The sequence below is a fragment of the Ixodes scapularis genome, unplaced genomic scaffold (assembly GCF_016920785.2).
Source record: "Ixodes scapularis isolate PalLabHiFi unplaced genomic scaffold, ASM1692078v2 PGA_scaffold0__279_contigs__length_252992795, whole genome shotgun sequence".
Taxonomy (NCBI): domain Eukaryota; kingdom Metazoa; phylum Arthropoda; class Arachnida; order Ixodida; family Ixodidae; genus Ixodes; species Ixodes scapularis.
In genome coordinates, this window is record NW_024609835.1 from 170,218,855 (window position 1) to 170,344,326 (window position 125,472).

At 46.5% G+C, this 125,472-nt stretch overlaps 1 protein-coding gene and 1 pseudogene across 1 annotated transcript; both read left to right on the forward strand.

The window, feature by feature from the left end:
• Positions 1–14,572: 14,572 nt before the first annotated feature.
• Positions 14,573–85,735, forward strand: LOC8041020 (angiotensin-converting enzyme-like). Its single transcript, XM_029971055.2, has 16 exons — positions 14,573–14,665; positions 17,020–17,190; positions 33,637–33,795; positions 35,746–35,833; positions 38,513–38,656; positions 45,905–46,093; positions 47,482–47,570; positions 50,260–50,429; positions 60,130–60,254; positions 60,676–60,771; positions 61,268–61,409; positions 61,495–61,593; positions 66,851–66,973; positions 67,482–67,648; positions 72,845–72,864; positions 85,569–85,735. The coding sequence occupies exons 1-16, from the start codon at positions 14,573–14,575 to the stop codon at positions 85,617–85,619; spliced, it is 1,926 nt and encodes a 641-aa protein (XP_029826915.2). The 3' UTR covers positions 85,620–85,735.
• A 5,081-nt stretch (positions 85,736–90,816) lies between these two features.
• On the forward strand, positions 90,817–93,893 carry LOC121048562 (annotated as a pseudogene).
• Positions 93,894–125,472: the final 31,579 nt, after the last annotated feature.

The window sequence follows — 125,472 nt, forward strand, 5'->3', positions numbered from 1 at the left end:
AAAGCAGGCAATACAGCTGAGCAATGCATCTGCAGCAAGTTTCCTCAATGTCAGTTGTGTTTTCTTCTGCAAGTTCTGGCATTCAGATCAACATGCAAAATTATAGAAGGCAGTGGGATTACAAAACATTATCTGCAGTCTGATCGGCCACTGCGATCATTGCAATTTCAAACAGCGATATAAAGCACCTTCTCAACAACACCAAACGTCACTCTGTCATCTGCGTCGGCACTCATGCTTGAAAATATAGAGAATGCTGTTTTCACATTCCACAGAGACGGAGCTGTGCCTTGACATGTCACAATAGTGTTCACTGCTAAAATAGACCTTTGGTAAGAATATGAGCTCAATGCTTGTAGGAGCAAATTTCTCCAGTTCGTTTTACAGCCAGTCCCTTAGTGATACTGCTCTATACATAGAGTAATGTTCATTATGACGCTGAGACCAACAGGTTTTCTATAAAAAAAAAAAGGTTACAGAATTTTGAATTGGAAAAGGATCTCTTTAAAAGAATATTGAGTATTCTTTCCTATGCTGCTCGCAACAATCATGCAATGTCACCTGAATAATTGATCAGAAAATAAGAAAAGTACCTTCGAACACTTTATTTCGGTCCTTGAGAAGCCAAAGTAGAGCCCCGTGGTGTTTTGCCTTTGTTTTCAGATGCTGCATGTAACGTGATGTGCTAAAGAAGAGAAAACAAAGAAAAAATAATTAAATATCTGTATCAAATCAACATGTGCAAATTGAGCTTTGTGCATAAGACACAGCCCCCCTCAGCCCATTTAATTATTAGTCATGCATCTTATACAAAAGTCAAATGGACATAGCCCCTAATTGTTCATCCTGTGATCCGATATCTAAAACCTATGTTTGACTTGAGGGTCTTGTTCTCCTGTTCCTTAGTCAAAACCAATACACTTCATTCAAGCTTAGATTCGTTCGAAACTGTGAAAAAATGCAATGCCGGAATTACAATAGTGATTTGCTTTATAATGTGAAACATTTCTTGAGAACTGATGAACCAACCGGAAAACTCGACCCAGTTTGAGTAATAATGCTTTATTTCTAAGGTTCATGAGATGTTGCAGAAGAGTCTATGTAAAACTGGCTAAGCTCATATCCTAGACTTTTCTAAGTTTGGGCAGCCACTTAAAATCTCCTATTAGAACGAAGGGCTACTTGCACTCTTTCGCGTCATCGAATCAGGTGGTCAGCCTCTAGTGCTTAGAGAGCACAAGCATTAAAAACTTTATTTTCTCTTTAGATATCCCTGAAAGTTTTCACAGAACTGAGGGGGTGAGAGAGTGCATTTGTACTAAAACTGCTATCAAAAACTGGGGACTAAGCAGTAGCTTCCTCCCCAGTCCCCAATCCAGGGGTGGAACTCATGAAATGTACTTGGGAGTAGCCACGGGAGCAGCTGAAACAGTTGTTTTGGAGCAGGTTGGAAGCAGCTAAAACTATGCTCTGGAGCAGGCTAGGAGCAGCTCAGATCAGTTTTTATTGCACTTCAGCTTGTGTCTTAGACAAGCACGGGAGCAATATCAATCGTGCTTAGCAGCACAGATGAACATGAGTGGTTAGGGACCTAGGTAGATGGGATAACAGCATAACAGATGCGAAAACTTGAAACTTTGTGAGCCTTACCGCTCATTCACACTGGAAGCGGATCCGTGTTCGCAAAGCGGCTGCGAACGCGGTTGTATAAAGGTCCAGTACAATTGCATGCGCACTTGATGTCATCGAGTGCATGTGCAATTGTACTGGATCTTTATACAACCGCGTTCGCAACCGCTTTGCGAACGCGGATCCACTTCCAGTGTGAATGAGCGGTGAATGAGAATCAAAAAGCAAGTACCCTATGTTTCTGAAGATAGTATCCTTGACATTTTCTGAGTGGATTTCAGTTGCTCAAAATGCAAACCAGCACTGCTTATCGCACAACCCACACGTGCTCGACATAGTAATTATATGTGCGAACCACGTGACGTGCGTAAGCAACGGACGTGGAGTTGCACGGAGGAATAGGGCAACAAAGTTCGACTTTAACCTATTGTGCAACTCGATATCGAAGCAGCAGACTACGATTAACGAAGTTATCGTATTTGAAGCGATAAGCAGGAGCAAGGTTAATGTATGCAGAGCAGATTTACTACTCGCGTAAGAGCTGCTGGCCGGCAAGGTTTCGGATCGGACAGTGTTTCAGTCCTATCAAATCACAATTTATCTTGCGGGAATGCAGTTCCAACTTCTAACGACGAAGTACTAAAAGGAATATTCTGCTCATTTGTTTTCAACTGGCTGACGTCCAGATCCCGGGCCGCAGAGCCTCAGGCAATCTGACGCTTAACGGCTCGACCTCAGCTCAGCCGACTTGCTTAACCGCTTATGGTTAAAGAATAACAATCCAGTCGCAGGAGGTGGTGTAGAGCTTAGAATCCCGAGTTTTTTCGCGCGCTTCCTACTCGGGATACACAGGGAGAATAAACAGAACAAAGGATTACAAGGCCGGTCAGGCTAAACGCGCTCATTATGGCCAATCAAGTCAATAAAACCGAAACCAAGACAAAATAAAAAAGCTTTTGGCACACGTTTTGCCATTTGGCGCATAATGGCACGAGGTATTAACTGTGGCGCAGGATGGCGCAGACACATGCGTCTGGCGCAAAATGGCGCAGCTGTTCCACCCCTGCCAATCTCACAATTTGGGAGCTCCATCCTATCCACGTTTGAGCACACCTCTGCACACACTTTTGAGTCGAGCGAGTTAAAAATTAACAGAGTATTTTTATATGGCATGCATGTCTGTTTGCAAGCTCCACACTTTGTGCACCTGATTACCCCCCAAATGTGATCTAGCCATTTTTTTTACCCAAGTGCCTACCACTCAAGGAGCTCACTTGGCCACTTCGTCAGCGCATTCTGACTGCGCATTTTTTTTGTTGCCCGTTGAAAGGAAGATTCTTCTTTATAATTTTCTCTAAGAGATTGTTCTGATGTGTGCGAACGATGCATTTTGGTGTACCTGCATGCCATATAGGTACTCCAATTCATAAGTTGGTTTTGGAGCTGGCAAAGGCATAGGGTTAGATGCACGATTTTAAAAAGCGTTCTCTCTGCATGAGTGCTCATACAAACCAAGCTGTCCTCAAGTGCCTGTGCCGTTGCCTGTGCTAGAGTCAAATCGGTCACACGAACCATCCAACACACCAACTGACCAATAAAAAGTGATAAAAGGTTCACCCACAAATGATGTCGCATTTAAATTGAAAACAGGACAAGCTGAAACAAGCAACCTATTAAAAAAAAAGTACCATGAAACTTTCATTACATCAATTATTTTATATCTACTAGAAATAAATATGTGAAGCCAACCGCTTAAAATTAATTTACAGAGACTATAATCGGGTCTGCACAGATAAAGAGGAAAAAGCCAATCTTGTGGAAGGCCTTCTTAATAAATGTGGCCTTTAATCTAGTGAAGCTGTACATTTTAGGATAAAATAAATGTTAGACGCAGATTTTTCTTCATAAATTGTAGACAAATAGACATCCGACTGCGACTGTGGAGGGGAGGGGGACAGAGGCAGCAGCTGCAGCTTTCTTCTCCTAGCACCTCAACCAAGTCGCATTAATTTGGATTGTGGGGACCTGTACCTGCATGTCGTGGCACAGAAATCTGGCGAGCACTGTGGATTTCCAAGCCAAAACATGCAGGCCACAAGACATTTTTCAAGGAATTGGGTGGCTAGCAGGACTAGTTGGCAGCGAAGCCACTGCCACCCACCGTGGGAAAAACCCTGGTTAGATGTGACCAATATTGTCCAAACAGTTTTCAGAAGGGTGCTGTCAGTCACATCAGGTTTGCTTTTATCTCAGACATGCTAGATTTTAAAAACTGAAGTATTTACTTGCCAGCAAAAAACATGTGCAGCAACCTCCACAAACTGACTTTTTCAAAGTTCTCAATCGTCAAAAACTGCTCCACGTTGTACAGTTTCAAATGTAGTTCCTGAAAAAAAAAAAGACAAACATGAATGACAATCTATACAAATGAGAGTTGCTTAAATTGTAGCTGGCTATAAGTATGCAAGGTAATCTCGCAGTGCAATGGCCACAGGAGACTGCCAGAAATCAGCAAACCTGTGCTCTAAGAAATTCCTACAAACAAGATTAAAGAACCATGCAGTTCCCTTTAGTTAAAGGTTACATTATAATGTGTTAGAATATACAAGAAAGCAGATTTAAAATCTTCTTGCAGCAAGACCTTTCTTCTTGCAGCAAGACCTTGTATGCATCCACATAAACTAAGCGAAAAATATGCATTTAGAGGGCCCTTGCAATATTTGTCGCCTTGGTCAAGATACTTTATATACAAAAACTACCTAAGCTAGTTAAGAAAAAGGTAACCTATAACAGTTATTCTTAAGAGGTAATTCCATTATTTTACCTGACTTTTTTATTAAAGAAATAAACAAGGAAAAGTAGGAACCGTCTATGCTCAGGTTTATTGCACAAAGTGCCTGTATCCGTGTTATTACATCTTATGTTAAAGCAGCGGTTGCTTTTGTAAATTTTCATCCAAAATCTTTACTTTCATGAAGGCAAGCGCATCTATTTCCATCGCTGAACAAGCTTTCAACTGGCACACTCGGTGGAATGGCTTGCACACACAAGGATTTGTTCCTGGTTAAGACCTTAACGATACACAAAGCCATTGCCGCTGAGGTTATCTTTCTCCACCACTGCGCCTCACAGTACGCACAACTTTTGGAGGGAGTTGAAAAAAAAATTCTCCTCGTTTATCTGTTGTCAGTGTTTTCTCTGTATTCATAATCCAAAATGCGTAATCTTTTTGGTCGTTGTCTATCCATGACAATCTAGATATAAGGTATGCATCAGATTATGTTCCTCAATGTAACTGTAATTAGAAAGATTAGAAAATTAACTACAAAAGAACATTGCTACTTTTTTTTATCCAGAAAAGAATAATGTGATACAGAAGTTACTTCCAACAAACTTAGCGAGAAGTTACAGAAGTTACTTCCCACAAACAAGAAAACAATTGTTACATTAATATGTTACTTGCAACGTGTCACTACTTAATACTACCTGCGAATCAAACGTGGCAAATCATTGGCTACAAAAAGCCAGCAGCAGGTGACCTAGTAGGCTTGAATTTAGCTATAGTAACTAGATTCAAATGAATTTAGCATATTAGGTTTGAATCTAGCTATAGTGCATAGTAACACCAGTTGGGGCCAAAACAATGTTACATGTGATGGACACTACTACATAACTTGTCGGAAAAGTGACACGAGCTAGATCAGCGTTGTCTCCCTCTCAGAGTCCTGTTCCATCTGTAATAACTCAGACCTTTTACTTACCATGAAAATACACCAGCGAAGTTGACTCCGTAACTAGAGTTGTTCAAATGGTTAAATCATCAAACGTTGCTCGACATTTCGAGATGCTAACCGTATCTTCTGAAAAACAAGACATACACAAGACTGTCAGAATACCAGTTTAAGCACGCGAGAGTAGCTTAAATCGCAGTTGGTACTGGACATGCAAAGTAACCCTGCAGTGCAAGTATGGGGAGGCTGCCAGAGATCAGCCAACTTGTGCCCTGAAAAACCTCTACAAAACAAGAATGAACCATGCTTTTCCATTGCGAAGTTAACTCATAACCTGCTAAAATATGCATTAGAAAAAGGCTTGATACATGCTCCAACTGGGGCTTTAGTGGCACCATGTTAGATGTGGCTGATATTGCTACAACAGTTGTTGAAAAAGTGACATCAGCTACATCAGCGTTGCCTCCCTCTCAGGGACATGCTCAATATGTAAGAAATCAGACTTGTGACTTACCATAAAAAACACAAGCGAGGTTGACTCTGTAACTCGACTTGTTGAAATGGTTAAATCATCAAACATTTATCGACGTTTCGAGCTGCTACCTATTTTTTCTGAAAAACAAGACACACAAGACTGTCAGAATGCTAGTTTAGGCAAGTAAGAGTAGCTTAGATCAAAGCTGGCACTAGACATGCAAAGTAACACTGCAGTGCAAGCATGGCTGCAGGAGGCTGCCAGAGATCAGCCAACTTGTGCCCTGAAAAACCCTCTACAAAGCAAAAATGAACCATGTAGTTCCATTTTGAAGTTAACTCATAACCTGCTAAAATATGGAATAGAAAAAAGCTTGATACTTACTCAAACTGGGGTTTTAGTGGCACCATGTTAGAAGCGGCTGATATTGCTACAACAGTTGTCGAAAAAGTGACATCAGCTACATCAGCGTTGCCTCCCTCCCAGGGACATGCTCAATCTGTAAAAGCTCAGACTTGTGACTTACTATAGAAAAACAAAAGCGAAGTTGACTCCGTAATTCAACTTGTTCAAATGGTTAAATCATCAAACATTGCTCGATGTCTTGAGGTGCAAACTGTATTTTCTGAAAAACAAGACACAAGATTGTTCGACTATCAATTCAATCAAGTTAGAGCAGCTTAAATAGCAGTTGGCACTGGACATGATAAGTAGTCAAGCAGTACAAGCATAGCTGCAGGCGGCTGCCAAACCGGCCGACTTGTGCTTTGAAAAACCTGTATAAAACAAAAAGAAAAACCACGCAGCTTCACTTACTTCGAAGCTTAAAAGTTACTATTTAATAATAATACATTTAAATATTGAACGAATAATTATTTTGTGCGAGAGCAAGGGGCAAAAAAGTTGCAAGGAGATAAGCTGCAAAATGGCAGGATGCTGGTTGCTGTAATTAAACAGATGCAGACTCCTGATAACACAGGATATGAATACCATATCATGTCAGCCACATCTGCCTTGACATTGTAGCACTCGCACTGCATGCATGCATCACCGGTTCACAGCAGCGTATCACAGCAAATCATGCATTTGCTCTGGGGGCTCAAACATTTTATAAATCAAATATCTTTGTTTACAATTATAGGATGACTTCCAGTTTTAAATGAACGAGTGGAAATAAGTTTTATTTGCATACAGTTTCCAGACTTCTGTGTGGGCTTTTGCGAGTCGTTTCAGTTGCTTGTTTAAGATGGTGTGTCCTGGAGCATTCTCAGATTGAAAATTGGTACAACTGCAGAACCGTCATATTCAATGAAAGTATAACCAAATATGACATCATTCGCTTTGATATTTGGAAGTTTTGAATATTCCCAAAGCCCTTCCTTACACTTCTTAAAAGGTTGGCGTCAGCCACATTAGAGTTACCTCCCTCTTAGAGACACGCTAGACGTGCAGGAATTCAAATTTGCACTTACCATAAAAAAACATACAGATTCAAGGGATTTCTGTGGAGACTCATTTGAAGCCCTTCAGCAGCGCTAAAATCTTGCGATGGGCCGTCGTTCGCTTCACTGCTCCCATTTTCTTCAACCCCTTCTCCAGGTTGATTTGGAAGATTAGTCTAAGAGGATATATTGCATCATCTAACATTAATGCCATGCTTGCTTCATGAACACTCAGCCTGGTGAAGGTAAAGCCATTTTTTTTTCTATTATCAGGTCAGACTATGGTAGTGTTGGATCATGTTAAACCTGAAAGACTGCTGAACAAACACACATTCTATACACCGACACGCTGTTTATACACAAGCCCGCGTTTGCCCACACCAGGTGTGGGCACTGCGCATGCGCAGAAACCAAATTAGCGTGAAATGAAGTGTGCGCGCATGCGCAGTGCCATCGACAGCGCCGCCGCAGCTGCAAGACGTCAGTGCTGCGTGCTGGTCTATACAAGATAACCATGTTTCCCAGCCTTGAAAGTTACAGCCTAATGACAACCAGTGTTCACATGTTATCAATTCATTATAGAAATGCATCAGCGTAATTCTTTGTAAAATTAATACAGCTCAAATGTTTGTGCGAGTTGTGAAAAAGGGCATTACGACACGATAAATGAAAGGGTGATATAGATTATGTCATTCTATGAAATATCCTATGGACTTGACACATTTTAAGATTCTCTCCCCGTTGAATAAACTCGAGACTGGCCAAAGCTTCCTTTAGATAGGTAAATTCAACACGCAAAAAGCTCCAAACAAGACGCATACCGCCTTCAGGAATGGCATAGGCTCTTTAAACATTGGCTGACGCTCGGTGACAAGGAAGCGTGCAATTGTTGTTGATGACGCCTCCTGAAAAAAATATGAGCTTGCATCTCAGACGATTTGAATCTGCAGGAACGGTGGCTAAGCTCTTTACAAACAGTCTGACTGCAGAGCCAAGATTAATGCATACAATTTTACGGTCCGTGGAACAGTGGTATCAAGTGCCCTCCTGAGTGGCGCCATGCAAGTAATGAGTGGACGTATATTGCTTTAATATACACATAGAATATTATGAGCATAAAAATTAATATCAATACGATGGTCTTAGACCATGTGGTTGGGGGGAATCAGCGTACGGTGACACAGGTGCATTCTGTGAAATGAGAAATTCATCAGCTGCATTGTGATTGCTAACTAGTGAACGCGCATCACGCAGTGGTGATACACCGGTAGGAATCAGTTCATCGAGCGACGTTTCCTCGACAGATCGTTACATCAACAGCTCAATTTTTTTTTTTTTTTTTTTTTTTGGGGGGGGGGGGGGGGGGTTAGTAACCTGCACGAGACTGTCGCCGCGAAGCGACCTGTACGGGTCGGTTAGGTGGGTTAACATTTTTGTAATGTGCAGCCGCAGGCTGTCACCGCGAAGTGGTGTGAACGCAGGCGGGAGTGTGGGTTAACGCGCACTTCACTGATACACGCGTGGCGAAACGACCCTGCAGCGTGAAATTCGCGTAACGAGTGCCGATGAAACGTTCGTGTCGACGAAACGTGTCCATGAAAAGTTATCCACGAAACGTACTTCCGCGAAACGAATTTCGACGAAACAATAGGGACCCCCCGGCGAAAAGAGCAGGCTACAGGCCGCGCGAACAACGTTGCGAAACTCGTAAAGCACACTCACGCACTCACACAATGCGTTGTCATGTGCTTTACTGCAACACTCCTGCCAGCCAGCACGCGCGAACAGCCTCCCAATCGCTACGAACGACGAACCGCGCGTACCAGCGAGCTCGCGACATGACACAAGGTTCAAACGAGTACCGGACATGAGCTTTCAATTCTGAGAAGAACGTCAAACACGAACTGAGATAGCGGCGACCGTCATTTCTCCTCTTCTAAACGAACTGAGATAGCGGCGACCGTCATTGAACCCGAAAGTTTAAAGCGACGCAAATCCGTGATTTCGTTCCTTTCGAGGAAATAAGTGTCAAAAATACGAACGCATATATGACAGTCCCCAATCAATGTTAATAAAAAGAGCAGAACAAACTCACCGTTTTGATAACAACAAGGTAGTTTAACGTAGAACAGTCGCAACCGCAAAAATCACCAAGCGCCTTTACCCCTCGACAAAACAAGCGCGGTAGCAAAACAAGGAAAACAAGCGAGCGGAGATGGGTAGATGAAGAGATAGCGGTACAGAGCCGTATATGTAGAGAGTTTGGCCATTCGTTGGGAAGTATAGGAGACAAATGAAGCGGCGCCATTGGCCGAAAGCGGGCTGGGCGTGTTCCAGGGCGTCTTCAGAAATTCGAATGTGACCAACCAGAAGCCGGAAATAATACCCTGGCGGTGGTCGCAAGAAACAAACCTGATAACTGCATTGGAGTAACTCTCGATGGCTGAAAATATGGTACACGTGATGTTTCAATCACACTCATCTGAAATGATGGTGGAAGAGTGCGACTAGCGGAAAGATCGAAATAATCCTTACGCCAAACGCCGAGCGCCGGGAATCTGCCGTCAGAGCGGTCACACTCTGTCCGCGCAAAACAGAGTTGAGCGGCGCATTCGTTTCTTACATCTTTCTGCATGATCATGATGAAACAACACATGCACCCTATTTTTAACCACAAAGAGTTACTATACTTCACTCTTACGCACTTATTAAAACCATATACGAACATAGACCTTCGATGGTCGATCGGCTCAGAATTGTTTCTCGCTACCACCGCTAGGGGATTCTTTTCGGCTTCTGGTTGGTCAAGAGAGCATGCCAAGCCCTCTTTCCGAGTCTGCCGCACACCCTGGCTCTGCCCGCGCCTCCCATTGACCAAACTCTCTACATATACGGCTCTGTAGCGGTAGTGTGATTGTACTAGACAAAACTCTCACCTCGAGCCTTTTCGACTAAGCGGTAACTAGCGCCACCTCGTTTCGGAACCTTTATTATAAGTTGTTTAACAGTGCAATAAATGATATTTTAAAGAGTGATAACCGTTGCCTATTAGTCTAAACCAAATAAGACAATTTTCAGCTTGTTGCAAACAACTTTTGTTGTTGTTTACAGAATCGTAACTTTAGATTTACGGACAAGTCAACCGTATTTCAGATTACGGATGCTTCTCCGTAGCTTTTAATGAGAAGTTCTACGTTTTTTTACGGAACGTTTTTACCGTGCACCTGGGGCTACCCTCGCGACACACCTAAGGGGCGCAAGCTACAGACTTTGATCCAACAACGCAATTTCACTCTACTTACTGATCCATCGACACCTACACGTCTTGGCATCAGCGTTGCACGCGACACGTGTCCTGACCTCACCCTGTACCGTGACACAAAACCCTGCACCTGGCACAACCTTGAGGAACAGCTCGGCAGTGACCATTGCATTCTCGTCACCCATATCAACACTAGAGACTTCGCGGGGGAGGCACGCAAAATCCGCATCACGGACTGGCCTGCCTTCCGCGCATCTTCCTCACCTACCTCGCCCGACACACTCACTGATTGGGTGCAGACACTGCAAACCTGGCTAGACCGACACACGCGCACCCTTACCACCACTCCTGATGCGCCGGATATAGACTCACACCTTCTTCACCTATAGGAAGCGCGCCCCGGCCTAACCAAACGGTTGCGACGTTAACGACACAACCGGAAGCTCAATCTACACATTGCACAACTCAATGTAGAAGCTGCTACCTATGCTGCCACCCTCACTGGTCAAAACTGGAATACGTTCTGCGACAAGCTCAATGGTAAGCTCGGTACTGCACGAACATGGTTCCTGCTAAGTCATCTAATACAACCAGGCCAAGCCCAATCGGCCAGGGCCAAGGGCATTCACAAACTTCTCCACGGCACTAACCTAACAGACTCCGAATACCTCACACAGCTACGACAGCGTTACCTTCCCCCTCCTGACACTCCACGCTACGCGGACTACACGGATCCCCCCAACAATCTTTCTTACCTTAACGCGCCCATCACGTACATTGACGTTCGCACCGCACTCACCGACATTCACCGCAACAGATCCCCTCGTCCTGACAAGATTCGCTACTCTCTCTCTGTACAACCTCTCTGATTCCAACACCACTCAACTTAATACCTACTTGAATGAGGTGTGGGAATCAGGTATCCTTCCCAAGGAATTGAAGGAAGCCACAGTCGTTCTGATTCCTAAGCCTGGCAAACCCCTCTTTTCGGAGAACCTGCGCCCGATTCCCCTTACCTCAAATCTGTGCAAACTGCTCAAAAAGGTTCTACAGCTTCGCCCACATAATTTTTTTGCCGACACCTCCGCCCTTTCGCACAGCCAATATGGCTATCGTATTGGTATTTCCAATCAGGATGTACTGCTCGGCCTCAAACACGAAGTTCTAGAGGCTCCGAGCAATGCTCAATATCGCGCTGTCCTTGCCGCAGATCTTAAAGGAGCCTTTGACAACCTGTCCCACGACCTGGTCCTTGAACAGTTGGCAGCCACTGGCTGCGGAGCGAAGGTGTATAATTACATCCGCAATTTCCTCCGCGACAGGTCTGCCAGCCTCGTTCTTGATCACCTTCGCTCCCCCTCCGCTCCGGTGGCAAACCGTGGTACTCCGCAAGGCTCTGTACTCTATTCCCTCCTGTTTAACCTTGCTATGCAAGGTCTCCCTCTTCTTCTGGGTGAGGTCTCAGATGTCCGTCATGCACTTTATGCGGATGACATTACTGTCTGGGTAACGACAGGCTCCCTCGGACACATCGAAACTCAGTTACAGGAAGCTGCTACTACCATCGAGCAATACGCCCGGCGTGGGGGCCTCACATGCTCCCCCACTAAGTCCGAGTTACTAGTCGTGACAAAACACGCTCGCGGACAAACCGATCTTCCCCTCACCATCACACTAGATGACAAACCCGTCCCGCGTAAATCGGCCATACGGGTGCTTGGCTTCACGTTGCAATCCAACGCTAAGGCAACACAAACCCTTCACCAACTCACCACCCAGTGCAACCAAATCATGCACATGCTACGCCGCGTCTCTAACCGCCGAAATGGCCTTAAAGAGGCAGATGCCTTACGCCTTGTCCAGGCCTTGATTCATACACGCCTACTCTACCACCTGTCGTACCACAACCTCACCCAGATTGAACACAAACATATGTCTACCCTACTACGGAAGGCGCAAAAACTGGCGCTCGGTCTCGACGTTCGCCCAGCCACCGTTTGCTTAGAGCGGCTTGGGGTGACCTGGAGGAACTTATAGAAGCGCATGAGGCTGCCCAGTTGACGCGCTTGCGCTCGACGGCTCAAGGGCAGAGTCTCCTTGCCACCCATGGTTTCCCACCCTGTCCTGCTTCCCTTACCGCGGCGGCTCTCTTCCCCGCTGCTCGCGCCAAACTCATTGTGGCTCCTATTCCCCACCATTTGCATCCTACCCGTCACTCGGGCCGGCGTGACCATCGCTCGCGCTACCTCCGACGCGCGTATACTGAAGGCTGCGATACCGTTCATGCCCTCTTTACGGACGCCAGTCCGCAGGATGCACGCGGGGGGATCACAGCCGTCGTGAACAGTGATCTCAGGCTGGTCCACGCTGCCACGGAACGTGGTCTCACCGACGTGTCGCTCCTGGAGGAGTGTGCGGTTGCCAGGGCAATCCTTCGCACCTCCACTCTCTCCAGTTTCACGCCCACTCACATTCTGACTGACTCCCAGACGGCCTGTCGCCACTTCCTTTACAACACCCTACATAACCCTTTACAACACCCTACATAACCCTTTCCTACGTGAAAGGTTACTAACGCCTGCACCTTACATCTCGTCACATCTCGATCATCAACATAAAATGGACGTACCCTCGTGTAAAACTACATCTTTTCATAGTTCGTTCATACCTCGCACCACTCTTGACTGGAACCACCTTCCAGCTTCTGCGATATCGATTTCCGATGGTGTGGCGTTTAAAAACTGTATTGCCAATATTTATATTCCAGAATTTGACTAACCTATTGTTATTTTTCTTGTTCTGTTTCATGTGCATATCTTAGATTTACTTTATATTATGTAACCCACTCCCCTCTGTAATGCCCTCGGGCCCTGAGGGAAAAATAAATGAAATGAAATGAAATCCCTTCACTGCGTCCCCACTCGACTCCCTTTCCTATCCTCCACCTCCCACACTTTCCGGTTAGTCTGGGTGCCTTGGCACGCAGACATCCCCGGTAATGAGTGCGCACATGCGCTCGCCCGAGAACTCTCAAACCGGGCACCTGGGGAAGACTCTGCCACTATCCGACCAGCCCCTTTTTCATACTCAACTCACCTAGCTGAGTTATGCCTCGCTTGACTATCCTCCTCCTCAGCCTTCCCTTACTCGCAGACAGGGCGTCCTATAGCGTCAACTCCAAACCAACACCTTCCCGACGCCCCTTTTCTACTTTTACGTGTACCCCTCCCGCGGTCCGCCTGGGTGCCCGCACTGCGGTGATCGTCCCATCCTTCTCCATATGGTCTGGCAATGCCAAGCCATTCCCTCTGTCTCGCCTCTTTCTAACCCCTCCCCCACCTCCGAGAAGGGGCGGCTGACCGATGACACGGCCACCGGCCAGCAATGGCTGGTGGACCGTGCGGAGTCGGTGGCCGCCACGTATGGGGCCCCGGGCTAGGCGCTCCAACTGAGTGTACTCGAACCCATACCTGCAATAAAGTTTATTCATCCATTTGTGTAGGTTATATTCTTATATTAATCTGAAACAAAATTATATTTTTTTTATTTGTCTTCCGTTTAATTGTATGTATGACGTTGTCTTTTTGTATTGCACACTAATCAGTACCCGCGAAACTCTAGCGGTAAAACAGGAAACATTTTCACCCTTACTTTTAGTGTTTTTAGAGTATCACGTGAGGCAAAAGAAGCGGGATATTCAAAACGCTGTCGTTTCTTGACACATCAGTCAGCAAACTTCCAAAGGCGCTTAAAGCGCATTGCAAACCTTTAAGATAAAGGTTGCAGTGGCGAACTGGCGGTGACCGATTTTTGACTTCGTTTGTTGCATGTACCTTTTCCTTTCATTTTTTTTTTTTCTCAGGTTCAACGTATTTTTAGGATCGATCACTCCTGTCTACGCTGAAAACATTACATGATCGGCAACTGCACGGGACTCAAGCCGGAGGTCGACGGCTGCTCGTTGTAAAGACGCTCGAATCAGAGATACGAACAGGTCGCCCTTTCACGCTGTTCCCGGTCCCGGAAAGGAGCCATGGCCTCGAGACGGGAGCAGACGGTCGTTGTGCTTTTTGTCGCCGCGTGCTTTACCGTCAGTCCGTCTTCGTCCGAGGCACAAGACAATTACGTGAGTCATTTTAGTGATCGTGCACTGTTCAGTGCGTGGCACTTAATTCAGTTTACTTTTGTGATAAATTAATAACATTATATTTATTTCTGTATGTTATTCAAAGCCCTTAAACAACGCCATTCTATGATATACGCGATATCATAAGATGCAGACTCCTGTGTTTCTATTTCCCATGTTCATGTGTGCCCGTGTCGACATTTACTGTAAGTTTCTTTTTCTACATTATTTCAATCAATACGCACAGAACGCCAGACAGAGGAAATTATGATTTGAATGGAAACGTTTGACAGATGTCTGTTTAGTCGAGACATGCAAGACTAACTAAAAAGGGGGACGTCCAATCTTTAAAGAAATGCAATATCATATATGAAGAAGAAAAAACGAACATACTGTTCCCTAACAACCATCGCACAGTCACGCCTGAAAAAGAGGCCGCGGAGGCCTCGAAACGTCGGCTCCCTAATTAGGGATTGGTAGGACGTCTCCCTTACTTATTAATTATAATTCGATTTCGCTTTGAACGGATAGGTCCTAGCAATAAGATATACACGGCACAAAATTTGACGAGCACTTTACGTCAATACCTTTATAAGCACTAAGCAAAATACCACCGTCGGAGGGCGTCGATACCCCGAGAGTGTATTTTCAGGTATTAGGGTTAATGGCATAATTACAGAAATATTCTAACCCTTTGACTCTATTAAAAATATTTTATGACTTTCGTTGTCTTTTGTATGTCTGAAATTTAAAAACTAGCTACGGCTGATAACAATAGTGATTTTTTTTTTACTAAATATGACAAAAACTTTAAATCTGTTATAGATTCTGCATGATCACCACTGCGCGGTTCTCAACCGAGAACAAATAAACAATTCTTGTTTCTGGCAGAGAAACCTGAAAACACTTACCTGAGAAACCACAATTTGATATACATATCAGGCTCTTGTATTTACACGATTCTACTGTTATTTATATAAAATATATAATTAAATAAATTTGCAACTTTGTATCAATAGTTAACACAATAAACCCTGACAGACCGCAAATCCCAGAAAAGGAATCTGTTTCCGCTTTAGCCTACTAACGTTTATAAGAAACGATAATGTGAACGTAAGTTTGTTTTGCTGTTTCAAAAACAAAATGAGGAATTGGTCGTGTTTGTTTTTCTTTCTGCACCGCCATCTAAAGTGCCTCCAGCAGTATTAACAAAGACATGCGTATTATTTTTTAGCCTTAATAAATACTTACCCAAAAAATTTTTAGAAAATTACAAAAAAAAATATATTATATTTTTGCGGTTATTCATGTTGTGGCAGCTCGTGTGCCAGAAACGCCTCAGCACCCACTCTTCCGCCTCGTGGTCATAACAAACAGTAAGATGGCTCATGCTACCGATGTTCATCGCTGGCACGAGCGTTGGCTTGTTCAGGATATTCTTAGAATGCGGCATTTTCAATCAGGCTGAGCTCTTGAGTCGATGCCACGCACAAAGGACAGAGGGCGGTGTTCAGAGCGCATGCTCAGTACGAGCTCACATTAATAGCCTGCTAAGACCGGCAACCTTGATGGTGCTAAATGCACGCTCCAAAAGAACTGCGGAAGCTCGCCGTCAGCACGCGCTCAGCGGCAGCGCACACGGATATGGCCGCCAGTGAATACTCCCTATACGCCGCCGACCATAAAAGTATCCAAGTTATTGGTACCTCGTGATCGTGTAAATGATGCCAAAGAGACAGTGTGCCAAATTACCCAAGCACCAACGAAAATCCTGGAAATGTAGGCGGGGCAGGCTTCACGTTTAACAAATTTGAAATATATTTCACTAGAATAAGAAATTTATAAACACACGTGGAAAATGTCATTTGGTTTATATTTCTGCGTTGGAACAGTTTTTGCAGCAAAGGGCCGGTGCGTGCATTGCGTGTACACTCGTACCATATTCCTTGGTGCTTGTGTGATTTAGAAAAAGGTATAATATTGACCGGCATATTGACCTTCACGGAGCAAAGTAAGAGGGACGTAGCTTTTCGTATTTAGTATGTGAGTTGTATTTAGATGATTTGCAATTATACTGCAAATGCATCACGGAAAAAAGGCAAAGGCTTTGAGTACGAAAAACAAATCGAAATTCTCCGGTTGTACTTTTGATATGTCACCGCGAACATTACGTTTTGTCTCGCTACCTCTCGTGCCATCTTCCTTTCGCCCAGCTAAGAGACCTGAAGTAATTGAGTACCAACCGAATTCATAAATACAAAAATTTATTTCATATCCTCTTGAAACGTAAACATTTTTATACACATTTTACTGCTGTAGTTGTGGAGTTGCCATTGCTTTCTTTTTCAATGCAGGATCGATATCTAACCAAGCTGAAAACTGTATCCGGACTAATTAAAAATGAAGCCCTGGCATCACGGTATCTAGAAGATATTGCGGATGACATTACTACGTTATACAGTGTTTCAGTTTACTCCAGCTGGGACTACCTCAACAATCTGACGGATCACAACCAGCAAAAATCGGTACGTCAATGCTAAACCATGCTTCTTTCTTGTGCGCTTCTTGAATTGTTTTTATATATATACACAAGGCATTTAATACTATTTCGAACGAATTTTGTTTCAAATGCGCGAGGGTTAGATCAGTGCCGTTTTCGCCATATATCTCTGAGGCTCGGCGAACAGTAATTTAGGGAATAATCATCGAAGTTTGCTGATTAAATTAAATATTTAATTACTCTTTTATTTATTGCTATTTCGGGGCATGTAATTGCAATATTGACGACCATTATAATTAAAGAGGAGGGCGATTTAAATAAATTGCGAAAAGATAATGGTTTCGAGATATTCATCCATCAATTCTTACGTTTTCTTTAGCCCGACTTAAACATCTCGCTTAAAAAGAGCGCCCCAAGCCAACAACGCTTAGAATTATGAAAGCCTCCACAAGGCCTCCTCTTTTTTCATGAAACTTCATCAGAGTCGGATCGCGCTAACTCGGCTATTGGGCCCGAGCACGACCTTCAACGCGCTGATTGGACACCAACCCCAGTCGAACACTGACACAGCACTCGTGCTCGATCTCATGCCTCGATTGATCTGACTGTAATGACGCGTGCGGAGGCCTTCTGTCTAGGCGGTGTTGCCCATGCTCTGCCCTCAATGAAACTTCGAGGGTAAGGCAGAAGGTTCAGTCACGTCGTCACTTGTATTGACGGCGCACTCAAGAAGGACACGCTGTCGAGAGAGTGGCCACATGGTTGAAAGAACTTCGACACTCTCTCAAGCGTCGTCGAGCCCAGGGCTTGCAACGCTTTCTTTAAGCGACATTCTAGAAACGACCAAAATAAAAAAACGCGGAAATTTATTGCATAAATAATATCTGGTAAACGATTACCTTGTTTGCAAATCATTTAAATTGGTCTGGCCTCCAATTATAAGATATAATGCTTGATGAGAAACTGAACTTGAAGTAGTAACCTTCGTGTGATCCTGTCATCATTTTTTTTAGTGTCTGGAATCGCCAGTGTTTCGCGACCCATTTTGTGTTTTATGTCTTGTTCGGAAGCCTTATTTTCCGAAAACGATATTTTGCACCAGTTGTCTGGAACAACCTCAGTGCCACTGCTTCGGCAACTTTAGAATGATTAAAAAAGACATTCGCGTGAAAGTTTTACGTTAGACAAAACCTGTCTCAGCCGTTCTTTTATCAGACTGTATTTAATTTTTTTTTTTTTGGTGGGGGGGGGGGGGGGGGGGGGTTGACTAAGTAAAACTCTAGATGATAAAGTTGTAACCTAATATTTTTCTTCAAGTGATTGCGTGCGTATCATGACTACTCAATTGTGACTACTCACGAAGCGTTTTTCATCAAAACAAGGGCCGGCGATAAATACATCATTGAGCCGTCTGTGGCACTGTTAGATAAGGAAATGTTATTCTTAGAGACAGGGAGTGAGGTGGCTGGAAGTGACGTGGTTTTAATAAAGTATTTAGGTCAGTCTTTTCCTAATAAGCTTTCAGTTCCGAGTGCGCTCCGCGTTGTCGTTACCTTCCGCACTTTGTCCCTGTCCTTCGGTTCCTCTATCCGGTCAATCATGCTATCTCACACTCACATCCAGATTAAAGTTCCTGTGAGACAGTTTCGCTGCAATCGCATATTTGCCCTTAATCTTATGCATTGCTTGTCCCCGCTGGTTTGCTTTCAGAACTTCTTTAATCATCTTGACACATCGTTTCTTGAAATTATGAATGATGACTTCTTGTCGTTCAAGAAAAGCATTCCACTCTAGTTATAAAGTGTTCTTGCAGTGTTTGCTGCCACATTAAATAAATAAAATAATTACCGTCATTGCTGCATATACAGCATGACCCCTAAAGTCAATACTTTAAAAGTTATTTAACAGATATTGATTAATTAGCCAACCTACATCAACGGTTATCCCCTCATCTAATGTCCTCCGCGCGTGATAAATACGTGGCGAAAACGACAATAAGCTCACTCTCACTCCATTTTTTCTAAATATGTTCGACTTAAAATCGCACACCCTGCATATATACCGGGTGTTTCATGAATGCTTTCGAAAATCGCCAAAATAGGGTGGTTCATAAAAAATATCGATGCCGGAACATAATGCCAGCGACGGCGAATGTCAAGGATTGCAAAAAGCATACTAATTAACTAATCTCTACTAAATAACAAATTTCAAGGAATAAACGTAAGAACCCAATGAGAAGCTTTGTAAGCATAATCGAAAAACACTAAATCAATTTGTTTCAGAAAGATATAGTGCAGGGTAGCATTTTACGGTTTTCCCAAAAAACGCCAAGTTTGAACGCGTTTCTAAGTTTCGGTTTGTTATGTGAGCGCATCTTTGCTGACACGGTCCTGGTTCCTGGTCTTCGAGGCGCGAAGTCACCTCGGCCGAGACGCATATTGGCCGAGACGCACAACATAGGTGTGTCATCCTTCCCTCCATCCTAGGAGGGAAGGATGACACACCTATGTTGTGCGTCTCGGCCAATGGGGAACAGGACTATAGGCGCAAAGCTGTAGGGCGACTAAAATTATAGGTAGTAGTACATGCAACTCAAAACACGGAGCGACTTGTCACGAAAACGGAGAGGAGGAGGAAGCGAGAAAACAATAGAAAACAATAAGAAAGAGCCGTTTTTGTGGAGCGTCTTCGTCTGAGCAATACGTGCTTCGTTAACACTTGGCGGATCTACTGTGCGCCATTTAAAGAAAAAAATTAACGTCGTCAGCGTTGCCGAGATTTTTGAAGTGTGGAAATCGTTGATCTCGTCGTGCAGTAAATTTGAGTGCAAGTTGGGAAGATCGGGGCAGCGCTAAAATAACCATAGTTTACCATCGCGTTAGCGGTGACAGCCGCATTGAAAAACGGTTCGAGGAAAGCAGCGAAAAAGATGAGAAACTGGCGAACGTCGTGGTGCCCGCTATTTCGGTACAAAGTTTGGATTACGCGATAACGCTAAACTACGATGAATAATAAAGCCATTTCTTAAAGGTAACAATGATGATGTTTTCTGTGCGGCAACAGTTTGGGCGGCATCTGCAAATAGCGAAGAACACACACACAAAAACTCTTCTGTGAGTCATTTGATCAATTTACTCACCAAAATCACATGTTCAGTAATTATCCACAGCGCCGATGATATGAGGCAGGATTGCACGCACATGAACTCACCTACAAGCCCAAGCTGTGCGATGGTGACAACCTGTAGCTTAAACATTATCAAGTAAAGGGCACCATGCTATAAATACAAGAAGCAAAGCTCTCAAGATCGGGAGTAAGGGAGTCTGTGTGCTCCTTCTACTAAGAAAAGAAGAGATTCGCAGCTTATAAACTAGTTTGTGAGTGACGGAGGAAGTAGAAAGATGTCTTGTCAAAACAAGATAGCTCTCCTGATCGAGGTGGTACCCAACCTGTAAACAAAAAAGAACACCAAAACATTTTAAAACACGGTTCCACATTATCTCACTCGTACGTTCGAGCATTCGCGGTATTGCTGCCATGCGAAATCCCACATCACCGACACTGTTAAAATACCAACGTAAATATGTACACACTTTTAACTATACTTCGTCTCACCCTACGATGGACTGAAATCAGAAGCTACGAACCGCCAGATCATCAGCGACATAAATCATGTCGCTTTGATGCAGGTATCGGTGCCCGCGTCTCGGATCACTGATGGGACTGGGCGGGCAGTGGTTCGGATCGAGCAATTAGTGGCTCAACGATTTTACATTGCAAAGAAAGCCACGACGTACTGGCTCTTCGCTGTATCAAAGCTATAAAAATGACGCAGCGTTTTTGGATTCGGAGCGTCATTCGTCCAGACCTAATCAATGCTAAGCGTGTCATAGTTTGGCGTGGAACGTGATTGGACCTGGCGGCCCGTCTTTTTGGCCTTTAGTCCATCGCAGGATGAGGCGAAGTATAGTGCTGACCCAAACATCGCTTCGCTGCCTCGTGACCGAGGGATTGTTTACGTGACGGCTATGGGACCCACAGCACTGCATCTGTGTTACCAGACAGACCGAAATTTGCAAACTTAACTGATGTTTACAGTTAAAAATTACTTCCCGTGCCGAAACAAAAGCAACGAGCAACTCAATAGACTTGTTTATTATTTCCCGAAAATATTGGGGCGTTTTCATTTCCTAAAATTGGAAAAAGGTCCAGAAACGTTTTATAGGCCCATAGGCGACCAGCGAAAATTCGTCACCACATATGGTGTTCATGAACCACGTGACATCGGAGCCGGGAGATCGTCCAGTTGCACGTATCTTGTTTAAGTAACCGTAGAAATATGCGCTCCCATAAAAAACTGAAACCTAAAAACCCATCAAAGTTTAGCGAGTTTTTTTAATTATGTAAAGTGCTGCCACTGGCCTTATATATTTCTAAGACCAGTTGGTCTAGTGGCTTTCGGTGTTGGTTAGCATTTCTGTCGGGGGAATATTGTATTTATTTTCACATGTTAAAAAGATAACTAGTAAATTTCAATTAACCATTTAGCTGATTCTGCAATTTCCAGCGTCTGCCGTGATTGTAAGTTTGTCTCCGAAAAGAGTGTCTTTTTTATTCAACTACACTATTTTTTATGAAGTTTTGAAAGTCTTCGCTGACACATCCTGTATGTATTTGGTGGGATCTCCAAGCATTGAATTTAGAAATTTCGGAGTTAGGTACATGGAAGGTGCGAAAACACATATCTTCCTGTACTATGCAATATACAAGGGAGTTTCAGCAGTCTTATATACGTTACTCTAGAAAAGTAATCGATTGTAATTACAATTACTCTGGGTTAAAAAGTAATTCATTAGATCACGTCAATACTTGAGAGGAAAAGTAATTGCCCGTTACTTGATAAACTAACCATTACTTTTCCGATTTCTTCAGACTTTGAAAACACAGATTTTTCTACCGCTTTGCATACGGGTATTTTGCACACTCCATTATTGGATTAGAATCACAGAATTATTACATAAAAATTATCTTCTTAGTCGACCAATTTTGGTAAGCCATCCTTCTGTCTGAGACTTGGTTCCAGGATTTCCTTTCTAGAAAACTAGACCGAAGAGAAGGCACCATTACGAAGGGAAGGGAAATTAGCAACGGTTACATGTAACTTTATTACTTCAAAAATTAATCACAGATTTCCCTTGCAATCACTTCCCAATAAATGCATTCTAATAACTACGAAGCTAATTAGAAAATAATCTATTACAAGTCATTTCCTTAGTTGCAATGAGTGCCGTACACGTTTGGGTATCACGCAAATACTTCTCTAACGTGCATCTAATTCCAAACCAAATCATATCTTTATATTTAACCAGTGTCCGAAATCCTCGCCCCCAGCGATAAAAATGGGAAATAATAATGTCAAAAGGAGGCTCTTCTCAAGAATCGGGCTGTGCATAAAAAAAAATATTGCTTTCTACAGCACTCGTGGCATCAGTGTTCTTGGAGCTTCGTGACTATGCATTTCTGACGTTCTTGCACTACGATATGAGCAAAGGTTTCTAAAAAAATGGAGTCTCGCAAAAAGGCGCAACCCCCCTACTGTGTCATGGTGTCAGCAAAAACAAACATGGCGGCGCCCATAGAGCACAGCAGACACTGGTTTATACCGAAAGAAACTGAAGGAGAGGAGGAGATGAGAGCGTACAGTGAGGTCAGAGAGTCGAACACTCATTGGTAGGATTAGTGGGTGTACGCAATACAACCTACAATACAAGTCCTGCGCCTCCCCCGAAGTGATCACTAGTGGACCAAGCAGACCGGAATTCGGCCAAGCATAATGGCTGGCAATGGTCTTTTAATCAATGGCCCAAGAGTGGCCATTCGTCGGGCCAATACTTGGCTGCTGGCTGATGGCCAGTGGCCATTCGCCAATGGCCAGAGGAAGGCCAGTCACCAGCCAATGGCTGGCCACTGTCTGGCCACTGGCCAAACACCGATTTCAGGCCATTGGCCAATGAATGTCCAAATCTGTGCTGGTTGGGGGATCTTCGAAGCGCCACCTAGTCCGCGTTAGCTTCGCCGCCATTGCGTTCGCACGCAATGCCGTCAAGGCTGACACGACTGTCGCTTAATGGCGACTCTCGACAAGCTCCTGCGTATTTGCCTCTTGGAGCGGATCGGGTATCCACTAAGGATGGTGTCATGCGCAGGCCTGGTGTTCTTGTTGTCATTGGTAGACTCAAGGGCTGGCTGTCTTTGATTGCGGGGAGACGCACTGTTTCCCTCCAATTCAAACGAACAGCGTGGGAAGCAAATGAGTTCCTTAAATTGTCCACTGATTTTCTTGTCATCCCCGTTTACGCATCGCCATCCAATTGTGTCTGCAGCACGAGGGGTAACTTTAGCACACTTTCGCGCTTCCCAAGTCGTCCTAAATTTGACCAATTTTAGGGCACTTTAATGACGCTGAGGAAGTTTCTATTTGAAACCATGTGTATTTTTCTATAATTAGAAAGTTAATTATTACATTTCAGGCAGTAATTTTTTCTAATTTGTTTGTTGTTGTTGTTTTTCAGCCGTGACGACCGCCATGGCTGGCAGGTTGTTCCCTTTCCCGAAAAGAGATTCTTGTTTTTCTCAGCCATCGTATATGTAGCGATTTTTTTTTTTTAGGTCTTGGTAGAAACACCCCCGGACAGTCGCAGAAACAGATCTCCCAGAAATGCTCCGACACTAGCCAATACCATCTATACACATTTCCAAGAAGCACTCGACCCCAGGGGCAGCAAACCGTTTTCCAGCACAGTCACTGGGTTCGAGGCTAGACTCTCACTGGCGTCCCTGCTAACCCTAACCGAGTGGACTGTGATTTCGATAGGCGCTGCTTCCGTAGGCGCACTTTCAAACACTGCTGGCGTCTAAATTTTCGCATTTTCCCACTGTATTTTGTGCTTCATGGTACAAGTACTTTCCCGAGGACATTGAGAAAGCACTGTACCACACATGAAAAAAAGAGTAAAATATTTTTGTTGTGTATGCGCGCGACAGAACGAATGCGACTAAGTTGTTATTGCCGATCATTTTTAACGATAAGTTTTGACGGCACCGCCTGATTAGCCGCGTGTCAAATGAAAAAGCGCTTAGCTGTCGAAAATAATTTACAACAAAAGATAGCTAAAAGGCATGCATTTTCAAGCTCACAAATAACGTGTTTACCGATGTAAAGGACACGGACATACCATTTAGCGAGTGTTAACATTGAACCAATATATTGTACGTACCACACGATGCAGCGTTATCTAAAAAGAATTTATTTGAGAAAGATCTCAAATAACACAGTCACAGTCGACGACAGACGCGTCTTGACGATCGGTGGAATCCAAGATGACTTCGTTTTGGGGTACGCTTAGGGAGAGCTTCCTTTTTTTCACAGCAGCACCAGGCAAAGGAACGGACGCGACTGAACCGTTTCCCACCCCAATCCAGATAGCTATTTTTGAAGAGGATTGAGAATTCTACAGGAATTATCTCTGGGAGTGGGAAAGCCATTGTCATTGTTTGCAAAATCGCGTCGAGGGCCGTTCGACGTCCTTCCCCTCCTTTGTTTCCCATGAATGTTGAGCAGAAAAACTTGAATGGCAGGCACCTACCAGCCCTATTTCTCACAGTGGAAGATAACACAAAAAGGGTACGCAGCACGCATAAAAACAATTCAGGGGAAACTTCAAGAAGGACCAGAAAACGTCGAACCCAAAATCGCAAAAACGTAGGTAGAGAATCGCATTGGGCGGGTTTTTACAGTCCAAGAGAGTGGCAGAAAATGTCTAGCTGACAGAGGGCGCGGGAGTCGCACCAGCCGCATTAGCACCAGCAACATGGCGGCGGCCTAGGACCATTTTTTGGAAAGGTGTATAGCAACTGGCAGTATGAGAGCAGCAGATTGTCTCCTTCCAACGCCTGACCTCCAGCACGCGCTCGCTACCCTCCTTTCTGTTTTGTCTGCGGGTGCACTAGGGTGCCTCAATGTTTTTTTCTGTTTAGGGTGATGCCAGCCTTTGTAGTACCCGATGCCGACAGCGCGCGCTCAACGGTAAAAAACAAAGAAATCTACGAAAACAAAATGTCGCCATTGGCGACGTGCGCGACCGAAAGCGTCGCTGTGGTCGGCCTTTCACGATTGGCCCAAAAGCTGACTATGACGTCGGAAAGGGTATACCATCGCCGCATATAAGAAGAATGAAGGAACTTCAATTTCGACGGTTTTGGCAGTGTTCCTTTGAGAGCGCAGTGATTTCAGGCTTCCACCATGCTATTTACAAACACCATCGAACTTGTTCGCAAGGTAATGACGTCACAAGGGGGAACCATAGGAGGGCGCCACCAAAACATCTCGCCTCTAATAGCACAGTCAGCGCCACAAACGCGTGCCGGGATACGCTCTCTCACGCGCTTCTGAATAAAAAAATAAAAATAAAAGTGTGGGACAAAATGGCCACATGTCTCCACCCTAAGCAAAGCGCACATGAAGGCACCCTAGGGTGCACGATCGAAGATTACCAGACGCCCGTGTGATATCGAAAAGAAAGCTCGCGCTAGAAGCGGGAGAACTGAAAGACCTCTATACCGTTCTCGTCATGCTATTGATTACGCAGAAGATACATTGACGTCACATAGTAAGCAGTGTGGTGGCCGCACGCTACAGGAGGTGCGGACTGCTGAGTCCGCACTTCCTGTAGCGTGCATTTCAAACGGTCGAATAGGGTTTTCTCGACAAAGATAAGCAATGGCCACCAGATGATCGTGATGATGCGGAGGCCATGACTACAGTGATAAAGGTAGAAGACAAAAAGAGCACAAAGCTATCTGAATGTTTGTTTAGGTTGTCCAGCATCCAGCTCACCCTGGTTGCCTTCCGTCGTGCTTTGGCTACTTGTGCGTGCTCGAAATTCAGGAGACGCCGTATTGGTTTGGATGTAAGACTCTTGAAACATGAAGCTTATGCTAGAGGTAGGATCGCTGAGTGTCCTCACGGCTGTTCTTATATCTTCACTTAAAATACTCTCTTCCTTCCTTAAGCTGAGACTAAAAGCCCCGCTTTAAGAGCGAGCTTTTTGCCCTTGCTAACACGAGTGTGAACGCGCAGGCACTCGCAATCAAAGCATTGCAGAAGCCAGCGAGCTCGCACTGAAGGAGGAGCTTCAAGTCTCATTTTAAGAGTGAACGGGGTATATAGGCGGTTTTGCTCTAGTAGGCGCTTTTCGCCTTTTCTTGTGTCTGGATGCGCGTAGCCCGAAGTATTATTCGAAGAACGCAGCTTGTGCTAGAAGTGGGACTTCTAGTGAAGGTGTTATGTCCCATCAAAAATGAATTAGGACGTCTCTTTCGGATCCACCACACGATCGCTGCCCTTCATCATACTTTGGCTGAGCGTACTCGGTTGAAACTTACGAGAGGAGGAGGAGGAAAACTTTATTCAAAAGCTCAGGTCCGAGCCGTCTTAATCGTCCGCACTGGAGGAGGAATCGTCTTCTACAACTTGGGTTAGGGTTCTTCGTTGCGGAGGGTCTAGGATCTCCCGCACATGAAGAAGTAGGAGAGGCCAGAGCTCGTTTTGTAGGTCAGGAGGAGGAGCGGCCCAATTTACCCATAAGTAGGGGAGGTGGGCAGGGAAGTTCAGAGGAGTTGGGCGAGTGGGGGAGCTCGTGGCTCTTGGACAGAGCCAGTATGTGTGTTCGTTTGATGGGTATCCCCCGCACACCTGACACGAAGGCTGTCCGGGGCGGCCCTGTATGTAGTGATTGTATTGATCGCAAGGTAGGGAGTTAGTCTGTGCTTGGCGAATAAGGCTGGCGTCTGCTCTGTTGAAGATGGTGGAGGGTGATGAGAGGGTGCACCGCTGGTGCCGAAGCAGCCGGAGATGTTCTCTTCGTTCCTTGTGATTAGAGGCGCGAGCTTCTCGGGGGTTGTATGGTTCCGGCCAAGGCTTCGGAGGGCCCGGAGGATTGCTTGCGCGGGCCAGAGCGTGTGCACGCTCATTCTCCGGAATGCCTTGATGGCCCGGAACCCATTCGAGACGAACGTGGAGTTCAGGGTGAGTGGCCATGTAGTCCTGAAGGGTAGTGCGGGTGTGATCTGGCAGGCCTTGACATTCAAATGCTCGCAGCGCCGCCTGGCTATCGGATCTGATTGTGATAGTCGAGGTCGAGTGGTCATGAAGGGTGATGGCTTCCTCGGTCGCTTGGATCTCCGCCGCAGTTGGGGAAGGGACGCCGCAGTGTAGGCGGGTGGATGTGGAGTGGGGGCCGATGACTGCAGTGATGATCCGATCTGGTTGGATATGAGCGTCTGTGTAGTATGTGTCGTGAGATAGCGTCGGGAGGTAGTGAGCATAGTTTTGACGGCGCGTCTTGTTCCTATCTGGATCCATGTTTCGTGGAATGGGGCGTACTTCTATTCGTGGCATGCCGTCCCATGGTGGTGGGGGCGGAGGGATGGGGGGCAGGTGCTCCGTAGGATGGCCAAGGCTTTGAAGGATTGCCCGTCCCTGTCTGGAGGTTGAGAGACGGTGTAACTGGGCTTGGTGATGGGCCGCTGTTTTCTCTTCAAGTGTGTTGAAAAGTGCAGTGTCCGCCATTTTGGTATTGGCGGCATATACGGGAACTCCCAGGGCAGTACGGGTGAACTTGCGGAGGGAAGCCTCGATTTTGTTTGTCTGGGTGGTAGTGAGGGTTTGATATGGATACGCATACATGAGACGAGTGTACACGAGTGCCTCGATCACTTTGCGAAGTTCGTGCTCCCGTAAGCCGTGGCGTTGTCGTGTGATACGCCGGAGCATATGGAGAATTTGCTCTAGTTGTTTTAGAATGGTTTTTACCCATATCGTGCTTCGTCCGTCTTGTTGGAAGATGAATCCAAGAATTTTGATGTGGGTGCGGCGGGGTATAGGGTTATTATCGATACGCAGTTGGATGAGGTTGCGGTATGCATCTCCTTTTTTGGTGTCATCGTTGGAGATCACAACATAAGCGGATTTATCATGGGAGCAGGTGAGGCCTACGCTGCGGGCGTGGCTTTGGATGATGTCGAGTCCTGTCTGGATAGTTTCCTCTTGTTCTGCTGGGCTGCCAGTTGAGGGCCATATGGTTACATCGTCAGCAGCATAAATGGCATGTTGGAGGCCAGGGACTTTTGAGAGTTTGTGTGGAAGATCCTTCATGACGAGGTTAAACAGTGTAGGTGATAAGACAGAGCCTTGTGGTGTTCCCTTGGTGAGAGGGTGAGGATCAGATGGGTTACCGTCCGGGCCTATGATTCTAATTGTTCGATCCGTAAGGAAGTTCTTAATGTAATTAAAAAGTCTTGCACCGGGGCGAGTGTCTGCGAGGTTGTGCAGAATTGCCGAGTGGTCTACCCCATCAAAGGCCTTTTTAATGTCCACTCCGGCGATTGTACGGAGTTGTGCTGTGCTTTTGTACGCGTATATATCTTCACGGATGCGGCGGGCGACGTCCTGAGTGCAAACATGGGAGCGGAATCCGACCATGGTGGGAGAAAGGTGGTTGTGAGCGTCGAGGTGCCACTCCAGCCGAGTAAGCGCCATCTTCTCCAATAGTTTTCCCAAACAGGAGGTCATGGAGATGGGGCGGAGGTTACTGATGGTGGTTGGGGGTTTACCAGGTTTCGGGATGACTAGGACGTTGGCAGTTTTCCACGACGCAGGGATGTTTCCAGAGCGCCATACCTCATTAAGAATCTCTAGCAGTTCAAGTAGCTTTATGTCAGGAAGATTTCGGAGGATTCCGTACGTGATTTTGTCAGGTCCAGGAGACGTGGTACGCGTAAAAGAACGAAGGGCTGTAAAGAGCTCCTCGAACGTGAAGTCCGAATTGATACCCTCTGCCTCAGGCTCGGGTGGTGACTGAGGATAGTAAAGGTTCTGAGGCTAGATTCATAAAAAACCTCTTACCTACGACAACTTAGCTACGAAGTTCGTAAAGTTACGATCATCGTAAGATGAGGCGAGAACGGTATTCACAAACGCGTTCTTAAGTGAGAGGAGGAAAGTTACGATCTCTTACGGAGAAACGATGACTTCCGGTGCTGTTGCTATGGCAACGGCGTCTTCGGCAAAACGAACAACCAATTAGAGAGCTAGGCATAGTTCGGAGCACGTGGATTTTTAACAACAAACGCAGGCTAACCACTCGTTCATAGACAGCTCCGTGTATGTCCTGTCCTGTCTGTGTGTAAATGTATTCTCATAAACACGGGCGACCTTTCCACCACCGCATGTCTGGGGTTCGTGTCCGTGCCAGTCGTTTGCAAAGCGACGTAGAAGGATACAAACCGCCACGGCGTTTCTCGCGGGCTCGGAAATGCAGGAGTGAGCCGACGTTAAAAAAAATACGTTTGAACTACGAGAGTGTCAGCAAGAGTCACGCAAATACCTGTTCACACTCGGAGCGGACGCGTGCGTTTGATCGAAGTGCTGGATTCAGACTGCGTTTCGGTAAGCGCTTCGGGACCGATCTTCTACGATTGCAACTCGATACTGACGTGACACTCGGCAAAGAAAGGTTGGACCGGCATCGCGTAGCTCCCACAAACTGATACAGCTCGACAGTTAAAAATGGCATACTAATAACAAAGTGTACATACCGTGTTGCGAAGGTAATCCATACGGCGTTTATTTGAGCTCTATATCACACAAACCAAGGAGATATATCGAGGAGTCCCTTTTCGACGACAGCGTTCGTCACCGCTGCCTCGGAAAACAAGGTGATCGAGATGATAAGGGGAATCGGTTGACCTCTGAAATTTAGTTCAGCTATCAAACTATTCATACGGGGAGGGTCCACAAGGGTCGCGCGGGCATATTCCATTCAGCAAGCCAGCCGGTCGTGGGCAGACGGTCTTGGCCAAGGGCCGTCTGAGCAATGCTGCGCCGGAACGGGTCGGAGTGCCTGCTAGGCCTATATATTCTGCCGAGCTCGCTTGGTCGGTGGGATCGTCGCCTTTGTTGCCTTTTCCGGGTGTCTGGATCCAGCGTTCATGTTCGTCGTGGTCGGTTTCAAGTACTTCTTCATTTTTTTCTTGCTGCTTGAAGTCGGGACGCGCAAGAAGAGCAGGTAGAAAAATAAATGTCCGTTGGGTCGTCGCGACCGAGCAACTGAGCGACGTTGTCGGCCATGTTAATTTGATCGTAGAAAGTGCGTAAGACAGCTTCGGAGCTGTCGTAGGATTTTGTCGTAACCTGCGCAAAAGTTACGACAATTTCGTTTCGAGAATACGGATTTTCTCTCAAATTTGTCGTACGCATTTTTTTCGTCGTAAGTTCGCTTTGAGAATCTGGCCTCTGAATGCTTTGTAGAGAGTGCGGATAGAAAACATCTCTGATTTGGTTGGTGAGTTCCGATGACGACGCGTCTAATGCCAGTTGCAGTTTCTGTAAAGTGTTACGGGGTCGGTTCTGGCCGAGCAGGGTGCGCATGATCTGCCACACTCTAGGAGTGTGAAGGTGATCATTCATATTATCGCATGTCTTGAGCCATGTGTCCGTGGCTAGTTGGTCTGCATACTCTTGAGCTTCGTAGGTAAGGCATGCGATCTTCTCTTGGAGGGTGGTGCTGGATTTGTTCTTCTTCCAAGCCTTAACGACTCTGCGGCGTTTGCTCCAAATGTTGAGGAGGTGGGTGTCAATATAAGGGTGCTCTTCAGTGCGCTTAACATGGCGCGTGTATTTCGCCACGGTGTTCATGATGTTGGCGCACCATGCTGTTGGATCAGGGTTAGACGCGGGAAGGTCTTCAATCGCCTCTCTGGCTTTCGGCCAGTCTACAATTTGCGATATGGGGCTTCGTGAGTGCCGTTACCGGGTGCCGTGTTTGGGAGTTAGGGTGATCTGTATGATATGGTGGTCACTACCTAGGTTCTCGTCAGTGTTATCCCAACTTGCACTCATGTCGCTGCGTATCCATGTAAGGTCTGGGGTTGTATCGTTTTCTCGGGCTGTGCCCTGGCGTGTCGGAGTGGACGTATCGTTCAGGAGGGTAAGGTGGTGAAGGCCTGCGAACGCGTCCAGTTTCCTGCCGAGTGCGGAGGTCCTGTCGTATCCCCAATTGGGGTGCGGACAGTTGAAGTCTCCCAGGAGGAGGAGAGTCGATGGTGCCTTGGCTGCTACAACAGGGGTCTGGAGAGGTGGGAGGGGGGAGTCGTGACCACGTGGGGTCCAGTAGGCATTGATGATGGAGACCTTTTGTCCGTGGTAAGTGGAGTGGGTGATTACGTGCTCCTTGGTGGGGGAGTTGAGGGGCCCGGAATCATCCTGGATGGTTGGAATTTGTTTGCGCACGTATGTGACCGTCATCGCTTGGGGGGGAGGGGGTGTTTGGTGTCCTTTGTGTCTAGGGACGATGCTGGGTTGTATAAAACTGTCGTAGCCGGGAAGGGGAAAGTTGCCGTTGGTCTCTTGGAGGGCAATGATATCCGGCTGCGTCCCTGCGTGAAGCATATACTGCAGGAGGGTGTTCTTTTTCCGTTTGAGGCTGCGACAGTTCCATTGCCATATGACGAGGGAAGTTTGGGTTGGTGTAGGGTGATGAAGGGCGTCAGGCATTTTGGGCCTCCGGGGTTTCTTCCATGGGGTTTATTTGGTGGTGGGCAGCACGTTTCCGGGGGTGCTCCTCTAGGGTGGTGAGGTATTGTTCGAGTTTGTCAATGCGGTCGGCTAGTCGTTGGACGGCTTGCATAATGGGGGCGAGGGCTTGTTGGATCATTTCGATGATGTCGCATTGGGAGGGGGGAGACGGAGTTGGTGGTAGGAGGGTTTGGGAATAAGTTGGGTGAAATGTGGGGCTACGGGCTTGAGGAGGGAGAGGGGCAGAAGCTGCGTGGTTCCCTTGCGGTGCCAGTGGGGTTGGGGTTGATGTCTTCGAGGGTCGCGACGTTCGGTCGGCCTTGGGAGTGTTGGAGTCCTTCTGCTTGTCCGGCTTTGGTGTTCGGTCCCGGTGTCGTGCGGTGTCGTGCGGTGGTTCGGTCTTGGTGTCGTGCGGTGGGCGACTCAGGCTGCGACTTTGGCTCCGCGGTGCCTGGAGGATGTCAAAGCGGTTCGTGGTAGGCAGGGCTGGCCAGCTCTGCAAATCCTGTGATGGCGGGGCGACCGCTCGAAAGCGGTGTCTTTTGTGAATGCGTTGCCACTTCTGAGCATCCTCGTCCGCCTTCGCCCTAGCCGGGCACGCAGAGGAGGACGGCGGGTGTTCCCCGTTGCAGTTGAAGCAGTGCGGGTCGCAGTCATGTGGTGTGTTCAAGGGGTCGTGGTTATAGGGGAAGACCTTGCTGCAGATGGGACATCTTGTGAAGGAGGTCTTGTTGGGGCACACGTCGGCGCGGTGGCCAATGCCGTGGCACAACGTACATTGTTTACTTCTCGCTCGTTGAGGATAGATCGGGTAGGCTCCACAGCGAATGAATGCGTAACGGGGAAGGCGCGGCCCTTCAACGGTGAGGAGAATGGTGTTCGTGCGGCCGAGGCGGCGGATACCGAGCAGTTTGGCGTTCTCAACACGAACGTGCTGCGAGAGGTATTCGTCAGTGATTTCGGCGGTGATACCATGTATTACCCCGCGGGCATTCAGAGGATCGTTTGCTACGTAGGAGTTGGTTTCATGTGACTCACCGTCGATGGTGACGTTCGTGAGTTGCAGAAGTTTCTGGTGGGCCGTCGGGCGAAACGTATCAATAGCCAAGAGATTTTGCGGTGCGCGGAGCCTAATGTAGGTGTCTTCTTGTTCGAGTTTAGTCAGTCTCGCTCCGTCCAGAATGGCGGCGCAGAGGGACGTGAAGCGAAGGGTGGTGATGTTTACGTGGTTTGCGAGTTTCATTATAATTGTTGTGCTTCTGGGTTGCTTGGGCGCGGGTGAGGTAAATTGGCATGAGAGAGGTGCCGCCCCAGCGGGCTGGACGGGCGAGCTTTCCGACAATGTGTCGACAAGCATGGCGGTGAGGCGGTAGGCGGCCGGAACCGCGGCGCCGGTGTTAGGCTTAGTGAGGCCCGCCCCACAGGGGCGGCCTGTTTTTGCTCACTCGGTGATGGAGACGAGCCGTGGGTCTAGGATTAGGTTGACCAGGGTATGGAAGATGTTTGCGTACCTGTGTGGCGAGCTTCGTGGCCCTCGGAGTCGAGGAGCAGAAGAATAAAATGTTTAAAGCTGGAGCTCGGAAAGAACACGCCTCTGTCCTTCGAGCTTCTTCGTCTTTTTTTCTTACGAGAGATGCCGAATTATTCTCGAATTACGAAGCTCCCGCTGGAGGCCAGATCACTCACACATCCATGTCGTTCTTCTTCGGTCAGTAACTCTATAGGCTTCTTTAGCTGGTTACTTCTATTCCCAGCCTCCGAATGTCAAAACATTCCGGAATGAGCACTTTATGCGTGTGACGCAATATCAGTATCCTCCAAAACTTTCTATTTCAGGGTGAGGTGAGTGTGCAAACAACCAAAACGTGGCGAGAATTCGCATTAACAGCCAAACAGTTCGACTACAAGTCATTCAAAAATGTGACCCTCCGACGCATTCTTCGTCCGATGAGCGACCTCGGCTCTGCAGTCCTCGACGATGCAGAACTGAACCAGGTATACAACTTATCGTCGACGTCTAAAATAACCATACGAAAACTTTCTGCTATTATTAAACAATGTTTATTACAAGATTACTGCAACGGAAACCCTACTAGCCCAAGAGTTAATCTGACTGTTTTCTTGTATTAGTTCTGTATAATGTTGCTCCTCTTTGTTTCTTACTTGCGGTAGGGTGCCTGTTTCGCGTCTCCGACTGCTGTGTTTAGCGTTCTATTCCGCCCGTGCATGAAAAGTGATTTCGATGTGGCAGCAAATCACGTCACAGAAGCCGGGCTGTCATGTTGTCGGATGTCGATATTCTGGATGTTGGCACTAGAGTTACCGACAAAAAGTGCGAGCGAACGCAAGTGTTGCTCTCGTCGGGGCGTCCCAACTCCAAGCTGCTGATGCTTCCGTGGTCTGCCCAGTAGGAGAGAGACCTGTAGTAGGAGAGGCGTCTGCCACATATACCACCCCTGATGAGACACCGCCAAAATCGCGGCTGGCTACACCATAACGCTTCTATGACGCGATCAGGCATAAATCGAGGGAGCAGTTTTGAACTCCAGGTGAACATACCAGTTGAAGACGGGCCGCAGGCACAATACTCGCGGTAACTGGTATATTCAAGAATCAAACCCAAAAGCACGTGATTAAGAAACAAAAATGTCTATGACAAGTGAAACAAGCTACTAGGTATTTTGCAACGCTTGAACAATGACGCTATTATATCGGCTTCTGAGTTAAATACCGCGAGTAATATCTCCGTATTTAAACATAATTAAGGTCGGGGTTCATCTGTCATGATCAATACGTCGGTGTTAGTTTTATTTATGACTGATATGTCCGTGTGTCTTCTTGTCTGCTTCTGTAAAGATCGCGTAAATCGGCAAACAGAAGCATAGTCTTCCGTCCACCAAGACGTTTCTCAAGAAGACAAGAGGCTAATTTACGAGTCATTACGTTATATCTAACTTATTATTAAATAATATTCACCATCCTTTCAGTTCTATCAAAACTAAACTAAAAATTCATTTAACAGCGGGATATTTACCCGTCGATTTGGTTCATAAATTAGTGTTGTTGGTTTCTTCTATATTAAAATGATAAGGACTCAACACCTTTTTTTTTTTTTAAATGGTGAGATAAAAATTTTTTCGTTAAATTAATGCTTCAAGGACGTTGTTACTTTTGTACTGCCCCTGTATTGCTAAATTATAACATGCTAATAACCCCGTTATATTGTTCCATAACGCCTGCAAAATCATGCAACTGATAGAGTGAAATATTTTTTATAGTAGTAGCAAAATATTTAAACAAAATCCCACATATCAAAATAGGGTGCGCCTTATTTCATCCTTGAGACGAGAAAAAATAACTTATACGAAACAGCTTTGGAAACGATTTTTTTGCTATCCAATACTAATCAAATTGAATCACGGCCGTTCATAGCCAACAAAGCTGGCCTATGTAGTTTTTGTTCTATGCGTTCAGCACCGTTCCAAGGTTTAAAAAGTTACGAACTCACAGCCCACTGCGCAATCTTCACAGCCCAGGGAAGGCATGATTGTCGTTTTGAGCAAAGCGCCATGCAAGAATGTTAAAATTGACACCAGCCAGGAGCCAACCCGAATCTACAAAGTAGAATGCTTGCGCTACACGAGTGCGTGCTTTTGGCCAGGATATTAAAAGCCGCAGCTTACTCTTATAGCTTGTTAAAAAGTGTTCGTCTTAACTGGCATGCAGAACAGAGGGTCTTGCAATAGAAGAATAGAAACAAAGGGTTTTTTTGTTGCTTTTTTTTCGTCTGCATGTCTTACCTCTGATTTTCGGAATCGTACAGATTATTAATAGTTCGTCCTTTCAATTTAATAGCTAAATTTATTTTTAGAGAGATAATAAGCTCGGAAGCAACACCTATTACCTATTAAAGGCTGAACTTTATTAAAATACATTTATTTTAAGATGGAGAATCTCAGTTCGACCATGTCACGGGTGTACAGCTCATCCCTGGTTACAGTTGGTGGAAAGCAGAATCTATCTCTGACTCCAAGTAAGCACCAATACACCAGGAAACCTTTGGGGTGGTTTCTTTCGGCACAGTTGAGCATTTTTTTAATAAAGGTGACCACTCGCCTAATATTTCTAGCGCAAAAATAAGCTGAAAATATGTTTAAATATGCCAATTGCTAAAAACGTAAGTGCAGTAAAGTGAAGACTGCAGATATATTGCCCGTGCAATAACGTAAATTGCTATTAATATAAAGCTAATAAAATATAAATAAATAAGGTATGTCTGCTGATTTATGCAGAAATAGATCTTGCAATTCGAAGCGTTAAAATTTGAACGCACACCCGTGTCAAGATCCACGCTCACATGCAGTGTTTTACGTGGACTCAGACTGTAATTATTGGGTCCTACTTGAGCCACAAAGAGATCAAAGTGACACCGACAAGCCTCAATCGCGTGAAACTACCTTTGACAAGCTTGCAATCTCCCGGTGCTCGTGGAATAAGCCCGAGCGATCCCAAGCCTGCCAAAGGCTTGGGATCGCATGCCGCGCGTGCTTGAAACTTGCCGGTTTCGGTTGTTTCTGTTTGTCGCTCGCTGTCCGACGGTAGAAAATACAATAGGGGCCGCCGTCCGAGAAGTTGCGCGCCGCCGCCGTGGCTTCAGGGTGGGGGCGCTACCTTTGTTGGGGTAGGACTGAGCCGTATATGTAAAAAGTTTGGCCATTCATTGCGAAGTATAGGAGACAAATCAGGAGGCGCCATTGGTCGAAAGCGGGCTGCGCCAGGGGGTCTTCACAAATTCGAACGTGGATAACCAGAAGCCGGAAATAATAACCTGGCGGTGGTCGCGGGAAACAAACTTAATAAGTGCATCGGAGTAACTCTCGGTAATTTAAGATATGGTGCGCGTGATGTTTGAATCACGGTCATCCAAAATCATGGTGGAAGAGTGCGACTAGCAGAACAATCAACATAATCCGTACGCCAAGCGCCGAGGGACGCGAAACTGCCGTCCGAGCGGTCACACTCTGTCTGAGAAAAACAGAGTTGAGCGGCCAGATTCGTCCCTTAGTTCTTTCTGCGTGATCATGATCGAAACATCACGTGCACCCTAGTTTCAATCATAAAGGCTTACTACATTTAACTCTTACGCGCTTATTAAAACCATATACCTATGATTAAAACTGCTTCTCGCTACCACCGCTAGGAGATTCTTTTCGGCATCTGGTTGGCCTAGAGAGCCTGTAAAGCCCTGTTTCTGCGTCTGGCGCACGCCCTGTCTTTGCTTGTCTTTGACCAAAGTCTCTCTTTACATGGCTTTGGGGACGGAGCCGTATATAGAATGTGTGTGGTCATTTATTGGGAAGTATAGAAAGTAAATGAGGAAGCGCCATCGGCCGAAAGTGGGCTGGGCATGTTCCAGGATGTCTTCACAAATTCGAATGCCGCCACCCAGAAGCCGCGAATACCCTGGTGGTGGTCGGGTTAAACAAAATTAATAAGTGCGTAGGAGTAACCCTAGGTGACTGTAAATTGGGTGCACGTGATGTTTCAATCACGGTCATACAAAATCATGGTTAAAGATCTAAAAACATTTAGAAGACCTGAAAAGAGTGCGCGACTCGCAGAACGATCGACGTAATTCGTACGCCAGGCGCTGAGGGCCGGGCATATCCCGTCCTAACGCTCAGACTCCGTCCGAGCAAACGAGAGTCCGAGCGGCACATTCGCGCTTCTTGCATATTTTGCATGATCATGATCGAAACATGGCCCGCACCATATTTTCAACCACGAAAAATTACTACATTGCACTCTTACGCCCTTCTTTAAACTGTACCTCGCTACCACCGCTAGGAGATTATTTTCGGGTTATGGTTGGTCAAGAGAGGGTGTCTAGCACTCAATATGCGTCTGATACACCTCCTCGCTATGCCCGCCCCTCCCATTGACCAAACGTAGAGAGCCTAGATTGAAGAGAAGGTCAATGGTGGACACCTCCTGCGGTGATCCGTCGCAAGTGCGCATCCTGTGCGTTTTCGCGATGCGAGGAGGAAATCAGGAGGAAAGTTGGAGACGTTTGCAGACGATCAACTCTTTCGTCACCTCATCGCAGCTCGTATTGCAAACGCGGCCCATAAACCACGTGACTACAATCGGGCAGTTGGATACTCTCTGTAATACAGGCTCTCGGGAGGCTAACGGTGGTGCCATGCTCGCGACGCGTGCTGTACTCGTCCCCTAGAGAGCTTCTATTATAGAGTGTTCCGAACTGCTCTCTCGGGGTCACGTGGTTTATGTGCCGGATTCGCAATACGAGCTGCGAGGAACTGACGAAAGAGTTGATCGTCTTCGAACGCTTCCGTTTCTTCGTCTGCCTTTCTCCTCGTCACTCGAAAACGCAACGCAAGTGCACCTGCGACCAACTGCGCAGGAGTCGTCCGCCATTAAATTGTAAACGCTTCCAACGGTTTAAGATGGACCCTTTCTTGATCACCTTTCTATAGCCTCCCAACGTAGGCAGGGTCGTCTGGCGGTGCACATGGGCGTTAGATGAGGAGGAGGACTTAGTAAACACGACAGCCTCGGATAGCGCATCCCGCATGCATAGAGTATACAGGAGGCATATTGCTCTGGCATAACCGAGGTTATTCGTGTTTGTTTCTTTGCTTTTTATTTGAGAAGCTAGTTTTTATAAGTAAGTTTCTTCCTTTCATTTCAGATCTCACAGCTATAATGGCAAAAGTTGGAAACTACACTGAGCTCCAGGAGGCTTGGACAGCATGGCACGACACCGTGGGTCGCAAGGAGAGAGAATTGTATATCCCGTTCGTCCAACTCCTGAACAAGACCGCCACACTCAATGGTACCCTGATATTGGGACCTCTTTCCAAATTGTTCAAAATTGTCAAACAGCTAAACATGAGCTTTGCACTCCTACATCCATTTTACATACTCTGCACACACTGTTTTCAACCGTATCTGCAACACTCACTATGTTCGCACACTGCCGTGTGCAAACACATAAGGAACAGAGGCAAGATTCGCCAAACGATCTTACGCAAAAATGTGCGTACGACACAACGTAAGAACAAATTGGTATTCACGAATGGACAAGATTCAAAGAAAGAAATATGCTGGTGTCCTGGAACCGAGCTTCACAGTTCGTACAGAGGCGTTTATGCACAACAATTGGATGAAAAGAGTCGCTTAAAGCACGGGAAACCTCCAGGACGTGCTCTTGTAGGCGAGTGTTCAGACAACGCCCTGTCTGACCAATGTATCGGTCACGCCATAAAAAAGGTATGGAGTATACACGAACTCAACTCTGTTACGTCACGCCGCGATGGTGGCGCGTCCGGCGCAGTTCCGGTCTGGGGCGGTGGGCGGATGTCACCGTATGAGACATGCATTTCTGTGTTCTTTTCGAAGAAACCAGACAAAAAAATCTGCCTTCTCGTCAAAACACCGCGACGGTGGCTGTACCAAAAGGGTCGGGAAAGGTTTGATGGTCAGTTTTCGTGTGTGTTCTGCCTGCTCAGTTCGTCCGAGAACGTGGATAGGATCAGTGAAAAGGGCAAACTAGACTCTGTCGAACTACAATTGCTTCTGCAGGCAACACTTTGGGTTGAATTCACAAATACATGTGGTCGCCGGATGTATTTGTTTTGTTCCAACATGAACAAGGGAAAACCGCTAAGTTGTCAAGACCAGGGTTGGGCAGTATCGCGATACAAATCTATTGCGAGAGTATTTCAGAAATGCATTTCGTATCTCTATTTCTGGATCGCGATAGATGTTTTTCACCAGTATCTATATTCCTGTATCGAAATACATTTTTTTCACCAGTATCTATATTCCTGTATCGAAATACATTTGGAATGTTTCTTTGTATCGCGATACAATCAGGGTGAAATGTATTTCGTTACATTTCTTGAGGAATACTCCCCCCCCCCCCCCCCCCCCCACCAAAAAAAAAAAAAAAAGCCGAACGCATTTTATTTTTGTTTTTTTACTTTTGAGAGCACCAGGGTCAAGGAGATGCTGGGTCATTGTTACCATGCTGACCAAGGTTCCTTCCGATTCTCAAAACTAGTTTTCTATGCGTCCTTCTCTCTCTTCTGAGAAGCGTTGCGTAGTCTAGGACTCGAACCAGGTGGCGTGCCAGGAGTGGAGTCAGAGCATCTTGTGCCGCAGGTCCGTAGGTAGGGGTTTCCTGAGTCATAGTTTGTCACAGGTTTGCTTGCGTTATAGGTAAATATAATCCCAATTTGATCCTCGACAAACAAAATTTATGATTTGAAAGGACCGTGCTGACCGAGCAATAGGTCCACGCTCCGGTGGAAGGACTCGTAAAATGAAGAGAGGCGGAGACGGCTATGAATAATACGCCAGTTTAATTTCACAAATCAGAAGAGAAACGTTAAGGAAAACGCTCGAATACAGTACAGACAGCTTACAGAATTAACGCCGACACCACTAGCAGTGTGTACAAATTAAGTCTACCATTTAAATACTTTGGAAACAGTAACTTGAAGTAATACTACGGCTTAGAAGAGTCCAAACGTAAATTAGGAGAGTCTAGTCAAGTCTCAGCTTTTGGTGTTGGAGATGACGTCCCTCTGCGCAGTCCGTCCGAGCTGGAGAGGTCCGGGGTGGTCACTTGGCTCACGACACTAAAGCACACCGCTGGGCCCTCCTCCCGTCGACGGCGTGGGGCTGTCGACAGTGGTCTCGTCAAACACGACCGTTCACCTTTGAGGCCGCTTGCCATTTTTGAATTTCCGTCACGGTTTTTCGTCACACGCCTCTGGGAACCTTTCCCTTCCCCCGACAAATCAATGCCCCCTTTGCAGCACTCAACATTCCAAACTCCAAGAACACCATAACAGCAAAAACAAACTGTGACACAGCGTAGCAGAAACAAAGTTCGCCTCGTTCTTAGGACGAAAGAGAAGAAACACAGTTCTCGGAACAAAAATTGCTCGAGGCTTCCAAGAACCATGCCCATATATCTTTCAACAGGCGTCGAGTCGCAACTCGAAGTCTGCGCCAGCGGTGCCTGTGCAGCATGTATGTCAACACTTAATATTAAGAAAGCAAAACACAAACACAAAACACAACCCTGGGCCGAACACACACATGAAGTCCATTACCGGACGCTTCGGCCGACCGGGACCGCCACCACGTAACTCGATACCACCCCAAGCACCGCCTCGGGCGTCGACGGGGCGGGGGGCCACGGGGAGTCGTTAATGCCAGTCGAACATTCGTCCGCAATTCGCAAACGCTCTAGCCGTCTTTCTGTGACACTTAGCGTACACAGTACACCCAGCCAGTAAAGCTGAGTCACAGTCCGTTGCAGCACGAGCTTGGCGGTGGTTGACCTGAAATAGTAGGATGACTCATGCAGTGAAGTTCAACATATATTCGAAGGCGTCCGAGGCTGCGGCCGTAATATTTCACGGCTCAAAGTTACGTCATCAGCCGACGTGGAAGTTACCCGCTGCTCTGGTGATCCGAAACCCAAGAAAGAGGTCAGACGTAGCCTCGCTCTGCCGACTCAGAGTTCGTACACCTGCGACTCGTCTCGACTCTCGAGCGCGCTGTTTCTCGGAGAGCTCGCACCTGTTCCGGCAATATCAGGTCGCAATCCACGAGGTCTTTATTTAAAGTATGCAAGGCGAAACTTGAGGACTGCAATCCATGGGTCGGTGGCGGATGGTCGGCAGAAAGGACCTTCACAACCGGGATGCTACCGTATCGTTTTTTTTAACCGTAACAGAAGACATATGTTCCAGGATGCATCAGGTGGTCCACTATTCTCGAAAATTCCAAATGGCACTGCCTGCATGATCTTCAACGAGGTAACCTACAACGAAAGTCCGTATTGTCCTTTCATACAGCAGCGCGGTAAAGTTTCAAGTTCAAAGCAACACCTACAGATGAAAAATACCAGTTCATTCGACCGTGACGTCATGTGATGGCAGGCGCGTCCTTATTGGACAAAGGCGTGATGACGTTTTGATTCGATTTAGGATGACATAGAATTTATTTACAGGTCGAAGTCTTTTCGCATCCCTCGTCAGACAGACAGCATGTCAGGGAAGGGACCGCGGTCAGTCCTTGATGGAACGTTTTCTTGAGCCCATTGAAGATTCCTCGTCGTCTGAAATCACTACCTTCAAGGCAAAGTGCCAAGCCTACGGGAAAGTAATTCCAGTATCAAAAACTTCCACCTTCAAGCTTCATATCATTTGGCGCCTCTAACAAATTTGAAAATTGTATTGCAGTATCAGTATTTTCGTATTTGTATTTCTGCCCTCCATAAAATGTATTCCAGTATTTGTATTTCCAAATACTTCTTTGAGTATTTCTGCCCAACCCTGGTCAAGACCACCCGCGGGTTCAGTGTGCCTTCAAATTTAAACGGCCGCCTGATCGTTCGAACTGTCATCTGTTCTTTCAAACTTGTCTGCTTTTTGTCGTCTGCTTGCTCAAACAAAAGCATCCCATAGACCAAACTTGGACCATGTGATTGCGATAAGAAGTAATTGCAGGTCTCAAACGACGTTTAAGTAGGCTCGGTGTAAACAGTGGATACAAGGTGCTGATCATAGGTGCCAGTGGCCATCACCGACTTATTATGCCTGATTCACTTGGTCTGTTCCCGCTTCCGACTTTCAGTATCGACGTCGATCATCGCCGCTACCGTCTACACTTTTGCAGCACGAGCGACGTCGCGACCGAAAATAGCTAGAAGAATCTCATCATGGTTTTGGCCTCCATTTTGTGGCGTTCACGCGAATGAATCGCCGCACGTAAAACTATTTACGCAAAGTTTAGCAGCGTAACGAGCCTTGATAATTTCGCTCAGGCGACTAAGTGGTAAGACATTGCTATGAGGACGTAGAATCGACAATTTCAACTCGAAAACGAGTACGGAGACTCACACAGACGCCGACAACGTAATTTTCCAGTGGTCTGTTGACGCGGGACGCGGTGCTTCTTGCGCACACTTCATTGCGCATACGCTCGAAGTGTCATCTGCTCTTTCAAACGTGTCTGCTTTTTTTCGACTGCTCGTTCAAACGACAGCGGCCCGTAATCCAAGTGTTCACCCGGTGATTGCAATAATAAGTAAGTGCAGGCCTCAAACACTTTTAAGTTTGAAGGTTAGTTGGGTTAAGTAGGCACAGTGTAAACAGTAGATACAAGGAGATGTTGATTATTGTTACCAGTGGCCATCACCGACTTGTAATGTCAGATTCTACTTGCGATTTTCAGTATCGACGTCCACCATCTCAGCTACGGTCCACGCTTGTGCAGCCCGAGCGACGTCGCGACTGAAAATAGCGAGCAGAACCTCATCGTGGGAGCTAGGCTTTAGCGCCCATTCTGCGGCGTCCACGTGAAAGGAACCGCCGCACGTCACATTATTCACGCGAACTTTTGCAGTGTATCGAGCCTCGTTAATTTCGCTAAAACCGCTCAAGTAGTCGGACATTGTTAGGAGGACGTTGAATCAACAATTCTAACGCGAAAAAGAGCACGGGGACTCACACCGCCGCCGACAACATCGCATTTCAATGGTTTGTTTTTTGGGCGATTGCCCACCCTCCATCGCGCTTCTTGCCCACCCTCCATCGCGCATGCGCGGCGCCGGTGGCGTCCGCTAGGGTCGCTCCACTTTGTTTGTAAACATGAGCTGGTGTATACCACCCACTCCTCACAGGGAACGGTCTGATTGGCCTGTGTGATGGAACATCCTTTGGGGGCTTTGTTGTTCACTCTTCTGCAAAGATTTTGAGGCGCAATTTGCACGAGAAGACAACTGAAGTGTCGATGCGCGCTGCAATTGCCTTTAGTCTGTGTGCGGAGTTGTGCACATATGGTATGGAGATAACAGGTGAAGCTTTACTACGCGGAGCACGGGGCCTTTCACCAACCCACTCTTTGTTCTTTGTCACGAAATGAAATGATCGTGAATTTTGTGCAGGTTACGATGGAACTCTACGACGGCTCAGGACATGTTTTGCGCACTTTTATACGATGAAATCAACATGGCCGACTGTGCCGCTCAATTACTTGGTTCCAACGACCAACGGATATTAATTTTTCTTCGTACTCTTCTCGCGCGTCGACCAACGGATATTAATTTTTCTTCGTACTCTTCTCGCGCGTCCTGACTTCAAGCAGCAAGAAAAAATAAAAAAGTACTCGAAGCCGACCACGTCGGGCATGGACGCTCAATCCACAAACGTCCAAGAAAAGTTACAGCAGCAGCGATCCCACCGACCAAGCGACCGCCAAGGGCTAGATCGGTGAGCTATGGGCGACCTCGGCAGAATATAGGCTCAGCAAGGCACTCCTACCTGTTTCGACATAAGTGTTGCTCCGACGGTCCCTGGCCAGTACGGTCTGTCTGCCCACGACCGGCTGGCTTGCTGAATGAAATATGACCGCGTGACCCCTGTGAACCTTTCCCGTGTAAATAGTTTGATCGCTAACCTCAAATTTAGATTAACAGGTCAAGCTCGTCTTATTATTTTTCGAGGCAGCGGCGACGAACGCTGTCATCTAAAAGGGACTATCATCAATTTTATCTCCACGTTTTGTGTTATATAGAGCTAAAACAAACGCCGTATGGATTACCTGCGCAACATATGGTATGTATACTTTGTTATTAATATGCCATCTTTATTCCGACACGACGGTACGTAAACACTGTCGAGCTAGAGCAGTTCGTACAAGCTACGCGATGCCGGTCCAGCCTTCCTTTGCCCAGTGTCACGTTGGCATCTAGTTGCAATAGTAAAAGATCGGCCTCGAAGCGCTTACCAAAACGCGGTCCAACAGCGCAAATCCAGCACTTCGATCAAACGGGTGCGTCCGCTCCGAGTGTGGACAGGTATTTACGTGGCTCTCGCTGACACTCTCGTCGTTCAAACATCTTCTGGGCGTCGGATCGTTCCTGCATTTCCGAGGCCGAGAAAAAAGCCGCGGCGATTTGTTTATATCTACGCCGCTTTGCAGACGTCCGGCGCGGCTGTCTTTTTAGAGCATGATGGCAGTCGTGTTAAATTCGTAGCAGTCGAGCTTGTAGCAGTCGACGATGGCGGTTATTCCGGTCTCGGCAATCGGGCCTGTTCAGATCGTGCTAGAGTCGACATTTGACTGCACGGACACGAGCCGCAGACCAGCGTTGGCGGAAAGGCCGCCTGTGTTTGTTATTCAAAATCTACGTGCTCCGAACGATTCCGAGCTCTCCAATTGGTTGTTCGTGTTGCCGAAGACGCCGTCGCCGTAGCAACAGCCCGCTCTCGCAAGGATCGGGAGCTTGCGGGACACAGAAAGTTCTAGTTTTTCCGTACGAGAACGTCGCTTTCCTCCTCTCGCTTAAAAATGCGTTCGTGAATACCAATTTCTTTCTCTTCTTAAGTTACGAACTTTTTAGCTAAGTTGTCGTAACCTAAGACGCTATTCGTGAATTTAGCCTCAGTTGCTCGCAAGCAAACATGACACAACAAAGCTCTCACAGCCCGCATGAGGGGATTTGTAAGCCTCTAAGATGCCAAAAGGGAGGTGCAAAATATCCGTAAATATGCTAATTGCTATTACCCTCCTTGCCCGAGTAATAGACGCACTACATATGAACAACGGTCTCGTATGTACTTCGATGTAGAGCACACATACAGGCGATCATCGCGTTCTGCATAAAATACGCTGCGAATAAGGAGGTTGAGAACACGCTTCTCGGTAAAATTCCTACCTGAGCAGAGAGATTTTCACTTGAAAACGTTACCTCTGTGCGTAAATCGCTGGCATTTTTTTTAGCCGATTCCGGTGATTGTCTATCCGCATGCTTTGCGGGAAACCGGACCCCTAGGCTTTGCTCATAAGCAGAGCGTAAATTACTCTATAAGAACTATATCAAATATACTTTGCGTACCGTTCTGGTCTTCGTCCGCGACTGGGAACAGCTACAGGATAGATCTGTAGAACCCTCACTTATTTTTTATTTTATTTGTCGGACTAGGTGGTGAGGGTGTTCGTGTAATTATATGTTGATAGAGATATTTAAGGGAGAGCTCATAACCGTAATATGTTGCAGGTTACGGCAACGTGAAAGATAAATGGCTTGAGAACTACGAAATGGAAAACATTTCGGATGTGATCGACACCGTATGGGAAGAGGTGGCGCCACTCTACAAGAAACTTCACGCTTTCGTGAGGATGAAACTGAAGTCTATCTACAAAGGAAAACTGCCTGCAGACGGCACAATCCCAGCACACCTGCTTGGTAGGACACTCCGCTTTTCTTTCGAAGTATTGCAAAGAAGCCTCAGATGTGTTTCCGAAATTATTTCATGTTGTCGAATGGACTTTAAACGGTTGAAATAATATTTATTTCCACGTCACTCAACTTTTTTTTTTTTTTGCTATCTTTTCTAACTTATTTTTCTAGCTCTCGTTGCTTCGTGTTTTTGCCACTTTGAATTCCTCGCTTTTATTTCAAATTGGAAATTCTAAGACCCAGGCGTCTCCATATAATACCAGCTTTAGATAAGAAGACGAGTTAAATGTTCATTAAGTGAAGTATAAATCGACTAGTTGAATTTGATCGTTAGGTAAAGTAGAAAATATTTTTGATGGAACGTTGAAAACCACTTTCTGATCTGCGCGGCAGTCTTGTGGATTTATCGGGCGATGCACCCACGCGGTGCTAGCTGCACAAACACGCCGCCCCATAAAGGTAATAAATTAAATGATTTATTATATTCTTATTAACATACAAGTCTGCATACTTGGAAGAGCCTGCTGATGTTTTGTAAAGTTCAGTTACCTTGCAACGCGATGCTATATCTTAGCAAGCTCCAGGTGAATGTGCTGAATAAAAAAGAGGAATGATATAATCGCGCGGACCTCACGAGAAAAAAAAAAGATAGGGCAGTGTCACTCCTGGTCGTGTTGCCAAGACGCAGAACCGTGAGCTTATTTTTAAATGTTGATTAGACTGCGCACGTTCGAGGTCCCTGGCACGCTTGAAAACTTCGGAGTAGCTGCGCCTAAATCGGCTTTTTCAGTTGTTAACTTACACAATCATTTTATAATTCTTTATGGGTACCATAAGTATTATAGCTCATACATCACGCTCGAAACACCGGCTCGAAGTGGTACGAAGTGCTAAATAACCACAATTGCGGTCGGCTAAAACCTTTTTTCTTTGATGTCATTTTAAATCCTTTTCCACGGTTTTTATAGCGCCGAGAAAGTGAGGAAGAGGAGGAGACGAGAGTTTGCGGAGACGTCAGAACACCGAGCTCTGGATCGAATGGTTAGTGGGTAGACCTGAAGCTAGCTGTCTTTGTGTCCACTGCGCTCGTCGAACGCGTTCGAATGCAAGAGCCAAACAGCCGACGCCTGCGTTGCACCTTCAAAGCGTTCGATGAGTGCAGTGCAGAGAAAGGCTGCTATCTTTAGATCTACTCCCTAATCATTCACGCAAGAGCTCGGCCTTCTGACGTCCTCGCGCGCTCACGTCTCTACCCGTACTTCACTTCCTCGGCGTATTGATTGCGTATAAAAACAAAATGCATCTAGCAGGCGTCTCGGTGGTTTCGTAGCAGACCTCCCTTCACAAATAAAACTAGAGAGACGTGTTATTCTTTTATCTGGTTTCGTTCGTAGGAAACATGTGGGCACAATCATGGGATAACCTTTACGCGAATCTCAGCAGCGGATCTCCGTTGGATGTGTCTGAAGAACTCGTTAAGCAGGTAAAAAAGTTATTTTTCTGTACCCACTTAGTATCGATTTATATGTGTTTTTTGTGTGCTTCGTAATACGCATTCTTTGAACACTTTCGTTGTTTCTGTTCATTGGTTGCATCGACCTGTGAGATTTCAGGTCCGAAATGAGCACTCCAGAAACTTGCAGTCTGCACACACTCGAAGGAAAGGCGTAATTGTGGCATGCAATGACACTATTTTTTACTCCAAGTCAGGAATACTCTAAAATCTCTGCGCACGAGCGTTATGCGTCCGCTTCATGTCGTCAACCCGTCTCTACAGAAAAGAGTTGGACGCCTGTTTCACGACATTGTTTTGATCAGGGGACCGAAAGAGCAAAGCTTGTCGCTGATAGACTTTTTTGATCAACACTCTGAACCCCCTGTCAAATCAAGCAACCATGTAATCTGCTGCCGATTATACGCAGCATTGTTCGTTATAGCCAAATTCTGGTGCATGGCAAAGCAGAAGACGTATGTTCATCGCTACTCGTTGTGGGAATTCGGCACTTCCCGTTATTACATTTATTGTACACGAACCATTACTCGAATGTTCATCGAGCCACTGATTGTCATCAGCCCAAGTCGAATGGTCACGCCGTGCATCGTGTTCAATTTATGAGCATAACTATAGTCATCAAGCGGAAATACTCAAAAGTGCGGCAACGTGGCGATCTCCGCGACTACATTATCAAGCCTATCGTAAGAGAGACTAAACAAAGTCCACACTAATCCTTCAAATTTTACCGCAAATGAAAATCTCCTGAGTCAGCGGTATGGCGAGCAAGTATGCTTGGGTCACACTAGTGCTGCTGTAGCTTTGTAGATTAAGAGACATTTCAACCAAATATCGTTGCACGGCCACATTAAAGGGACCCTGAAATCCAACAGCGAGCAATCCAGGGGAAAGGAGAAAGGAAGGCGCACTTTGCTGTCAATATTTATTATATAGAAAGCCTCCATTTCTACTACAATTTTTTTTATGATTGTTCATTTGGTGTAGCTTTTTTTTCTTCATAAAATGCATATTATTTGTCTAGTGAGAGGATTACGTTTTATCGCAGAACATTTGTATTCTTAGAATATTTATTTTCCACAACGAGGATTTAATTCGTTTTGGCAATATTATCTGAAGAAGTCACCCTATAACTGCCTTCAGAATTGGTCCGATTTTGCTATGTATTTACCCAATACCATAATCAGAGTTGTAAAAAAAAATATTATGACTATCTCTTAATAACCAAAGCAGTCACAAATCTCGTAGACGCGAGAACCAATTGATGGACTTTGCCGCTCTTAGTCCAAACAAATTTCCACTCAGGAAACAGAAGCCGCATTTTTTTTTTTCTCTTAAGTGCTCCTATGTTGGAGAAGGAACACCAAACAAACACTTTAGTCTGAACTCTACAATAGCGAATATAAGTCGCCTTAAAAGCTCTTTCGAAAAAATACGAAGTGTCTAGCGTTACGACCGACGTAACCCCAAGTTACGCCCCAATCTCCGCCTTCCCTAGGTTCGCGGGGGAGAGAGAGGAGGGCGGGGGGAGGGTTAGGTATACGCGTTTCAGTGCTCCGTCCGGACGTAAGGCTAGCCACAGCGTTCAAAATAACGCTCAGTCCCCTCCTTCTCGGCGCGGTCAGTGCTTATCGCCGACATAACGATCCATGTCACCACCATGCGGGCAAAGTTCTCAACTTTTCACAAGTGTGGATAACGCGGCGACATCCGCTGTGAGCGCACGTTAAGGAGCATTAATGTTGGCGACGAAAAGGTCTTTCCATCAAAGCGGCCTTCTTTATTTTAAATGCTGGTTCATTTCTTTCCCTTTCTGAAAGCTGGCGTTCTTTCACGAGCGTGTAAATGTAACAATCCGAGAAATACAAAGTTGAATCATTCTATATAACTGCTACTCGGTTGTAGAATCGCACATTTTTGTCATCTGTCCTTCCTCGTAAAGCGATCATGAGTCACTTTTATCCAGGTATTCCTGTTATTGTCGTTTCGATGACTGTCACGCAACGGACACTTGTGTATGAACCGTGGCGTCATTCCTCGTTCACACTTTTACGTCCGCTGGCGGACGCGCGCGGAAGTTGATGTCGGGCTTCAAAGTCCGCTCACCACCGGCGGAATATTCGGCCGTGAGAGCAATCGGTCCGGGACCCATTTTTTACGAAACGCGTGCTACGTTGCGCTTAGGATCTTGTTGGGTTTGGCCATTTCCACCGCTGCACCCATTGCCCCGATAGCGAATCCAAATACCCGACGGCGGATCAACGGTTAACGAGTGCAAGCCGACGGACGACATGAACTCGATCTAAATTCAGAAGCTGCATTCGGCCACGACGGCCTCGGCATCACTGGAACAGAATAAATGTGAATAAATTAGTAATGATTTTTTTGAAGAAGCCAAAAACATTTAGGTCGCTCATGTTGCTGATTTTTTGCAGAAATATTCACTTCTTTATACTCGTTGCCCTTATGGTGTGTGTGTGTGGGGGGGGCGCTATTTGGCGTTCTTATTGAATAATACTGCATTATTAATGATTGTGGAGCAATGATAAGTAGCGCAGGGTTCTCCACGCTCTACGTTTCATAAGATGTCAAGGACTATGGGGCGCTCTAAATGCTTGCCTGTCCAGACACGCAGTCGTTGTCTTTTGCTCCTCCTTTCCAGAAGTGGACTGTGCATAAAATGTGGAAAACGGCTGAAGCTTTCTTTGTAAGCATGGGTTTGCCAAACATGACAGACACCTTTTGGAACAAGTCTGTAATGACCAAACCAACAGACCGGGACATCATGTGCCATGCGACGGCGTGGGATTTTTTCAGCCATAACGATTTCAGGTATCATATACAATATTTCATTTAGAAGAAAATATGCGTTATTACTTTGATCAATGCTGGCAAGATGGACTTATGCAGGAAACATTTTTGGGTTTGTATATTTTCGTCGCAGTAATTTAGGCACCGAGGCTCATCACCAACTTCCGACGAGAACCCCACTGGTTACCGCTAGAGTTACATGATCGATCGCTCACGCCGACCAATGGGAGTGAAGCATCACCCGCGAGAAAGTCCTGCTGCGGCGGTGACATTTCAATGGCTAAAAACGGGGTATTGTAACAGCCAGAAAAATTAGTCTGTCACATTTCTATAATTGCTTCTGTAACTTTTTTTTTCTAGTAACGCTGGAAAGTGCCAACTTCTCCCCTATAACGTATTTACATTAAAATTGGCACCGTTAGTTTCGTATAGTATAGGTTTCAGATTTTTAAATAACCAAGTGCTCAAATGCCCATTATAATGAGGGTGCGCCTTGATACCATGGTGGCTATTTTTTTTTTACCAACCCAAACACGTTTGTGACATGCGTCCTTTGTAGTATCCGCTTACAGAAAAGCTTAATATGGTCAAACATTCACAGCGACACCCTCCAATGTTTTATAATAATGCAGTATTTTAAAAGTGATCGTTTATATTTGTTTAAAAAAACTTTCATTTTTTGTTTTGTGGATTAAAGAAAATATATTGTTAATTAATTACCATCAACCGCCTCTACAACATCGCCATGCATCGCACAGCACCGCCGTACGGTAAACGTAATAGCAGACGTTGACATTGTCTGTGTCTGTAGAAAGTCGTCTCAGTGGCATAAAAACACAGCACTGCACTATAAATCATGAGGTCCTGCGGCTGAGTATACAAGGTGTTTAATTTTAGTTCGAACGGATTTTTTCAAAGGGTGACAACTAGAGGAGTGCCGTTTTCTACCTGTACCTATTTATCAGACTCGGCGGACATTAGATGAAAAGATCGTTCTGATAGTTCTCTCTTGAAAGCCCGTCTGTGGGTCCCACCTGGAATTCTAAGAGATATCCACGTACCCTTCAAACATTTTTGAGTATTGAGATGTCCATCGAAATTTTCTAAGAAACCTGACCGACCCTTCAAGAATTTCTGAATTGTGTGAGAGGTCCGTTAATGTTTTCTTAGAGGCTGCGGGGCCTGTGAGAATCTTTTTCAGGGAAAGCACGTGACCTATCAAAATTGCTTTAATGGTTCTGTGGGAGAGGTCACGTGACCCTTCACAATATATGCGTCGATGAAACCGTTTGGTTATCTTCTGTCGGGCGGCCGCATCGAAGGGTCGCTTAGTGTCGGCTTCCCGTCTCAATCGTAGGTTTATCTCCTAAAGCAGCTGAGAGTGTGGATAAAAGAGGTCTTTCAGTGCCCTGTTTCCTACGCCTAAAGGTCCGCCCGGCTTCAAAAGCTCGTCCGGCGACCGCAAAACACACCGTGGCCGCCACCGCGACGGCACCAAGGATGACACCATTTTCGTGCTCAGGATTTCGTCAACGGCGGAGGATGTTGGTTTCGCGTTTGCCAAACATGTTACTGACAGTGCGTGCTTCCGTGCGTGCGTGCATGCGTGCGAATACCTGTGTGTAGGGGGTCTTCCCGCTCGGTTTTAAGAGTTAACTACCATACATCATAGGGATTTACCCAGCGGCATTGTGAGTACCTCGAATGATATTATTGGCGATAAGGAACTCAGTTCTAGCTAATTCGCCTGGTCGTTCTCTTTAGAGCTGCTTCCGCCCGGGTTCAACAACGGTTGGTTCTTATCCCTTGCAAAGTTTCAACATGCATGTAAAACTCAATGTTTAAAATAAACTCTACATGATGTGTTAAACAACTGCAGTTTCGGTATATTGGTCACAGTTATTTGGGCCTTGATAAGTTGAGCTGAGTGGATCTGAAAGCCAGAAAGGTCTGGAGGACTGAGGGGTCTGAATCGCTGGAGGGTGTGAAGGGTCTTAAGGGCTAAATAAAAGGTCTGAAAAGCTCAAGGGGTGAAGGGATGAAGGGGTTGATGGCCTGTAGAGTTTCAAGGGCTGAGAGGCTTCCATAAGACATAAGGGCTGAAGGGTTATTTTCAATAGACTAATTTTTCTAATCAAGTAAAATTGCTTCACCAACTTTTTAAATATTGGTCTTAGGACCCACGTTGCAATTGCAGTACTTAGGGCAATTACTAATAGAGAATCAGGCCAATTTCAAGGATTTGCAAGAAATATATATATAATAGTTGCTTAGATATTACTAGATCAATTTTTACGTTTCTTTACCCTATTTAGGAATTGCACAAAAAAAACGCCACAACCCCAGCCCTCATTGACGCTTGGAAAGGTGTCGTAATCGTTTCAATCATGTCGCAACTAGATCTGGAGCGTGTCCTTGGTGGGTGCGGTACTACGCAAATGACGACGTGACTGAAGCAACTGCGTCATTCTTCTAAGCACCATTGTGGGCAGGACTTGCGGCACTCTTTTTGCGCGCAGTTTTCGAATCGCAAGAAACAACACGCGTATTAATCGATTAATGTTTAAAAAGAACTGTCCCTTTCTTGCAAATTCTCTCAAATTGATCTGACCTCCAATAGAAATGGCAGTCAATACCGCAATTACAATACCTTTAAAAACAATAACTAAAGCATAATTACCACAATATAATTAATTAGCCAACTAACCATGACGTTTACCCCTCATTCAATGTCCGCCAAGCCTGATAAATGCGTACTGAAGACAACACTCGCTTAAGTCTCTCCCCCTTTTTTTTTTGTTTTTTGAGTAATGCTGTTCGAATTATAATCAAACATATTTAATATTTGTTTAATTATGAGTCAGTTTTTCTGTACATTGTTTTGCCTATGCTGGAGGGCGGGGGGGGTCATGAATATCGTACCGGCGGTGCTAACTTCTTTTTGTGAAGTATGCACTGAAGGAAGTGAACATTTCTGGGAAGTAGAAAATGAATAAAAGAGCGCTATAAAAAGACAAAAAAGACGAGTAGAAGGCACACACGAACACAGCCCTGACTACCGACTGTCGTTTAGATGCAGAATAAACTTAATTGGCATTAAATATGACGAAACGGGGTTCTGTTATAAACCGCTACGTTATTTAAAGTCACTGCTATCTAGTTTCCTTTAGAGCGCTGTTGACGTCGCACGACGTCCAAAACTTGGTTGAAGGACGACTCTAGGCAGACGCATACAACATACGGGTGCACTGAAACTCAAATAAATGACGGAATACGGGTGCAGAACACTGTTGACATGCATCTCGAAGTGGTTCAAGAGTAAAGATGTGCAGTTTTATTTCAATGTATCGATCAAGTCATCATATGTAGAATTCTGTTGAATAAAGAACGCAGCGGTCGCAAAATCTACTCTTAAGGCTCTGTAATACTCCGAAGTAAAGCACAACTAACGCAATGTAGAGCAAAACGCACGCCTTCCATTGGCCTTCAACCAGGAACTAGACATATGCGATCAATCAGCAACTGTGTGCGCTGCGCTACGTCGCGTTTAACGCTAGACGCAGGAGTGCGAGGGTTCTATGGCAACGGCTGCGTCGGCTCCAACGAGATAGAGAGGCTTCGAGCGATAAACTAGTGTAATAAAAGTGGCCCTCCCACTCCCTTGCCTGCCGCAATTTTGCAATTTTGACCACTAGACACCTGACCGCACCAAATCCTGCGGGGTTTAAGCATTAATAAGCTGAGATTTTTATGGCGATCACTGTAAAAAAACATAATAAACTATTTTGAATATCGTTAGCCCCCGAAATCAGTGCGTAGCTTCGATAAAAACCAAAAATACAGTACAATGACTTACTGCATCGAGCGGAGTCATTACGAAGCTGCCCGTGTTTTTGCTGTAAAAACACATTTTGGATTGAGAACAAACAAAAAATAACGTATCTCGCCGGTACTGTTATAGATATAAATAGGCAATTATCTGTGCGCAGTACTTCGGTAAAATCTAGAGGTAAAATTACAAGGACACATGTCTAGTGGACAAAAAAGTGCATCATGGCGGTGGCAGGTTGGCGATCACTTTCAGCAAGACTTGTACGTAGTTCAACTACTCTACTCATATTTCTTTAGTTAAACTACTTTTCTGAGTAGTTTAGTAACTTTCAATTGCAGTTTTATTTCGGTAGCTAGTAGTTTACTTTAATTACTTTTTTTAAGTAACTTCTACTCAAGTTACAAATTACTTTCGAATTTCAGTGGTTGTTTTGCTTGCCAACAAACATTCCTGTACAAAGGAGATAGGATGTTCGAAGATCAGCTGATATTTGCAAAGAGGAAGAAGCATGTGGCGTAGGAAATGCGGGGGGAGAAAATTGTTTGCATAAACCGAAACTCCCCTAAAAGATTCACAAGCCCCCCCCCCCCCCCCCCCCTCCACACACACACACTCCAACAACACTGCTACGAGGCGCGGGAAGCGAACAGACACGACGCAAGAGAGACCGAGTAACTGCAGGATTTGCGCCGAAGACTGGCGTTTCTTTGTGTCCCGAAACTAGAGGAGACTCGACCCTTTTGAAGAAAGGGCTGGTCCCCGCTTCGCCCCAACGTGGGAACTCTCGCCCACTACAGGAGGCGCACACACTGCATCCTCAGTCAAAGGAGGAAACAAAATGCACCACCTGCTTCGAAACTCATCCTGTGCTCCCGTAGTTTGTGCTGTACACGAAGAATCGTGTGCTTAAGAGCAACGCAAAGATTACCTTTTTGCGTTGCCTTTCCTCCCAAAACTCAGAATATGGAGATATTCAAAAATTCATAGATCGTTCGAGAAACTTGTAGTAATTCCCCAATCCCAACCGTTTTTATATAAAAAATAATGAACAAGCAGTATCGGGATGTACTCTATGTACATGGTACTTAAAGTAAAGTACAAATTGTACTTTACTTGAAGTAAATTTTCTGAGCATGTACTTCTATTTTTCGAGGAAAGTAGGGCTCCCAACTTCAATGTACATCTCTCGAATTGGGGGAGAAAACAAATGGCGGTGTCGCCGTGTGAAAACGCGCTCTTTCGAGACGTCATCTGGTCATTTCTCTGAGTGAAGTAATGGCGGCTGTAAGACCGATGGAAATAACTGTCTTTAAGTGGATTGTGTCAAATAACTCGTCAACGAAAGTAAAACAACTACTCTGCGGCGACTTGCTTGACCTTATACAATATTTGCTGCCATTACTGTAAAAAAACTGATGGGGCTCCAATTACCCCTGGTGAAATGCATATCAGTTAAAGAAACACCGTTTAGGGAATAAAAGAGCACCATGAAAGAGTGGGTTAAAAGTGCTTGTACTTTACCGTGAAATATATAGTATTTGTATACGTTACTTCAAGTACATTGCAGCCGGTGTACTTACTACTTTACTTGAAGTACATAACCTCTCATTTACTTTGTACTTTACTTTAAGTCCTTTTTATGTGTACTCTATACAACACTGTAAACAAGCAAACACTGTCTAGAAAATTGGGGGATCGGTGGCCGAGTGGGCTGAAGCGCACACCCAGCTCGACGCGCGTGGAGCGAAAGCTCGCGCTGCCGAACCCAGGGATCCTGGGTTCGAGCCCCACCCCTGCCCGTTTCGATCTGGATGAGCATCGTACCGGCGTGCGGTCGTGTATCACTACTGCGTGGTGCACGTTAAAGACCCCAGGCTAGCGGTTGTACCGCACTGGCTAAATTGCTCATCTACAGTGTAAACCAGTGTCGCCCCTACTGGCAGACCAACCTTACGCTGTATAAATCACTCAAACGTCCAATTTGACTTTTTTTTTTTTTTTGTCTAGAAAATCCATCTCAGACAGTGCTAATCCTCAAAGTACAAATGACACATTCGCAGTACATCATTGACCAAACAAACAAGAAAGTACAAAACAATTAGGCACGCAGAAGCAGAACCAGCAATTGAAGCATTTCTTTGAAAAAAAAAAAAAAACAAGCCGATTCATACTTGGCTAGCACAATTTCGCTAACGGATGAAAACCTTTGTAGTTTCTTTTTACCACGAAAAACATATAAAAGTAACCTCAAAGTAACTTCAAGAGCAATTTCGCTACTTTTTTACGGTAATTAGTTATTTTCTCAATTACTTTCTATTCGAGTAATTTCTACTCTACTCAAATTACTTTTGACGTCAATACTCAGTAAATTAACTTAATTACTTTTTTTAGTAACTTGTACATGTCTGCTTTCAGCTGCCAGTTTATCGCTCTAAGCCCCTGTACCTCGTTGGTCGGCTCCAACGAAGCTGTGGCCATAGCAACCTTACCACTCGGTCTGATTCAAAGCAAGTGTGTGAATTGCCCTTTCCAGAGCGTTTGGCCTTCCACGCGCGCGACGCCGTATCAGTGCAATTTTACTTAGAAGACGAGGTCTGTGCCTTTCTCTCAAGACGTCCTCATTGGTGCATCCACGCATCGCCGCCAACCTTGCGTCAACGTCGCCGCCAGTGGGTCTTGCACCGTCCCACAACGAGCGTGACGATAGCAGGCGGCAACGCGAAAACGAACGCGTCTGCCGTTTTGTGGCGATTCTCGTCGAGCTTCAACGCGCTTGCCGCTCCGGGCAAGTCGGGAATACCCTAACGGTGGTGTCGTGCACAGGATCTGTCTTCTACAGGGTGAAACAAGCAGACGGCAGGCTCTTTAAATCGACCGGAAAATTCGGTTTCTTAACCTATCGCGCTATGACTTTGTGCAGCGTTGCCCACATAGAGTTATTATAAAGTACGCTAGAGGTTCAAGTTGCGCTAGTGTGCTGACGCAAATTGAAGCAGACAGCAACCAGTCGAAAATTGACTCCCGGTAATGCATTTCTATGGGAAAAAGTGAGTGCATTTTCTCCCTGCGCTCGATCATAAGAGCAAATACCCCAAATAATTCGTACGTACTAGGTAGTTTGGAACATTTCTCAGTCAAGCCGACGAAAGAATTGGTCAGCTACGGCGTTTTTCCTCTCGAATTCATAACACTAAAAACGGTGCTAAAACGGCTTCGTACGTGTATTTATGTGCACTGTCGGACACTGTTAGCGCGAACGCGGCGTCGGCGATTTCCAGCATGGGGGATATACACGCCAAACGAACGAAGGACATATGGAAAATCAAGAGCGGCGGCAAGAACTACGCAGCAACACCGGATCAGTAACTCGCAGTGCATGTACGATCAAAATAAATTGAAGGCCACGTAATCTATTCTGATTTTTAATAAGTGAGTACCGCTTTATTCTTTCTGTCCTGAATGAGCGAAGCTGCGTGTTCTACGTTCAAAATATCACCCGCGCGCTAGACATCTTTGAGAACAAGTGCGCGATAAAAGCTGCCCGGCAGAGAAAACAATATGAAGAGACACCTTTCATATCCCACGGACTTTATTCTCTACGTTGAAGGTTTTTATCCGCTCATGCAAAACGGGATCATTTTCATATGGTTACAGGACTGGCATATTATCAATATACAAGCGTCACCGGAATGCTGGCGAGCCTTGAACACACTCTATATTCGTTTCTATCGTAATTTTGCTTTGAATCGTCGCTTGTTTTTACACACCTGCTGCGGAACACACGTTTGGGATTGAAATGCAGCGAAGTTAAACATAGCTCACTGATGAAGAAAAATGCGCTAACTAAAGCAATTACACATTTGCAATGTTAATTAAGACACATACTATTCGGTACGACCGAAATAACCAAAGTGTTCCATGTTATTTTCCGGCGAAGAGACAAAATGCACGCGCGTTTTCCCATAGGAATGCACAGGAGCACCGCAAAAGTAGACTGGTTGCTGTCTGCTTCAACTTGCGTCACGGAAGTCGCATAGACACTAGCGCCAGTTAAACCTCTAGCGTACATTATAATAACTCTATGGTTGCCCACAGATGGTGTTTTTTTTTTTTTTCTAAAATTTGCAAAGAGCGAATTTACCTGAGGAAAAAGTAAAGAAAGAAAAAGGCTTAGCTCCTATGGAAATGCAGCGACGCCACCGGTCTTCAAACAACACGGCGCCGTTTCGTACGGGAGACAAGAGATGGCGCAACGAACGCCGCCAACGAACGAGCATACGGCTATGGTGCCTGGAACGCGTCTCCGACTGGTGTGTTTACCGCGGCCAAAAAAGTGGTCCCTCGATTTCCGCCTGATGACGTCATAAAAGTGTCATGTTGTCGCCGGTCGTGACCCTGGTGGCGTTTCAACAGTTGTGGTAAATGGGGCAGAAGCCTGTTCTGCTGCAGGCCGCTTTTCACTGTGACAGTTCACGGAAGCTAGAGCAGCCGGAAGTTGGGACGCCTAAAGCGACGCCGTGACGACAGCGACACTCGCGTTCGCTCGTGCTTTTCGCCAGCATTTCTACGGCCAACCGCCAGGATCGCGACAGGCAACAGCATGACACTCGCATCATTTGGTGCCACCTTGGGACCACTTTTGATGTATGGGCGGGATAGGGCGCTAAACACACCAGTCGGAGACGCGATCGAGGCACCATAATACGGCGTCGAGAGCCAGCGTCTTTAGCAGACAATCTTTTCGACTCAAAAGCGGAGCGCGTTGCGCAGGCAGCGACAGTCGCAGAAACAAAAACAGGCTCGGTAACAGCAAGGAACTGCAGTTCCTTGTCTGCAAAAGGGCCGGCTCTCGGCGTCGTCTGCTCGTTCGTTGGCGGCAGCTGGCGTCGCGACCGCTTGCGCCATCTCTTGTCTCCCGTGAGAAACGGCGCCGTAGCGCGATAGGTTAAGAAACCGAATTTCGCGGTCGATTTGAAGAGTCTGGCGTCTCGTTGTTTCACCCTGTATATAGTATTGGTCAGCGTCGCTATGTCACCTCTCAGTCACGTTTCTTTCTTTTTTCTTTTCTTGATATTTTTTTAAGCTCGTTCAGCTGGCGGAGTCTTGTCGAAGTATCGCGGAGTCTTCTCTACTGCCTTTACTATTTTTTTTTTTTTGCAACTCCTTTGTGTGGCCGGCGAAGCTCGTGGCGCAGGTGTTTAGCAGCCGGTCAATTAGCCGCCAACTGTTCGACCTTGCACGACTCACTCACTTTTTTTCAAGGGAAATCAAAGTTAGGTATAGTAAAATCTCAATTCTACACTGAACTCTATCCCCGCACTAACGTACGAGCAATGCTTAGATTAAACTTGCTCCTATCTGGGGCACGTAGCGATTACGAGCGTCACTGTGACAAATAAACCTTTTTTGGTCATTGAGTGAACCGATTCAGATAGACCATACGAAAATGTCATTAAGGAGACTGATAGTTGTGCTTTAAAATAAAATAAACTGAGCATATCTTTGTTTGTCAGAAACGGTCATACCGTCGTCATAGTCGGCATAGTCCCTTTGTCACAGCCGCCCATTCGCAGAAGTTTCTTTTTTTGTTCAGAAAACCTTAGCAATTCAGTTGACGCAAAACAAGCTATGTTCAATAAAGAGTAATGTTACCAATTTACATAGATCTAGAATAACTACATAAATGAATGGACAGATATGACTCCCAACTGGTAATTTTCAGCTGGGAGCCATTTCATTCCATTCAATCGTGTTCTCTCTCTAAATGTCTGCATTGTACAACAAACTTACTCATCCTGACTGAAAGAATTTACGTCCAATCTGCGTGACCGCGGACTCAACTAAATTCCAGCGTGCCAAGCAAGACGCCGCGCTTATTTCCTAACGCAGGATAAAGATGTGCACGCAGCTGAACATGGAAGATTTGGGAACCATACATCACGAAATGGGCCACATCATCTACTACATGCTCTACGAGCACCAGTACCCTACCTTCAGAGAAGGTGCCAATGAAGGCAAGTCAGGAACGGACATTAGTTGAGCTTGTTGGTGCATAATATTATACTATGGCCAGCTGAACTTGCGAAAAAGGAATACAGATGGAAAAAGAGGACAGACGTAGCGCTGGACTACCAGCTGTATTTTAATAATTTCTCCTCTTTTTGAACCTTGGCTGTTTTTTTTTTCGTTTTCTTCTTTTTTTAAAAGGCCTTCAAAAGAAAAAATAAATAAGAAAAAAAGCACAAAATCAAGGTTCAAAAAAGGAAAAAGTATTAAACCACAGTAAGTAGCGCTGTCCTTTTTTCTCTCTCTCTATTCCTTTTTCCTACGTTTAGCTGGCCCTATTACGGAACGCAAGTCGCACGTTTGCAGCAGCGAATACGCCGAGTAACTTCGGCAGCAAATTATATAAGCATTCGTTCATTGCAATTTCAGGCTTCCACGAAGCTGTGGGTGATTTAATTGGACTCTCCTCGTCCACGCCTTCCCATTTGCGTCGACTGGGACTCCTGAAAAACGATACTGAAATAAGTGAGAGCGCTTTCCCTCGAATATGCAATACACTCTAGCTCCGCAAGGCACCCGTGTCTTAGCGTGAAAAGAGAAAATGTGTAGGGACTCCATTCTGTGTGGGCTGTCTCCATTAGGGAGGTATCTGACTTTAGCGGTCTAGATGTAATTATGCTGCAGTTTCTTAACGCCTTCTGCCACTGGGACTCCAGCCTAGGTTAATACTCGTGAAGAGGTTAACCTTCAACTAATTTATTTTTGTTATTTACATACCGCTAACTTTAATTGTGCTTGCTGCCTTGTTTGGAGCTGGGCTCGCTGGTGCTCTAATGCTAATTCTGTTGTTCCTCTCTGGGCGTGCCTGTCGCACGGGCTTTCTTTTCGCTTGGCTAAAAAGAGACCGCAACAATTTCATTTATTTCCATTGAGCATGTCCAAGTCTAGGAACAGGAAAACGAGTGAAATTAATACAGTTAAAGCCGTGTTTTTTTTTTTTGTTTTTTTTTTGTTTTTTTAGACAATATTGACGGGTTGTTGATGAAAGCACTAGAAAAGGTTGCATTCCTGCCATTCGGACTTTTGCTGGACAAATGGAGGTGGTCTATCTTCACCGGAGAAACCCCCTTCGAGCAAATGAACAAGAAATATTGGGACCTGAGGTAATGGAATATTCAAAACTTTTCACAAATGGCACAGCTAGCTTTGTTTTATTTTCGTAAACTTGGTCGTGTTTTATATGCCCAGAATACGGTACCAGGGAGTGTCTCCTCCAGTCAAGAGAAGTGAAGAGGATTTAGATGGAGCGGCCAAGTATCACGTCCCTAGTAACACTCCCTACCTACGGTAAGTCATGGTTCTAGTAAAAAAAAATGGACATTCTTGTAAGTTTACAGGAACACCACAGCAAATATTAGATACTCAGTAAAAGGACCTTAAACGATGTTGTCTTGGAAGGTTTCTCACTTCATATCAGCTTACTGGCAGTATAGTCAGGTACAAGATAAGAATACGCCACATGTACTTACACCACCACGCGCCAGCAACGCCACGGAATCACGCCTTGTACCAGCCGAAACGGGCACCAGCCATGAAAAGTTGTGTGAAGTGTGGGCTTGTGGAAGCGAAAGACATTGGCACAGGCCAGGGTGCGGGGACGCGAGAGGGCTGGGCCCGGCACACAATTGTTTGGCTTTTTCGAATAAAGGTTATATTTTTCTGTATCCAGCTTGACTCGACCTTCTTGCGTGTGAGTAGTATGCATCGATTGCGAAAGTCGTAAGTGCGATGTTCACCTCGGTCGAGTGCTATTTGCGCACTGGGGTGGCACACCGTTTGGCGGTAATTAGGGCGTAAAGAGGAGTATTTGGAGCATTCTTAAACTATATCTGACCATAAACTATATCTGACCCTTGGTTTACTGTTTCTTTAAAGCACCTGAGAAATAAAAAGAAACGACTGTTCTGCAAAGCAAAGCAGTTCAATAAACCTGACTTGTGGTGTGCGCATCAGAATGTTGCAACACTGTTTAAGAATGAAGTGGAAAAAGCCAAAAACATATTTTTTAATGATACCCTACCATCCTTATTGACAAATGACACTAAGAAATTTCGGAATATAATTGGTGGACAAAACGAGAGTGTGATATCGCTAGTCGACGATAATGGAGTCTCAGTCCCAAGGTCGGAATGTTCATCTTTACTAAATGATGTGTTTCCTCAGTCCTTTATGCCACTGTCTTTTGTTTCTTGCCCTGAATATGATCTGGCAGCCTTTCCACTTATGGAGCCTGTTATAATTGATTGCATTGGTGTGCTTAGCATAATAAAAAATTTGAAAGTTTCTTCTTCACCTGGAACTGACGAAATTAGTTCTAAATTTTTAAAGAATACTGAAATTCTCTCTTCTGTAATACTATCTAAACTTTTCTCGCAGTCCCTAGATCTTTGTTTGTTGCCCAGCGATTGGAAGGTGGTACCTTTGTTTAAATCCGGTGATGCTCACTCTCCTCTTAATTACAGGCCTATATCTTTAACTAGTGTCCCATGTAAAATGTTGGAGCATATCATCTATTCTAATCTAGTTAACTTTCTTGAATCCAACTCATTTTTCACATATCGTCAGCATGGTTTTCGTAAATCATTCTCATGTAAAACGCCACTGGTTTGTTTCACGAACGATGCTTTCTCTGCGCTCGAAAATAATCTTTCAATCGACTACATATTTCTTGATTTTTCAAAAGCTTTTGATTTAGTCCCTCACCAACTGCCCTGCTTAAAATTTAAAAAAAAAAACTAAACTTTGACTCCAACATTCTTGCATGGATCAAAAATTTCCTCTCTAACAGAACACGGTTTGTATCTGCAAACGACTCAGACTCTCTTCCCTGCCCTGTTAGTTAGGGTGTGCCACAAGGTTCCGTCCTCGGCCCCCTTCTTTTCCTCATATAGATAAATGACCTCGTTAACCATGCCCAGTCATCCATAAGCTTGTTTGCAGATGATTTTGTCATTTATCGTGTAATCTATTCTGATACTGATACGTCTTTTCTTCAGACTGACCTTAATTCCATTACTAACTGGTGTGACGTCTGGAAAATGCAACTTAATGCCAGTAAATGTAAAGTAATGAGAATTTCACGGAAAGCTGCCTGTACCAACTTTCCTCAATACAACTTGGGTCTGCTCTTGAACAGGTGACATCATACAAGTACCTAGGTGTCCATATAACATCTGATCTCTCCTGGCAAACTCCCATTAAGTTTATTGCCAGCAACGCTAATCGCATGCTAGGTTACTTACGCCGCAACTTCTCAGGGGCTCCTTCATCATAAAAGCTACTACTGTACAAGACCCTCGTTAGATCCAAGCTTGAGTATGCGAGTTCAGTGTGGGACCCAGGCCATGAATTTGTAATTAATCAAATTGATTCCGTACAAAATCGTGGCGCACGTTTTATTTTGTCTAATTTCTCACGTTTTTTCAGTGTATCATCCATGAAACTAACTTTACATCTTCCAAATCTTTCATTGCGTAGAAAATTATCTCGTTTGTTCTTATTTCACAAAATTTATCATAACAACCAGCATCTAAGTGAAGAGCTTTTTTCTGAACCATCGTATGTATCCCATCGAAATGATCATCACCATAAAGTCAACGTTCCTTTCAGTCGCACGAAGCTCTTTTTTTATTCTTTTATCCCAAGAACTACTAATGACTGGAACCACCTGCCCACCACCATCGCCACAATCACAGACGCTCCTGCATTCAAGTCTGCCATTGAAAACTATTATGTTGACTAATATGTGTTGAATTCTATTTTTTCTACTTTTGTTTTCCCCCCACTCCCTTCTGTAATGCCCTGTGGCTTTGAAAGTATTGAAATAAATAAAATAAATAAATAATGTAACCAAGGTCCACTTCTACGCAAAGTTATTAAACAAGAGGCTTCTTTGTCGCGGCGTAATCTCAAGGACAAAATAGGACTTTTTCTTTCAGTCTGTACTCCGCAGAAGTTGATGACATAATCAGGGGCATCTCAATGTTCCTGTAGTCACGGGGAGTGAGTGAGTGTGTGTTGCAGAAAAAGAAAATCAATGTAATTTACAGCTGTGCTTTATATGTGCACGCTTGTCCCGCCTGTTTGAGAGAAGTTACGGGTAGTCGCTCACAAAGACAATAATCATAGGTAGCCCACCGGCTGGACAAAGCACCCCGCAAGAACGCGGTCTCGGCTCGTGAAATTCAACGCACCGACGAAAGTCCGGATAGTGGCTCGCGTCCAGTCGCTAAACTCAGTGGAAAAGCCTAACTCTAAGAATGTCTGAAAGTTTGTAAGTGCCATGGGCTCTCCATAGCCCTAGCTCTTGGCTACGACGAACATGGGCGGCATGTATTGGCACCAAATAACGTGTTCGTCTCATCTGGTTTCGAATAAAAGAGGAGAGCACTGCTTACTTTCCTTTAATTTTAGTCTAGGGCAACTAGCCCATGGAGAAAAGAAGTAACGCATGATCCATGGAACTTAGACGTCAAGGATTAGCTCCAGAAGAAAATTAAATAGGTCATCAAATTGTTATATTGCCGCACATGGTGAGTTAGAGTGTGGAAGAGATAGTAATAGTATGGACACTAAGACATTCACAAATAAAGAGAGGATCATGAATTTACATGAAATGTTATCAATAAATATTGATGGAAATGGCTTTAACTGGAAAAGAGGGTTTGATTAAGTATGTAGATAAACTATCATTTTGTTTCTATTTTCGGTATGATAGTATTATCACATTCGAGCACGTTTTTTTATTGAAACTTATGCATTAAGATAAACTATTGTCGCTAGTTTTAATCGCTTAACAAACAATCACAATTGCGCAAGTATTTTTATTAACTCATACTGCATAATGTTTAAAAGGAAGGTAAAATATGAATCAAGATCATGCTCTGAATAAAATAACCGGCTAACATAAAAAAATGATCAAAAATATTTTTAAATTGTATTATGTTTTTGGTCAGCACCCCGGTAACCAATCTGGTTGACATAGTACCTACGAACCCGAAACCAAAACGTCAGTCTAGATGAAACAAAACAGTCAGTGGGACAGACCAATTTATCAAGTGCCCATTAGACCATGGCGGGTTCTCCCCACTTCTCGGCAGCACAAGGCAATGAACATGGTACCAACAAGCATTTGGCACGTTCCTAAACCCCATGCGCAATATATGATCTGAAAGCCAAGAAAATACGGTATCAAAGGCAAGCAAAATTTAGAAAGCTTTTTTTTGAATTCCAAACAAACTCTTACCGAACGTTAACGACTTGTACTATTAACATCACAGCAACACGTTCTCTCTTACAACGATAGTGTGCAATCTGACTAACCGATGTACTAAGCATCCAGAAATGTAAATCACGCACCGCTTTTCCGGCGAGTGCCTACTCTAGAAAAAATCTGGTCGTAAAAAGACTCCTAGGGGTTCTTCGGCTCGTTTATTGCACCATAAAAAGTTCTCTTAAGCAGCCTCTAAAAATCTTCTCCGTAAAAATACTTATGGGAATTATTTTAGGCTCCTTTTGTTTTTGTTTTTTTTGTTTTTGTTTTTGTTTTCGCGAAAGAGTTTTTTATAGCCTAGTTGCTGTTCAGTGCGGCAGGGTGCGATAGTGCTTGACGCTAAACCGTTATTTACGAGTTAAAAGAGTTCTTGAAGCGCCAATGAACATACTGAGAACAATTTTTTTTTAGATTCGAGGTAAAAGAGCTTAAAATATTGCTAAAACATGGGCAGGCAAGTTAGTTCTGGTCCATAATAGGCAAGTTTAGGCAAATGCGCGTAAACGGAGCCGTAACTGGCCCTCACTTTGTTTCTTTTTTATATATACATATAACTTCCTTAATAGGGTCACAAGAAAAACCCTTAAGCTTCCAAATACCACCGTGCTATTCCTATTACCACTGGCAAAAATTTTGCAAGGGTAAGTAATCGCGAGTTTAGATTCCACGGCATCTCAATGAGATACAAGATCTGCAAAGGCAGTTCAACTTGAAACACGCATATATCGTCAATAAACCGATAACTCTTTGTTTTCCGCCGTTGCACTCTTTTTTTTTTTTTTTTAGAACTAATTCCTAACATAAGCTACCCATTGTGCAGTAACTTAGCTGATACTCAACTAAAGTGCGACCAACTCTATAATCCACTCCCAGTTCAATCTTAAGAATGCCACGGTGACATGTATCCCGGGAGCAAAGTTTTACTGGTACGCTTTCGTCGACGAGATCGATTGATTCGGATTCGTGAATAATTGGCCCTCTGCACTGAAGTGTGAAAATAAAAACTGTATTGCGCTCGTTCGTCTTAATATTATTAAATTTACGTTGAAGAGTTCTGCTTTCCTCGGTAAAGGTTTGTAAAAGTACAACCCGCGCACAAACTGGAAGTTATCATTTAATTTCTGACGCAGCTTTTTTGTAGTTAAAAAAATGTTACGGCATTTTAAATGAAACTTTCGCGTAAGTTGTTTTCGTCTAGTAAGTTGGGGGTTAATTTATTGTAAACCTTCCTAATTAATTTTATTTCAAAATATTTATTTTTTTTGGTTTCAGGTACTTTGTAGCCTTCATACTTCAATTCCAGTTCCACGAATATTTGTGCAACCTGACGTGCGCCGGCACACCTCTGCACGAGTGCAACCTGTACGGCCAGAAAATGGCGGGCCAAATCTTGAGGTAGGCTCGTTCTAGCATTATTTATTCTATATTGTTTTACACGCCTCAGTAGAAAAATAACATGGTATGTTTAGAAGGAGCATGAAATAATTAGAGACCGAGGCGATCTGATGACTGTTGGGACTCTAATGGCCGACCTCGAAACGTCCCATTAAAATTTATTTAAAAGGTTTCTGCCCTGTGTAGGATTAAGACTGTTCCGGCTTCAACTTTTGGACAATAATTTTTCCACCATCTATTAACTAACCATTATGTTGAAGGGAAAGTTAAATGTATTTGTTGCAACGCTTTGTTATATTGTAATATTGCGCGGACCATGTTTAACTACATCTTAAAAGTATAAAGAAGAAAAGTTTGAATGCTCGTCCAGGTATTTAGTTTGATTATTTTATAATTTTATTACAGCCACACCTTTCAGTGAATTAGCTAAATCTATCATTATTTGACGAGACAAAAGCATTGCTTCGTAGTTCAACACATGTCTGTCTTTTCGATTTATTTTTCTAAGGAAAGGCCTCTCTCTCGGCGCCAGTCAACCTTGGCCTGAAACTCTAGAGATAATGGCCGGAACTCCAAAAATGTCCGGGTCATCAATTAAGCGCTACTTCGCTCCTCTTGAAGAATGGCTTGATGAGCAAATTGAAAACGAGACCGTCGGCTGGGATTGTGCCACAGGTACGGATATTTGTGTAGCGGCATGTAAAACTAAACGTGTGGTGTCTTGTCGGAGCTCCTGACACAAGTAGACCGAGGTACCGTTGAACGTGGTTTAATCTATGCGTGGTAGCCGGTAAACTCGGTTGGACGTGGTCTATTCAGCCGATGAACTTGGTAGGCGGCTATCGAACTGGGATATGTTAGACAATCGACTAGAGAGATAACAACGCCGCCGCAATACGGCCTGCAAGTTCGTCTGATCTTTATGCACTACGTGCGTTAGTGTATACCCTAAACCTTCCACGTGCTTTTGTCCCTCCCCCCCCCCCCCCCCCCCCCTTCGACATCAACCACTGACGACGCGCGCTTGTCTGTCTTGTCATTGCTCGCTCCCTACACGTTCTCTATTCTTACCTTCCGATTGTCCAGCTCCTTCTTGCGTTCCGACGCCCGGAACACGTATTTTTGACCAATCGCTCGCCCTATAGCTTGAGCAGCACGCGCCTGGCAGACACTACGTAACACAACTTTCATTAAATATTACACATAGAGGGTGTTTGATTTTATTCCAAACAGATAAAAGAATGGCTAAGCAATCGAGTTGCATACGTGAAGCGTTATAGCATCACAAAAGGTTTATATCATCGTTTAGCAGCACGTCCAGCCTGTTCAGCTAGACACCTTCGTTCAAGACAGTCTTCACCAGATAATTTAACGCGTGGCGTGTGTACACTTGAAATATTGTTACGAAGGACAAATGATGAGGCGGCGCATAACTGAAGAAACTAAACGTTTAATGGGTGGAACTTGTTCCCAAAACAAAAAGGAAACAGAAGATAACAGTAGGGCGTCGCGGGCTTCGATAGCGGCGTAACAGCCGGATCGAACGCTGGGGCGAGACTGACCCCGGCTTGCCACGCGGAGCCCCTTTTGTACGCACAGGGGCTTCGGGAACATTCGGCGTAGAAGGTTCGATGCGTAGAAGATTCAAACGTCGATTCAGCAAGACGGTTTCGTGTTTACCGGAGCATCATTACAGCGTCAACAAAAATCTGTAGCCGCGGCCAGGAATCGAACCCTGGCCTTCTGCGTGGAAGACAAGCGCGATAACGGTTAGGCCACGGGCGCGTTGCCCACTCGGTCAGCTGCGCTCGCGGCAATATTATGCCTGATGATCTTCCGGACCCTTTAAACCCACCGCCCTTTCGCACCTCGCTTGCCTCTCCTTCCCGACCCCACTCCCCCTCTGGTCACATGACATTCCCGTTAACCAATCAGCATCGAGCACCTCACTCCTCTCCTACCCGTCAACCAATGAATGTCGAGCCTGGTGGTCACGTTTTTATCCAAGCTTCACTTTGGGGCTTCACGAAATGCCCAATATCCAGCCAAAGAACGTTCCCTTTAAGATGCGAAAATTATATGAGTTCTGTCTTTACCATGTATATATTAAGTCCGGTGTACATTAGATGAGGAAATAATCGTCATAATATGTCAGACAACTCAAATGTGTCACCCTCCACCCCCCCCCCCCCCCCCTAAAATGAGGTGATTAACCTCATTTTAGGTTTTGGGGTCATGATTGAACTGCAGTATTGAAAGCTATTGCTATTACAGGCCCGACATATTTAGAGAATTTGCAAAAGCGTAATGGTTTTTTACATATACATCGACCACATTCGCGTATTCTTGCCCGATTTAAAAATTCCGCTTATAAAGAGCGCCACAAACCTTGCGACAATGACGTTTGGAAAAGCGACGTAGTCGTTTCAATAATGTCGCCACGATCTCGGCAGCGCGTCTTTAGTGGATGTACCGACGACGCAATGCACGTCGTGAGTAAACAAAATATGTCACTCTTCTAGGCGTTATTTGGGAAGTGCGAGAGCGCTCTTTTAGAGCATTTTTTTAATCGGGTAATACAACGCAAAAAAATGATCGATTAATGTCTAAAAATCTAGTACCTTCCTCAAATTACTTCAGTTGGGCTGGCCTCAAATAGTAACTAACTCTAATATTGCAATTTCAGCATGGCCCCTAAAATCGATGAATGAAAGTTAACTAGAAAAATTCAGTTAGTCAACTAAAGACAATTTACCCGGTCACCTAATCTCTGTCGAGTCAAGTATTGTATGCGTTACTGGAAAAAAGTAACCGATACCAATTACAATTACTTTTAATGAAAAATGTAACAGATTACTGTAATCAATTTCTACATAACAAAAGTATTTTTGAAAATTACCTGAAAGTAGTTTATTGGTTTTTACGCAAGATTCTTTAAACTTTATAACGAAATCAGAATTGTACACGCATGTTCAAAGTGGTAACATTCTGTTTCTTTTTGTCATTCACACCTATTGCTAATATAATTCTTTACTTCCTTCAGTAATAGAGATAGACATGGAAAGAAAGAAAGGCAGAGAGAGAGAGAGAGAGAGAGAATGATAAATAAACAGCCACATGCTGGACTAGTAGAAACCCCGATCTAGTAACAAAAACAAAATCGTAGAGAAGGTAACATTCCTTTGTTAGTAAGTTCTGGGAAGCACGCGCTGGTGAGCTCTTTTGAGTTGGAATGGTGAGGGGCTAGATGAGGTCACTACAGAACACAATCGTCTATGCAAGCGGCAAACCCGTACAGTAACAACCCATACACAGAAAGCGAGGCGCTCTCGACAGTTCGACGGTAACAACGTTGCTGAGCGCGTTGACATTCTAATCTTCCTGATATATTGGTATATTTATTTTTTTGGTTGTTTAAGGGTCAAAAAAGACCCCAACGTTGGTGCCACATAGATGGATGACAGACAGAGCGATGTTGGCGCAAAAAAACTCAACACAATAATTTTAACTCTTTCAGTATCAAATAATTGGTAACAAAAATTGTGATTGGATCACAGCGAACTTTACCGCAGAAAAACGTAATTGAAGCGTAAATTTTAGAATAAAACGTGATTGATTAGAAGTAATCAGTTACTTGTAACTCGTTACGTATAAGTCTGGCGGAGCCTGGTAAATACATGATGACGACGGCACTCTGGTAACTCCCACTGCTTTGTAAGAAATATCTTCAAATTAAAATAAAACGTCCTATGTATACCGTATTAAAGGGCAACTTCGGTCAATTCCAAGAAACTTGAGTTAATGGTTAATTAGATAACAAGAGGTAGTAACAAACGGTTCAACGTCATTTCTTGCCAAAAAATTGTGATAGGTGCACAGCGGGAATCGCCAGAAAAGTCAAGGGAGTTAGAAGAGTAAAAAGGTTGCAGCCCTACCAGGCAGGGGGGTGAGGAGGTGATGGATACGGCAATAGAAATGTTGACTGTGAACGAGGTGGAGGAAAAGCTTGTGGTGGTACATGCGGGGTTGAATTACCTTCTAGGTGGAAGGGGAAGGGACTAGGCCACACACATCAAGGAGGGTGTGAAACAATTGAGGGTCATAACCTCTGGGATGGTGCACATTGTAATGGGCACCGTCCCGGAGGTCAGGTGCCAAGGAGTAGGTACCAAGAGGGCAGTCCAGGTGGCCAACCGGACCATCAAGAGACTGAGCTCTAAGAATCGATAGTAGATCATGAATGTGAGCAGGAAGATATACCAGGAGAGTTCGATCCCCCCGTTCAGCCGAAACGGATGTTCCGCCTCCTCATTCGCTGAACTGATTTTGTAGATTTTAGAGATTGGCTCTTTGAGTGTTTTGCGGGTAAGTCGACGCGCAGAATTTTTTTAGAGTGTAGAGTTTTCAGGAGTACCAGGATTAATAAAAGGATCTTCGATTTTATCAAACCCGGGATTACAGATCGCGAAACGCCCGTTTTTCTGCAATTCGGCGCAGAAAGAAGACGGTGCCGTCGGACGTGCGATAGACAACCGCAAATGATCGCATCCTGCGTGCAAGGGGCCCGATCCACTGTGAACTGATCTCCGAATGTGTACGATTCACGCGCGAAAAGCGATCACTCGCGATTAGTTGTTGCCTGTCCGATGGTGCCTCTTGGTTTTTGCACCAGACCTTCGAATCACAAATAAGTTCAGAGCATTTTTCATTCCTTCTGCGAGTATTTACAGCATTTCTTGTAACATGTTAAAGAGTGCCTACCTTTGTATCTCACATCATTAGCTGATAAGAGTATGTTTCTTTTGCGAAACGCCCCCTTATTCTTAATTCAGAACGCACATACTTTGGTTTAATTTTAAAATCTTCATCTCCTTTTTTTTTAAGCTACTTATAGCTCGAAGATTGTATTTTAATGAGCATTGTTTCTGTTCGCCTCGAGATTCGATCAGCACGGCTCAGGCGTGGAAAAAAGCAGATCTACGCTTTGTTTTACACTTACTTGGAGCAAACCGAATGGTATACGGACGCGAGGCCGAAGTAAAGCCCCTGGACGTGTTTGCGTTTGAGTTGTAAGTAGAGTCAAATGCGCCAGTGCACGAGGTCCGTGTCTTAAACGGCCCTTGTAAGCGAATGGCGGTGGAGCACCCGTTCGCGGCAAGTGTCTTGCGCGTTTCCTCAACATTGGGTGACGTTACTTGTAAAAACAGTCTTTATCAAGGGACCTTAGGCCGAAGCCATGGGAGGCGCCAATACAGTGCTCCTGAAGTGGAATCAACTGCTAGAACTCGTGCTCTGTCTTCTTGGCCGTGCTCTGTGCCGTAGTCTGTATGTTTTGTCTGCACTCACATTGTGGACAGAGAGAATGACCACGCGCCTCACCTTGGATAAAACACACACACGTTCCCCCCAAATTGACTCTGGGTCTCGAGGCCAATAGGGGGTATTCACTTCCGGCTATAGCTGTGTGCACTGTGGCTAGGCGCGTGCTTACAGCGAGTGTCTGGTAGATTTACTCCTTATCGTCAAAATTCCTGTTCATGGCAGGTAACAAGTTGCTTTACCCACACCTCGTTCCGACTTCATGTGAATACTTCCTATACCGTTTTGATCACTGACCATAGTTAGCGCAATGAATAACATATGACGGGAACAACGTTGGGCAGAAAGAACAAGAAGCGAATGAGTTGACATTATTGTAATTTTTGCTGCCAGGCAGATAAAGCATTGTGCAAATGTAGCACGGAATCGTGTAAAGCTTTATATTATTTAAATCATTTTGCATTCTGAAGGCCAAAAATGACTCGACACAGAATGTGTCTTTTCTTATTAACATGCACATTCTCCTAATTACGTTTTACATATATGTTTCAGTTGATGACTACTGGAATGAGGTAAGAATGTTTTCAACTTAATGTTTGTGTTTAAAAATTTGAACGCAGCTTGTCGGTGCCCTTAATTTAATGCTCATACTGTTATCCCCATTTTCGTGCATAATCTTTTGTCAATTTTTAATATTGGTGGTAAACCCTAGCTGAACTCCTTATAAACGCTGTCATCCGAATCACCACCAAAAATAGTCTTGCGAAGACGTTTAGTTCGAAAACATATTAGTACAGGTCATTAAGCTCCGAGCTGTGAAATCATCCCAAGCGGTGCTCCGGTGTTGTGTGTATACGGCACGCAAGCTCGTCCGCTCCTTGCCCACCCCGTCTGTTTGCATGTTTACCCCCGACCTCACGCCATGACGACGCGAGCTTGGCTGTCTCGTCACCGCGCGTTTTTCATGTGTTTCTCTATGGTGCACTTTGGCTGGCGTGCCACCCTTAGCATTCCAATGCGCCAAAGACTTATTTTTAGAACACTCGCTCGCCGAGCGTGTCCGAGTCGTTCCTACTTTTGAACCTGAAGGGTGATTCGTCAGAGAGCTGTCCCTTGGCCAAGAATGTTTTTCTTCAAAAGCACTGCATTCACATTCGCCTGCGGGTCATGTGTGAGAAAAACAATTTTGTTGTCGTAATAAATATACCGTTGTTAATTGTACATATCCTACACTCTGAAAAAAGCCCAGTCACAACTCAAACTGTGTTTTTTGGTCTAAAGATATGTACCGGCATCGTTATTCGTTGAGCTGCCTCCGTAAGGTGCGGTGATTGGCTTTCCGAGTGTTGTGCGGGAAAGTAGACACACGGGCTTTTTTTGGAGTGTAGTTGCCTTTTTTGAATGTTACTTAAACATTTTTATGACGCCCTACGAACTTTTTTTTTCTCCCTTTAGCCATGTTACATGATGGAACTATTTTTTTTTTAATTATGTCAGAGTTCATTTTTAAAAGAACGCTAGAATAAACCTTCAGATCTCGCTCGCCTGCCAATGGGTTTTGGCAAAAACAGGTCCTGTATTACAACGGCGTCTTGCATTGTTGATAGTAGCGTCTATGAGCATTGCTAGATCAGTGTCCTTGAAAGACGTTAAAAAAGTGAAAGCTTTTACAACTCCCTGTAACGCCGAATTACAGCGCAATTCTTGAGGAGAAGGAGGGACGGGTATTAAGAGTAGGGGGGGAGTCATGTGACCGTGGGGATGTCACGTGACCTCGGAAGGCACGTGACCTGGGAGGTCACGTGAACCCCCAGAGAAGTTTTGCCGCTAGATTGAGCGGGGAAATTTTTCCGCCAAATCTAACGGGGAAATTTTTTCGCTAAATCTAACGGGGAAATTTTTCCGCTTTATTTAGCGCGGAAATTTTTCCGCTAGATTTAGTGGGGAAACATTTCCGCTAGATTTAGCGGGGAAATTTTTCGCTAGATCTAGCGGGGAAATGTTTCCGCTAGATCTAGCGGGGGAATTTTTCCGCTAGATCTAACGGGGAAAGTTTTCTGCTAGATTTAGCGGGGAAATATTTCCACTAGATTTGGCGGGAAAATTTTTCCGCTAGATTTAGCGGGGAAATTTTTCCGCTAGATTTAGCGGGGAAATTTTTCCGCTAAATTTAGCGGGGAAAATTTTCCGATAGACTTAGCGGGGAAGTTTTTCCGCTAAATTTAGCGGGGAAGCTTTTCCACTAAATTTAGCGGGGAAATTTACCCAAAATGCACCGCGCGAATGACGCCGACGGCGACGCTGCTCAAGCCGGAAACGGACGCCTAAGAGCTGCGCTCTAAAAAGTGAAAGCCGTTTACAACTCCCTGTAACGCCGAATTAGAGCGCAGCTCCTGAGGAGGAGGAGGAGGGTAGGGTACTGAGGGGGGGGGGGTCATGTGACCTCGGGGAAAGGGGGGGGGGTCACGTGCCGACGCCGACGGTGGCGCCACTCAAACCGGAAAGGGGCGCCTAAGAGCTGCGCTCTAAAATTAATATAAAGCGAATTGATGTTCTTAAAAAGCAATCGAAAATATGCTATCGCGGTCTCGCTTTAAGTATATCCATAGCGACGCCACCGGTCTTCAAACAACACGAATTAACGGCGCCAAAAGTGCGTCGTCAGAGAGCGCGCTGTCTTTGGAGATTGGCTCTCATTGGTACCGGCGCTTGGGCTTTCGCCTTCAAATCGTCTTAGAAATAACTTAAGAGACCATGTGAATTTGTATCTTTCTCGGCACATTTTGTGTATTTGCCTTAAGGTGTACGATATAAGCACAAAGAGAATTTTGGCATACCCTGCGACCCGGCGTTTCACATTGGCAAAAAGCGAACAAAAAATTGTTCAGCTTTTACACTCTCGTGAAGAAGGAAGACCAGCGGAGCTGTACTCGATACACTGTGTGCAATGTTACTAAAACACTCAGTTGGGAAACTGCCATAGAGACTGCTCTGAAAACGTGGCCCCGATCTGTCCTCGAGAACCGAGCTAATGGCTAACACAACGCCGCCATTTCTCCCTCAGCGGCCACTTGAGGAACTGAAACGTGACGTCTACTTTGGCTTTAATCGGCCATTTTGGCACCAAAACAGATACAGCGGAAGAGGTTACAGGGGTACCACCCCCGTCTCCCCAGCGGACGCGCCGCGACTTGCTAACGAAGTTAAAATGACCTAGGTCGGGACGCGCTACCTGAAAGCACCGCTGAAGCGTGGGTGTATAAAAACAATATTAATTGTGCCGCAAAACCCTGCAAACTAAAGATTTTAAAAACATCACGCTCCCATCATTTCGTACTAAACTCCAACAAATTTCATAAAAAAAGAGTATTTTCCGTTTGTTTTTACGCAAAAACATGCTTTGTAAAAGCTCAAGGTGACCACAGTACAGACAAATGATAAAGAGTGGCGCTGTTGTCGTATTTAGCTCGGTCTCGGTGGACGCCAGCGGCCCAAGTTCCAACGGCGAGTTTCCCAACTGAGTGTTTTAGTAAAGGGCTGTTTATACTCCGACGTTGAGCGCAGTGAACGCAGAGTAGCGCAGAACACGCGCCTTTCATTGGCCGGCGGCCAGAAGCTCGATTTCTGCAACCAATCACTATCTGTGCGCGCTGCGCTACGCCGCGCCCGTCGACGTTATGTTGACGTATAAACGTACCTTAACGTTGACTGTGTGCTTCTTCTTCGTCGTCGTCTGTTTTTCGCGCTGTTTCCTACGATGATTTCCCACCAACGCGCCCAACCATCCATTCTTCTATTATAGCTGGAAAGGTTGTCGCCATCCCCGAGCGACGGCGGAAACCATACTGGCTGTGTGCTTGCCGCCGTCGTCTATAGATGGCGGTAGCTGTCCAGGTGGGTTTCTGTCGACATACACGGACACAATCCTGGGGAACCTAGCCCTTAACAGCTCCGCTGTAAAAATCAATGACCTTTCCGCAGATTGGCTCAACAGCAGGCGTATTTTCAAGTATCGTCCTCCCGTGTCGGTCTCAAGCGGTTATGTGTACTTCATTCAGTCAAGTTTATAGATGGTAATAACGATATATAAAGGCCGGTTCAATCATACAGCGGAGCGCTAAGTTAGTGCCTCATGTACGCTGGAAGCAGCGCTCATGTGGCACCGACTTGCACGTGACGTAGCGCTAGGTTAGCACTTCAGCAATGCTTCAGCAGCGCTCGGTTAGTGCTTTAGCAGCGCAGTGTGAGCACTCTCACACTCGTTGTGCCGAGCTTGCTGGTGCGGAACAGCACGTGCACGGCGATTTCGTTGTTGCTGTTCTTCCTTTGGTGAACGTGAAAGAAGAGAAAGTAAAAGAGCCGCTCTCCAAGCAAACGGTCGGACAGACGATCCAGAGTCATGGACTTTGAGCGGCTAATTGATTGGGCACGACCTCATCGCTTTCACCATCATCATCGTAAACCTTAATATTCGAAAAGCGAAAGGTCCTTGCGGTCTCTGGTCGGTGCCCTTAGTCCATGGCTCCGTTGGCCGCCCAGATTCCGCGGGTCCGCCTCCCAGGAGGAAAAGGTGGGGGAAGGAGTGGGGGTGATACCCTCACCGGGGGGGAGGGGGGGGGGGGGGGGCAGGGGGGGGCGGCATTCCCAGAAGGAGTGGTACAGGTTGGGTTGATCGCTGCCACATCCCGTACAGGTGCCGGGGTTTGCGGTTGGGGAACCAGCGATGTCGCTGGTGGTGGTTAGGGAACGTAAACGTTTAAAGTTGTCGCCAGACCGCTGCCTCCGCCCCGGGATAGCTCCCGATGCGGAGGGGGCAGGACCCGGTGGGTTGTTCGGTAGCATTCCGTTACCAGGTGTTAGGTGTTAAGGTGTGTGTTGGTTGAAGTGCGGAGAGACTGGGAGTCCGCTAATGCGTTTGGCTCTGGGTCCCGCTGTATCTTGATCCCATTCGACAAAGCCCGGTTCGTCGCTCCGCTCCGGCAATGAAAGTGTGTGAGCACTTTCATTGCCGGATAAGCTCAGATGTGCAGGAGCCCAGATGACCCGGATGACCGGCATTTGAAACCAGTCAGTGCTTATGGCGTTGATGATGTATGCTGTCCGTGGTTAGAGGGTGTTTCCCGAAAACGCTCTGCACGCTGCTACTGGGCACCTTGCTTGAACTTGACAGCTTTTGCACTCCGTTTTTCGCAGTGTAGGCCTTGCTTTTTCTCTGCCGGTCCTCGACTCTCTTCCGAAGAGATTTCACCTCGGCCTCTGGTTGTTGAAAAAAGTCCTTGGGTGGCAACCGTACTATATCTAACCTTGTCTTGGCTGCCGACCATGTAGCAGAACGGCAGGGAAGACTCCGATCGTACCGTGTGTGGTGCATCTCTAAACTCCCAGATAGTCGGTAACCGCAGACTGCAGAAGGCGGCTCTCGAGGATGGCAAGCTGGATGAAGTCCTTTAAGACCCGACTGAACATTTTAATCAATCCATTCGCTTGCGAATAGTATACCGAAGACAGGCAGTGCCGGATTCCCCCCTCTTGAAGAAAATCCTTGATCTTCTTAGATTGAAATTGCGTCCCATTATCACTTACAATCTCTTTGGAGTACACTTCCCTAATGAGTACTGAGCGCAGAAACTCGATGGCCGTTTGAGAGCTCACATGCCTTGTAAAACAGAGCTCGGCCATTTCGAGTGATAGTTTATCAGTGTTACTACAAACTTTTTGTCTGGAGGTGCTTGAGCCAGTGGTCCGACAAAACCTATGGCCAACTGCTTCCATAGCCAATCAGGTAAAGCAACCCGCTGCAGCGGAGCGGGCAGGGGCTTTGCAGACTTGTTTGCTTCTTGCAAAATGAGGCAGCTTCTGACTTCTAACTCCACTTGACGTTCCATGCGAGGCCACCAAAACCGGTCCCTGAGCCTTTGCTTTGTCCGCACAATAAAAGATTGAGCTTCATGTGCATAACCTACCGACAACGGCGTCGGAGAGTCAGGTGTGACCACTCCCCCTCCCCCAGCACAAGCTTGTCAACCAGCGACAGTTCTTACTGAACGTATAAAATGGAACCAGCTTAGTGGCCAGCGACTTCTTTGAGGGAAGCACCTGGTGGACGAAACGCGCAAAGTCCCGCAGAGTAGCACCTTCTGCGGTTGCTTCTTGAAGCTGTTCCTTAGTTACAAATTATGTAGCAATGGAGACTATCTCCTCTTCTTTCTCTTTACGTGTAAAACCTTCCGCTGGTAACCGTGACAACGCATGAGCCAGGCAATTGTCTGCGCCCCACTAGTACTCAATGTCGAAGTTGTAATACAGCAACCGTGCAGAACATCTTAATATTCGCATTGGCCGACGTACCAATCCCTTGGATGCCAGCAAAGTCACCAGTGCTTGGTGGTCTGTTCTCAGTATAAAACGACGTCCCCACAGGTAAACGTGCCAATGCTCACACGCAAAAACACAAACTAATGCCTTCCTCTCCCCCAAAGAGTACCTTCTGTCAGCAGGGGACAGATTCCATGAAGCAAAAGCCGTGGTGTGGAGCTCGCTGCCATGCCGCTGCTGTAGCACTACGCCCAGTCCCTTAATTGATGCATCAGTCGTCAACACGACAGGTATATCGGGCTGGAACGTCTGTATCACTGGCCCAGTTGACAGAACAGCTTTCACTTGATCAAAAAGGTGCTGTGTAGAGTCATCCCATACAAAAGGCTGACCTTGGCGCAACAATTGGCGAAGTGGTTGGACTACGTCAGCTTACTGAAACAGGAACAGTGCGTAATAGCAGCTGGCAGGCCAAGGGAGGACCGTAATTCTTTTATGGTATCTGGAACAGGTGCGTGGACAATTGAGTCCACTTTCGAGCGTAACGGTGCCAAACCTTTATCACTCACAATATGTCCATGGAACGAAAGTTCTCTGACATTGAAAAGGCACTTGTCGTTAAGCTTGAAACCTGATGCTTTAATACGACGCATAACTTCACGCAAGTTAGTGGCATGATCTTCACTTCTTTTGCCCAAAACTATGACATTATCAATATAGCACAGGGGCCCTAAACTCGTCAAACACAAAGTTGGAGGAGAAAGTTCACGGAGCCTGCCGACTGGACATCGGCGAAAAAAGCGCTAAGTCATCGTCGTGGTAGGCATCGGTGTGCTCCGTCAACTTCGGCCCCAACTTTGTGTTTGACGAGTTTAGAGGTTCTGGACGCCTTCGCTGCCTTTCAAAATTTGTGCCATCATTTTCTGAAAAGCAGCGGGGACAGATGCCAGACCGAAACAAACTCCCCGGAAACGAAAAAGACATTCGTCAGTAATGAAGGTGGTTAAATCACGGCTGCCCGTAGTCAGCGGGACTTAGTGATAGGCGGAGGCCAAGTCAAGTTTGTGTGTGTGTGTGTGTCTGGAAAACTTTTTTTGTGCCTGCAGCAATAACCTAGAGGTTACCGGACGCGGCCTCACGTCTTCGCCAGCACTCTCGGGGGCTTTTGCCTCTCGAGGAGCGCTGTGGTTTTGAGAAGCAGATTCCGCCCGCCAACTGGTGAATCAACTCTTCCGTATGAGGAAGCGGAAATCCATCGATGACGGTGGTCTTGTTGGGTTCACGTAGATCGGCGCATAGGCGGAGAAAACCGCCCTCTTCGCGTACTACAACAATAGGGGACATTTAATGAGAGTCGTCTACGCATTCAATGATTCTTGACGACTCCAGTCGTAGCAACTCTTTGGAGACTTGATTCCGAAGAGACAGTGGAAGTCTTCGAAGTTTGGCCGTAACCGGCCGCACCGACGCACGTCACTGAACTTGGAGCGCAAAGGTTTTAGCAATTCCGAGCTTTTTGGAAAAAAGTTGTCCATACTCCTCCCGTAGACTAGGTGGTAGCAACGTAGACGCCGCGGTGAAGTAACAGCCTGACAACGGCTGAGCGTTCCTCCTTCAATGTTGATACGAAGGTTACGAATCGCGTCACCAAAAATCCTCGTCGCCGATCCCCTAGATGAATTGGTCTTGGTGACAAGATGCTGAGCCCGTTACGGCTGTACTTCCAGCAGCCATGGAGCTTTGTGCTGTATCGCCAAACCGTTCCTGCCTACGCCGCGACAGTCTGATTTGGAAATTTGACTTGGCTGGTCCTGTCCTTTTTCTCTGCTGTGTCTTTGAGGACACCACATTTTTGTGGTGTCCTTGAACAGTTTTGAACAATCATTTTTAAAGTTGATTTAAATGTCTATATGTTTCCGGCACATACATAACTTCTCAAATATATAGAAGCATGCTATTGCATCTTTCTTAGGATGAGCAGCAAAAGTTGAGGCTTGGGCGAGGTGGTACATCCTTCGGAATTAAAAACAGCGCGGAAAGACGAGGACCAGACAAAGAAGTGACACGGACGTAGCTCTACGTCCGTGTCACTTCTTTGTCTGGTCCTCGTCTTTCCGCGCTGTTTTTAATTCCGAAGGATGAGCAGCAGTTTTATTTGTACAATTAAAGGCAGCGCTAAAGACGAAGACAAATAGAAGACACAGACACGGACAAGCGCTTGTCCGTGTCTGTGTTTTCTACTTGTCCTCGTCTTTAGCTCTACCTTTAATTGTGTAATGTATAACTAACTAGCCCGTCACATGATCTTGGTTTTATTTGCATGTCGGCTGGACAAAAACGAAGCGCACGGGCACATGGCGTAACTCTCACGATTACGCACGCAGACCGTCAGGAAGTGTCAAATTATGTAGCTGCCATGTCGGATAAAGCATGGAATAGTACTTTTTTATATTTAACAAAAAATCATCAATTAGCAAAGGTGATGATTATTTGCGAATTGAATTGACCGGCATATTATTAAGAACATACCTCAACAGCCAGTCTACGCCAGTTTATACTGTATAAGAAGATGTTTACTTGGGCATGCCCTATTTTACGCAAGATTCAATCTGAGTACAAAGGTGCGCATGGATTAGAGTGAACAATGTCGATCACTCCTTTCTGCGTGATTATTAGCCTGCATCACAGCGGTGAGTGTAAACAATGATTGTTGGGAAAACAAACGTTGTGATTGCCACTCGGTGTTTCTATGCACAGTAAAGGAGCTGTGCAACAATTTTTGTACTGTGCACAAATACCGCTTAAAACGGATCCCTAACGTTAATGACCTATGAAACACGCGTTCGTTTTTCACCCCACGCAATAGAAGTCCCAGAAAACAATGTAAGAAAAACGAGCAGCGTTCACCCCCTCAACTCGCAGCCAGAACAAGCGGCCACGTGATCTGGAGCCGATTATATGCCGCCAGTGTTGATCATAGCCACGCGCTGGGGTTGGCAAAGCGCAGGACACGCGCTGAGTTCCATACATTGTTATGGCTCGGCTGTTGTCGTCGTTGCAGCGATTGGACACGGGTCACAACCCGAATGCTTCTCGAGCTAGCAATTGTCACGAGGCCAAGTCGAGTGCCCACGCAATGCTCGGGTCCAATCTATGAACCGCACTCAAATATCGTCACTTGAGTGTACTGCGATCCCCGAGTTACGTCATCAAATTTTGCAAAGGAGAGATTGAATAAAAATTATCGCTTTCGTCCTTGAAATTACACCGCAACAAAGGAGTTTCTTGGCCAATGGCGTTGCGTGTGAGTATCCTTGAGTCCCAGGTGTGCCAGTAAGCTCGTGTAGAGGGAAAAACATTCCAATTGAATATTGTTGCACAGCTCCTTTAAACTAAAAGGGCTCGTCCTGAAGCTTTGGTGACATTTTGAAAATATGATTGCTTTTAAATTCAGTGGCCTCGCCAATATATGTATTGCGAAACGTGTTTCGTAAACCGTATTTCACGATATATATGGTGACGAGGTGCCCATTTCATGCACTGATTTAATTAATTCATTAGTTTAAAAGCACAATTACGATTCAATTTTTAATACTGCGACGGAAAGTTTTACCAATCACGGATATTTTAGGCGGCCTACCACACTTCCTGGCAACCATTCGATTTAGGTAAAATATATGTGATTGAGGTCAACAAATGAGTGTTGAGTCGTATAAGCACGACGTTTTGTATGTTAATCTAGATCTTATCTTTCTGTTGAATCGAAGACAAATGATAAATTTTCTTATTTTGGGTATCTGAAAATAAAACTGGATTGTAAGAACGATAAAAAAAAACTATAGTATGGTTACTCCTTTCATGGCGGAAATCGTAGCTATCGCCAAAACAACACGCAAAATATATTCCTAATTTTGTGGTTCAAACCAGTTCGAACCCGGCTCGAACCGGTTTGAACCGTTATTTTGGCTTCCCAGAACTGAACAGGAATTGAACCGAAAGCCTTGAACCGGAACCCGAACAGGACCGGTAAAAATTTCGGTTTGACACCCTGTCCCTTCTGCTAACCCTTTTTCGTGTCGACTGTGCACGAACAAAATTGTATTCGAACCACTCTGCGGGTGCCGCAGTTTCAAGCAGAATTTCAAAACTGGCTTCTCGTTACTTCAAGCTGTTCGTCTATTCGTCTCCGCATGACTTACATCGACGTCACATCAGCCTACATTCCGGTGGCCTGGCGGCCGGGCGCGTGCCTCCAGTAACGTATATACTGCAGACATTTTTATCTCAGAAAGAACAAGTAGAAACGATCATCAGCATCTTTCGATGACGGCACGTACATGCCGCATATACTATACTTTTTTTTTCATACTTATACACTTTAAAAAAAAGGGGGTGTAGGCGTTACACCCTTGTCACATATACGACGCCCCAAAACTTCAGTTCGACGTAGAGCGCACTGATATCAAAACTGACTGCCCCAACTTTTGCGAGAGAGTTGATGACGGTGCATTATAACTAGGGTGTGTATTTTCCAGTTTTAACCGAAAAACACCGATAAACTTCCGTCGGTGACAAAAATATGAAATCGGTTAAAACCGAAAAACACCGGTGGTTGGATATTTTCGCCCTGGTTAAAACCGAAAACACCGGTCGTTGCATGTTTCCGACCTAGCGAAACCCTTTCCCGTAGAGGTTCGTCAAACGTGTTATCTCGTGGATTCTGCATTCTTCCAGTGTTTATGCATGGCTTGCACGTGGCGTCAGTCCGCCCTCCTTTCTGGCGGTCAAAAGCGTCTAGTGAACGCATTGGAAGCTAAGCTCTCACACGTTTTTCCCCTATTGTGTCTACCATGGCCCCCTTTTGTGGAAAAGTTAACGCAGCGGAGGGTAGGCTCTCACGTGCCCTTTCCCCATTGTGTCTGGTCAAGTGGTGTCGGTGCAAGCCATGTATTCAGAGGTTGCCGTGGTTCCTGGAAGACACTGCCAACGTCCGTCTCGTACAGAAGCGTGCGTTTTCATAATTGCGGGTTGTGAACCGCAAGGAACGTGCTGCAATGACGGATGGAAGCCTCTCGAAGTATGCTTGCATCTACTATAATAACCAAGCGTGAAATTAGATGCTTCCTAGAGAAGAAGTGTATGAAATATGTGAATAAAATTGGAACTCTCTGTCTGTGATTTATCGCATTTTTTTTCACCGATAATCACGGATTTTAGCCTAGTCGTGAGACGTTCCACCGAAATACACCGGTGCTTTGAAAATAAATAAACACCGAAAAACATCCGCCGATTTTTCTCACAAATAAACACCGGAAAGTACACACCCTAGTTATAACATATTAAACAGCTAAAGTACGTACCAAAGTCTACAGAAAAAAAACACACACAGGTTTTGCAAGTGAGCCTAGAAAACCCCGATAACTTTTTTTACAGTCAGTCACCACTTACATTCACTATTTTAATGAGTTGCACAACTCGGCTATTAAGCCGCTCGTGTAATTTGGTAACGTCGGTAGAACGTCAGTGCGCTATACATCCAACTGAAGTTTTTGGGTGTCGTATATGTGACAAGGGTGTAACGCCTACATCCCCTTTTTTTTAGAGTGTACTTCGTTTCAGCTAAGTCCAAACGCGGCCGATACTACAAGCGGAAGCATGTGGTCGTCAACAGCGCTTGCCCTTCAAAGCGCTCGTGCTTGGCAGGGACGCCGAAAGCCAGAAGATTGTGCTTGTAGCATTGGCTGCGTTTTGATTTAAGCTGAAACAAACTATAGACCATAGCCACCTCTATACTGACAAAGCCTGGCAGATCGCCACAAGACACGGTCTCCAAAAGTTAAAAGGTAGAGCGGCAGATGAAAGGCGTGCCCCGCTGAGCCGAGACGCCGAAACAAACTTGACCCGAGCGACAGAATATCCGCTCGTGCTTCTCGCACTCCTCGGGCTATCTTCTTTTCTCGCCCGTTTTGAAAACCATGTTTCGGGTCCTCGCCGCTGGAACAAACTGTGCGCTGACTACAGGCTCCCCGAGAAATGCTTTGTGCTGCCCGATCCTCGTATTCCAAGCCTGCGACCGGGCACTCTATGGCTCCGTGGTCGAACTGCCAGGCTTTGTGAGTATAGAGGAGGCTATGTATAGAGTCAATGGCTGCATTTACATAGACGCGACCGTAGCTCATCTAATCGAGATTTGAAAATTTTGATTGGTAGCAGATCGGTAGAAGAGGAATAAGTAGAAATACAGGCTGCTTGCGATTGGTCCCTGCTCGATTCGATGCGCTACGATCGCATTCATGCAAACGAAGCTACTGATAGGCTAAGTACCCAGGCCATGCTTCACCCACGGGCTTAATGTGTCTGCTCGGCTTTCGAGAAACTAGTGCGTCGTCTGCTGCGCGACTTGCCGAAATCGGCCTGACCTCTCATATCGCCACACCCGTCGCTGAGCGAGCGCGTACGTGGGCGAATGGTTACCGTGTCGTGCGAAAGGTCTAGGTTCGATTTCAGTTAGAGGACTACACCTTTTATTCATTCTTTTAACTTAGTATTCTCGTGAGTTCGAGAACGTTCTAGGCCGAATGTTCCAGAAACCCACGTGGCCACAAAAGGTGCTTCGCGTTGCGAGCCGCAGTCAGTCTCGCCCCAGCGTTCGACTCTGCTGTTACGCCGACTTCGACGCCCTGCATTCTTCTGTTTCCTTTTTTTTTTTTTTGTTTTTGGGCACAAGTTCGCCCCATTAAACGTTTTAGTTTCCCCAGTCCTTCTCTGTTTTACCTCGTCATTCGTGACAATATTGATTGCCGTCAAGATAATTACCATACTAATTATGACGCTTATGTTTCCATCTAACACGCGCCGAGCCTAAGAAATACATTGTGAAGTGCCCGTGTAACTCTTGCTGCTCATTAAAATTAGGTTTGAATTAAAATCAAAGCTGTATCTGTTATTATGCTCTTTGCAGGTCTCACCAGACAAGAGCAACGAATCAAGGACGCCAGAAATCAAAGGATAATTACTGATGACTGCGCCAGTCAATGAAACTGCCATTTAACGCAGCAAGTGAATCCAGCGAAGTATATTAAAATAAATGGGTGGGAAGGAATAAATTGATGCGGTTCAAAATAAAAACCTCGCTTGTATCAGACCACAAAATCTAACAATTGGTGATCCCGCGAGGGTCAAATATAGACAAAAAAAGGCAGTAGACCGGGCGAATCCAAGGCCCCTACGCACAGTTGCGTTAGAGAGCGTTTGAGTACGTTTCACTGCGTTGCGGCTGCGAGAAACCAGGACATCCCTGCTTCTTACGTTGCGTGCCAAGCTATTCCTTGAACTGGAGTCCACGCCTCATACAAAGCACAGTTGTGACAGTTACTCGCTTTCATTTCTCGACGCAACGCGGTCAAATGAACTCAAACACTCTCAAACGCTAATGTGCGTAGGGACCAACGAGGTAGAGGGGCTTAGAGTTATAAACCGGAAGTTCGGAAGTGGCACCCCCCGGCAGAGCCGTGTATAGAGAGAGTTTGGTCAATGGGAAGCGCGGGCAGAGCCAGGGCGTGCACCAGACTCAGAAAGAGGGCTTGGTATGCTGTCTTGACCAACCAGAAGCCGAAAAGAATCCCCTTGTGGTGGTAGCGAGAAACAGTTCTGATCAAAGGTATATGGGTGTAGTAACTCTATGTGGTTAAAAATAGGGTGCACGTGATGTTTCGATCATGATCATGCAGAAAGATGCAAGAAACGAATGCGCCGCTCAACTCTGTTTTGCTCGGACAGAGTGTGACCGCTCGGACGGCAGATTCCCGGCCCTCGGAACTTGGCGTAAGGATTATGTTGATCGTTCCGCTAGTCGCACTCTTCCAACATCATTTTGGAGGAGCGTGATTGAAACATCACGTGTACCGTATTTTCAGTCACCGAGAATTACTCCGATGCACTTATCAGCTTTGTTTCCCGCGACCTCCGCCAGGGTAATATTTCTGGCTTCTGTTTGGCCACATTCGAATTTCTGAAGGCGCCCCGGAACACGCCCAGCCCGCTATTGGCCAATGGCGCCTGCTGATTTCTCTCCTATACTTCCCAACGAATGGCCAAACTCGCTACATATACGGCTCTGCCCCCCGGTTGCCGCCATGTTGTACGCAAAAGTGACCACTCTTCACGTGACCTCACAACAGCCGTGAAGCCCACCGGTAAGATGGCAGCGCCTCGAGCTGGCGGATGCGAGTTTGTTCGGTGCGCCATGGATGTGCCGCTGCTTTCCAATGATTTCTGACTTCTTCGTGCTCTGTGACGCAAGTATAATGTGAAAATTTAAAGCAATGAGTCTTTACATCCTTTTTGCGCAAGATATCTCTGGATCATCTGGATATTAACACCCCTGAGACAGCATCAGCCGTATCGCCGTAGCGGTACTTGGATTCCCGAATGTGTTTGAGGGTCGATAGAACTTTGAGTGCTTTTAGCATGAAATTTTCGCATTCGTTAGCTTTGTTTGAACGTTGGAATGTCTGAGAATCGGTGCGAAATGTATGCGTCGGATGTAGCGCCTAGGGGAATTCGTTTCAGCCCTAGCGAACTGCATAATCACGGCAACTTCTAGCGAGGAAGCTCCTGCGATCTTTACGTTTTGTACTAATCAACAATTTTACGATGTAACTTCTAGCATAAAATATTCTAATTTTTCTAGCTTCGTTTGAACGTTGGAATGTCTGCGAATTGAAGCGAAAGGTGTGCGTCGTGTTAGGGCATAGGGGAAGTTGTTTCAGCCCTGCGTCACCGAATAACCATAGCAACTTCTAGCGAGGAAGCTCCTGCGGTCTTTAACCTTTTGTGCTAATCAACAATTCTACATTCGATCGCAATACTGTTTTGAAGTGAAAAGCGTTTGCTTAATTGACGTGCACGCGAACTCGAATTCGGAAAAAGGTTCATTACCTATGTTCATAAAACAGTTTATTTGTCCCCTTGAAACTCGGAACACAGCAAGTATCCACATTTTTTATTGATCAGTGCACAAAATGTTGCATCCGATGTCCCTTAGATATTAGTATTACTATACTCTTTACCTTGCCGATCGGTATCAATAGTCCACAGTAACCTACATGTGTACGATCATACTCCTCTTAGATGGTTGTCTAATTCATCATTCTAGCATCTAAAATCGTTAAAAACAAAATGCAGTACCACTTTTTAGAGGTTTAAAGATAGAACCCCACATATCAGCACTTTATTAATTAAATGTATGCAACTCGGAAATAGAAGATTAACTTCACATTTTTCTCTTTCGTAGGATTTATTGTAGCAATAGTTTTTTTTTTTTCATCAAGAGTGCATTATATCAGTCGGTCAATTATTTACTTGTTATAATTACCTGGACAAAAGGGCTCATATTTGCGTTCACCCCTTGCCCGAACAGCAGTCTTGTTGAAAAATGTTGACTGCCATTCCTTTCAGTCTCTTCAATAGACTTTTGTTCAAAAGTGGGTGCCGCCTATACTTCGTTTCACCGTAACTTCGTAACGGGAAACCGCCACAACCCCTCGAGCCAATCAAAGAGACGGAGTGAAGGTGGGTGACAAATCTGTGCAGAGGAGCATTCTGATGATATGTTGTCATGTGCCTCTCTCCAGCGTGCATATTGGTTCAGCGAGACTGCAGCCTTCACCATTTGCCAAATTGTGATGAAACGAATTACAGTAGCTGCTACTCTAATTACCCAAGGCCTTGATACTTTGGGCATTTCTTCGACAAGAATGTTATGTCAGCCATCACTGTGAACTCGGCTCAGCATTTATTGGACTCGGATGCTGCATTAGCATGCTACGTGAACTGGAACCCACTCGTGTTCTTTACACCGACAAACAAAGGTGACAGTCGTGTTGTTCGATGGGATTTTGCAAACGGTCTATTGTCTCATACGTATAAGAAGTGGGTTGCTATCTAACATTGCATCAACACATACTATTAAACTAGATGCTCAGAGGTGCGTTTGTTTTGCAATTAACAAATAACAGCAATAATTATTTCTTACGAGTGTAATATTCATTTTCGGTAGCTGGGCTCGTTTTGTGTTCATTAATGTCAGTGTGCTTTGATGTTATCACGTGTGTAGTATTAAGTATCCTCTCTGCAATGCCTACAGAGGCCCTTGAAGGGAATAAATGAATAAACTATATTTTTACGTCACTCGAGTCTGTGTTCGGATGCGCCACATTTCAGGAGAAGTGGAACGAGTGCAGCCCAATGCAACCAGTCTGCCATCGTTGCCGCGTTCGGGGGCGCACCTTTCTTCCCTTTTGAATTGGAGATCAGTGATGTCCGCGGGAGAGAGGGAGAGTTGCCGTGGGGCCGGGCGCTCAAGGTCGCTTGGCAGGCGCGCTTGTCGAGCGCTCTGGGAACAATTTTTGTTTTTCCGAATCGTCAGGGAGGACTAGGGAGCCTGCATGTGCGCTTTGCTAGGGTGATGCCATCCTTTGTAATACCACTCGCCGACAGACCAGCAGCCATCTTGGCTCTCGGCGATAATCCGTGAGGCTTATAACCCTCCCGGAAACAAGCACCTTATCTCACAAGTTCGGAGCAGCGTTGTGGAACCCACGGAGGGAGGATTAGCGTTTTCCCCCCTCGGATGGGAGGACCGATGGACACAAAGGCCACTTTCCAGCGCACGGCGTAACAATGGAGAACCAAAATGGCGCCGGGGGAGGGTCTGGGAAAGGGAAATGGGCAGTTGGCATCACCCTATGCGAAGCGCACATGAAGGCACCCTAGGGAGGACTGTCGGGGAAAGGGGGAGCGTGGGGAGATCAGGAAGGCGCCGAAATCCGCGGAAGGGCGAGGCCAACCTGAAAGAAGGTTGTTGTTTGACCTTGAAGTTTTGTCTCCCACGCCTCGGCGGGCGATGGCTCACCCGCGGACGTACCGTGTCACTCCAAGGTCGATTTCTCTGGAAATGTGCTTGTGTGGTTTTTCTTTGCTTGGGAAACTGAGTGCGCTGACTGGCTCTAAGAAGGAGCTTCTTAGAGCCAATCAGCGCTCTGATTGATCCTGATTCACCAACTTATGGTCCGGAGAATGCTCATGTTTTGCATACTGCCGCGCGCGCAGCTGGCCAAGCAGGCAGCGCGCATGTGGCCTAACGGTTATTGCGCTTGCCTCTACGCAGAAGGCCAGGGTTCGATTCCTGGCCGCGGCTAATGAGATGTTCTGGTGAATTCGAGAACCGTCTTGGCTGATTCGAGGTTAGAATGTTGTACGCGCCGAACCTTCTACGCCGAACGATCCAGAAACCCACGAGGGTACATAAGGGATTCCGCAAGGCGAGCGGAGTCAGTTTTTCGCCCCAGCGTTCGACTCTGCTGCTACGCCGACTTCGACGCCCGCGACGCTCTGTTATTTTTTTTGTACCCTTTCATTTTTGGCACAAGTTCGCCACATTAAACGTTTATTTCTTTCGGTTTATTTATTGTTTTTTGGCCACCACCCGTGACAATATATAGAGGGGGTTTTGGCGACGATCGGCGGTCGGTCATTGGAACAGTCTTCCCCTTCATCGTCCGGGAACTCAGGACGACCCTCGGCAGCGTTTGGACTTGGATTCCGCTCAGATAAGACTTTAACGTTGTGTCTGCTTGTGTTCAACGCTTTCGAGTTCCTGATCTGTAGTTTTGTTTATTTTCATTTCATTTCATTGTCTCTGAAATGGCGTGGTATTGATAACCGGAATGTTAGTGCCTGTGACCCGAGATTCTAGACTGCTGTGTTCGTTATTTCTTTTTATCTTTCCTTCGTGGCCGTGCCGGCCAAAGGACCCGTGTTTTGGGATATTATATTTGTTTTGTTTTACAACTCTACGTGTCGTCGCCTCTCCACCGGCCTCTACCCCAGGCGTGGACCTATCGCTTGTCACCGGTCCAACCTTAATCTTCTGTTCTTTTGAAGTAATTTTTGTTAACCTCGGAGTGGGATTATTATTCTCCTACTATTCCTCCCCACTTCGTGACAATGTCCCTTTAATTAATATACATGCCTTGCGCCTGACGTCACACCGCGATGCCCCGCCCCCGATCGCCATTGCTCCGTACCAGCGGAGGACCGGAGAACCTACAAAGCGTAGTCGACGGCGTGTTTCGTCCGACCGTGGCGTGTTTACGCATTTTGAGAACGTAGCGTTTTCTATTTTTACCAGCGCCTGCGGGCTAAATATGCCGTCGCCGGAGGAGCGGACGTTGCCGCTCTGCGGAGATTGCTTCGACGAGCTCGTTGGGCCTGCGAGATACGCGAAGAAGGTCGAACTCTGCGACGGCGAGGATCCCTACAAACTTCGCGTCGGCGTGGACACGATATTCGACGCCGCCTTTTTCCCTAACGTAACTCATGGAGACATCGTCAACTATTTGGTGTTTTCCGTGAGCTACGTGACCCTTCAAGAGATGAAAGCATTTTAATCTCTTGAAGCCCACAACTACTTCACAAGCGGGTGGGTGAAAGGTCCCTCAGCGCGAGGAATCGTAGGCGACAACGTCATCCTGCTCAGCGAGGTATGTAGTGCTCGACATAATTAATCACCGCATTTCTTAGGGAGTGTTTTACGCGGACCGAGGTGTTGTTTAGATGATGATTGCTCGAAGATCGCGCAAGTGTACCCAAAACAAGTCAACAGCGACGAGTGCTTGAAGTAAAAACGGCGTCCTGAAGTGGACATATCTTTAAACGGTGAATGGTTAGAGAGCACGAGCAAGACGCTAGTCGAGAGGTTAACCCGAGTTAATCCAAAGAGAAAGAAACCGTAGTGAAAATATTTCAGCCAGCATATGCAATTAAATCTATTTTTCAATGCAATATGAGCTGAACCACAACATTGTCCTTGTTTTACTGTGTGTGCGCTTTTGTTTTTCATCGGCATTCTATCTTTTTGTCATTTCAGGTGAACCACTCCCAAAGGCTGAGGGAGACCCCAGCCAAGGTTTGGATCCTTGCACGTGGGGATGGCAGCGTCATTACTGCGCACTGTACTTGCATGGCTGGGGCTGGAGAAGCCTGTTCACACGTTGGTGCAACACTCTTCGCCATTGAAGCAATCGTCAGGATTAGAAATTCCTCAACCTGCACTCAGAAGGAGAACACGTGTCTATATGCATACACGCAGAGTGTGGACTATCGCGCTATCAACCAAACTCGCGTCCAATTGGCCAACCGCTTTGCTCCAATCGCCAAACTGTTTCATTTTACGTCATGAAGCGCAATGTTTTGCTTATTTAAAGTTGTTTTCTGCAATATTTAATTTGCTAATAGCTCACAAAATAGTGCAAATTTCTCTAATATTTTTTTCCTCGGTGTTCCTGCTTTCATGGAGCTCCGTTTAAGCGCGAACTTCAAACCGGTCAAAAAACTGTTGGTGGGCCCCTTTAAGCTGCGATTGCATGACTACACAATGCAGGAAAACGTAACCTGAATTAATTTAAGGAGAAAGAAAATGGGAGGGGGGGGAATTTCAGCTGTTATGAGCAATCAAATCAATCTAATTTTACTTTTTTGAAAGTGCTTATCGAAAACGTTATCCCTCCATTTGTTCACCCTTCTTAACCCTATGCGTAATTGTCTTCTTAATCTACATTCTGTGCTTGTCATTTCAGGTGAACCACTCCCGAAGGCTAAGGGAGACCCCAGGCAAGGTCTGGATCCTAGTGCATGGGGATGGCAGTATCATTACCGCCCACTGCACTTGTATGGCTGGAGCCGGAGAAGCCTGCTCGCATGTTGGTGCCACACTCTTCGCCGTCGAGACAATTGTAAGAATCAGAGATTCGTCGACCTGCACCCAGAAAGAGAACAGTAGCTGCCCGCCTGCACGTCGACTGTGGAATACAAGAGGCTCAGAGAGATCGACTTCTCTTCGGCCAGGAGCAAGAAGAAACGCCTTCGAGGCTGCAGTGAGGAAAAGGTTGTTGCGAGCACGAGACTCCCCATCCCGGAACCATCCGAGGATGAACTCAGAAGGCTCTACGACGTATGTTCCGCTGCTGAACGAAAACCAGCAGTGCTGATGATGGTCGAGGGACGAAACAATGTGTTTCCACAAGCAAGAGACCCAAGCACACTTCGGGGTATCTTTATTCAAGAAGCCCTCTCAGACACCCTGTGGGATTTCCCTTGCTGCTACCCGTCTCGGAGAATGACACAGCACACCGGATCAACAACACGTAAACATTTAATGACCGCTATCGCCTGCACCGCGATCCCAACAGCCCCCGCGCACCCGCTGCGACGGCCTTTTATCAGCGGCGGAGCGCCGCTCGCGTGGCCAGTTGCCCTTGGCCCCCTCGTGGTCAAGATGACCACTTATGATTGTGGGAGGGGCAGCCTGAGCCAACCGCTTGGAATCGCCAGGTTGCCCAAAACCCTTGACAAGCTAATTGAACGGGCAGATGCATTTTTCGCTTCGTTTTCTGTTAGTGCTGCAATGGTCAAGTTTGCCGAAGCAACAACACGAGCCCAGTCCAGTGCCCCAAATGGTACACTTACCGGGCGGGGAGAATCACCGCGTCTACAATGAAGTCGGTGTGCTCGACGAGCGTCGAAAAACCATCCCTCAGCGTGCTAAAGCGCATTTGTAATCCCGAAGACGGCAAGTTTTCAACGCGTGCAACAAGATGGGGACTGGACCATGAAGAGGAGGCAGTTCAGAGCTACGTATAGGCAAGGTCAAAAGTGCCCATGCTAACTTCACGTCCCGCAGGGCTGGGCTGTATCTAAGTGCTCAGTATCCTCACCTCGCAGCCAGCCCAGATGCCGCGGTACAGTGCGACTGCTGTGGGAGTGGACTTGTTGAAGTTAAGTGTCCATACACACAGCGGGAATCAGAACTGCATGTCACTGATCAGCGCTGTGTTAATAACTCGGCGTCTTTTCCTTGCATTGCGACGAGCAGCGATGCCTTGGCGCAGTGCAGCGGCAGTGACTCTGAACCACGTGATGAGTGCGCCGACCCCAAATTCTGCCTGAAACGTATGAATGGATGCATATCGCTCAAGCACGATCACATGTACTTCTACCAGTTGCAAACCCAAATGGCCATCTGCAACGTCGAGTACTGCGACTTTGTTGTATGGACTGCAAAAGGTATGCACGTGGAACGAGTGTTCAGGGATGGGGCCTTTTGGTTGCAGATAATGCCGAAAGCAACTCTGTCCACGCTTTTCTTCCGGAGTTGCTCTCGCACTACTTCACGAAAACCACCACATTAGATGCAGAGCAGGGACTTCAACCGAGCTACTTTTGATTCTGCAGAGGCCCAGAGTCGGGCAAAATGGTTGCGTGCGATTTTTTCAAGTTTAGATGGTTTCATTTTACGTGTCTCGGCCTTACACGTGCTCCGAAGAAAAAGCAATGGTAATGCCCAGACTGCATGGCAGCAAAGTGATTCCTTGCACTTACAGAAGGCAGCTACTGAACTGTTTTGTTATACTTTCCAACCTTTTGTTTGTGTCTTTATATTGCTAGTTACTGCAGTGTTGTTAGTAACTTACTGCAGCATTCTTGTTAGGTTCAGTGAGAATATTATGGCTCACAAGGTTTAACAGAGAAAGTAGGGTGGGATGAAATGTCCAATTGTGGGTTACAAATAAAAGCCACTTGTAGGTGACCTAACTGCTTCACTGTTACTGGGTGGGTCCACCTCACAAAACAAACGCTACATAACATGCGGCAATTGAAGCAGGGGCACTGCAGTTTACAGTACTTTATTGGGGTCTCTGCAAGCAATCGACACATCTAAATGCAATGACAAAGCTATAAAAAAGAAAACCACAGAAGGCCTTTTTGGCTCGACATGGCTGGCCAGAACAAACTCTCTGTAGTATAGCATGTTCGGAAAAGTACGTTTTGCCTCGAACAGCCTGAATAAACTCTAGAAGTACTATATGGTGTTCCTCATGAAGTAGACGTAACTTAACATTCCAGAATCTAGCTTTCCACTTTCAGCTGTCACAAAAATTAATTGCGGAGATTCAAACTTACGACTGTACGGTTTCTTAAAAACTGGTTGTCCCATAGAGTGCTCGGGGATGCCTGTGACATTTGTCTGGATGAGCATCAAACAGGCATTCATTTGCGCATCACTAGTGGGCCATGCATGCTTAAGTTTCGAAACTAATGGGCGTACTGCACTAACTAAAAAAACATTGGGTTGTGTGTATGTCTACACAGCCTAGAACTTGGGTCTGCCTCAACAGGCAAAGCGTCTCTCAGCTGTAGATGAGAAATTTAGCCAATGCGGCACAACCGCTAGCCTGGGGTCTTTAATGTGCACCGCGCAGTAGTGATACACAACCACACGCCGGTACGATGCTCATCCAGATCGAAACAGGCAGGGGTGGGGCTTGAACCCAAGATCCTGGGTTCTGCCTCCCTAGCTTTCGCTCCGTGTGCTCCAAGCTGGTGTGCGCTTGCCCACTCGGCCACCGATTCCCCGCACTAACCAAAATTTCTCATCTAGAGCGTAAACAAGTGTCGCCTTACACTGGCAGACTCTCCTCACGCTGTATGAACACTTACATCAAATTTGCTTTTGCTTTGCTTGTGGCAAAAAATTAACTAAGATTAAGATTGACAGAGTTCATAGATTACAGACGTCCAAGCACCGTGGTATGCCGTAGAAGGCGCCTGACCATCTACTTTCTCCGCAGAGCACTTGAAGAGCCGATCACTCCAATCTACGGAAGATACCTTAGCAAGATCAAGAAATGCCAACTGCACTGTGGCACTGGGCATGACGTGCATGTAAAACGCGCGCTCAGTGCCAGACTGCGAGCACCAGGATCTCCCTGTATGTTGCAACGGTTGGCTCTCCAAGTGCTCTGCAGGGAAAACAAACACACTGGTTACTTTCTAAGAGTGTATGATACAGCTGATGAATTAGCAGGCAATTAGCTTCATTCAGCGGCGGCATCATTTATCGATACTACTGAGGGAGAGAAGTTGGAAAGGGCACAGCACACAGTTACCACTTTGTCGACTGCTGGCAGATCATCGCCAGGCCGGCATGTAACAAAGTCGACTGGCCAAAGTGCTCTTCAGAATCACATACTTGTTGCGTACTAAGCCGATAACCCTCTCAACGTGTATTCTTACATTGGCAAGCTTCCTTGTCGTCTCCACATCTGATACACTCAGCTGCTGCTTGCCCTTCGTAAATGCGGGTATATGGAGCTTGGCACGATGAAGTCCGACACTGTCCGAAATGTCAAAATCACGGTCTGCTAGGACAACATCTCCCGGTTGCAGCTCGTCGAGGATCCCACTGTGTTCTGTGACATGTTTGTCGCTTGTTCTCCCTTCCCAACCCTCAGATATGAAAGTAATGGTCCCCTGTGGTGCTATACCTATCAAAAATTTGGCAGTGTTGCTTGATTTATACTGGGACCACGTCTGCGCCCTTGGGAGCAAAGATGAGGGCCGTTCAATCTTGATCTCAAAGCAGTCCAGAACAACCAGCACCTTGTCCCCAAAGGCATCGTAGAATGGCTGTGGCATAGTTGTAGCGTTCGTCTTTCTGGCCAGATGATTTGGCTCTTGAGGCGAAAGTAGGCGACATGCAACCAGCGGTCGAAAACTCGACTAGTGGTTGCCTCGGACACACCAAAGCGAAAGGCCAGATTCTGGAATGTTAAACTAAGTCTCAACTTCATCAGGAAAACCAGGATTTCCTGAAACTTGCTCAGGCTGTTCGTTGCGGAGTGATGCACAGCACACTCAATCAGGTGGTACACTCCGAAAAGGACATCAAAACTTTCTAATCCGGTGTAGCACTTGACTTTCTTGGGGTCACGCTGAAGGGCTGATGCGGTGAGCTGATAATCCTCTTTGCTCTGCCGCAATGCGTACACCTCGGTGTTGACAAAGGCCAGGTCATCCTCCATTGCAGCAATGTGGGCAGCTGTGACGTCAGTTTGCACGCTGGTGCCTGCAGTGAGAAATGGAGTCTTCGTGACCGAGCTCTTAAGCGAGACCTTAAAAAATGTCTTCTACAAAGGCCTGAGCACTGCTTAATATACTGTCAACACGAAGCGATGAAGCAAAGGTCATGATTGCCTGTCTCCCCGGAAATACTGACATTCTCGATGTCCTGGGGGTCCAAGCGCTGTCCTGTTGCAGGCTCTCCATCTAGTGTGATGACAATAAAACACATGGAAACATTTCATAATTAGCTGCATGTAATAAAACCAACTAGTTAAAGGCACCACGTAACTGTTTATAACAATCAGCAGAGTAAGTTACCGGATTTTTCCGCGTCTAAATCCAGATCGTCTGGAAGGCGTACCGATGTCTTCGCATTGCTGCGCCGTCGCGTCCTTTCGAATCGAGAGGTGCGACGTGAAGCCGAACGATCCCCTTTGTCTGTGTAGGCAAGCTTGAGACTGGGAATCCAGTCAGGATTCGTCTCATCAAACAACTTCGAGGGAACGCCTGTAAGATGAAAAGAACGGCGTTCGTTGGCGCGTCCGCGGCAGCGAGACTCAGTGCAGCGAGCGCACTTGTTTACATTGCGATGTTACACCAGCACCCAGTTTACCGACGGATCCCGCAAAAAAAAAAGAAACGCCAGAAAACGTTCCTACCTGTGACGAAGTGGATGGCGCATACGTGTGTGTTATAGTTTGCGACCAGGTCGGCTCTGTTGATCGTCGTTACCCACGCGCTTCTTCGCCTTTTTGACAGCTCAAACGTGCGCTGACACTGGCGCGTGATCACCTTCGGCAGCCTGAAAAACCTCGCGTCGCAGACTGTGTTGCGATCGCGACGGTTCTTGTTCCTCGTCCTGTTCGCACAACCGACAACCGCGCATGCAACCATGGCAAAAAAATACACTCGGCAAAAAGGCGAGGCGGAGAATGGAATCGCAGAAAGACGCTCGCCGTACTCGGCTGACTCGGCCGGCTACGGGCGCTGCAATGGCGATTCGGCTTCGGCTGGTTTCGGTACGAAGCTATGGTGGCGGCTATCCCAGCATGCAACTTTTGATGACGTACGTGCAAGGCATCTATAGAGGGGTCAGAGATGCAAGTGTCCTCAAAAGGTTCAGCACGTGCGGTGAACACCATTCTTTGTGTACAGATTCTCAAGGCGTAAAGGCCAGCGGAAATATGGTTATTTGGTTAGTGTATCAAATATGCTTATTTCCACTTGATTACATAATTATTGGTTCGTTGCAAATGGTTCCATCACGAGTTCTTTCTGCGACAGTCTCGTGTCAGGCGTTCAGTCGTAGTCCCTGTACTCCTTGTTGTCGGATGACGCTCCTGGCACGTCGGTGCTCAGTTTGATCGAGTGGCAACTTTGACCGGCTGATGCCGTATACTAATCATACGTCATGTGCGGCCACTGACACCTGATGCACTGTAGCTGCAGGGCTGGCTTCGAATCCGCAAAATTTTCCTGGTAGTTTTCTGCGTCGACACAGCAAGCTTAAGCATGTATTGCTTATGTGGCTGTGCCTTTTGCTGTACCGAATTGACTTGATGGCTGGCAACAATGTTTGTTTGCTATCCAAGACATTCCATTTCCATTTCTTATGGCGATTTTTTCTGCATCCCGCAACCATCGCAACTTGTGTAAGTCTCGTGTGGCAAAGTGAAGTCGGGTGATCCTTGGGGGGCTATGTCGCGCTTTTTGCACTCCCAGGAGACTAGGGAAAGGGAAGTGACGTCAACGACACAGCAAACGCAGATTGGGTGTTGATTTCGTTTTCTTCTATCAACATCCAATCTGCATTTGCTGTGTCGTTGACGTCACTTCCCTCTTCCAAGTCTCCTGGGAGTGCAAAAAGCGCAACATAGCCCTCTTGGTGTCCACTTTTGAGAAGAACTAACCATTCTATTTCTTCGAGTCACTCAGCGGCATTCTCCCTCAAAGGTGGAAATTGTGTGCTTCAAGGCGGGACACAAATAGTTGGTGTCAGCAAATTATTAGGTATTGTCCTTGGACGACAACCGATACCAAATCAACTGTCCTTGCATTGCCGCTTACCTGCTTTCTCGTGCTTACCTTCCACCGAGGTGATGGGGATCAGGAGCTTTGGGGTAATGTCGGCACCAGGGACAAAGGCCGCCGAAGATACTCCTCAATGTCCCGCGGATGCTCCTCGGGGCGTGTTCGAGGGTCGTTCGGCACGAACCCTTGCAGGCCAATTCATTGGTACGGGAACCTCTAGTAGGCATGGTCGCCCTGATGCTGTGGTAGCAGAGTGGTTTTCGGTCGATCATTCGCAACATCTCCCTTTTCCTTTGTGTACTCTGTTCAGCGCGGACCTACACCCGATGTCGGGAATGCTTCGGCATTGGGGTGTCTCACTGAACTGGCACTGAATACTAACAGGCAGCCGGTGGCCGTCGTCGTGCCATAGTGGCGTAAGTCGCCCTCGGTTCGTCAGATGTTGCTTCGCTTGTAGAAGTCTCCGGTTGAAATGCCTGTCGAGCTTGTTCCGAAATAATCTTGGCAATCAAAATAAAAGCCGGGCAACTGATGGCAGGAAGTAGCTTTTTGATCTCCTCCCGGACAACGTCGTGGATGATGTCGCGGATGCCCATGGGAGGCTGGCGTCGAAGCTGCAGCTGGACGACGCGAGTGTCGAGACGCCGAGTTGTTGATAGTGACAGGCTTGGGCATGCAGTGCAGGTTGGGGGTATGAACCCTTTGACTGTTTCGGGGGGTTGCGGACAAGGCTGCCGAAGGTGTTGTCCCTCACATGAGGGACATGGAGACATGGGATTCTTAGCTTCTTGTCTTCTGTAGCATCAGGGCCGGCGTGGGAGCTCGATCAGGCGCAACACATGCTCCACAAAGGCGGTGACACTCTCGTTGGGGCTGTGTCCTCGACAGAGTCAGGAATTCGGCTCTCTCTCGTCTGTTGGCTGATAAAGGTGCACTTCAGCTCGATCTTGCAAACTTTCCACGACGTTAAGGAGAATTCGTGGTTCTCAAACCAGTGCCCGGCAGTTTCTTGCACGAGAAGTATCTATAGGTTCTACAGGAAAAGGTTGTCTGTCCACCCACTGTTCCGGGCGACACGGTCATATTGTTCAATCAAGACCTCGACGTCTTTCTTAGACCTTGTGTGAAAGGGCTTCGGAGTGTGAGGTGCGACGGGCATGCAAACAATGGTAGGAGAGGACGCGGTTTGCCTCTATAGGTTTTGTAAATGTTGCCCCCCCCCCACCCCCCCCCCCCCCCCCCACCCCCCACCCCCCTTAGCCAGCTTCGGTTTTTCCAAAAGATTGAATTCCGGTGGTTCTTGCTGGTAGCAGCGACTAGCTCGGATTTCAGGTTCTTCGTGGTGTATTCCGAGGTTCGTCCTTGTAATAATCGCTCGTCTTGCGATTAAACGTGACACTAACCGCAAGACGAGCGATAACGGGACGCGGGATAGTCTGCCACACGTGTCACGTTATCGGGCAACTCGGCCGGCTGAGGAGCCGCCAGGGTGCACACAGAGTGAGGGGCTATGGGTAAAGTACCCAGCACCTCCACCCGAACATACGATGACAGCTGAGCATGGCCTGGAACTTTCCAGGATAGTAAATATTGTTAGAAGATAGGACTGGACCAAGCATCCGTGACAATATAACAAAACTGACAGAAGAGAGTCTATCCTGACCACTAAAGAAGCTGCATTGCTTTAGCGATATTCTGTCCGAATAAACCTTCTTCTTCGGGGTTTGGCGACTGCGGTGGACGAACTGAACTGAAATGGATGTGGAACCACCAGAAAAGTGTACCACTTTTCTGGTAATGAGCCGCTGCAGACTATCGTCGCAAAGCGGCGTGGACGGGTGGATTGGGTAGGTAACACGCTCAATGAAATGTCCATACAGTTTGCAATTCGCGTAACGAGTGTTGATGAAACCTTTGTGTCGACGAAACGTGCAGCAGACCAGCAGAGTCAATACCAACTGCAACACCTGTGCTCCGTGAAAGTGCACGTCTACGCTTGAACAATTTAGGAAGCAGCACAGCATCACCTAAAGCACGGCACAGGAACTACCAGCTTGAAGGCAGCTCTTCGGTGAGCCGCACACCTGTGCTCCGTGGAAGTGCACGTCAACGCCGAGACAATTTGGCATCATTTAGCATCATTTAGCACGGCACGGGAACTACCAGCTTCAAGGCAGCTCTCCGGCGCGTGGCAAAACCGAAGTGAGCCTTCGGACATTCGAACGAAGCGGCATCACGATTGCACACTGCTAAGCACCACTCACGCAATTTCCGTCGCTAAACTGTGTATCCAAATATATTGCACACGCTTCCCTGCAGACCTCGAGGATTCCGATGGCCAACGAGAGCAAAAAAACGTCACCTTAAAATTTATCCTAGCGGTATTCGAATCAATCCGAAATCCGAGCAACGTAGGGCAGATTGTTTCTTTCGTGGGAATATCTCCGTTGGTCACCAGCGAAATGCACACCGTCCCTCCGTATTTTCACATTATACCTACGTGAGACACAACGCTTAACTCTGAAGTCGCTTTCGACTGGCCTCATATGACGGCTTCCGCCTCTGAAATGAAGTCGCCTAGACGAACAATAACGAACAAAGCATCCGACAAGCTCCGGCCAATGTTCCGGCTCAGCTGGAACCAGCCGCTGCCTGGGCGCTGCCATCTTTCCTGTGACGTCACGTATTTGGTTTGGTCGTGTGACGAGTGGTCAAATTTGCGTACACTGGCAGCGACCTTATGGGGTCACTTTCGAGTGCAGACCGAAACCCCGGTTTATCGCTCTAAGCCCCTCTACCTCGTTGGTAGGGACCTTCAACTTCAACTAAGCATTTATTAAAACTCCCTGCAACGAAGAAAATAACCACACCATAATCGCGTCAACACGTGCTCAAAAATGCAAACTCTCTTTTGTGTAAATAAACTAAAGGTCTTACATATTTATCCTCCCCCTGTCGTTTTAACTCGTACACTTCTAAAAGTTATCTTGGCGTCGTGACTATTTTGTCAAATTTTTGCTGACGCCAGCATGATCTACACTGCAAACGAAGGTGGCCTCCTGAAGATGACCGGAGCAACCAAGCATGCTCACGTGCTCTGTTAATTACACACCGGCCGGTTTGGTCAATGTATTCGCTCTTTCTAGCGTGAGTTGAAACGTGGTGGTGCCAGTGCATAAATGGCCCTCAAATACTTACGATTCTGAACTAGACGGCGGATTTCGTAGTATTTGCAAAATCACCCAATAAGCACGGAAAAACGCATTTAGCATTTGCTTTATTTCAACCATTCTGTACGTAGCTCTCTCGCCCCGTCTTCCAGTGGCGTACCAACTTGTTTTTGAGTGTGTGTGTGTGTGGGGGGGGGGGGGGGCGGCAAACCAGACCCCCCCCCCCCCTTCCGGTCGCATATTTTTACTAGGGATGGGTAAAACATTTTGACGAATCGACAATTCGGCGCAACTTTTGCGAACTTTTCTAAAGATTCCGCGATGATTCGGCAAAAATGTACTCCTACCAGACTTAACATTGATATTGAGTTTTTTTTGACGAAAAAAGGTTAATGTTTTTTTTTTCCCTTAACTTTAATACAACATACAGTGCCTATTGACACAGTTATGACTAAATAAGGTGATATTTCACAAGATAGTACCGATGTCGCTTTTGTGTGTTTACTGGCAATTTTAGTGTTTGCTTGCAGGAAGTGGAGTGACAACGAGGTTGAGTAGCAGCCGGCGCAGTCACGAATCACGCTACGAGAGCTTTGATTTTGAGGCTTTATCAGCGCACGCCTGCAAGTTTGATTACATTGTTAAAATAAAGGCACTCCCTGGCGTTTTCACCTTCTCTGGGAGTCACCGTTTCGTGCGCGAAAACGAATGCAATGGTTGCTTTGCCTTCACCGGAAGAGATAACAATATTGTATATATGCATGTTTTTCGATTTGAGTCCCTTGACGTCAGCTTAGCATGAAAGTATGCGTTCCATATTCGCAATGTTACATTTTTAATCTTGAAATTCCAGTTTCTGGTGTTAGGACACACACGGACGTTTAGGAAGTTGGGGAGAGTTAGGAATGTCGGGTGTGCAACGTCGAGCATGGTAGTTTTGTGTTTAGATTTTTGCAGATACACGGAAATCGCGAAATAACGCCAACTAAAAAGCAAAATTATTCCGTTTTGGCACAAACTACTTGTTAGCTGAAAACAAGATTGTTATAATAATAATAATAACAATAATCATAATAATAATTTTATTTGCACATACTGGAAGGGGCCCATGTGATGGTGTGCGGGGCTAGGCAGATAGGTGAAAACCCTGATGCAGAGCTCCTGCCAGCCAAACTTGTACAGTGCTAATCACACTTGTCTATAACGCGCGAGCGTGCGGCTTTTTCCGGGGAGCGCTAGACTGGTGGCATTCGCGGAAACCAAGCTAGTCACGTGGCGCAACATGGAACGGCCCGCTCGAGGGGTGTCCTGCCCACTTTCTCAGCTTGATAAGCGATAAAAGAGTAAAGTGCTTTATGATATATTTTTGTTTGTTGATGACGACATCGTTGATGTTGTACCGCTCGGCCACATAGACATAGGGGTGGGCGATGTTGCTGAGGCATTGAGACACCTCAAGCCCTCCCAGGGTGCAGGCCCAGATGGACTGCATCCAATGCTGTTGAAGGCCTGCTCCGAGCGTCTCAGCACTGTCCTCGCACGGCTGTTCGCAAACTTCCTGCAGGCAGGCTCCGTCCCCTCCCAATGGAAACTTGCCCGTGTCACACCAGTGCACAAAGGAAATGGGTCCCCGACCTCATCTGTTGCATCATACAGGGCCCATTTCGTCTACGTCTGTGGTTTGCAGGACAATGGAGTGGATTCTTAATAAGAGGCTCCTTGAACACCTAGAGCAGTATGGGCTGCTCTCACCCTGTCAGTACGGCTTTAGGCCCGGTCGTAGCTGTGAGTTAGCCCTGGCCGAAACAGTTCACTCCCTAAGCTCTCACCTCGACAACCGCATCTCCTGTCAACTCTTGCAGCTTGACTTTAAGCAAGCTTTTGATAGGGTGGATCACAACATGCTGCGCCGCAGGCTATCCGAGATGGGCATTACAGGCTGCCTTGAGAATTGGATTTCTTACTTTCTGCGAAATCACTCCCAGAGAGTTGTTTTCCGGGGCGCAGTGTCGAGCCCCAAACAAGTCATGTCGGGAATTCCTCAAGGAAGTGTTCTTGGGCCGACTTTGTTCAGCATTTTTATCAACGATGTGACGTCTTCCCTGCAGTGCACACCCCTTTTGTATGCAGATGATTTGACAATTATGCACCCAGTCCAGAATCCCTCCCAGTATCAGCAACTTCAGGACGACCTCAACACCGTCCATGATTGGTCTGTGGCAAACAAGCTCCCCCTGAACATTAACAATTGCTCATCAACCCTCATTACCACATCAAGAAGCCTTAACACCAGACAGCACAGCTTCCAGCTGAACGGAGAGGAACTCCCCGCCACTAACCGTGCAAGACTTCTTGGTGTGACAGTAGATTCAAAATTAACCTTTTCACCGCACATTGGGGAGGTGACCTCAAAAGCCCGCCGGATGCTCGGATTTGTGCGTCGAATCACCCGAGGAGCTGGCGCCAGTGCATTGCGGGACCTGTACACTGCTCTAGTGCTCCCACAACTCGAGTATTGTGCTTCAGTTTGGGACCCTTACCAGAATTCACTGAAAGCGTCCCTCGAGAGTGTGCAGCGGCGTGCCGCCTACACAGTCTTGCGGTGCCAGGCTTCCCCTGGACTGCCACATTACCGCGACCTGTCCACGCAAGAACTTCTGAGGATGGTGGGGTGGATCCCCCTAGCACTTCGCCGGCAGGTTGCATCACTCCAGCTCCTTGCTGACAGCCTCCTCCCAAGAGATCAGGAGCTCCCGCTGGTTAAAAGCTTGCGCCTTACTAGATCTGGTGGGCTACAGCCACTGTTCGGTCGCACTGTGCGTCACCAGAACTCTGTCTTGGTGAAGTGTGTAACCCTCTGGCGCTCGCTGCCAAAGACGCTGACCGACTGTCCACCCCAGGAGAAGGAGGACCTCAAAGCCTGGTGCAAGGAGGCATCGGACTTCCTTCAGCAGTGATCTTCCATGGAAAAAAACGTTGCATGCTTCATTGTCATATTTATTTATTTATTTGTTTCTTTTTTCACAATATGTAGTAGTGCGGCACCACAGGCCTCAGGTATGGGCCAATGGCCTTTCTGTGGTGCCGCAACCCTCCAGGGTTGAATAAAGATATTATTATTATTATTATTATTATACGCTTTCATGCTTTAGTTTGTTCATTGTTCGAGCAATGATGTTTGTAAAAAGCGTGCGAGCAGTCTTCCACGCTCGCCGCCAGCTGATAGAGAGGGCAAAAAACCCCTCGAGCGGGCCGTTCCATGTTGCGCCACGTGACTAGCTTAGTTTCCGCGAATGCCACCAGTCTAGCGCTCCCCGGAGAAAGCCGCACGCTCGCGCGTTATAGAGAAGTATGATTAGCACTGTACGTAGTTCAGCTATTTTACTCAAGTTACTGCAGTTTAATTACTTTTCTGGGTAGTTTAGAATCGTTAAATTACATTTCTATTTGGGTTATTAGTAGTTTAACTACTTTTCCGAGTCACTTCTACTCAAATTACAAATGACGTTCAAATTTTATGGGTTGTTTTGCCTATCAACAGAGATAAGGATGTTGGAAGGTCAGCTGATATTTGCAGAGGATGAAACATGTAACGTAGAAAAAAAAAAAGGGGGGGGGGGGGAGAAAGAAAGTCATTTAGATAGTTCAAAACCCCCAAAACTTTTAACGAACCCCCCACTGCAACAACACTGCTACGAGGCGCGGGGAGCAAACAGACGCGACGCAAGAGAGGCCGAGTAATTGTGGGATTTGCGCCGAAGACGGGTTTCTCACCCGCTCCGAGGTTCATGTGGTGCTCCTGTATAGCTTGTGCTGTCTTTCGAGACGTCATCTGGTCATTTCTCTGAGTGAAGTAATGGCGGCTATAAAACCGATACAAATACGTGCTTTATAAGCTGATTGTGTTAAATGGTTCGGCAACGAGAGTAAAGCAATTACTCTATAACGTATTAATTGCCGCCATTTCAAGAAAAAAAAACTGATGCATTTTTGATTTAGCCGTTCTTTCCGAAAAAAAAAACTGATGCACCTACGATTTTCCCAAAAACAATGCATACCGGCCAATTAAAGAAACGAAAAAACAACAAAAAACGTTGTATAGGAAATGAAAGAGCATTCTGAAGAAATGTGTTCAAAAGTACTTCAACTTTACTTTGGAAGTACATTGTATTTATAGTACTTTACTTCAAGTACATTGCATTCGGTGTACTTACTACTCTACTTGAAGTACATAACCTCTCATTTACTTTGTACTTCCAGGCAGTTTTTAAACGTACTTTACGCAACACTGTAAGCAATCAAACACTGTCTGCAAAATCAAGCTCAGGCAGTGCTAAACCTCAAAGGTGAAATGATACATCCGCAGTACATCCTTTACGAAAAAGAAGTACACGACAATTAGGCATGCAGAAGCAGAACCAGCAGTAAAAGCATTTATGTGAAAACACAAGCCGCTTTATATTCGGCTAACAGAATTTCGCTGACGCATCAAAACCTTTGTAAATACTTCCTTGTTAGCATAGAAAAAATTAAAGTAACTTCAAAAGTAATTTGCTACTTTTGACGGTAATTAGTAACTTACTCAATTACTTTCTATATGAGTAATTTCTACTCTACTCAAATTACTTTTGAGGCTAATACTCTGTAACTTAGCTTAGTACTAATTACTTTTTTTCAGTAGCTTGTACATGTCTGCTGCCAGCCCGCCACCACATATGAAAAAAGCAAAAGCAGAAAAATAAAGGCGCAGATTATACACACTATAGAAAGTACGTAAAAAGGAAAGAAAAGAAGAGAGAAAACATATATCACATTATGACAAGGATGCCAGCAGCATCCCATACATTCTGGCAAGCTCTCGTGACTCTGCCGCGATTGACGGCAGTGGGCTGAGCACACTGATCGTAATTGTCAGTTGTCAGTCAATGTTTCAACTACCTCGTTGCATCAATGGAAAGGTCAACTGAAAATCACTCTTAAAAAAGCCCGTGCGTCTACTCTCCCGCACAACACTCGGGGAGCCAATCACCGCAACTTACGGAGGCAGCTCAGCGAATGACGATGCCGAAACATATGTTCAGACCAAAAAACGCAGTCTGAGTTGTGACATTAAGCAATGCAAGTGTGACGTTTTGCTTTGCTAAATGTCACAACTCAGAATGCGTTTTTTGATGTTTCGGCACCGTCATTCGCTGAGCTGCCTCCGTAAGTGGCGATGATTGGCTCTCCGAGTGTTGTGCGGGAAAGTAGACGCACGGGCGTTTTTTAGAGTGTATCCACAATGCACCGCTTCATTTGTCACTTGCGCAGTGGACTGCGTAAATTACTGGTCGATCTTCTGTTCTTGAGGCATAAAATATTGAAGAGAACCACACTCGCAAAAGCTCACAAACGCAAAGCTACCGTGTCGCCTACTCCACACCTCGCCGTAACTGCTGGTTGTATTAAACTGTGCGATGGTAACCGCGCGACTGCGCGGCGTCCGTCTGCGATCCATGGCCCCGTCGCGTTCGTGCGCGTGGGCAAATATTTTCCAAATTTTTGCCGAATCTTTGCCGAACTTCCTTTCAAAATTTCGGTATGTGCGCAACTTTGCCGAATCTGAAGTTCGGCAGAATCGGTCCATCACCAACGTTGAATTGTGAATTTCGCTCGCAGATCTCGAGCGCTCCAAAAGCGCCCCATTGAAACGCGCATATTCCGCTCGCAGATCTGGCTCGAGTTGGTCATCTTCCGCTCGTAGATCTCTGGCAGCGCCCGCTCCAAGGAGCGCACCAAACCCCGCAGAACTTGCTCTGCGGGATTTACACGGGTGTATCTCGAAACAACCCATTCTTATTTGAACCCTTCTCGTTTGAACCCATTCGCAAAACGCCCTTTTCGTTTTAACCTTTCGCGTTTCGACCCTTTCTTATTTATACCCTTCTCATTTGAACCCATTCTCATATGAACCCTTCCCGTCTGAACCCATCGCAAAACGCCCTTCGCGTTTTAACCTTTCGCGTTTCGACCCTTTCTCATTTGAACCCGTTGTCATTTGAACACCGTAGTGAGTTATATAAAGAAGGAAAAACAGTTGAGGATGAAGGTTGAAGATGAAGCGAAGCGGCACCAACTCTTGCATAGCACATGAAACAATTTTCCTTACGTATGCGTGCCACCCCGAGTCTGTTGGCGTAGCTACGTGGTCACATGGTGATGTGGTTTCAAAAGTGCTAGCGCAGATTCGGTACTTCATTTCTCTTCTTTCGCTGTATGTCGTTAAGATGTCGTCGTGTGGAGCGGATGGATCATTGTGCTAGTCGTGTGTTATTGCTTGTAATGGCCAATTCGGGTGGTCATTTTCCCTGAAAAAAAGTTTTCCCATATCTTCGGCAAGGGCGTTCGCGTGGTCAAAGGCTGGCGGGTGAAAGCTTTTCCGGTTGCGCTTCTCAGGCGTGTACCGGCAATTTACCAGCAGAAGTTTTCCCGAACTCCAAGAGGTCGGGCAGCTTGTCTGCCAGACTGTATCCGGCATCGTCACATCCGAATCGGGATAAGGAACCAAACGAAACAATGCTCGCTGAGGCGGCAAATAGCGGGTTCGAGTGGCAAATGAAGCCATCGAGACAGGCACCCTCTTGTGCTAAAGATGGCAAAAATAACGAAGAGAAAGGTAATTTGTGTTCCAAAGAAAGTCAACATTTTTAGAAGAATTTATCCAACCGAGCAAGGTATGTTTGCTCTGAGACACGGGCTGCGTCATACATCACTTTATTTTACAGCTCTGTAATAACAAGTTATTACACCGCTGAAAAAAAAAGTATGCATAGTGATGCAGTTTGAAACTTCAGCGAGCATTACAATTTCAAGGAGGGTGGGTGCAATAAGAAGACCGAGGATTCCAAAAAAGGTACTGGAGAGTTTTAGTAGATCGCTCCGATGCCCCCGATAGCCCCGATAACGATACTGTGCATGAGCAAGGGAGGCAATGGCGGAGTATCGGGTATCGTTATCGGAGTCATGGGAACGATATACTAAAACTCTCTATTAACAGTAAACAGAATATGGAAAGCGACGCTGGCAAGCCTCCGTGGCAACAGTTAATCGAAAATCCAAACGAAGTTTATTGAAATTTGACGCGCGTGCGGGCAGCACCACACTGATTTATACATCTGCCCATTCATTGATTTTATATTTTAATATTCTGTCAGCTGTACAGACTGTGGTAATGCCAATATTTTGAAAAGTTTTGTGAAGCCGATTCTGTTTACACACATCTCAAGGAGTCGTAATTTATGTTGTTGGCGTATGCAGCGTGCTCATGGTACCATAGAATGATCGAAGACGAAGTTAACAGAGCTCACTCGCGACCCAGTCAAATAAAAACGCCAGTTCATTGTGCTTAGCATTCGGGTGGAGAGGGTCACGTGATGGGCCGCTGGCGCGTTTTTGGTCGCCGGTGCCACAGGCAAGGGCTCGAAGGCAATTAATTACCCGAATTCTCTATAAATACCGCAGAAAGATTGCGACATCACGATGTTGGATTAATTTGGGTTGGAAATGAGAGAGGTTAAAATGAGAAAAGTCTTTCTGACAATGGTCAAAACCAGAAAGTATGTTTTGAGAAAATTTGAAATGAGAAAGGTTAAAATGAGAAAAGTCGTTTTGAGAAAGGGTCAAAACCCGAAAGTTTGTTTTGAGAATGGTTTAAATGAGAAAGGGAGAAACGCGAAAGTTGTTTTGCGCTGGGTTGAAATGAGAAGGTAAAAACAAGAAGCTAGAAATGCGAACGGGTTCAAATGAGAACCACCCTTTCGCACATCTCTCCGGAAGTTGACGGAGCGGCCCACGTGATTTCCGTCTAAATCGGCAGTGCGCATGCGCGGCGAGGTTGGAGAGGACTCGGCGGGCCGGTCGGGGCGTCGAGTTGGATCTGTGTGGGTGCATCGGTTGTTTACGCGGGATTGCGACGGCTCGAACGCTTCTACCTCGCGTAGATCAGGGATACAAAGCCGGGGCTGTGGAGCGTGGTAAATCGTAAGCGCTGACATCTCTGATCGTGAGAGGAAGAACGACAGAAAATCCGGAGGCAGGCGCAAGGTTAGGCCTGTTCATTCTGCAGCCATGATTGTTTACATTTTTACACTGCATTCCGCCGGCGTTTTCCCGTGAAATAAAGCAAGAAGTGATTAGGCAACGACCGCGCAAGTGATTGTTTCTTACCGCTGTGTTTATTAAAGTCGTACCAGAAATCTGAACTCCACCTCTGGCAATCGCTGTCCGTGCCCCGCCGCTTCGAGGCGGCCGAAAGGTATGCGACGGCGCCAAACGCAGACGTATTCGTGATTTGTGACATTGGCGCCGTGGTACGTACAATTTCGCCCGGCCTGTGTTGCGTGTTATTTCTGCAGCTAAGCAGTGACAATCGTCACTGGTCGTCGGAAAGATCATTCGGTTGAGGCGTTGGTGGGCTTGTCAAGTTCGAGCAGCGGCCATTTTGAACGGCGGAGGGGGAAGCCGGGAAGCGGTGGGGAGGGGTGTGGGGGAAGGTCGCTCTAAAAATGCAAGTTCATCTTCCCCTCGTCGATTCCGAGCGGGTCCCACGGAGCGGAATTTCGCCTCCCTCGCGAATTTTTGAAAGCGCTCCGGATCTACGAGTGGAATTCACCATAAGGCGTGTGTGTGTAGGCGTTGTAAAAGAGGGGGGGAGGGAGGAGAGGGCCAATTGTGTATGCGCACCGGGCGCTTTGGTTTCTGGCTCCTTTTACGGCGCAGGCGATAGACCCCCTAGCAACGACGCTCACGCTGGATTGGCTGCTCAGCAACGCGCGGGAAGTTCAGATTCGAACGGCGCGTGTATCAATCGAAGCGCGTTAACCCGCCCGTTAACCCACCCTCACGCCTGCGTTCTCGCCGCTTCACGGCGACAGTGTGCGGCTGCTAATTACAAAACGGTTAACCCACTCACCCCCCCCCCCCCCTCCCTCCCCCGTAGGCGCCGCTTGGCGGCGTCCAGCCAGCAACCCAAGCCCCGCTGTCCTCCACGCACCTCCGTAAATAGAGTCCCATACGATTTAGTTCAGCGATGTTTCGTCAACAACATTCCTTTTTTTTTTTTTTTCAGTGTTAATCGTAATAAAGAAATGTCGTAAATATCGCCAAATGCCTCGACAAAACAAAATTTTCGAGGAAAAAACATAAAAGGAGTAAGCCCACACTATGGATAGAACCCGGGTTTGATACGTATGAGGCAGACATCTTACCACTAAGTTATGCTTCCGCTTCGGAAACTTGCATTGTAACCGCTGCCTATGTTGAAGGCGGCAGCGCCTATCTCCACGAACCAGCCAACCCGGCGTGAGCACCGTTGCTAGGGTTTGTATCGCTTGCGCGTTAAAAATATGCCCCCATGGGTCGGGGGTGGTGTCCTTGGTATTCCTTGGGCGCTGCCGGCCTGTGTTTGCCCTGCCCAGTGGCGGCTGTTTCAGGGGGGGCAAAACACATGTCTTGCCCCCCTTACTCTGAGAACTGGGGGGGGGGGGGGGGCAAGCGCCCCCCTTGCCCCCCTGGTTGGTACGCCCATGCCGTCTTCATCCTTTCCGGCCTCATCGAATACTCCCGCCTCTTCAGTCAAGCGACAGAGCCACCTCGCGGAAATACGGGACGCGTACACACCTAAAGCGCCGTTCACACATATGCAACCGAGTAAGACCGAGAGAGACCAGACCGCTTTTAAAGCCTCTTGCGACTTCTTAGGACCAGCTCCGCTGCAGCGCATCCGGTTCTAAGACGTCGCAAGAGGCTTAAAAACCGGTCTGGTCTCTCTCGGTCTTACTCGGTCGAATATAGGCCCGTTCACACTCTTGCGACCGAGCAAGATTGAGAGAGACCAGACCGGTTTTTAAGTCTCTTGCGATGTCTTAGGACCAGCTCCGCTGCAGCGCATCCGGCCCTAAGACGTCGCAAGAGGCTTAAGCGCCGTTCACACTCTTGCGACCGAGTAAGACCGAGAGAGACCAGACTGGTTTTTAAGCACCTTGCGACGCCTTAGGACCGGATGCGCTGCAGCGGAGCTGGTCCTAAGACATTGCAAGAGACTTAAAAACCGGTCTGGTCTCTCTCAATCTTGCTCGGTCGCAAGAGTGTGAACGGGCCTTAAAGGGCAACTCCGGTCCATACTTTCGATTTTGGGATTATGACTGTTTTTGGTGCAGTCAGCGTCCCTGAATTGCAAGGTGTAATTTTTTTCTCGGTATTGTGCGTAGTTTTAAAGATATCGACGCCTGAAAGTTTTGTTTGGGGCGCGGCCAACAAAACCAAAACTAGCCGCTCGAGGCCCCGGCAACACTGGAAATCAGTCGCAATGTGAACGTGACGTCACGATCGTTCTCGTTCAACGAGTACGCAGGCCGAGCGCCACCTACCTCTGTTGCGCTAGCCGTCTAAAGAAAGGAGGTAAGCTGATTTTGTTTTAATTCTGTATACGTGGTAGTTATCGACCATATGTAGCAAAAGTTAGTGCGTATAACCAAAAGCTAGCGATTGGAAAACCCTAGAACTCGTGCGGTGCCGTACTCGGCGGCCACCGCCGTGCGCGCGCAATGCCGTACTCGTCGCTTGTATACCCAAAAGCCAGCGACTGGAAAACAAGTGAACTCGTTCGGTGCCGCACTCGGCGGCTGTCGCCGTGTGTGGGGTCTTCCGTACTCGTCGCTAGGCCTAAATTGTCATCTGGGCTCCGTGGATGGAGCGGCGTTGCTTTACGCCGCGCTGCCAGTGACGTACAGTAGTGGGAGCCCTCTCGCTTTCCCGCTGCAGGTCAGTCCCAGACACGAAGCTTTGAGGCTCTCCGGCGTGGGCCGCGGCGCCCGAACACACGCGTGTTGGGCTGTACACGTCTGGTTTTTCGTTCTTTATTCCTCGGGCGCGAAAAAGCTGAAGTCCAAAGTCCATTCGTCGAACAGCGTTCACCCACACCTTCTCCAATTTCCGGTCCGTTGGAAACTTGTGAAAAAGCACCTCCGGGTAGCGCAGCGGGTTGTGTAAGCAGCCCACAACGCTGCGAATTGCACTCGGCATCTTTCGAGGAATAGCTGGGCAGTCTTGGGCGCACCGAGTTGCTCGCTAAAACGAGTCTTGGAGTCCTCACAAGCAAATAAACAAAAGGCTATGCCGAAGCTGCACGGGCTACAGATAAAAGCAACGGCTAAACACGCCAATCACAAGCCGAAGTAGCGGTGGTAGCGCCTCTAAAAAGCGCACTCCGCGCAACGCCCGGACCGGAGGAAAAAAAGAGAACGATACTGACGTTACGGCCTAATGTTGCTTTAGCGATCGGCAACCCGCTGGCCGCCCGCTAAGGAGCAGCGGCTCGCGGCGGGTCACATTTTTATTATCGGCATTAGTTGAGAATGCGGCGTCCCCCGGACGTAATATTTTGGCTGGGGTGGTATTTTGTGTCACTACAGCGACACCAGTAATTTATTTCATTTTGAGTTTTGGCCGGAGTTGCCCTTTGACGCCGAACGAAAGCCTCTGCCGTTAGTGCCGCAGTATAGTTTCGGCGACAGCTTTCTTAATAAAAGCGAGTCGCTGCAATTAGATACTGTCTGACCGGTGCCTCATCCGATGTCTTTACTGGTCGACTTGTCCCTTCCCGGGGGCCGAGCCCGTTATCTACAGTCGAGTATTTTGTTCTCCGTAGCATAGCAGAAATTAAAAAGAAAAGCGGAACGCATTCCGAGACGACTTTGTATTTTCTTTGTTCACTCCTTTCTTTATCTTGTTTGAGACTAACGGTCTCTTCCATGATGGAACTTAACCCGAGACTGGGGTAGAAACAGAAACTTAAAAGTAGAAGGGACAGAGACAAGTGAAGAAGAGAACGTCTCAAACGCAGCTAAAAGATTTGTTTAGTCGCACATTCTTATATACTCACAACCACAAGGTCTGCCCAAACACTCAACATGCCCCTTTCAAAGACACAACATACCAGAAAAAAAACAAAAAACCCAAAGACAACAAGGCAAAGGGACGCCCCCTCAAGCACTACTACGAACAGGGGCAAACCATCCACTTCTCCGGAAGGAAAACTTTTCCTTTTCCCTTTCCTTCTTTTTCTCTTTGTGTGTCACTGACACTACACCCATGAACCAACAAGACCCAAAACTTGAGTACAAAGACCAACGATCTCCGCGAACACAAAGATAACTGGAACAACAACCACAACAGACAGAAACAGAAGGACTCACTCTAAAAAGCGCAAAACAACTTCACCCTTAAAAAAAAGAACAAAAAAAAACCTGTTTACAGTGACGAAAATAATCCCTGGAGACGGGGAACAAGAGGGACAAAGGACAAACAGAAATCTCCAAACACAGCTGTTTACTGTCCCAAAAATGCTTTAGCATTCTTTCCCAACTGCAATGATGCCTGACTTATACAATTACCGATTGATTTAATCCAAATGGTTTCCCTTACCAGTCTTTTACTGTCATTCACTTCTTTATGTATTATTTCCGTCTCTGACCACAAAGCAGTGCAATTGTTACTTTCATTTATGTGCTTAGCTATTTCAGAATTAGTTGCATTAATCCTTACATTTCTCTCATCTTCTGTTAGTCTATCATTAACACGCCTCGAATTTTGCCCTACATAGGCAAAGCCACACGCCATCGGAATTTCATACACTACACTGTTTCTGCAAGCGATCGATTTTTCACGGTGACCTTTCCTGCACTCTTGCATTTCAGTTTCAAAAGGAGTCAATCTATCTAACCTGAAATCAGAACTAAAAACTGTTTCCACTCCAAACTGCTTAGCACACACCTTCAGGTAATGTGAAATTTCATGAAAATACGGGATCACTCTTCCACTTTACTCAGTTCCAAATGCCTTCTGCGCCTCTCTATTATTGTAATTAACTCATCTGTTGATCGGCATATCCCTCTCCTGTCAGCTGAAAATGGGGATAAAAAAACTCCTCAGAAAGAAAGACGAAAAGAGAGAGAACATCACACAAAAGAATAAAAATACTTTGATGGTAATTAACCGTTATCACTCAAACGAGAGGCTGTCATGACGTGACGAACGGCAGGTTGGCCAGTCTATGAAATGCACTTTGACCTTGTCGAACATAGTGGCGATTACTTAACTGCTTGCTGCAAACACTGCAAAAAAAAAAAACTATACGCAGTCGGGAGATCCTCTTCCTTTAAAGGGACCATGAAATGACCTTTTTACTTTTTCCAGATAACTTTTACATTAAACCGTCAATGTTCACTGAATGCCGAACAGGCATCCGTTTTCGTCTCGGTTTATTAACTTCTGCACAAAAATTTAATGAAATATCGACTTTTTCTTTCTCCGCAAAACAAGCCGTGACGTACGCTGTTTCCGGAACCGGAAGTTTTCTCGGCAGTAGGAGAATGGGAGCGTTAGCGGCGTCGAGTTGGGGTGCGCCGGTAGGTTTTACTGCGCTGATGACATCCGACGTATTTTCTGAATCGGCGCCTCTCATCGCCGCATCGCAGCTGAGCGAAATTCAACGAGATATGTTGCGCTACAGCGACAGCATGGGACTAGTCCCATACGCCGGTATGCCTGTTGGGAAGTGCAGCGACTCCAGAAGTCAACCCAACTGTCATTGTTGGTAAAAGGCGGCCCGTGTCTCGTTTGCAAAGCGACGTAGATGGAAACAAATTGCCGCGGCGTCTCGGAGATGCAGGAGCGAGCCGACGTTAAAAAAGATACGTTTGAACTACGAGTGTCAGCAAGAGCCACGTAAATACCTGTTCACACTCGGAGCGGACGCGCGCGTTTGATGGAAGTGCTGTATTCGCGCTGTTGGTAAGCGCTTCGGGACCGATCTTTTACGATTGCAACCCGATACTGACGCGACACTCGGCAAAGAAAGGTTGGACCGGCATTGCACGTATACCTCCCACGAACTGTTATACCTCGACAGTGACGTGCAGTCTGTCAGAATAAAAATGGCATACCAATAACAAAGTGTACATACCGTGTTACGAAGGTAATCCATACGGCGTTTATTTCAGCTCTATATCACACAAAACAAGAAGATAGAATCGACGGGAGTCCCTTTTCGACGAGTGTTCGTCAACACTGCCTCGGAAAACAAGGGGAAGAGATTGACCTCACCTCTTAATCTAAAATTGAGGTCAGCGATCAAGCTATAATGCGGGAAGGGTCTACAAAAGTAGCGCGGGCATATTCCATTCAGCACGCCAGCCGGTCGTAGGCAGACGGTCTTGCGACGAAGCAACGCTGCGCCGAGTCGGAGTGCCTGCTAGGCCTATATTCTGAGCAGCTCGCTTCGTCGGAGTCGGTAGATTCGTGGCCAGCGTTCTTGTTCGTCGTGGTCTGTTTTAAGTACTTTTTTCTTGCTGCTTGAAGTCGGCACGCGCGAGAAGAACACGTAGAAAAATAAACGTTCAGTCAGTCAGAGTTTTGAGAGGAAGGAAATCAAAGGAAAGAAATGTTCGACGGCCGGGCCGTCGCGTTTTTTTCCTCCTGCCCTACTGCGCACGCGCAGTAGTTGCTTCGTTTACCACACGATAGATGGCGCTTGGCTCTCAGCATTATCAAATTTGGCAATTTTCGCCGCACATCTCTAATTATGCTACAAAATGTGGATCTGAATATTATTTAACAAAACTTTTAGGAAACATTCGCCGGCTATTTATTGTTTACGATCGCGGTGCTGGTGAGGTAGGCTCTAACCCAATAGGCGACATGGATTCGGCTGACGTGCCCCGTTTCCGCGGATGCATTGTAGTGAAAAGGCGAAGGGAAGAAGGCGCAAAAGAGTCCAGTTTTCTTTTAAAAGTTCTATAGCAAATAACTTTTTTGGCTCCCTATTTTTGTGTTTTTGTGTTTCTTTTCACACCTTTTACGACGTGCGGTGAATGAAATTCGATTTTAAAATCATTTCATGGTCCCTTTAACCTTCGCAAGCACCTCGGGGTAAGTTTCAGCTTTCATTACTGAACACTACCGCTAGTCATGGAGATGGAACGATGGAAGGCTGAAAGTACGTCAGCGCTCTCCGGCCTCAGCGACTTTTTCTTACCACTTATTCTTCCACTATTGTAAATGATCGACACGATGCAACCAACCTTGTCAGAACTCGCTATTGCACGTTACCTTTATTTTTCTTTGGTGATTTCAACATTCCAAATATATAGCATGGGATAGCGAGACATCCAGTATGGCACCCTTTTCCGCCCTAGCTGATGCTTTTTAGAATTGTGTTCTGTCTTTTCATTCACACAACTCGTGAAACAACCTTCCAGAATGACCTCATCTGCCGCGAACGTCCTTGATCTGATACTAGCACCTCAGCCCGATCTTTTACCTGACATTAGTTATTTACTTGGCTTGAGCGATAATTCCCTACTTTCACTTCACATAAACCTGTCGCGACCTAAAACCATTAAAAAAGTGAAAACTATTCAAAACAACAGAAATGCGAACCTTGAAGCCATAAATACTGAATTATATGCAGAGGTCGGCGTTTTAGGTCGCCCTCACTCACCCTCACCCTCACAGCCACACTCACCTAAGCCCCTCACTCACCCTCACCCTCACAGCTACACTCACCTTCAGCCCCTCACTCAACCTCACCCTCACAGTCACACTCACCTTCAGCCCTTCACTCACCCTCACTGAACCTCACGGCCCTCACGCACTCACCGCCCTCACGGCCCTCACGCCCCTCACCGCCCTCACGGCCCTCACGCCCCTCACTCACTCATGGCCCTCACGCCACTCACCGCCCTCACGCCACTCACCGCCCTCACGGCCCCCACCGCCCTCGCCGCCCTCACGGCCTTCACGCCACTCACGGCCCTCACGGCCCTCACTGCCCTCACGGCCCTCACGCCACTCACCGCCCTCACGGCCCTCACCGCCCTCACGGCAATTCGCCATCGTCATCATAAAATTTTATTTTTCTTGCACTATTTAGACACAATTACGCGTTATAAATAGGGTGTGTACTTTTCGGTGTTTATTTGTGAGAAAAATCGGCGGATGTTTTTCGGTGTTTATTTATTTTCAAAACACTGGTGTATTTCGGTAGAACGTCTCACGGCGAGGCTAAAATCGGTGATTATCGGTGAAAAAAAAAACGATTGATCACAGACAGAGGGTTCGAATTTTATTCACATAGTTCATACACTTCTTCTCTAGGTAGCAACTAATTCTCACACTTGGTCTAGTAGATGAAAGCATTATAGTATATGCAAGCATACATGCCTTGCGTGTAGATGCTTGCATCTACACGCAAGGAACGTGCTGCCGTCATGGCAGCACGTTCCTTGCGGTTCGCAACCCGCAATTATGAAAACGCACGCTCCTGTACGACACGGACGTTGGTAGTGTCTTCCAGGAACCACAGTAACCTCTAAATACATGGCTTGCACCGACATCACTTGGCCAGACACAATGAGGAAAAGGCACGTGGGAGCCTACCCTCTACTGCGTTAATTTTTCCAAAAAAGGGGGCCATGGGAGACACAATAGGGGAAAGGCGTATGAAAGCTTAGCTTCCACTGCGTTCACTAGACGCTTTTGACCCCCAGAAAGGAGGGCGGACTGACGCCACCTGCAAGCCATGTATAAACACTGGAAGAATGCAGGATCCAGGAGATAACACGTTTGACGAACCTCTACGGGGAAGGGGTTTCGCTAGGTCGGAAACTAGCAACGAGCGGTGTTTTTCGGTTTTAACCAGGGCGAAAATATCCAACCACCGGTGTTTTTCAGTTTTAACCGATTTTATATTTTCGTCACACACGGATGTTTATCGGTGTTTTTCGGTTAAAACCGGAAAATGCACACCCTAGTTATAAACGTGTTTTTATGCATTTAAATCTCGTTAAGAATACTAATGCACCTTTCTGAAACAGTTTATTTCCAAAAAACAATCGATTTCAAACCAGAACCAAGTATTTCGGTGTCATCATCACCGGCACGAGGTATCACGTGAAAATTTTGCGTCCCTGATTGGATGCAGCCGCTTCAAACGTATTCGAATTGCACCGAGTTTCTTGCTTATTTCGAGCCGGACCCGATCTCAGCAATTCGTGTCGATCTAGGGAAAGCTAGAGAACAACCCGCCATTAAATCCACAATGGCTGACAGAGATGCTCGATCTGAAGGGGGCCTCACGCACTCACCGCACTCACGCACTCATGGCCCTCACACACCTCATGCACTCACGGCCCCCACGGCCCTCACGCCTCTCATGCCACTCACTGCCCTCACGCACTCATGGCCCTCACACCCCTCACGCACTCACCGCCCTCACACCACTCACGCACTCATGGCCCTCACGCCACTGACTGCCCTCACGCCCCTCACGCACTCATGGCCCTCATACCCCTTACCGCCCTCACCGCCCTCATGGCCCTCACGGCCCTCACCGCCCTCACGGCCCTCACGGCCCTCACCGCCCTCACGGCCCTCACCGCCCTCACAGCCCTCACGGCCCTCACCCACCCTCACACTCATGAATTTTCCTGGTTCAGAAACTCACTCACCCTCACCTCACCTGTGAAGATGGTGAGTGAGGGTGAGTGAGGGCCCTCATGAGTGAGGTATGCCGAGGTATGATTATATGTGTTTCTTGATATATTCATGAGTATATTGATAAACGTGGTGTACAAAAAAGTCCGAGGACACCTAAGCACTTCTCATGAGTTGTGAATGCGAAAGCATGAATGTCGTTCTTCCGCTCCCTTAGTACGTCTGCGGCGCAGTGGCGTGGACGGCCATGTTTCGCTTTTGCCGAGGTAGTGGCCGACTGCCGGTGCAGCCTCTCCGGAAATTGCCCGAGCGGGCTGTGCGGCCAGCTACTCCCTCTTACACTCTCATGAAAAAAAGGGTGTCCAAAGGTGTATTCTTACGCCCTTTGTCCCATATAATACACCCCCAAACTTCAATTCGACATACAGCGCCCTACAGTCGAACAGACGGCCCGAAATTTTACGAGAGGCTTGATAGCCGTGTGGTACAACTTATTAAAATAGCTAGTGTACGTTTTACTGAACACGAAAAAAATAATCCGGGTTTTCTTGGCCCTACTGTAAAAAACGGTGTTTTCTTTCAGTGGTCTTCGATACGTACTTTAGCTATTTAAAATGTTGTACCACACGGCTATCAAGCCGGTCGTAAAATTTCGGGCCCTCTGTTCGACTGTAGGGCACTGTACGTCGAATTGAAATTCTGGGGTGTATTATATGGGACAAAGGGTGTAAGAATACACCTCTTGACACCCTTTTTTCTTGAGAGTGTACCGGCGGCCGGGCCGCTGCGAGCGCTGCGCCGCCATAGAGAGGGCTTCTCTGTTAGCGTCTCTTGGAACTACGCCGCGCGAGAGCCAATGGGAGACTCGTTCCTTGATGACGCGCGCCAGCCAATGGGAGCCTATCCTTCGGATCACGGCTTCACTTCGCTCCACCGGGACAGGGGAGTTTAGTTGCCGTTTGGCGCGGCTTCAGAGCTAAGGACATCGGTTCGCTCCATCGGACAGTTAATGCATTTGCATTAAATCAACCTTGAATACATGTTTGTATTCAAGGTTGATGTTCTAACGAATAAGTACTGCATCCCTACACGCACTATCATCTCTAGCAGTAACGCACCGTGGTTTAACGTTCGCATAAAACGCTTATAGCGACTGTACAGTCAGCTAAACTTCACTCTAACGATGTGCGCTGGGCCGCTTATCAGGTTGCTTCCGAGGTATTAGCCCCGAGAAGTTTGCGTGGCACCCCCTTACGGCGAACCGGGATGACGTCACGGCGAGGACCGAATTTTTCCCCGACTCGCCCCGTTCGCCCTGTTGAGGCTGTGACGACGTGAGCTGTCGACGCGCTCGTTTCTATTCAATTTTTTTTTTTGTGCACGTTTTTCGTAGGAAGTGTAAATTTTCATATGCGGCTTTATTGAGGCACGGCCTGTAGCTGCAGGCAGGCACGTAGCCAGGGGGCGGGGCATGGGGCCCGGGCCCCCCCTTTCCAAAAAAAAAAAAGAATCTTCCATTTTGCTGGGGCCTCCTCTCCCCCCACCTCCTCATAGAGCTTTTTGTCATGGGCGGCCCCCCCCCCCCCCCCCCCGGAAACAAAATCCTGGCTACGTGCCTGACTGCAGGCGAAACTTCAGCCAACATTTCAGACATGGTTGACAGTACAGGCAACGTATGAATTGCAGCTGGTATATTAAAATGAAGAAATATTGCCACAATTGCAGGAACATCACTGCAGATTTGTATTGCACACAATCAATGCTGCTAATGGTGTGAATGGATTGGCAGGTTATGTATACTATTTCGTGTTTTTTTATCTGTTTTTAAACAAAAATGCCGAAGCCGAAAAGCTGCGTGCTATATAGTCTGGGCCACAAAGAAAGAATTACAAGTATAGGGGCAAAGTAAAGAAAAAAGGAACATTGCTCGCATTTGACCTTTGCTGGATTCGGATAGTATTTCAATGGACTTCACTGATCGCGTCTGTGGACTTGCTTATATCATCCTTCAAGTAATGTACAACAAACGTAAGCGAAGATGTTTAGCGCGTTATTATTCCCTTATGCTCTAGAACAGTGGTCGGCAACCTTTCGGCGCAGCGGGCCGAATCGCCGTGAAGCTAAGGTGGAACGGGCCGGACGGCAAGCAGCGGGAAAGGGGGGGGGGGGGGGGGGGGGGGGGGGGGTTAAAATTGAAATAAAGAACACTTGCACGAATTCACACCGACGTACATAAATCGAAAATCTACAGTTTCTTTATTTCACGACACACGACATGAGATACACCATTTCCACGAAAACCTAGAGACTCCTCTCAGTGAGACTTCTAGTGTTGAACAGCGCTCGACAAACTACGGACATCCACATTAAAGCTACTAACTGCGAGTCGCAAAACATTGTGGAGGTTCTCGTCAGTTATTCGTGAGGCAGGCAACGGACAGCGAATTAGACTTTATATTTTTTCCTTCTTTTTTAGTTGACCGCGCTGGGGAAGGGGGGGGGGGGGGGGGCGTTGGGGGTTTAGGGGCCGCATGATACTGCCTCGCGGGCCGGATCCGGCCCGCGGGCCGCTGGTTGCCGACCACTGCTCTAGAATTTAGATTTTATTTAAATCGAGTTGCCCTGAAGCCAAATACCGGAAGCTTTTCTCACGCCAACTGTCACCTTTCATAGGTTCCACATTTTCTACTACTAGTGCAGCATCTAACACTGGACTGCCGTTCGAACGCTTGCTGTTCCTCCTGTTTTCCTCTGTTGTCAGAGAGTTCAGCTGTAGGGAGTCTGGACGCTGAGGAAGCTCTTGGGGACCTGCAGTAGTGTATCTTTTATTTGGAAATGACAATTCAAACTAAACGGTGTATTTTCAGAACACACAAGGCTGAAATAAAGTATGTCAGAAAGAAGTATAAACATTCAAAATTACGATAGTATTGCTGCGTATATTTTTGGCAGTTAATATATCTCATGCAGGCAACTAGGAACAATAGACCATTTGCTATATTACCCAAGCATCAAGGAGAATGCAGGGATTGGTGTTCCACGCGCCGCGCGCGCACGCCTTCACTGTATAAAAGATTTGAAGTAAATAACCAAAATAAAGCGCTGACGAAGGCGCATGCAGGTTGCCTTTTGTTTTAGCTATTTGCTTCAGAAAAGTTACAAGTGCTGAGGCCAGCACGTGCGGCACGTGGCACACCAATCCCTGCATTCTCCTTGATGCTTGGGTAGTATAGCAATTGATCTATTCGGCCGTTTTTCCTGCTACCATAGAAACTAATTTCCAGTAATTGTGCATCGTCTAAAAAATAAAACATGCCTGCATACGTGTACGACCTATACAATTAATTCACGAAGAAGCTATATTTATGTAGAATAACCCTGTTCTACGAGCACTTCAAATGCCTTCAGACCCAGGGCCTTTAAAGCATCTGCGAACCAGCGGATGCAGAGTGGCACGCGCAGATTCGGAGTCGCGAGCGACTTTGCCGACCGCCCAAAGGTATTTGATATAAATGCCATTTGAGATGTCTGCAAAGCAGGATGTACTATACTCTTAAATCACGAACATGCATGCAAGGGACAGAATTCCAGCGTCTGAAACACTTACGCCGCCGCTTCACCGACCCCTCGCACGATTGCCTCGTGCCGTGTGGACTGACAGGAAGATTCATTGGCGGAATTGCCTCGGCCGGTAGTTTTCGGGATTTCTAACCCAATTATAAAAGTAAAAGCGACAAGCACGCTTATAAAAGGTACGGAAACACGTCGGTATCGACCTAACCCAGCGCCTTGTACACCCGCAGGCGATATGAAGGTGAACGCCGGACCGTCGACCGGTCCGTGCTATTAACGCCATGACGCGGCTGCCGTGGCGGTACAGTGTACTAGAATACTTGGGTAGTGTTGGGACCGGAGCGGCTCAGCAACGGGAGCTCGTGAGGGCACGTGTATTGACAGTTCGCGGCGGCGCTGTAGTCGAGTCATCCGGAAAAAAATGCGCAGCCCGCCTTTTTTCTTTTTTTCACTTTGAGTGGTGCACGTGTCGGTACCACGATTTTATACACTCCGTTTCATCTTATGTTGTACCGCAGCGAAGGCTAGAAGCGCGAGCTCATAACGTTGGCAGCTGCCCTTTGTGCACAAGTGCTTGTGCCGCCGAGATGTTAAGGAGCTCGCGCATATGTAGCCTCTTGGTTGGTTGGAAAATGTCTTTATTATATTTATAAAAAGGTGATTTACGCTCGCCGATCTTGACTTAAGTCATTTTCTTTGAGCGGATGAGTTTATGTTATGATTTTTTTTTTTTTAGATGAATTGTGTGAGTTTGGCTTCCTTCACGTATGTGAGGAGGGAATCGAGGGTTGCCTTGCGATGCTCAGGGGATCCAGTGGGCAGGACCCATTCTTCAAGGCTATTCGGTCGCATTTGGTGTGGCAATGCCTCTAGGGCTTTCCGTCTCATCTCTTCAGTGCGGGGACAGTCCCAGAAGACGTGGGTCTCCGAGGCGGTCTCCTCGCAGTATTCACAAAGGCTCTCGTTCCTGGGTTGGGTCGAGGGTCCTGCTTGTGAGCCCTGAAGTTCTGCATCGTGCTGTTTTGTTGATAATCTGCTTTTCTTGAAAATGGCTGTGCGTTTAGGAACCATTGCTGTATGTGTGCGTAATCTTCTAATGCATATTTTCTCCCAACGGGTGTAGTTATCCGCTGGGAGGGGATGCGGGTCTTCTCGGAGCAGGCTCCCGAGCCGCTCGCGGCGTGCCTGGCGTTCGACAGCCTTGAGTGCCAAGGGGTCGACTTCTTCATCTCCTTCCGGTTGGATTGGAGATCCAGTGTTCAATTTTTGTACGTCGTCGAAGTCAGTGCCAAGGCCGGGTAATTGATGAGGAGGGAAAGAGACCCGTGCGGCAGCGTCCGCGGCGTCGTTCCCGGGTATTTCCTGGTGTCCCGGGATCCACCTTATGGTTACGCGTTTTCCTTCGCTTCTGTATATGCGTGCAATTGCTTTGACGGTTTGCACCGTCTTACTTCTGCTCGAGGGGTTACGATACTCCTCGAAAGCTTTCTTGGCGTCTGTGTAAATGTAGATTTTCTTGCTTGGGCTAAAAGCTGCGGTTTCGATGGCCAGCTGGATGGCCATTAATTCCGCTTGTTTTACCCCCGTTCTTGGTTTTAGCGTTCTTGTGACCGTGAATTGGTCCCTGAATCTGTGTGCTGCAATGGCGACTTGAGATTGTACTTTTGATGCATCGGTATAGTATATATCTGTCTCAGGGTCTTCAAGTAATTTTTGGAGGTCACAGTTGTGTTTCTTAGCTGCTGTTTTTCTTCTCCCCATTTGCTCTTTGCTTAGGTTTTGTGGTAAAGGCTTCGTGTCCACGACTGTCTCATCCTCCCACGGTGGCGGGGGGATCGAGATAGGTGTGTCCGGGCACTCAATGTCTAATTTCATCAGGATGTTCCTGCCAGCTGTAGTCTTTTGCAGCCTAAGTACTTGGCTTATTTTATCTTCTTGAGCAATATCTTTGAGACAGTTCATTCCGGCGATTGTTTCCAGTTCTTCTATCTTGGTGCATTTCGGTAACCCGGTGACGACTCTCATCGCCATACGGTTAAGTACCTCTAGACCCTTTCGTTGCTCATTGTTGAGGCGAAGGTAATTAATTCCGTAGGTGGTTTTGGATATTAACAGGGCTCTGACAAGTTTTTTTAGTGTCTGTTCTTGCGCTCCCCATGACTTGCTCGTAACAAATTTGATTTTCCCCAGTGTAGCTTTCCAGTGGTTCTTAATTCCACGATACCATTTGCTTGCTCTGCCATCCTCTTGAAAGGTTACTCCCAGAATTTTGACAGAGTCGGTTCTTTGTATGGGGGTGCCGTTGACATTTAGATGAATTCTGTCGCAGGTTCCGTTCTCTTTCCTGCCTCTCTTATTTGCTACGGTAACACAGTTTGTCTTGTCTGGGGAGAGCCTCATTCCCACCCTTTGTAGGAAAGAGTGGATAGTGTCCAGGCCCTCTTGCAGTATCTCTTTTTGTTCTTCCACGTCTCGTTCATTCGACCAGATAGTAATGTCGTCTGCATATATTGAATGACCCAGTCCTTCAACCTTCTCTAGTGCGAAGGCTAAATCTGCCATTACCATGTTAAAAAGCATTGGTGATAAGACCGC

Excerpts from the sequence above, each read along its gene's own strand:
- LOC8041020 (XM_029971055.2), top strand. The coding sequence starts at position 14,573 with ATGGCCTCGAGACGGGAGCAGACGGTCGTTGTGCTTTTTGTCGCCGCG. Across the intron at positions 60,255-60,675 it reads CAGAGAAGGTGCCAATGAAG|GCTTCCACGAAGCTGTGGGT; the intron begins GCAAGTCAGGAA and ends TTGCAATTTCAG. Across the intron at positions 61,594-66,850 it reads AGTAACACTCCCTACCTACG|GTACTTTGTAGCCTTCATAC; the intron begins GTAAGTCATGGT and ends TTTTGGTTTCAG.